A 144,179-nucleotide genomic window follows, 5' to 3' on the forward strand; every position below is an offset into this window, starting at 1 on the left:
TATTGAAGGTAACAGGTGAAGGATAATTTTGTCTATGCTTAAGGCTGGTCAGTCTGCAGGTCAATATGTGATTTTTACTTATTTTTTAGCCATGTTTTAATTGTTTGAATAAAATGGAGTTTTATTGTGCTCTCCCAGAGTTTATGTTTACTAAGGTGTCATGATACAATCATGTGGAGTAGTTGATGCCTGGATTGGCTGCTCAGCAGAGGTGGTATTGTCTAAGCCTGGAAGTCAACTGTTTGTTCTGTGTGTGTGGAAGGGCATAGCAAGAGTGCGCAGGAAGGGCAGATCTGGTCTTATGAATGAGGAAAGACTAGTATTTAGGTTGACATAGGGGATCAGCGTGGGCTGACCCCCTATTTCCACCATTTTAAAAGGGGAGGTGTCATGATACAATCATGTGGAGTAGTTGATGCCTGAATTGGCTGCTCAGCAGAGGTGGTATTGTCTCAGCCTGGAAGTGAACTGTTTGTTCTGTGTGTGTGGAATCTGTATTCAGAGAAGCTGTGGGCTGAGCCCCTTCCCCCTCCTTAGCCTAGTGATGTGTGTAAAGGAATGCAGAACGCTCCTCCCCTTGGAGACTGATAGTGGTAGCTAAGACTTGGTTTTATTGGCCAGACTCGTTGTAAATTATAACCCGGGCATTGTCTTTGACAAGACAAAGAGAATCAGATTCAAGTATGCAAGAGACAGACTTTTTAGGCAGAACTGCCTTGGGACCAAGAGACTAACATCAGATGGCAGCTCTCCACATACCTAAAGGAATTTGATAATAAGTAAGGTATTGTGTAATTCTTTTCAGGTCCAATTTTGTTTTCAAAGAACTGTAGCTTTGTAATTGTATGTTGTTTTTGAATGTCTTTATAATTTTGCACTGTGTAACCTGTGTTGATGTTTTTGTTATTAAATACATAGAAAATCTAATTCTGTCTTTGGGCTCTAATATCTGAATTCACACTCCTGTTGAGACAAGGTTAAAGGCACGTTACCTAAGTATTAAATAGTGTGAGTTTTTAGGGTTTCCCCAGAACTCCCCTTTAATTTAAAAGTTTTGGTGGTGGCAGCAGGGAAATTGTTAGAGCAGTGTGGACTGGATTTGGTTAATGTGGTGTCTCTATTAAAGGTCCTTTTGCAGAGTTGCAAGGATAAGGGAACCAGAGCTGTGTGCCATTATCTGCCCACACGCCTCTATTGTGACGCTGAGAAGGCGTGATTCGTCACATAAGGTATATTAACGGTTGAGATAGTTGTCTCTGGTTTGAGGCACTTATTCCAGAAGTATTTGGTGTAGTTACAGTGAAGAAGCCTGCAGAGGCTGAAGATTGCTTATTAGCAGGGGAGATGTATTGTAGTGCACATAATCGAGCAGCTAGTTTCTCTAAATCATTTACAATTTTGAAAAAAATAATAGACTATAGGAAGAAGAAATTTACTTTTAATATAGATTAAATATGTTTTCTGCTTACTTGTCTATACTTTCACTCAAAATAATTTATCTTCCTAGGACCCTATCAAAAGTAAAGATCTTCCTATGAGAAGACTAAAGTGGAGGTTTATTTGCAGCTTTTCTGAAGTTGCATATAGAAACTTTAGAAAGCAGATCCTAGGTTTAAATTACAAGTGTTTCATATAACATACACACACGCACATATATATATATATATATGTATATATAGTGGTGTAAATCTGCAGTAAAAGCATATAGGTATATAGTTAAAATAAAATACCTTGTTTATAATAACTTTATTGGCATAAGATAATTAGTAAATTAGTAAGCCGACTAATAACTCAATAGTAGTGAGGGTCTTTCTTTGAGCATTAATATAAAGCAGAGGTATCAAACTCATTGTATATGGGGCCACTGGCCATATGTTCTTCCCCATGGGGGCCACTTGAACAGAGTGAGTGCTCTGGAACTGGATATACTAGAAACTGGAAGTGACATTTACCCAAGTAGTAGTGCATGGTAGCAGCTGTAGTCCACGGCCGGTACTTTGAGACCACTGATATAAAGGTATTCTGGCCAGAGTCACATAATTCACATTTGTAGTTAAAAAGGATTTAGGAACTCTAGCACAAAAAAATAAATAAAATAATAATAATAACGTCACTATATTTGAGCCACAACACTAATTGAGTGTACTTTTGTTTGTTTTTTATGGATAAAAATTATTACACAAGCAAAAAAGAAATCTCTAGCAACGTCTTCACAAAGTAAAGAAAAGAAAGCAAAAAGTAGTAATCAGACCCTTACAGAAATAAATAATGAAGCTAGCAATATCCTGGCAAAGCAAGGTGATATGTAATTATTGGTTAAAAGTATTTCTGATATTTTCTTACCACAATTTGAGCAAATGAAAGCTAAATTATCAGCATTTAACAGTAGAAATCAGACAGTCTTCACAGAGATTATCAGATGCAGAACAATGCATCTCTGACTTATCTTACCCTGACAGATAATAAGGATAATTATAAAACCAAAATAGAAAATAATAATAAAATATTACATTTATTAAAGCAAAAGGTTGAAGACCTAGAAAATCGCTCTCAAAGGAATAATATTAGGATTATAGGAGTCCCTGAAAATGAACAACAGTCTCACCAAGAGTATCTGCTGGGTATCCTGTGCCTGCTGAGAATCCTGTGCCTTCTATACCAGCATTCTTCAAATCAGCTCTATCTACTTACCTACTTGGTACCCATGACAGTCTCACCAACAGTACCTGCTGGGAATCCTTTGCTTGCTGAGAATCTTGTGTCTGCTAAACCAGTGACAGCTTTCCTCAAACCACCTGAGCCTGCTGTACCTACCTGGTATGCTGTGATGTGACAGCCTCACCCTCTACTGCACAATTCTAGCACCAATGTCCACTGGACTTTGTATTAGATTTTAGTATTCTGCATTGGGCCTTTGTTCAAACTTGCTGTTTCTGTGATCTTCTATTTGAATTACAAACTGGTCTTTTACTTACCATTCAGTAAAGCTTTAAAAAGACTTTCATTGTTCTGTGTTTCTATGTGTTTCTATGGATTCATACTAACCATATATAACAATGTGGCACTTTACTATATTAATAATGTGATATTGTGCATGGTTCCTTTAAATATTGAGCAAACAACACAATAAGACTGCCTCCACAGACTGGGGTCCTATGAACTTGCAGGGTTAACTTTTATTTTGTACACTTTAAATAAGACAGCACTGAATTGTTGCACTCCGTTAACACTGTCCCTTTAATTTCAAAACATAACAATAGCAATGAACAAAAAACAAACAAACAAAAAAAGACTATCTCCTTATTGGAGAACTAACTAAACATGGCCAGGTACACAACAAGCCTGCCTAGTTCCCTCACTAATGCCAGGTGATAAATTAGCTCTCAAAACACTTTATCAAAAGATATTTTCACAGTTCAGTAGTACCTGCACATTTTCCACACTTGTAAGGAGAGAGAATATTTCAGCCAGTCTGCAGCTCAGAGTTTCTCTCCCTTTTCTCCCTACACTATATTGTGATCTGCCTTTTAAGAAGGCTGACAACGCCCTTCCCTACGTAGCCTAATTAACCACAAGTATACCTTACTGCCTGCCTTACCTGAGAATAACATAGTATCCAGCTATAACTTCCCCTCTTGGACAGTTCAATCTGTCACACATCCCATCCCCCAGCTCAATACGATAGGATGAACTGACAAACGCCGTAAGGCAGCGTGTTCTAGACAGCCCATCTGCATTATCATGGTCTCCTCCAGACACAATGCTTAATTTTAAAATGAAAAGGCTGTAGGGAAAAGAATCATCTGGTAATTCTGGGATTCTTTTCTTTATTCAGGCTCATCCACTTTAGGGGCTTGTGGTCTGTAATCAACACAAACTCCCTCTCCAGTAAATAATACCTCAAGCTTTCCATTGCCCACTTTACTACTAAACATTCATTTTTAATTACTGCATACTTTCTTTCTCTGGGGCTTAGCTTTCTACTCAAGTAAAGGATTGGATGTTCCTCACTTTCTACTATGTGAGACAATACAGCCCCTAAACCTACATCTGAGGCATCAGTTTGAAGCAAGAAAGTTTTTCCAAAATTTGGAGCAATTAAAATCAGAATAGTACATAGAGCAGTTTTTAATTCCTAAAATGATGCTTTAACTTCCTGTGTCCATTTAATTATATTGGGGCAAGTCCCTTTGTGAGCTCAGTTAGAGGACTTACAATCATTGCAAAGTTGGGGATAAAGTGCCTGTAGTACTCCACTAACCTCAAAAATGCCCTTATCTGATTTTTTTCTCTTTGGAGTAGGATAGTTTTGAATAGCCCCTATTTTATTCAACTGGGGTTTTACTAGACCTCCTCCCACCATATATCCAAGATACTTAGCTTCTGCCAACCCAATAGCACACTTCCTAGGGTTAGCTGTTAACCCAGCCATTCTCAAAGTCTTTAGTATAGCTTCTACCTTTCCAAGATGAGTTTCCCAATCTTGAGAAAATATTACTACATCATCTAGATAGGCTGCTCGGTATTGGTAGTGAGGCCTTAACAGCTTATCCATTAGATGTTGAAAGGTGGCAGGGGCACCATGCAAACCAAATGGGAGTACTGTATATTGAAACAGCCCCTCAGGAGTAGAAAAAGCTATATTTCCTTTTGCAGATTCTGATAACAGTATTTGCCAATACCCTTTCGTTAAATCTAAAGTCAATATAAAACAGGCCTTGCCTAGTCTATCATTGAGTTCATCCACTCGGGTTATTGGACAAGCATCAAAACATGAAACTTCAAGGGAAGTCAGGGATAATAAGGTGAGGGTCATACACCTAATAGAACAAGCCAACCAATCAAAGATATCCTCTATTTTAATAAAAAAAGCCTTCGATTGGTTGGATTGGAATTTCTTGAAACTCTGCCTGTCTGCCTTTGGTATAGGAAACACAATGATACAAAGGATATTCAGTTTATATTCTCAACCCTCTGCAAGGGTTAAAGCTAATGGTATGTTGTCAGACAGTTTTGACATTAAAAATGGTAAAAGGCAGGTTTGTCCACTATCACCACTCCTTTTTGCAATGTCTATGGAAGTGTTAGCGTTCCACATTAGAAACAACTCAGAAATCTCGGGAATTCAATTAGGCCCCAGTAACTATAAAATCACCCTTTATGCTGACAATATACTAATTCTACTCACCTCTCCCACTAGGTCCCTGCCATACCTCTTAAAGGAATTTGAAAGATTCAGTAATTATTCCAATTACCTAATTAATGCACAAAAATCAGAGATCCTTAATATCACTATGCAGCGGCAGGGCTTTGAGGCTTTGCGGGAGCTCTGTCCTTACAAATTGAACTATGATAGTATTAAATATTTAGGGATTCATCTTACACCCTCCAGCAATAGTCTATTTAAACATAACTATTTACCTTTCCTACACAAGCTGAAGAAAGACTTAAACACTTGGCAGAACAGACTTTTGTCTTGGTGGGGCAGAATACAGGCTATTAAAATGACCACCCTCCCTCAAATGCTTTATGTCCTTCAGGCAGTACTAATACATTTACCAACTACCTTCTTGGGTCAATTACAATAACTAACACATTTCCTCATTTGGGGCAGTATTAAACCCAGTATAAACAAAAAGGTTCTCATGAAACCACTCGGTACAGGGGGAATGGGTTTACCAAACATTAATCAATATTACAAAGCGATAACGCTATAGAGGGTGATAGAATGGCATGCTCACACATATTCTAAAACTTGGGCATTCATAGACTCATTCCTTTTAGATTCAACCACAGTAGGCCCACTATGTTGGATTAAACATGCAGACAGACCCATCCTGGCGAGAACATCTCCATTGTATACCCATATTTTTAAAACTTGGGATAGCACATGTACCAAGACTAAGGGAATCTCATCACCAATCTCCCCAATAACACCAATCTCTGCAAATGCCGAGTTTGTTGGTGGATTTATCCCGGGCTTAGCACAAAATAAGAGTTTAGAAAATATAAATGTGACATACTTACAGCTAGATTTAGAGTTCTGCGGCCAAAGGGGTGCGTTAGCTACGCGTGCTTTTTTCCCCCCGCACCTTTTAAATACCGCTGGTATTTAGAGTTCACAGAAGGGCTGCGTTAGGCTCCAAAAAGGGAGCGTAGCGCATAATTTACCGCCACTGCAACTCTAAATACCAGCGTTGCTTACGGACGCCAGCTTCAAAAACGTGCTCGTGCACGATTCCCCCATAGAAAACAATGGGGCAGTTTGAGCTGAAAAAAAAACTAACACCTGCAAAAAAGCAGCGTTCAGCTCCTAACGCAGCCCCATTGTTTACTATGGGGAAACACTTCCTATGTCTGCACCTAACACCCTAACATGTACCCTGAGTCTAAACAACCCTAACCTTACACTTATTAACCCCTAATCTGCCGCCCCCGCTATCGCTGACCCCTGCATATTATTATTAACCCCTAATCTGCCGCTCCGTACACCACCGCAACCTACATTATCCCTATGTACCCCTAATCTGCTGCCCCTAACACCGCCGACCCCTATATTATATTTATTAACCCCCTAATCTGCCGCCCACAACGTCGCCTCCACCTACCTACAATAATTAACCCCTAATCTGCCGACCGGATCTTACCGCTACTATAATAAATGTATTAACCCCTAAAGCTAAGTCTAACCCTAACCCTAACACCCCCCTAAGTTAAATATAATTTAAATCTAACAAAATAAATTAACTCTTATTAAATAAATTAATCCTATTTAAAGCTAAACACTTACCTGTAAAATAAACCCTAATATAGCTACAATATAAATTATAATTATATTGTAGCTATTTTAGGATTAATATTTATTTTACAGGTAACTTTGTAATTATTTTAACCAGGTACAATAGCTATTAAATAGTTAATAACTATTTAATAGCTACCTAGTTAAAATAATTACAAAATTACCTGTAAAATAAATCCTAACCTAAGTTACAATTAAACCTAACACTACACTATCAATAAATTAATTAAATAAAATACCTACAATTAAACCTAACACTACACTATCAATAAATTAATTAAATAAAATACCTACAATTAAATACAATTAAATAAACTAACTAAAGTACAAAAAATAAAAAAGAACTAAGTAACAAAAAATAAAAAAATATTTACAAACAGAAAAATATTACAACAATTTTAAACTAATTACACCTACTCTAAGCCCCCTAATGAAATAACAAAGACCCCCAAAATAAAAAAAATGCCCTACCCTATTCTAAAATTAAAATAGAAAAGCTCTTTTACCTTACCAGCCCTGAAAAGGGCCCTTTGCGGGGCATGCCCCAAAGAATTCAGCCCTTTTGCCTGTAAAAAAAAACATACAATACCCCCCCAACATTACAACCCACCACCCACATACCCCTAATCTAACCCAAACCCCCCTTAAATAAACCTAACACTAAGCCCCTGAAGATCTCCCTACCTTGTCTTCACCTCGCCGGGTTCACCGATCCGTCCACCGAAGTCTTGATCCAAGCCTCCGAAGTCTTGATCCAAGCCCAAGTGGGGGCTGAAGAGTGACATCCATCCTCCGGCTGAAGTCTTGATCCAAGCGGGCAGAAGAGGACATCCGGACCGGCAAACATCTTCTTCCAAGCCGCATCTTCTATGTTCTTCAATCCGATGACGACCGGCTGATCTTCAAGACCTCCAGCGCGGATCCATCCATCTTCACCGACGACTTCCCGACGAATGACAGTTCCTTTAAGGGACATCATCCAAGATGGCGTCCCTCGAATTCCGATTGGCTGATAGGATTCTATCAGCCAATCTGAATTAAGGTAGGAAAATTCTGATTGGCTGATGGAATCAGCCAATCAGAATCAAGTTCAATCCGATTGGCTGATCCGATCAGCCAATCAGATTGAGCTCGCATTCTATTGGCTGTTCTATTTTCCTACCTTAATTCCGATTGGCTGATAGAATCCTATCAGCCAATCGGAATTCGAGGGACGCCATCTTGGATGATGTCCCTTAAAGGAACCGTCATTCGTCGGGAAGTCGTCGGTGAAGATGGATGGATCCGCGCTGGAGGTCTTGAAGATCAGCCGGTCGTCATCGGATTGAAGAACATAGAAGATGCGGCTTGGAAGAAGATGTTTGCCGGTCCGGATGTCCTCTTCTGCCCGCTTGGATCAAGACTTCAGCCGGAGGATGGACGTCACTCTTCAGCCCCTGCTTGGGCTTGGATCAAGACTTCGGAGGCTTGGATCAAGACTTCGGTGGACGGATCGGTGAACCCGGCGAGGTGAAGACAAGGTAGGGAGATCTTCAGGGGCTTAGTGTTAGGTTTATTTAAGGGGGGTTGGGTTAGATTAGGGGTATGTGGGTGGTGGGTTGTAATGTTGGGGGGGGGTATTGTATGTTTTTTTTACAGGCAAAAGAGCTGAATTCTTTGGGGCATGCCCCTCCAAGTTAATTTTAGAATAGGGTAGGGCATTTTTTTATTTTGGGGGTCTTTGTTATTTTATTAGGGGGCTTAGAGTAGGTGTAATTAGTTTAAAATGGTTGTAATATTTTTTTAATGTTTGTAAATATTTTTTATTTTTTGTAACTTAGTTCTTTTTTATTTTTTGTACTTTAGTTAGTTTATTTAATTGTATTTAATTGTAGGTATTTTATTTAATTCATTTATTGATAGTGTAGTGTTAGGTTTAATTGTAGATAATTGTAGGTATTTTATTTAATTCATTTATTGATAGTGTAGTGTTAGGTTTAATTGTAACTTAGGTTAGGATTTATTTTACATGTAATTTTGTAATTATTTTAACTATTTAATAGCTATTGTACCTGGTTAAAATAATTACAAAGTTACCTGTAAAATAAATATTAATCCTAAAATAGCTACAATATAATTATAATTTATATTGTAGCTATATTAGGGTTTATTTTACAGGTAAGTATTTAGCTTTAAATAGGATTAATTTATTTAATAAGAGTTAATTTATTTTGTTAGATTTAAATTATATTTAACTTAGGGGGGTGTTAGTGTTAGGGTTAGACTTAGCTTTAGGGGTTAATACATTTATTATAGTAGCGGTGAGATCCGGTCGGCAGATTAGGGGTTAATTATTGTAGGTAGGTGGAGGCGATGTTGGGGGCGGCAGATTAGGGGTTAATAAATATAATATAGGGGTCGGCGGTGTTAGGGGCAGCAGATTAGGGGTACATAGGGATAACGTAGGTTGCGGTGGTGTACGGAGCGGCAGATTAGGGGTTAATAATAATATGCAGGTGTCGGCGATAGCGGGGGCGGCAGATTAGGGGTTAATAAATATAATATAGGGGTCGGTGGTGTTAGGGGCAGCAGATTAGGGGTACATAGGTATAATGTAGGTTGCGGCGGTGTACGGAGTGGCAGATTAGGGGTTAAAAAATTTTAATAGAGTGGCGGCGATGTGGGGGGGCCTCAGTTTAGGGGTATATAGGTAGTTTATGGGTGTTAGTGTACTTTAGAGCACAGTAGTTAAGAGCTTTATAAACCGGCTTTAGCCCAGAAAGCTCTTAACTACTGACTTTTTTCTGCGGCTGGAGTTTTGTCGCTCACTTCAGCCACGACTCTAAATACCGGCGTTAGAAAGATCCCATTGAAAAGATAGGATACGCAAATGGCGTAGGGGGATCTGCGGTATGGAAAAGTCGCGGCTCCAAAGTGAGCGTTAGACTCTTTCCTGACTGACTCCAAATACCAGCGGGCGGTAAAAAACAGCGTTAGGAGCCTCTAACGCTGGTTTTGACGGCTACCGCCAAACTCTAAATCTAGGCCTTAGAGACTTAACTAACTTTGGACGCTTATGTCTAAATAGGGATATCCCACGGAGGTCCTTATCAATAGCAAAAAAAAATCTACATGAGTCCCTTACATTAACCGCTTCTTCCTACCCCTCTTAATGGCAGGCTGAACTAGGAGCCCCTATCACCAAGGAGCAATGGCAAAATATATTCTATAACACATACAAATCTTCCTCCTCCCCCAAAATTCTCTAAATGAACCATAAAATTCTATTTAGATGGTATCTCACCCCTGAAAGAATTAAAAGTATCTACCCCAATGCCAATGATTCTTTCTGGAGGGTATGTGGGTAAAAAAGGGAATATGTTGCACATCTGGTTGCAATGCCGAAAACTATCCCCATTTTGGGAAGCCATTGAGTCTTATCTTCAAAAGCTGATGGGTAGATCTTTTAACCTATCTCCAGCCACTGCTATCCTTAATTATAACCTGGGAAAATGTGTAAAATTAGGTGGAAATTATTACAAATCTGTCTCAATAGTGCAAAGCACAAAAGTGGAAATCAACACAAATCCCCTCCCTGCTAGATTGGAAGCTTAACACTTCGGAGCTCCTCTCCTTAGAGGAATACTCATACTACAAAAATGGTAACATAACCTTCTTTCAGGAGGTCCAGTTTACTGTGTTGAGGCGTGTTGCCTACATGAGGCAACACGCCTCAACAACCCCCTAACCCTTCCCCTCATCTCCTAACTGGATCAACAAATCAAAAGGAGAGAACCCAGTTTAAGAACTAGGCACTTCCCTAATTGAGAACATTAAATATGGCAAAAATGAATCCCAGTCTTTTCCATCCTGTCATACCACCCTTTTTAACGTTTTTTTCAGTGTCTTGTTAAACCTTTGCACCAACCCATCTGTTTGTGGGTGATAGACAGAAGTACAAATAGCCTTGATTTATAGGAGATGATAAACTTCCCTCTTAAACTTTGAGACAAAAGGCATTCCCTGATCAGTTACAATCTCTTCTCCGGGAAAACACCTGTACCAATTCCCTTACTATAGTTTTTGTGGTATACTCCTTAAAGGTATTGCCTCCAGATACCTAGTTGCATAGTCAACAATCACTAAGATATACTGATTGCCCCTAGTTGACTGCTCTACAAGTCCTACTATGTCCCTACCCATTCTCCTGAATGATTTATCTATGATAGGAAGGGAAACCAATGGAGCTTTTGCAATCTGCCGTGGAGTTGTAAGCTGAAACTCTGGGCAGGATGAGCAATATCGCTTTACTTCTTCATAGATTCCAGAAAAAATCATTCTAAAATTCTGTCTCTAGTTTTCTCTGCACCAAGGTGTCCCCCAATGAGGTGTGAGTGAGCATATTCCAGTAAAACATTTCTATGGATTTTTGGAACATGAAGCTGTTCTACCAGCCTCCTGGCATGCTGGGCAACTCTGCATAAGAGATCATCTTTAATTATAAAACCTGTTGGTACTTTTGCTCCATGTATTAATGTGACCTCTGTTCATGCATGTAAGTATCTCACAAAAGTGAGTACAGCCCTCACAGTTTTGTAAATATTTTATTATATCTTTTTATGTGACAACACTGAAGAAATTACACTTTTGCTACAATGTAAAGTAGTGAGTGTACAGCCTGTATAACAGTGTAAATTTGCTGTCCCCTCAAAATAACTCAACACACAGCCATTAATGTCTAAACCGTTGGCAACAAAAGTGAGTACACCCCTAAGTGGAAATGTCCAAATTATGCCCAAAGTGTCAATATTTTGTGTGGCCACCATTATTTTCCACCACTGCCTTAACCCTCTTGGGCATGGAGTTCACCAGAGCTTCACAGGTTGCCACTAGAGTCCTCTTCCACTCTTCCATGACAACATCACGGAACTGGTGGATGTTGACCTTGGGCTCCCCCACCTTTCATTTGAGGATGCCCCACAGATGCTCAACAGGGTTTAGGTCTGGAGACATGCTTGGTCAGTCCATCACCTTTACCCTCAGCTTCTTTAGCAAGGCAGTGGTCATCTTGGAGGTGTGTTTGGGGTCTTTATCGTGCTGGAATACTGCCCTGCGGCACAATTTCCGAAGGGAGGGGATCATGCTCTGCTTCAGTATTTTACAGTACATGTTGGCATTCATGGTTCCCTCAATGAACTGTAGGTCCCCCAGTGCCGGCAGCACTCATGCAGGTCCAGACCATGACACTCCCACAGAAAGCTATGAGTACGGCGGTCCAGCCAAAACGCGTAAGCTTTGTACACTAAGGGCATGTTTTTGTGTCTGTGCATGTAACCGCTTTTAAGAAATTAATAAAGAAAATTAAGTTTTAACTCCAGCTCCATACTCTGTTATCTTCATGACACTCCCACTACCATGCTTGACTGCAGGCAAGACACACTTGTCTTTGTACTCCTCACCTGGTTGCCGCCCCACACGCTTGACACCATATGAACCAAATAAGTTTATCTTGGTCTCATCAGACCACAGGACATGGTTCCAGTAATCCATGTCCTTTGTCTGCTTGTTTTCAGCAAACTGTTTGCAGGCTTTCTTGTGTATCATCTTTAGAAGAGGCTTCCTTCTGGGACAACAGCCATGCAGAACAATTTGATGCAGTGTGCGGCATATGGTCTGGGCACTGACAGGCTGACCCCTACCCGTTCAACCTCTGCAGCAATGCTGGCAGTACTCATACGTCTATTTCCCAAAGACAACCTCTGTATATGACGCTGAGCACGTGCACTCAACTTCTTTGGTCGACCATGGCGAGGCCTGTTCTGAATGGAACCTGTCCTGTGAAACCGCTGTATGGTCTTGCCCACCATGCTGCAGCTCAGTTTCAGGGTCTTGGCAATCTTCTTATAGCCTAGGCCATCTTTATGTAGAGCAACAATTCTTTTTTTCAGATCCTTAAAGAGTTCTTTGCCATGAGGTGGCATGTTGAACTTCACGTGACCAGTATGAGAGAGTGTGACAGCGATAACACCACATTTAACACACCTGCTCCCCATTCACACCTGAGACCTTGTAACACTAACGAGTCACATGACACCGGGGACGGAAAATGGCTAATTGGGCCCAATTTGGACATTTCCACTTAGGGGTGTACTCACTTTTGTTGCCAACGGTTTAGACATTAATGGCTGTGTGTTGAGTTATTTTGAAGGGACAGCAAATTTACACTGTTATACAGGCTGTACACTTACTACTTTACATTGCAGCAAAGTATAATTTCTTCAGTGTTGTCACATGAAAAGATATAATAAAATATTTACAAAAATGTGAGGTGTGTACTCAGTTTTGTGAGATATTATACAAGAGTAGGGTCATTGGCCCTAACATTAACAAGTCATCTATTTTTACTTGTAACTCCAGGATCTTCCTGCTGTATAGGTTGGGACGTAAAGCTCTGCAAATTTTAATTTCCCCCACCATTACTGCAGGAAGTTCTTTAGACTGTTCCCTTACGTTTGTCTAACCTCCTTTCCTACTTTGTTTTCTGAGTCTTCCCAGTCATATAGGCCAAAGGAGAAGTGAAAGACATCCCCCACACAGCCTTGGGAAGTCTGCCCCCTTGGGTTCACCTCTCTGGACCAAGCCCTTTAGTAGGCCTGAGAACACCAGGAAAATTTCTCCCCAGTAAGACAGGGTATGGCAGTCGGGGTATAACAGTGGCCAGAACAGTTACATTTTCCCTGATTAGTGCTACAGGCAACAAAATATTAGGATGATAGAGCACAGTTGCATGTACACAATAAATACCTGTCTTTCCTACTGGTTGTTTAGGGTTAGTCTTTGCTAGCTGACCTGATAATCGTGTGACTGCGCTTCCTGAGTCTACTAGCGCATCAGTTTCCCTAACATTTATGCTAACCTTCAAAACATATTGATTGGGACTTTTAACACATCCTACTACAGTAGTCAGGTAATAGTTAAAACTATCACAGTAGTCTGACCAGTTCACTTGCATAGGTTCTTGTGAACCTGGAAATTGTGCTGATGTGTCCCAACTCTCCACATAAGTAGCAGCGAATAAATTTTTGTTTATTTAGTCGCACTCTTGTTCCTTCTGTCGCCTCTGTGCCAAGAGTGCTCGAGTTTGCTTTCTTGTTTAGATGTTCCTCTAGGTTGTGCAAATGATCACCAGGTTTATGACATGACAAGCTTGAGGTCTCAGGTGGTTTCTAAGGCGAGAATTCTTTAGGTGTGCTATATCTTTCAACTAGACTGATCATGCCCTCAGATTCCCGTAAAGAAGGTGGTAGCCCATGGAGATAACAATCCAATACAATTATATCCACTGTATGTGCAGAGCAATTGTTCTCCGGCTTTAAACATTTTTTTGTCAGGTGGATCAAATCAAACATTTTCGACCTTTGTGGTTTATTTTCATGAACCTTCCATCCATGAAATCTCTGCGCTCTAGCTATTGGTGCCATTCCAGTGCGAGCAAGAATTTCTTTCTTCAGGCGAGCATAGTTAACAGCATCCTCTGGTGATAGGTCAAAGTAGTCTTTATGTGAATCTCCAACGAAAAATGGAGCCAGAAGACCCGCTAATTGGCTTTGTGGCCACACTTCTCTTTCTGCGACACGCTCAAATGTGAGTAAATAGGCCTCCACATCATTGTCAAGAGTCATTTTGTGCAAATACTGGTTAGCCCTAATATTCAGGGCTTTAGTTACTGGTGTAGATACAGGACTGGCAGTGTTTGGGGTCTGAGCCATTTGATTAATAAATAACTGGTCTGTTTCTCTTTGCACATGCATAGCTTCCTGCTGAGCTGTCCTGTCCTCTGTGATCTGCTCCAGCAGCTTCCTATTTGTTTCCTGCTGCGCTGCAGTCGATTGTACTAGGGTTCCTATTAACTCTTCTATAATCCCATAAAACCAAACATAACTAAAAATAAAAAAAACCTAAATTACAAATGAAAAAAAACCTAACACTATGATCGTTGCCGCACACTGAAGATTGAATGCACGGTACCCCTTTTATATTGGGGTACCTTTAATTTCCTATTGGTTGAAAAATTCAAATCAGCTTATAGGATCAGAGCTGCTTAAATCCTATTGGCTGTTCAAATCAGGTTTATTTATAGTTTAATCTTAGTTTTTTTTTATTTCACAGGTAAGTTTTTATTTTATTTATTTTTTTATGAAAAAAAGTTTTTTTAGTGATTTTTAACATTTTACAAAATACAAATAAGTCAATCCATGTTACAGCCTCAGTCATTTTACCCAATCTTTTAATTTAAATGCTAGTAATTTATCAGGTTTGTTAGCTTGTATGAAGTATTGGGTATCCACAAGTTTTAGGGACCTGGTAGCCTCTTTTGTCAATAGTTGATCTAAAGAATGTGTTTTATCCTTTAATAGCTTAAATGTTCTCTCATCTTGTGTTGTCTGATGTTTAGATTGCAAGTGCTTGATTTCTGGTTTAAGTTGCTCAAGTTGTATTAAATAAGCCCTATTCTGCTTGTTAAATTCTTTTATCAGAATGCCTCTAGCGAAAGCTTCCAATGCCCCCCATATATGCATAGGGTTAGACAGAGAGTTATGATTGGTTGCTAGGAAGTGAGTTATTTCTGTCTGAAAGTTCTGTGTGAATAACTTATCCCTAAACAATGTTGGGTTTATGGTCCAACTTCTGCCCCTTAAAGGGTCAATCAAGCCAGACAGTTTTGTCATCACTATATTATGATCTGATCAAGTTGCAGGTACGATGTCAGAAGCCATTATCAGTGTGGACATGATCTGGCTAACCAGGATATAATTTATTCTCGAATATACATTGTGTGATGTGTAGTAGAATGAGTAGTCTCTTATTTTTGGGTTAATATATCTCCAACTATCTACCAAGTTATGATCAAGAAAAAAATCATACATGAGCTTTTTAGAGCCTTGAGAGGAGGTTGTAGATGGGATTGACTATTTATCTATTTCTGCATTAGCTACCAAATTAAAATCCCCCCCTATGATTAAACGGGATTTTCTCCAGTTAGTTAGTAGTTTTCCTAACTTTGACAAAAATGGGGCCTGAGAGTCATTGGGTGCATATATATTTCCCAGTATAACATGGGTATCATGTATTCTACCCTTAACAATAATATATCTTCCTGCCTTATCTATAATCACTTCATCTTCTTTAAAATTTAGGTCTGCGTGGATCAGAATGGATACCCCGCATCTCTTAGATTTGCATGTGGCATGAAATTGTGTGGGGTAACTTCTATCCCAGTATTTTGGGTTTTTGCTTTTGTGAAATGGGTTTCTTGTAATAGGATAATATGGGCCTTCATGGATTTATATGTGTCTAAAGCCTTACGTCTCTTGACATTGTGGGAGACTATATTGATAGACATTACTTAACTATAAATGGAAAACTCTCATTACACAACTTTGGAAACTCACCAATTGTTGGCTGGCTAGGTCCCCCTCCCTGCATGGGTGTAGAGCTGTCGATCAAGCCGCTTAAGGCACATGAATTTTGATACATACCTCTATGAAATGTACAAATTGCTGAGATGGAAAAACATTTAACAGTTAGTCTGAGTAATAAAAAATCAAATAACAACTGACCGTGTCCGGTCTGAACTAGGATCCATGATCCAAACAAGTAATGCACCATATGAACAACAAATAAAATAACAAACAAACAGAACATCAATAAACCAAAAAAAAAACTTCGGGCATACAATATTAGAGTATTAAATACATATCTGCTAAGTATCTCTCCTAGAATTGAGGGTGGACCTTTGTTCCCTGGACCTTAGCTAGAAAACTATACAATCAAAAACATATTAAAGATGAATCCAGTCCTGTTAGTAACAACATTTTTCTCGAGCTCGCTCTAGGGAGCTAAGCCCATTATGGTGCACATATCCCCTATTGGGGGCTTAACAAAGAAGAACTAAAACATAAATTTTGCTTCCATAGTTCAGGTTGGGCTCTCTGATTCTTGAAGTCGCCTCTGTGTCTTCCCATTTTTATGCACTGGTGTCCATGTGCGCGTTAGAGCTTTTCGCTGGGGCTTAGGGGACTGCGCTGGTGTAGATGACGACTTGTCAATGAGAAGTCTGTTTAAGATCGACTGCCCCTCTTCTACTGTAACACATGAATATGATGTTTTGTCCACTGTGAAAGACAATCTAAAGGGGAAATCCCACCTGTATTTGATTTGGGCGTTAGCTAGGGCCGCTACTATTGGCTTAAATTCTCTTCTTCAGAGTGATAGGGGATAAGTCCGCAAATATTTGGATTTTGTGGCCCTCAAAAGTGATTTCAGGAACTCATCTCACCACTTGCATGATTCTGTCCTTAATATGGTAGTAGTGAAGTTTTATTATCAGATCCCTGTGAGCTCCCGGTGCTGGAGGTTTGACTAAGGCTCGGTGTACTCTATCCATAAGAAGGAAAGACTCCTCTTCCTTTGGCAATAATTGTTGGAAGATTTGTGTGATGATGTCTGGAAGATTATTGTACTTCTCTGGTAGATTGCGTATGCGAATGTTAGATCTACGAGATCTATTTTCCAGATCTTCTAAGTGATCCTCCAATTTCTGTATTTGTGCTTGTTGTGAACTCACTGTTGCTTGTAATTCTGGGATCTCTTCCACTATCTCATCAACTTTGTCTTCAATCGCTGAAGTTCTCTCACCTATATCAGCAATATCTTGTTTTAACTCTGAAAGAGCCGCTCTAATTTATTCTTGAAACATTTGTTTTATCTGCTTTAAGAGAGCCTCATTTGAGGAAGTTGATTTAGGAGAGGAAGTGGATTTGTCCCCGATATCATCTTCTTGTTCCATACATGGAGGTGAATCCAACAAAGCTTGCTTCTTTTTCTGCTGCGATTTAGATAGACACTCCTTAACTGATTGTGTACGGCTCTTCATCTTAGGAGTGCGGTTAGAGAAGATATATAGAATAGAGTCTTGAATGCTGCACCGTGTTGAAACTGATGGTTAGGTATTTAGCTTATTTTCTTTTGAAACACTATCACTTTGATGCCAGCGTAGCAGCCAGATCTCTTAAAGAGCCACCCTCCTCTTCTAGGCTATTCAGACATGCCCAAATTACTCCTTGGTTAGGTCATTTAAACCCTTGTTGCATCCATTTATGCTGGAAAAAGGGAGGTTATTTGAAGTGTATGAAACAAACTTGATAAGGTGGAGTGGATTAGGGCCTGCAAAGTTCACCTCTCCTGTTTTCCCTGTCACCTAAATTTCTCCAGGCTAGGGGATGAGAGGGCAACGGATGGAAATAGCCCTTATAGGAACTGTGTCACCTTATCAATATACCATCTATTAGTTAAAAGTCATATATGATAATGAATGGAGGCCACCGTATTCTGGCTTTTGTTAAACTTCCTCTCAGCACTCAGCTCCTCAGGGAAGGTTGTCCTCACAGGACCATCACGGGAAGGGAACCTTGGATATGACCCACCAGCAGGTTAGCTGGCAGGAAAAGGATGAGGAGAGAGTGCTATTCTTCACAACAAGTGGTTCACAAAGACTGGCAGTTCCCAGATGCTTAAATAAACTGTTTCTGGCTCCTGCAATGCTTTTGGGCTAGCTTCTCAAATAGCTTCCTTAATAATCCCCAAAAGAGATTGCGAGTTAGGGCTAGGAGTCCAGATTATAGAACCATCACTGTGTCTGGGCCAATAGGGGAGTAAACAATTGTGATGCTAGAATTTTGCAGTGCTGTAAAATGCTTCAAAGCTGTCTTTTGGGGTTATGTGTTGACTGTTATACCCCTATTGGCTTTCCCAGTCCAAATAATGTCTCTCAAGCCCACTGATTCTATTGTCTATTAGCCCCTCCGTCCTCACAACATTAAAATTGCCAAAGAAGAAAGAAGTACCTTTAAAATGGCGATTTGAGCCAAATCTCGTTTGTTGCTCTGTCTCTGTTAGAATTGTTGCAGGTCTTGTTGCTCAGTTGAAGTATCTCGATGTTTGACCGCTCAATTACTTAGTCGTGGCATTTGGAATGGCCTCAGGGGTGTTAGATTGCCTTCGGAATGGCCTTTCGGCCCGGAGTAGGCCGCTGCCGCAGACTTTCCCAGCTTTGTTCCGGTTCTCAAGTCCGGATCGGATTGCGGTTATCCAAAATTTTCCAAAAATGTAAATAATGCCTTTTGCTCTGGCTGAGGGTACTACCCGATGTTGATTGCTGGCCTTACTGGTCTGATCAAGTGCCTTTTTACCAGATTATTCGATCGTTTATACAGGAGCTCTTAACAAACACTGCTGCCTTGGTTGCTGGCTAACTCCGCCTCCTTCGTTTTTATTTATTTTAAGAAAGTTATATTGTAAATTTAATTTAAAGTATATGGGATAGTTAGGTTTAGGGGTTAATAGTTTAATTTAGTGATTTGTGATGTGGGGGTGCGGCGGTTTAGGGGTTAATATGTTTATTATAGTCTTTGCAATGCGGGGGGCGGCGGTTTATGGGTTAATACTTTATTTTAGTGTTGGTGATGTGGGGGGCAGTGGTTTAGGGGTCAATAGGTTTATTTAGGTTTTATTTAGTGTCGGTGATGTTGGGGGCAGTGGTTTAGGGGTCAATAGGTTTATTTAGGTGTTAGCAATGCGGGGGCGGCGGTTTAGGGGTTAATTACTTTATTTAGTGTCGGCGATGTCAGGGACGGTGGATTAGGGGTATTTAGACTAGGGGTTTATGTTCAGGTATTAGGTTTTAACTTAACTTACTTTTCCCCATAGACATCAATGGTAGTTGCGTTACGGCGATCTCCATTCTGCGATCGCAGGTGTTAGTTTTTTCTAACACTTTTTCTCCATTGATGTCTACGGGGGATAACGTGCACGAGCACGTCAACTCAGGCCTTAGGTTTTGTGCGGTATGGAGCTTATCGCACCATACCGCACAACAAAAAAAGGTTTTTCAGTAACTTGTAATAGCAGCGCTATGGAGAGTGCGCAAGTGCAAATTTTTTGCATTATTTACGAACCCGGTTTAGCGCACAACTTGTAATCTTGACGATTATTTTTTCCAGTTATAACAGAAAATACTGATTTAGTTATAGAAATACATAGATAGATCATTGAAATTATTGGGAGGTGAACTATCTCCAGTTTAATAGGTTAATATTTGATCAACTTTTTAGCTGTATTTTATTGGAGGGAGAAAAATAATGATTACCTTAATAATAAATATTCAAATAGCATTATCTAACTAAAACAATAAGATTAGATTTCATTTGTAATGCTTGCCCCTCCCTCCTCACACGTTGGTCCTTGGGCAGATCTATTTTTACTCTATTCATTGAGATTCTTGAAACTTAAGAATTGATTTTCTGTACATAGATTTGCAAGGGAGCAATGGCAGAAAAGTCAAAATTAAACTTAAATGATTTAGATAGAACATGCAATGTTAAACAACTTTGAAATGTACTCCTTTTATCTATTTTGCTTTGTTCTCTTTGTATCCATCATTGCAAAGCATACATAGGTAGGCTCAGGAGCAATGTACTACTGTGAGATAGCTACTTGTCATTGGCTCACCCAATATGTTCACCTAGCTGCCAGTAGAGCATTGCACTCCTTCAATAAACGATACCAAGAGAATGAAGCACATTTGATAAAAGGAGTAAATCTGGAATATGAAAATTGTAAAAACATTAGGGTCTATGGGGTCTATTTATGAAGCAGCGGATGCTGCTTCCGACCCACTCTGCTTCAGTTCTGAGTGAAGCGGAAGTTAAGAAGCTGCGGTCCTAAGGCTGCTGCTCCTCAACTCGTCCGCCACCTCTGAGGTGGTGGACAGCAATCAGCCCAATCAAATACAATAGGGTTGTTTGACACCCCTGCTAGCGGATGAAATACCTTTGGATTAAAATGCACCTTAAATAGAAACTATATTTAGATTAGTTTGAGGCTGATACACAGAAGACAGAGATCTTGAAATATGCAAACTGAAACAGAAAAGTTTCCAAAACCTGTAGATAAACTTGGAGTAATTGTCAGACAAAACATTCTGTAGTAGATCATGCAGTCTGAAAACTTACTTTTACAAATAGAGTAGCCATCATATTGGCAGAAGGCAGACCCACAGCAGGAATAAAATGAGCCATATTTTTAAAACAGTCTACTACCCAAGATAGTATTAAATTAATTACACAAAGGAAGATCGACAATCAAGACACAGGCCCTAGGACTATACTCCATTCTAGCACAAGTGTCACAAGACAAAACAAACATACATATATCCTTCACTTTTTGGCGGTCCAGGCCACCAAAAAGTTCTTGATATCTTCATGATCAGAAGCAGGTAAATCATGATAGTTCTAAAGAATCTCCAAACAGACTTGAGTAGGAACAAAAATCTTTCATTACCATACAACAAACCCTCTGCAAAGGACAAAATAACAGTTGTAACAGGAGGAGCAAAACTGAAACATTGATCTTATCTACCAAAGAACGATGTAACAGAAGAAAATTACCCTTTTGAAGAATAGTATTAACCTGAAAGATGGGATCTGAAGAGACATCAGGGAATCTGGAAAATGCATCTCCCTTTTTACTCTTAGAACTTGTCAGTATATTTATGAAAATCTTAGTAGTTGCTCTCCAAATAATATATCAGCTTATGGCAGGGTTATAACACAATACAAATAACAATTATCCTTAAAAATAGAAACCCTTAATCAACATGCATCTACTAGAAATCATACAATTAATATAAATATCTGAATTCTTTTATTTAGTTAATATCCATGAACATTTTTGAAATATATTTGCAATATTAGAATATGACACAATATTATATACGTTAAAACCAACTATTAAGATATGCTATCCTTCTTATAAAACCCAGAAAAAATTATCCTTAAAACCAACCTTTCATTCAGAGCTGCATTTAAAATATTACAATGAGACTAAAACCTTTAACATCCAAGCAATACAATTCTAAACAGTGCTTATAAACAATAGGATAATATATATATTCTGCTATTTAACTGCAATTTATCCTAATACAATATTAATTTACAATATTAGAACTTGCACAGATGAGTTACAGATACAAATTTAAACAACAATACAATATACACTTCTGAATTATTATTATATATTTGCATAGATAATCAATTTAAGATTGGGATTAGTTTAACAATATATAGGCTATGAAATGCTAACTTGAAATATGCACTATTTCCTTAACTCTGCTACATACAGCAATAGTAAATGTTTACTTTAAATGCTTGCATACAAATAGGCAGGCTAAGAGCTATTCAAGGTTATGCAATGCAATTTAAAAACCCAATTTGTTCTTTCCAATCTTCAAATTGTAATTTTACTGTAGTGACTATGCATATAACTTATCTTACCAAAAACCTTGTATACATTACCAAATAAACCAGTCGATATCCAGTTTCCAATGTTTCTCAACAGATCCAATTTCACCTCAGAAATTCAAAATTGGGCATAATGCATATGGAGTCCAATAGTAGGTGTGTGCTTTAATAATAACCACAGTAGTTATTAGTTCAGGATTAGCCACCAACAACCTCCTTCTCAGTCTCTATACTTGGGGTTAAATCATCTGATCTCACCCCTCCCCTTTTTTGATTATTATCAGTCATTGGTGAGTATTGGGAACGCTCAATGGAAACCTTGTCTCGGATTGGCCCTCGTGCTTGTCCCGGCCGATTGGTTTATCTGGGAATGTGTTGCCAAGGAGATGCATCCCTGCAACAACCAATCATCTCATGGCTGCAATTCTCGCATCATAACACTGGGTGGCAGCATTACAAACAGACAGCACAAAACAATGCAGCATGACAATACATACAAATTCATTTAACCAACATTTTTAGACAGTGAAATATTTCTTTAAACTATGTAATAACTGCCATAATTTCTTGTATTAATCTCTCCCAATATTAATTATAGATGAAGCAGCATCAGATCAATTTCCTGATCGTTTTGATATGAAACATCATGTTTTATATTATTAACATTTTATTATATTAAGGCAATTTAATACTGCTAATTATTATCTTAAAATGCATTATAATTTTATCAGTATCCTGGCATTTTTATAGAAATAACAGCCTATTTTTATATTTCCAATAGTTCTGCCTGCATTGTGTTCTAATATGAATATACCATATTTTATGTTTCTAATAAGCCCAGGATGTATGAACTTCTTCATGCAGATCTGAAATTATATGTCTGAAAAATACAAACAATACAGAGGTTATTAAACATTTTTGACTGACTAAAACAGTTACCTATTACGCTTAGCAAATACCCATGTAATAGAGAATTAGACAATTTCCCAAATTTCTATATTTAATACATTCTGGGTCATGCATTCAGGGATGATTATTTGCTGTATGTTCAGTAAGTTTCAGAGTCACACCATAGCATTTGTTTGTTGGCTAAGGCCTTCACTGCCCCACACACATAGCATGGGGTTAATCCATGAGTAGTTGTAAAAGTCACAATACAACATATTTTCTGTTTAGCTAGCAATGCAGACGTGTATTCTACTTGCCTATCACATAGTTGTTTTAAAATTTCATTTTGGGCCATTTGCTTTCTCTGTGTCATCCTCCCAGGCTCTTCGTCTCTTACTCACCACATGGGGTACAGAGTGCTATGAAATTTGCACTTCCTAATTAAGAAGCAAATGTTTCCCTTTTGTCTCTTGGGACCGGTTGTCTGTAGTTCAGCCTGGAGATGTATATTCAATTTGTGAGGGTTTCTGAGTCAAATCCTGACATCAGAATTTAAACCTTATTCCAGTAATATCTGATACAAATATGGTTTCATACATAAACATATTTCCCTGTCCTATTGACATACATATATATATATATATATATGTATTTACCTGTGCCCTGACAAACTGGGTCGAATAGTGATTACAAAATTAAACCTGGAGAAGAACAACACGCATTGGGCTGTCTAGGACGAAGTTGTATGGTCGCTCTAAGATATTCAAGATTACTGTGGTCAGTAAAGATGCTAATTGGTTGGGCAGCTTGCTCCAAATCACATTTAATCACCAACAGTTCTCTGTCCCCAACGTCATACCTAGCGCAGCTAAAGTTAAATGTCAGGAAAAGAAAGCTACTAGATGCAGCTGACCTTTAACCACTTCCTGCTGGGACAGGACAGAACTAATAGCCAAACTAGAGGCATCCACTTCCCAAAAGAAAGGCTTCTGTACATCTGACTGAATAAGTATAGGTGCAGGAGTAAACAGAGTATTTGGTTTGTCAAAGGCCACCGCGCTGGTGTCTAGAACAAAAATATATTTATTCCAAGTTGGACAAGTAATAGGAAACCAAACCTAAAAAAAAAATCTAATTAAGTGTTTATAGAAATGTATGAAGCCAATAAATCTCTGTACAACCTTCTTATTGGTGTAAACTGGCCATTCCAGAATTGCAGTACATTTCTTGGGATCAATGTGATCAGAGAAACAATTGGCTAGATTTAGAGTTTGGCGTTAGCCGTCAAAAGCAGCGTTAAGGGGTCCTAACGCTGCCTTTTACCGCCCGCTGGTATTTAGAGTCAGCCAGGAAAGGGTCTACCGCTGTGATAATTTTATCTCACTAAACTTCAGAGATTATAATAAAAAATAAAATAAATGGAATGTAGCTCTATTCTTGTAAACAGCAAGTAAATATAACTTAATCTACTAGCATGCACAAGGTGAGCATTTACTTTTAGTAATTGAAATGAAAAGTATGGATTATACCTCTATGAATGATAATAGTAAAACTTATGTGAGAAACTTATTTAAGCTTCTTATATATAAGCAATGATTCCTTAATATTATGACCAAAGAAAAAATGAGAAAAAAATCCTTTATATTCAGGATAAGTAATGAGTTGATAAAGTTCAAATCTTGATAAAGTAATGTTCAAGTAACTTTCCTTAAGTTTCACGCACTCACACAAACACTCTAAAATATATATACAATGTTCCAACACACACGCAATATTGACCAGCAAGGAGGAGGTTAATTCATTGTAATACAGCTCAGGTAAGTAATGACACTTAGCGTTATATTAGGAAACCTTAAACTTTGTATACAATACGATACCAATACCAGCGTGGTGATAAGATCAGATTTTGCCAGAAGCGATGATGAAGCGTGGAGAGCGGAATTAACAGCAGAGTAAGTACTAAACCGGAGAATATTAGAGAGCAGCGTTCCGGTAGCAGCTTGTGTGAGTGCGGCTTCAGCTGCGTGTGATTGAGTTCCGGTAGCGTAGGAATATGATTAGAAGTCTCAGTCCAAAAGGAATCAGGAAAAAAGTGCAGCAAACTTTGAGATACAAACAGCCTTCAAAAGTAAGAATACTTAAGACCTGAAAGGGAAAAGTAAACTGCTTGGAATGAGCAGTAGCACAGGATGAGAGAATCCACTTTAATTTTCAGGCACTGAGTAATGGAAAAGCACTTCCTTAAATAGGAGGAAGTGCTGATAGTCAGAAAGTCTTAAAGGGATATCACATCTCCCCCTTCTCAGGGAATCACCCCCGGGGATTCCAGACCAGGTTTAAGGGGGTAACGATGATGGAATGCCTTCACCAGACGAGGGGCATGAACTTCTGAATGAAGATGCCAGGAATCATCCTCTGGACCATAACCCTTCCATCTGATGAGATATTCTAATCTTTGTCGTCGAATCCTAGAATCCAGTATTGATTCAACTTCAAATTCCTCTGGAAGATCCACTGAGATAGGAGGCGGAAGATCAACTGTCGTGCGTGTCATTGAATCAAAAGGTTTCAATAATGAAATATGGAAGGTGGGATGAAACTTGTAGTCCTTGGGTAACGTGAGCTTGACCACATTGGGATTTATTATCTGCTCCACAGGGTAAGGTCCCAGAAATTGGTTAGCCAGTTTCTTGCTAGGGACCTGAAGTTTGAGGTTTTTAGTAGAGAGTAATACTAGGTCACCTATTTTATATTCAGGTCCAATCGAATGTTTCCGATCATAGTATTTCTTTTGGTATTCCTTAGCTTCGGCTAGATGTTTTTTCAATACTCTCAATCGATCTTGAAGCTTGGAAGAAAAATCTAAAGCTGAAGGGGAATTCACTGTTTTGTGGGACAAGGTTATAGTATTAGGATGGTACCCATAAGTTGCGAAGAAGGGGGATGTTTTGGTTGAGGAACAGAATGAATTATTATGAGTAAATTCAGCCATAGGAAGGTAAATTAGCCAGTCATCTTGTAAATGTGAAATATAACAACGTAAAAAGTGTTCAATGGTCTGGTTGAGTCTTTCTGTCAACCCATTTGTCTGAGGATGAAAAGCAGTTGTATAGCGATGATCAATTTTCAGTAACTTACACAAAGATCTCCAGAAGGAAGAGGTGAATTGGGTACCCCTATCGGTAATAATATTAGAGGGTAAACCGTGTAGTCTTACAACCTGGTCAAGAAATACTTTGGCTGTAGTCATGGCAGTTGGTAATCCCTTAAGTGGAATAAAATGAGCCAGTCTTGTTAAATGGTCAACTACTACCATGATAGTGTTATATTGTTGTGATGCAGGTAACTCCACTATAAAATCCATGGCAATAGTACTCCATGGTTTATCTGGAATGGGCAGAGGTCTAAGTAACCCTATGGGTTTTTTATGTTCAATTTTATTTCTAGCACAATTCTCACACCTAGAGACGTAATCATAAATGTATTTATTCATCCCTGGCCACCAAAACTTACGCCGGGTAAGTTCAATGGTTTTCTGTATCCCTGGGTGACCAGATATGGTGTCATCATGGGTATGTGTGAGAATGGAAGACCTTAATTTCTCAGGTATGTATAACTTTTCTTCATGATAGAAAAGACCTGTAGTAGGATCTTTGGAACAATTTTGTAATGGTATTGAGTCATGTTTTAGAGCAGTGTAAATCTCTTCTTCTAAGGGTGTTAAAGTACCTATTATCTTTTCTGGAGGGATAGTGAAGTTAGGTTGTTCATGAGGAAGTAACTCATAAATACGAGAAAGTGCATCTGCCTTTGTGTTTTGACTCCCAGGTTTATAAGTTATTAGAAAGTTAAAGCGATCTAAAAAGAGTGACCACCTTGCTTGTCTAGCTGTTAAAGTCTTATTCTTTTTTAAGAATTCTAAATTTTTATGATCAGTATAAATAAGGAATGGAATTACTGATCCTTCTAGTAGGTGTCTCCATTGTTCTAGAGAACACTTAATAGCAAGGAGTTCTTTGTCTCCAACACTATAGTTAGCTTCAGCACAAGTCAACGTTCTTGAATAGAACGCAATGGGATGAACTTCACCTGTCTCCTTATTTTGTTGGGAAAGAACAGCCCCTATGCCTGTATTGGATGCATCAACTTCCAAAAGGAACTGTTGATCAAATTTAGGCAGTGTTAGTATTGGAGCTGTTGTGAACATTTCCTTAAGACTATCAAAAGTCTTCTGGGCTTGTTCAGACCACTTAAAGCGCTGTTTTATACTAGTTAATTGTGTTAATGGTTTTATCACTGAGGAGAAGTTTTTTATAAATTTACGGTAATAATTTGCGAAACCAATAAATCGCTGTAACGCTTTTACTGTAGTGGGTTTAGGCCAGTCTTTAATTGCGGCTACTTTTTCAGGATCCATTTCTATTTTGTTTGGGGTAATTATATAACCCAAAAATTTTATTTTAGAGACATGAAAAACACATTTTTCTAGTTTTGCATATAACTTATGCTCCTTGAGACGAGTAAGAACCCACCTAACATGTTTTTCATGTTCTATGGGAGATTTTGAATAAATCAGAATATCATCTAGATATATGATGACACAGATATCCATTAGATCATGAAAAATCTCGTTGATAAAATGTTGGAAGGTTGCGGGAGCATTGCTTAAACCAAAGGGCATTACGTTATACTGGAAAAGACCATAGCGGGTTCTGAACGCGGTTTTCCATTCGTGCCCTTCCTTTATGCGAATAAGATTATAAGCGCCCTTTAGATCTAATTTCGAGTAGATTGTGGCCTCATTTAATCTTTCGAGTAACTCTGGTATGAGAGGTAAAGGATACCTATTTTTAATTGTTATTTCATTCAATGCCCTGTAGTCAATAATAGGTCTTATTGTCCCATCTTTGTTGCGTACTAAAAACAATCCTGCAGCAGCAGGGGATGTTGAGTGTGAGATGAACCCTTTTCGCAAGTTTTCATCTAAATATGATCTTAGATATACCAATTCTTCTTGCGAAAGAGGGTAAATCTTACCATGTGGTATTTGAGATCCCGGTATTAAATCAATGGGACAGTCAAATTCCCTATGTGGTGGGAGGTTTTCTGCCTCCTTGAGGTCAAATACCTCTGCCAGGTCCTGATAAATTTGAGGTAGCTCATGTTCTATAGTAGAGATTACCTGATAGGGAAAACAAGTCTTTATACAATAATCAGAGTCAAATTTTACTTGTGGTGATGACCAGTCAATATGAGGATTATGTATTTGTAACCAGTTAAAACCTAAAATAATAATATGCATGTAGATAGGTATGAGGTCAAAAGTAATATATTCGGAATGTCCATGGTCAGTTGTTACGAGTAAAGGGATTGTCTGATGAGTAATGGGGCCCTGTTGTATAATAGAACCATCAATAAGTTTAACTGAAACAGGATGTGTCTTGACAACAGTTGGAATTTTATTGAGCTTAACATATGCTATATCTATATAGTTTCCTGACGCCCCAGAATCAATCAAAGCGTTAGAGCGCACGTTTTTCTGATCCCACTGTAAAGAAAAGGTGAGAGTGAGATGGGGGTTTTGAGAAATGTGAAAAATATTTTGATTGAAACTACCCTTACCCTTTTTCTGTCTCAATAGAGATGGACAATTTGTGACGGAGTGGTCTTTTTGTCCACAATAAAGACAGAGATTTTCTAATCTACGTCTAATTTTTTCCTCTGGGGTTAGAGGACCCCTTATAGTTCCAATTTCCATAGGAACCTGGTTTGAAACAGCTTTTTCCATGGTTGTAAAACAGGGATATGAACGTCTGGGCACAACTTCATAGGAAGCTTTTTCAGCCTTTCTTTCACGTAACCTTCGGTCCAAAGTGGTGCTTAATTTCATCAACCCATTCAGTGTGTCAGGCATCTCTAATCGTGACAATTCATCTTTAAGGGATTCAGAGAGACCCAATCTGAATTGATTCTTTAAACTGATCTCGTTCCATTGAGAGTCATCTATCCACATTTGAAATTCAGTAATATATTCTTCAATGTTTCTTTTCCCCTGTTTCATAGCTCTTAATTTATTTTCAGCTGTTATTTGAGTGTGGGAATCCTCATACAAGGCAGTCATAGCTAGAAAAAATTCTTCAAGTGAATCCAATATTGAATGTTCACTTTCAAAGAATCTATTGGCCCAGGAGCGTGGCTCCCCCTGTAGGAAGGAAATAGTGGTACAGACCTTTATCCTTTCACTATGGTATGTTTTAGGTCTAAGTGAGAAAAGAAGTTTACATGCACTTTTAAAATCCCTGAATTCGCTGCGTTTGCCAGAAAATGGTTGTGGGTATTGTATGTGAGGTTCAGCAATTCCTGCTTCTTTCCCTGACATACAATCTTTTATTAAGATTTTGAGAGCTTTATTTTCAGTTTGTACCTCTGTTAAGGCTCTAGCAAGATATTCTAATTTCTGATGAATATTAGAAAATTCATTTTTAATTTCATTAGGATCCATCTTCCAAATAAAAAAAAAAAAAACTTTATTTTTGGCCTGAAAATTCTGTGATAATTTTATCTCACTAAACTTCAGAGATTATAATAAAAAATAAAATAAATGGAATGTAGCTCTATTCTTGTAAACAGCAAGTAAATATAACTTAATCTACTAGCATGCACAAGGTGAGCATTTACTTTTAGTAATTGAAATGAAAAGTATGGATTATACCTCTATGAATGATAATAGTAAAACTTATGTGAGAAACTTATTTAAGCTTCTTATATATAAGCAATGATTCCTTAATATTATGACCAAAGAAAAAATGAGAAAAAAATCCTTTATATTCAGGATAAGTAATGAGTTGATAAAGTTCAAATCTTGATAAAGTAATGTTCAAGTAACTTTCCTTAAGTTTCACGCACTCACACAAACACTCTAAAATATATATACAATGTTCCAACACACACGCAATATTGACCAGCAAGGAGGAGGTTAATTCATTGTAATACAGCTCAGGTAAGTAATGACACTTAGCGTTATATTAGGAAACCTTAAACTTTGTATACAATACGATACCAATACCAGCGTGGTGATAAGATCAGATTTTGCCAGAAGCGATGATGAAGCGTGGAGAGCGGAATTAACAGCAGAGTAAGTACTAAACCGGAGAATATTAGAGAGCGGCGTTCCGGTAGCAGCTTGTGTGAGTGCGGCTTCAGCTGCGTGTGATTGAGTTCCGGTAGCGTAGGAATATGATTAGAAGTCTCAGTCCAAAAGGAATCAGGAAAAAAGTGCAGCAAACTTTGAGATACAAACAGCCTTCAAAAGTAAGAATACTTAAGACCTGAAAGGGAAAAGTAAACTGCTTGGAATGAGCAGTAGCACAGGATGAGAGAATCCACTTTAATTTTCAGGCACTGAGTAATGGAAAAGCACTTCCTTAAATAGGAGGAAGTGCTGATAGTCAGAAAGTCTTAAAGGGATATCACAACCGCTCACTTTCTTTCCGCGACTCCAGGCTACCGCAGATCCCCTTACGTCAATCAGGCTACCGCAGATCCCCTTACGTCAATTGCGTATCCTATCTTTTCAATGGGATTTGCATAACGCTGGCATTTGGAGTCTTGGAAGAAGTGAGCGGTAGAGCCTCTACCGACAAGACTCCTATCGCCAAAAAAAGTCAGTAGTTAAGAGCTTTATGGGCTAACGCCGGAACATAAAGCTCTTAACTACAGTGCTACAAAGTACACTAACACCCATAAACTACCTATTAACCCCTAAACCGAGGCTCCCCCACATCACAAACCCTCTAATAAAAAAATTTAACCCCTAATCTGCTGACCGAACACCGCCGCCACCTACATTATAGCTATGAACCCCTAATCTGCTGCCCCTAACATCGCCGACACCTATATTATATTTATTAACCCCTAATCTGCCCCCCCAACGTCGCCGCTACCTAACTACAATTATTAACCCCTAATCTGCCGACCGGACCTCGCCTCCACTATAATAAATGTATTAACCCCTAATCCGCCGTACTCCCGCCTCGCAAACACTATAATAAATTGTATTAACCCCTAATCTGCCCTCCCTAACATCGCTGCCACCTACCTACAATTATTAACCCCTAATCTCCCGCCTGCAACATCGCCGCTACTATAATAAATGTATTAACCCCTAAACCTAAGTCTAACCCTAACCCTAACATAAATAGTTATTAACTATTTAATAGCTACCTAGTTAAAATAATTACAAAATTACCTGTAAAATAAATCCTAACCTAAGTTACAATTAAACCTAACACTACACTATCATTAAATTAATTAAATAAATTAACTACAATTACCTACAATTACATTTAATTAAATAAACTAATCTATAATACAAAAAAAGAACAAACACTAAATTACAGAAAATAAAAAAATATTACAAGAAGTTTAAACTAATTACACCTAATCTAAGCCCCCTAATAAAATAATAAAGCCCCCCAAAATAAAAAAATGCCCTACCCTATTCTAAATTACAAAGTAATCAGCTCTTTTACCAGCCCTTAAAAGGGCTTTTTGCAGGGCATTGCCCCAAAGTAATCAGCTCTTTTACCTGTAAATAAAAATACAACCCCCCCAACATTAAAACCCACCACCCACATACCCCTACTCTAACCCACCCAATCCCCCCTTAAAAAAAACCAACACTAACCCCCTGAAGATCTCCCTACCTTGAGCTGTCTTCACCCAGCCGAGCCGAATTCTTCATCCAATCCGGGTAATGTGGTCCTCCATCCGGGCGAAGTCTTGATCCAAGCGGCAAAGAAGAGGTCCTCCATCCGGGCGATGTCTTCCTCCAAGCGGCATCTTCTAGCTTCTTTCTTCCGGCTCCATCTTCAGACCGCTGACGCGAAACATCCACCTCTCATGCAACTCTCCTTCTTTTACGCGTTTCACCCGAAAAAGCCCTAAGTCGGGTGAAACGCGTAGAAGAAGGAGAGTTGCTTGTCCTGCTTAGAGCAACATATTACTAGGTACCTAGTTTTCAAACCTGCGTGTGAAATACGCTAAGTGCGGGATCTATCTACATCTTTATTCCTGCTGCTGCAGAAGACTTCGGTCTGGTCTGCTGAGACGCTGATACCGGCAGTTTCGAGGTGAGGTGCCATTTTCGGCAACCATTGACCCAGTCAGTGATATAGCCTATCAAGCCCTGAACCGCACATATTCACTGGGAGGAACCGCTATTGTTGTAAACTGAACGGCTTGACACCAGCTGAGGAAATCGTAAGGTAATACACCTTAGAGCTCTGATCTCTGCATATCCCACTGTGTGGCAACTGCCATCAACACATCCTGAGCGGCTTGTTTCTGGCTGAACAGAAGGTTACGGTAGGACGCCCTGGAGCGTCTTCTTTCTCACAAACACACTGACTATTTATAAAGACTTACTCTTCCTACGAGTATCAAAATCTACTCCATAGATAAGGTGGATTATTGTTCTTTTACAAAAGTGGCAATTTTACTTCTCAATTGCAACAAGGTTGCCAAATCAGCACTGTCTTTGGATCACAGCCACTGTCGGCTAATGAACATTAACGGATTTATATACAGTCACAGTGTGATATAAACTGCTTTTATATTTATCCATTTGATCGTTAACCCTTTAGATCTTGGATTAGCATTGTCATTATTAATGGTCGATTTTTGGCAATTTTAGATAATGTATTTTAGACATGGTGGTATATCAGTAATGTATTTAGTAAACTTATTTTTATAATTACACATTTATTTCTTCTATCACAGGGAGACGTCCCTAATTTTATTGCTGGCGAAAGTATATCCTGTCCCATATTTGTTTATATTTTAAGTTTTATTAAAATTAATTTTTTCAGAGATTAAGTGTGGTACTTTTCCTTGCTTTAGCGCCCTCCCATTTTAGCTCCTTTTATCCTGTATTATTGTAGCCACTTTGGAGAGGTGGTTAGGGAGTGGCATTGGATCTGTTTTAGACAATGGCGCTGTATAACATTGTTTTTTTCTCTACCTTAATTCTGATTGGCTGATAGAATCCTATCAGCCAATCGGAATTCAAGGGACGCCATCTTGGATGACGTCCCTTAAAGGAACCGTCATTCATCGTTAGTCCGTCAGGGAAGGTGGATGTTCCGCGTCGGCGGTCTGAAGATGGAGCCGGAAGAAAGAAGATGCCGCTTGGAGGAAGACATCGCCGGATGGAGGACCTCTTCTTTGCTGCTTGGATCAAGACTTCGCCCGGATGGAGGACCACATCGCCCGGATTGGGTGAAGAATTTGGCTCGGCTGGGTGAAGACGGCTCAAGGTAGGGAGATCTTCAGGGGGTTAGTGTTAGGTTTTTTTAAGGGGGGATTGGGTGGGTTAGAGTAGGGGTATGCGGGTGGTGGGTTTTAATGTTGGGGGGGGTTGTATTTTTTTTTACAGGTAAAAGAGCTGATTGCGTTGGGGCAATGCCCTGCAAAAAGCCCTTTTAAGGGCTGGTAAAAGAGCTGATTACTTTGTAATTTAGAATAGGGTAGGACATTTTTTTATTTTGGGGGGCTTTATTATTTTATTAGGGGGCTTAGATTAGGTGTAATTAGTTTAAACTTCTTGTAATATTTTTTTATTTTCTGTAATTTAGTGTTTGTTTTTTTTGTATTATAGATTAGTTTAATTAAATGTAATTGTAGGTAATTGTAGTTTATTTATTTAATGATAGTGTAGTGTTAGGTTTAATTGTAACTTAGGTTAGGAGTTATTTTACAGGTAATTTTGTAATTATTTTAACTAGGTAGCTATTAAATAGTTAATAACTATTTAATAGCTATTGTACCTAGTTAAAATAAATACAAAGTTGCCTGTAAAATAAATATAAATCCTAAAATAGCTACAATGTAATTATTATTTATATTGTAGCTATATTAGGGTTTATTTTATAGGTAAGTATTTAGTTTTAAATAGGATTAATTTATTTAATTATAGGAATATTATTTAGTTTTATTTAAATTATATTTATGTTAGGGGGTGTTAGGGTTAGACTTAGGTTTAGGGGTTAATACATTTATTATAGTAGTGGCAACGTTGCGGGCGGGAGATTAGGGGTTAATAATTGTAGGTAGGTGGCGGCGATGTTAGGGAGGGCAGATTAGGGGTTAATACAATTTATTATAGTGTTTGCGAGGCGGGAGTGCGGCGGTTTAGGGGTTAATACATTTATTATAGTGTCGGCGAGGTCCGGTCGGCAGATTAGGGGTTAATAATTGTAGTTAGGTAGCGGCGACGTTGGGGGGGGGAGCAGATTAGGGGTTAATAAATATAATATAGGTGTCGGCGATGTTAGGGGCAGCAGATTAGGGGTTCATAGCTATAATGTAGGTTGCGGCGGTGTCCGGAGCGGCAGATTAGGGGTTAATAGTATAATGCAGGTGTCAGCGATAGCGGGGGCGGCAGATTAGGGGTTAATAAATGTAAGGTTAGGGGTGTTTAGACTCGGGGTTCATGTTAGGGTGTTAGGTGTAGACTTATAGAGTGTTTCCCCATAGGAAACAATGGGGCTGCGTTAGGAGCTGAACACTGCTTTTTTGCAGGTGTTAGGTTTTTTTTGCAGCCAGCTCAGCCCCATTGTTTCCTATGGGGATATTGTGCACGAGCACGTTTTTCCAGCTTACCGCTACCGTAGGCAACGCTGGTATTGAGGGTTGAAGTGGATCTAAATTATGCTCAACGCTCCCTTTTCTGAGCCTAACGCAGCCATTCAGACAACTCTAAATACCAGCGTTGTCTTAAGGGTGCGCTGAAAAAAAAAGCAGCATTAGCTACGCGGGTCTTTACAGACAAAACTCTAAATCTAGGCGAATATATCCCAAGAATTCAACTGTAGAAACAGATAATTGACATTCCTCCAACTTAACAAATAGACCCTTCTTCTTTAATCTTAATAGCTCTGACTGGATATGAGCAATATGAACATCTTGAGAGGGGGGAAATTAGAACATTGTCTAGATATGTAACACTGAATGTATCCGGCAAATCTCTAAAGATGTCTTTCAAAAAGTGTTGAAAGGTAGCAGAAACATTACACAAACTGAATAGAATAACAAAATATTTAAAGTGTCCATAACAAGTCTTCCATTCATCGCCCTCGCTGACGCGTTCCAAGTTATAAGCACCTCTCGTGAACACTTGAGTACCCTTAACCCTATCCAACATCTTGGGAATACGTGGGAGAGGATAATGTTTACAAATAATGTTATTGAGAACTCTATAATCAACACAAGGCCACAACCCTCCATTCTTCTTTTCTACAAATTATATACTAGCATAAGCTGGTGAGGTAGATGGCCTACTAAAACATTTAGCCAAGTTCTCATCAATATATTCTTTGAGATGAAGTAAATCAGATCCAGTTAAACATATACATAGACACTGACAGCAGATAAGAGCCATAGGCCCAGCAAGTCTGCCCGATATTACCGAAAAGTATAAACTTATCTAGCTCGTAGGATAGCCTTATGCTTGTCCCAGGCATTTTTAAAGTCCCCCACAGTGTTTGTCATTATTACCTCTTGAGGAAGTTTATTCCATAATTCAATCATTCTTTTTGTAAAGATGTACTTGCTCAAATTACTCCTGAATCTACTACCCTTTAGCTTGAGATCATGACCCTTTGTTCTTGAATTTTCCATTTTATGTAAAATACCGGCAGCCTCAGTTTTACTAAGCCCTTTAACGTACTTGAAAGTTGCTATCATATCACCTCTTTCCCTTCTCTCCTCTAAGCTATACATATTTAGGTCATTAAGCCTATCCTGGTAAGTTTTATTTTTTAGACCATGTACAATTTTAGTAGCCCTCAATTGCACAGATTCAAGTTTGTTAATATCCTTCTGAAGAATAGGCCTCCAGAACTGCACACAATACTCAAGATGAGGCCTGACTAATGATCTATAAAGTGGCATAAGAACCTTACTATTTCTGCGGCAAATACCTCTACCAATACCGCCAAGCATTCTGCTGGCCTTACTCGCTGCAGTAGTACATTGTTTACTAATTTTTAAATAATCTGAAATAATAATTCCCAAGTCATGTTCCTCATTTGTAACAGTCAGTAAAGTGTCATTGAGTCTGTAATTAACATTTGGATTTTTCTTCCCTAAATTCATAATTTTACACTTTGCTGTGTTAAACTTTAGATCCCAGTTATTTGTCCAATCCTCCAATTGTTGTATATCACTTCTAATTTTGTCAGTTAAAGGAAAGACTCTTCAAAAAGGGATAGGGTAACCTGGAACCAAGTCAATTGGACAGCCATACAGACGTCTAGGAGGAAGTTGATCTGTCCCCTTCTTTTAAAGAATTATAAAACTGTCCTCTAAGTCAACTAAAATAATGATGTACATTAGTCAGTATTAATATATTAAGCAAATCATACTTACAGTTTTGACAAAACAAAGTATCTAAGTAGTAAAAATTCAAGTTTTTAATTTTTGAAATAACGTCACATATGACAGCCCACAAAATAGGGCTGTCCAAGACGCATTCTAACTGACCAATCACAATAATTGAATTTACATATATAATTTTGAGAGATCGCTTTTCAGCACATGCACACTTTATTCGTTGTTGTCATGCATGCGCACTTTAATCCCTTAAGACTTGCCAAGTCTTGGAATTTAAATAGAGTGTGCGCATATCGTCTATGATCAGACAAGCTTTTAAGGCTTTTGGTGTGCGATATGTGCATAGAACTGCACCGTGTTGGAAGTGTTTCAATAACATTGTGACTTTATATGTAAGGACACATAAAAATATATTTATATCAAATATACAGCAATATTAATTAATATATATCCCTTATGTTTTTTAACTAATTTGATAAAAAAAAAATATATAAGCGTTACTTGCGTTTGTTGCTTAGATTATTATATACATTACACTGATTGCTCGTTAGTCTATGGAGCATACTCAATTTGCGCCACTTTAGATACGATAAAAGTCACAAATCCTTGACTGCTCTGAGTGCAGATTTGGCAGAGGAGACACCGTGAAAATCATCATGCAGGATACTCACATCATTAACAAAAGAGCCCCAAGAATTATGAATCGCACTATTTTTCTGAACAAGGTTACGGGCTAAACTCTGAGGTTCACCTGACCTCCTCAGCCACAGCAGGAGACACACTAGGAGCAATGCCAGCAATCTGTGATCTGTGACTGAGTCTGTAAAGTCTCCACTTATTGAAGCAGGTTCAGTTGTGAGGCCTGTAAAACTTGCATAGTATGAGCCAAGATAGAGTTTTTATGGTACAAGGTTGTTATAATATTTGCCATCTCCGCTGGATCCATCAGGGCTTGGTTATTACATAAGGTACTTAGTTTATTACCTGGTTTAATGACTGTAACCAGTGAAGCACGAGATGGTTTGTAGGCACACACAAGTGAGTCAGAAGAGTAGTTGTTAGGGAAATCAGGAGTGAGAACCTGATAATCCATCAGAAGCTGTGAAACAATATTAAAAAAAAACTCATTAACTGTGGTACAGTTCCAAAAGTCGTAACGCCAATATGTCTGTCCACAAGTAGCAATACAAGTATCGGTCAGATAGGTAACGTAAGCCAAAAAACTTGCCAGGGTCAAAACCAGGAGGGCAGAAAGCAGGATTGCTAGAATCTTCATGCAAAAGAAGTAAGCATCGAATGAGAATTGGAGACAGAGATGACGTTTTAACTCCTCCCATTCAGACTTGCTGCCAAGGCATTGTCAGGGTCACTTCAAATGAGAATCATACAGCTGCAGGCTGCACTAAGCTGAAGCTCCCTTAGCATGACCCCAGACTCTTGCAGAAGCATCCCCCCTAAGCTTAGCACTTCTACCAGCCGTGCCAGTCACAACAGTGCAGCTTTTATTGCACTCCAGGACCTGAAACTGGGTAAGTATAGCGTGGTGATTACCATGCCTTGGGGCCTAACAATCAGCAGCCGTCCTTAGCAAGCCTGTCTCCTGGCCTTTTTTCTTGAGAATTCAAAAAGATACAAATTAGGTTCAACTAGTCTGCTTGTTCCCCTATGTAAAATAAGCTGATTGAGACATTAACCCCTTCAGTGTGCACAATGACCCGTTGTCACTGAGCCCTAAGGATGACAATGGGTTGTCACAGTGGTTCCCTTCCAATCCAGATCCTAGGGAGAGGACTGCTGTCCTCGCCCCCGAGTGTAGAAATCCATTTGAAGTGACCACATGTGTACAGGATCAGATCACATGAAACAGAGGCGCCCTTTAGTGGCTTAGAAACAGGCAGATATTTAGTGGTTTAGAGGTTAGAAAGTATATTAATATAGCAATGTTGGTTGTGCAAAGCTGGGAAATGGGTATAAAAGGCATTATCTATCTTTTTAAACAATAAAAAAACAAGTAGACAGTCCCTTAAAAACATAAAACAGGGCACAACTCACTAGGCTGGCACATCTATTGATAAAAATGATGTGGCATTATGTATTGTGATTATAAAACTGTAGGAACCACCTCTCATAGTTTAAAACATATTACCCCCAGCAGATAATCACAGCAAGATTTACATGATACAATATATATATACAGTCATGGCCAAAAATATTGTCACCCCTGCATTTTTGTCAGATAATGCACCACTTCGCCCAGAAAATTGTTCCAATTACAAATGTTTGAGCATTTTCATGTTTATTTATTTTGTTTGTATGAGTATGACACAAAAAAGTATCGAAAAAAAGCCAAATCTGACACATTCCATGCAAAACTCCAAAAAAGGACTGGACAAAATTATTGGCACCCTCAATTTTATATTTGGTAGCACACCCCTTGAAAAAATAACTGAAATCGCTTCCTTTAACCATCAATAAGTTTCTTACACCTCTCTACTGGAATTTTGGACCACTCTTCTTTCGTCAACTGTTCCAGGTCTCTCAGATTGGAAGGGTTCCTTTTCCCAACTGCTGTTTTGAGATCTCTCCACAGGTGCTCTATGGAATTGAGATCTAGAATCATTGCTGGCCAGTTCAGTACCAGTTCAGTACTCTCCAGCACTTTTCTTAAATCATTTCTGGGTGCTTTTTGACGTGTGCTTTGGGTCATTGTCCTGCTGTAAGACCCATGACCTCTGCCTGTAACCCAACTTTCTGACACTAGGCCATTCATTGCACCACAGAATTCTTTGGTGGTCTTCAGATTTCATAATGCCATAAAGCCTCATTTATTTTTCTGAAAACAGTAGAATGATGGGCTTTACCAAAAAGCTGTAATTTTGTTTCGTCTGTCCACAACACATTCTACCAAAAGGATTTTGACTTCCTCAGGTAAGTTTTGGCAAACTCCAATCTGGCTTTTTTATGTTTCTGTGTCCTCCTGCAGTGGGGTCCTCCTGGGTCTCCTAGCATAGCGTCCCTTTACATTCAGATGGCGACATATAGTGCGGGCTGACACACTTGTACCCTGTGCCTGAAGGTCAACTTGAATTTTTCTGGAAGTTGATTGAGGTTCTTTATTCACCATTTGAACAATCCTTCATTGCAATCTTTGATTAATTTTTCTCTTCAGTGAGATTAGCTACAGTGCCATAGGCTGTAAACATCTTGACAATGTTGGGCACAGTAAACACAGGAACATTAAGATATCTGGAGATCGACTTGTAACCTTGAGATTGTCCATGTTTTTCCACAATGTTTGTTCTCAAATCCCCAGACACTTCTTTGCTGCTCTTTCTTTTCTCCATGCTCAGTGTGGCACACAGAGACACACAACAGAAAGGTTGAGTCAATTTGTCAACATTTTAACTGGTTGCCGGTGTGATTTCTATATTGTGAGCACCTGTTAATTGATACAGGTGAGTTTAATTACAAATTACAGGAGCATCACAAACTTGGAATGCAATTATTTCTTACAATTTTGAGAAGGTGCCAATAATTATGTTCAGTCCATTTTTGGAGTTTTGCTTGGAATGTGTCAGATTTGGCTTTCTTTCTCCACTTTTTTTGTGTCATACCAATACAAACAAAATAAACATGAGAATGCCTAAACATTTGTAATTACAGCAATTTTCTGGGTGAAGTAGTGCATTATCTGACAGAAATGCAGGGGTGCCAATATTTTTGGCTATGACTGTATATAGGCAAATGCAACCTGGAAGGGAATAGAGAGGAGACAGATATTAAGAATGGTTAAGTAGTTATATTTTGTCAAAGACAAAAAACACTTTAAGATTACAGGAACAGAAAATAGGGAGACACTTGTTACTAAGACACACTAACAAATTATTTAAGAAAGGCTTCATAGTGAAACATTAAGATGTGTATAGAATACATCATACAGTCATGTGAAAAAAAAGTACATCCTCTTTGAATTCTATGGTTTTATGTATCAGGACATAATAACAATCATTAGGTAAACACAACCTCAGATGAACAACAACATATGACATATTAATCTGTGTCATGATCTCGTTAACAAAAATAAAGCCAAAATGGAGAAGCCATGTGTGAAAAACTAAGTACACTGTTACTGCTTCCATAGGAATTAAGAGGCTAAGTAGCAGTCAGGTGATGCTAATCAGATGCTCTTGATTAATTGATCATCAGCAAATGGGACCACTTCTATAAAAGCCAAAGTTTTAGCAGTTTGCTGGTCTGGAGCATTCAGTTTTGTGCCAATGCCTAGGAGGAAAGACATCAGCAATGATCTTAGAGAAGCAAATGTTGCTGCCCATTAATCTTGGAAGGGTTATAAAGCCATTTCCAAAAATCCATCATTCTACAGTGAGAAAGATTATTCACAAGGGGAAAACATTCAAGACAGTTGGCAATCTTCCCAGGAGTGGTCACCCCAGCACACCCCAAGGTCAGTCCGTGCAATGCTCACAGAAATTGAAAAAAAAAAAAGTAAAGTTACATCTCAGACTCAGACTCTACAGGCATCAGTTAGCATGTTAAATGTTAAAGTTCATGACAGTAAAATTAGAAAAAAAGACTAAAGTATGGTTTGTATGGAAGGGTTGCCAAGAGAAAGCCTCTTCTCTTTAAAAAGAACATGGCAGGACGACTTAGGTTTGCAAAGTTGCATCTGAACAAACCACAAGACCAGATGAGACCAAAGTGGAGATGTTTGGCCATAATGCACAGCGTCACGTTTGGCGAAACCAAACACAGCATATCAGCACAAACACCTCATACCAACTGTCAAGCACAGTGGTGGAGGGGTGATGATTTGGGCTTGTTTTGCAGCCACAGGACCTGGGCACCTTGCAGTCATTGAGTCAACCATGAACTCTTCTGTATACCAAAGTATTCTAGAGTCAAATGTGAGGCCATCTGTCCGACAGCTAAAGCTTGGCCGAAATTGGCAATGATCCCAAGCACAGCAGAAAATCTACAACAGAATGGCTGAAAAAGAAAAAAAGAAAAGTGCTGTAATGGCCTAGTCAAAGTCCAGACCTTAACCCGATTGAAATGCTGTGGCGGGATCTTAAGAGAGCTGTGCATAAACGAATGCCCGCAAACCTCAATTAACTGAAACAACGTTGTGAAGAACAGTGGGCCAAAATTCCTCTGTAACAATGTAAGAGACTCATACAGAAAACGATTACTTCAAGTTATTGAATTTTCCTTGGATTACCTTGGCTGAGTGTACTAGCGCAGGGTACTGTCTATCATAGTTTCTATATTTCTGTTTCCTCTTATTGTACCAATGCAAGAGCACAATATGGATAGTAATATTTTTTTTATTTTAGGTCTAATCTGTATAAAAACATATATGGTTAAAGAGAAAGATATATCTCTTACACCAAATGAAAATATAGATCAATTAAATAAATTGATGGGAGTATTAAAAGATAAAATGATTCTGGAAGTTAAACACATGACAGAATCTATATTTCCTGAAAAATATCTAGAAAATAAGAGTGCCTAAAAATGGAATAACATTCTAGAAGAAGAATCATTTAATTTGATGATTCTAATAAAGACTATAGAAAATATTTTTTAGACGGTTTAGAAACAGATATTAAGCTTTTTAGACGAAAATAAGAAACAAGAAGTAGAAATTAACGCCTAGGGGCGCGATCTGATAAAGATCGTAGTTTGCGGCGCAAGCGAGGGAACCCCCGCTGCCCGTAGTTTCAGCTCGCAACTCGAGCTATCCTATATACGGCGCCGTCAGATGCTAAAGTGCCGTAAGTCTGACAAACCAGCGATGTCCAGAAATCTGCGTAAGCACAAATTTCTGGAGTCGCCAGTGATTTACGGCACTTTAGAAACTGCCGGCGCCTACAAAACCTGACTAAGTTATAAAATAACCCGTACTGTCTAACACGCCTCCTAAACATAGCCCGACAAGTCTAACCCTCTATCCGCTATCCCCCCTCACTATCCTAACAATAAAAAATTTATTAACCCCTAAACCACCGCTCCTGGATCCCGCCGCCACCTAATAAAGTTATTAACCCCTAAACCGCCGCTTCCGGACCCCGCCGCTAGCTATATTAAATCTATAACCCCCTAATGTGAGCCCCTACCCCGCCACCATCTACCTTACCTACCCCCTAAAGTGAGCCCCTTACACGCCGCCATCTATTTTATAAATATTAACCCCTAATTTAATCCCCCTACACTGCCGCCAGCTATATTAACTATATTAACCCTAATTATATTAGGGTTAATATAGTTAATATAGTTATTATATTATATATATTAACTATATTAACCCTAATTATATTAGGGTTAATATAGTTAATATCGTTATTATATTATATATATATTAAGTATAATAACCCTATCTAACTCTAACATCCCTAACTAAATTCTTATTAAAATAGATCTAATTAATATTAATATTATTAATTAAAATATTCCTATTTAAATCTAAATATTTACCTATAAAATAAACCCTAAGATTAATAATTACATTGTAGCTATTTTAGGGTTTATATTTATTTTACAGGTAACTTGGTATTTATTTTAACTAGGTACAATAGCTTTTAAAGAGTTAATAACTATTTAATAGCTACCTAGTTAAAATAATTACCAATTTACCTGTAAAATAAATCCTAACCTAAGTTACAAATACACCTACATTATCAATAAATTAAATAAACTACAAATATCTAAACTAAAATACAATAAAATAAACTAAACTAAATTACAAAAAAACAAACACTAAATTACAAAAAATAAAAAAAATATTACAAGATTTTTAAGCTAATTACACCTATTCTAAGCCCCCTAATAAAATAATAAAGCCCCCCAAAATAAAAAATTTTCCCTACCCTATTCTAAATTAAAAAAGTTCACAGCTCTTTTACCTTACCAGCCCTTCAAAGGGCCTTTTGCGGGGCATGCCCCAAAGAAAACAGCTCTTTTGCTTGTAAAAAAAACACAATACCACCCCCCAACATTACAACCCACCACCCACATACCCCTATTCTAAACCCACCCAAACCCCCTTAAAAAAAACTAACACTACCCCCCTGAAGATCTCCCTACCTTGTCTTCACCCAGCCGGGCAGAACTCTTCATCTGATCCGGGCGATGTCCAATCAAACGGCAGAGAAGTCTTCTTCCATCCGGCGATGTCTTCAATCAAGCGGCAGTGAAGTCTTCTTCCATCCGGGCGATGTCTGCAACCAAGCGGCAGTGAAGTCTTCTTCCATCCGGGCGATGTCTTCAATCAAGCGGCAGTTAAGTCTTCTTCCATCCGGCGATGTCTTCAAGCAAAGCGGCATCTTCAATCTTCTTTCTTCGCTCCTCCGCCGCAAAGCATCCATCCGGCACGAAGACTGAACGAGGAATGAGGTACCTTTAAATGACGTCATCCAAGATGGCGTCCGTCGAATTCCGATTGGCTGATAGGATTCTATCAGCCAATCAGAATTAAGGTAGAAAAATCTGATTGGCTAATTGAATCAGCCAATCAGATTGTCAAGGTATATGTAAGGTTAATAAATATATATTTTAATCATATATTTCAAGATTAATAAATATATATCTTTAATCAGATATTTTGCTGGTCAGTAGAAAATGACTCATTTCATTCAAAAGAGCTGACCTCAACCATGTTTAATTCTCCCCCACTTTTTCAATTACACAGGAAACTCATAAAGATTACTTTAAAAGAGACATTCCTAGCTAAAGTGAGAACAATAGAGCATTTGGTTTAATTAAAATGTAACAACTATTTCAGAAACCATATGTGTGATTGCTTGGGAATGGGAGATAAAATCTCCTACCCTTTTACAACGCTGCCTGTTAATCTAGTCCAAAGTGACATGTTTTGTGAGAATTTCAACATTACTCTCAGGTACAAAAAGACCCCATGTGGTGAGTAAAAGACGGTGTGTCTGGAATCTCCCTTTTTGAAGCTTGATGAGATGGAAATTAGACTGCTGGAATCTCAAAGACACATGTTAAGATGTGACTTTGAAACTTACTGAACATACAGCAAATAATCATCCCTGAATGCATGCACCAGAATGTATTAAATATAGAAATTTGGGAAATTGTCTAATTCTCTATTATTACATGGGTATTTGCTAAGCTTGGGAGGTAACTATTTAGTCAGTCTAAAATGTTTAATAACCTCTATATTGTTTGTATTTTTCAGGCATATAATTTCAGATCTGCATGGGATATTTATAAAGGAAATAAATTCAAAATTAGTATAGATTAAATAACCATTTTAATAATACCATATTTGAATTACATGTATATATAACATGCTTTCCTGTTTTTCCAGACGGAGTCAAAAAGGTGACACACACAGGACGATACATGGGATGAAATAAGTCATATCATATGAATGTGCAATAAATGTTTATAAAGTTTTAAATACATCTCTTAAAATATAGTGAGATGAATATATGGAAGTTACTTTGATGTGATATGACTATGAAATATTGACATCTGATATTGAAATATAAACTTTCTGTTAGGCTAAATGAAATATAAATTATTTTAATATAATGTTAGATATATTTGATGTTTCATATCAAAATAATCAGAAAATTCATAAGATATTACTTATCCAAAACAAATATTGTGAATAGTTGTTGCAGCAAATTATGATAAAATGAATAACCAGTTCATAGAAATACTGAATTAAGTTGTTAAAATGTTTAGAAATGGTATTGCTGTATTTGTTTGTGTTGCAACGCTGCCACCGAAGGGGCAAAACCAGTATAGCAGTTAAGAGATTTAACTGTTTAAAGGATGCGTTTCCATAACAACAATGTAATCTAAACCAATTATCCAATGACAAGGGACAAGCAAAAAGGGCGTGAACGAAACAGGTCATCAATGATTACATATAATGGGAGTAGTGAAAGCACAAGGGACAGTTGTCTGTAACTTGCTGAAACTGGTGATCTGATTTTGGCTGCTGGCTAATCCTGAAGGGATAGAAAAAGTGGTGTGTAAAAGATGCTGACACTCTCTGGCTCTATTATGCTAACCCAAAAGGCATTGGCAAATCTCCAAATTGCCAATGAGTAGTTACAACAAAAACGGGGGGTACGGGTAGCGCTACTTAAAGCTTAGAGCGGATTATGTGTGAAACTAATATAGACAATGCTAGTGATCTAAAGGTTAATTTCATAATTGATTAAGTGGAATTATACTAGTGAAACCACTCTTAATGAGACCAGAATTAGTAGTATATATATGTAAGATAATAAAAAAAATATGTAGAGATATAGAGTTCAACCATAAAATCAATTTAATTACAATAAAAAATAGACAGTTTAGTGCCGGCACTATCTATAGCTATGTTTGTTAAAAATTAAAACAAAAATCTATTTGCAGATAATAAGTTTAAATAACAGCTTGCAGTCCGTTGTAATAAGCACATACAAGTTATTAACTTGCTTGCTAGTTGTTGCTTGTTATACTTAATTGCAAAGTATGGCAGATAATATTTGCTGTTTTCAAAACGAAACAGAGCTCTTAACTAATGGTTACAGAGTTACCATCTTTGAAATGGTAGGTGTATCCGTTGTTAGAAAGTCCTGTGTCTTTATGCTGGAATGGATTGACGCTCCGGTTTGAAAGAGCGTATAGTGATCCAGGTGAAACAATGCTTGTTAGGAGATTTTTTCAACTTGTTGGAAAATGTTGCCTGTGAAGTGCCTTGCGGCGTCCTGGAATGCCGATGATGGCAACGGGGAAGTAGGTAGGTCCTGGGACCGAGGTGTTAGCTGGCAGTAATTGTCTCCTTCGCAGCTGTACCTACAAGTCCTGCTACCAGTTCCGGTGTGAGAGGTGAGGAGCTAGAACACCTTGTAACTTCGGTGAAACCCCAGATAGTTAAGCAGCTGGACAGACCAGATGCCTTTTGAATACAAACGGTATGCAGATCATGGGTGGGATTTTTAAGCATATATCTTCCACTCAAAGTTTTGCGAGAGGGATCATGCACCACACCTACTGTAACCGATTGTATATAGTGTGCAGGAGTCGGATAGACGAGCAAATCTACGCATTTCAGCCCTGTAGGCCTTTATCAAGATGCTTGTTTTATTGTAGTTTGGATTTAAATACCTTAAAGTTCCTCCTTATTGGTTGATTCGTTGCTTCTTGGTGGGTGTGTTCCAAATCAAGCAGTCAGCTGTTTCTCATAGCATTTTGGTTACAAGCATTTTTGCGTGATTGATACATTTTGTGATTCATTTTACGAATGCACATATATAAATTACATACAAAAAGAACATATACTCTGTGATCAATCTGAGTAACTAAATTTAAATAGATAGATTGGATACAAAAAAGAGAGAATGTGCAAAAAACGGTTATTATGAAAAACCTTTACAAAATTTAAAACCAAAAGGACAATGGGGGTATACTAAGAAATTGTCACATAATTTTATCTGAAAAGTTCCTTATACTAAACCTAAAGATATTGACAATATTTTCATAGTATGGAAGGGTGACATCGAATTACTTGACACTTTCATGACTGATATGAATGATAACAACATGGGTATCTCTTTCACCCACGAATACAGTAGTAGTAAAATTTACTTTTTAGATATTGAGATCGAAGTAATCAATAATCAAATACAGACTAAGACGTACTTCAAAGATATAGATGCTAATAACTATATACACTTTGAAAGCTGCCATTTAACACAATGGAAATCAAACATCCCTAAAAGCCAGTTTATGAGGATCAAGAAAAACTGTTCCTCACCTGATAACTATAGACTTCAATCGGAAACCCTAACTACCAGATTTATAGAGAAAGGCTATGACCCACTCACCATTAACAAAACAATGAATGAGGTAGCCACGATAGATAGGGAAGTCCTATTAACAAACAAAAATAAAAATTTAAAAAACAAACAAAAATATGAGTGAAAATCCGCATGATCTTTTTATACCTTTTATAACAGACTTCAACTCACAACATCTAGAGATTAAGAAAATTCTAAAAAAAACACTGGCACTTTAAGGTATTTAAATCCGAACTACAATAAAACAAGCATCTTGATAAAGGCCTACAGGGCTGAAACGCGTAGATTTGCTCGTCTATCCGACTCCTGCACACTATATACAATCGGTTACAGTAGGTGTGGTGCATGATCCCTCTCGCAAAACTTTGAGTGGAAGATATATGCTTAAAAATCCCACCCATGATCTGCATACCGTTTGTATTCAAAAGGCATCTGGTCTGTCCAGCTGCTTAACTATCTGGGGTTTCACCGAAGTTACAAGGTGTTCCAGCTCCTCACCTCTCACACTGGAACTGGTAGCAGGACTCGTAGGTACAGCTGCGAAGGAGACAATTACTGCCAGCTAACACCTCGGTCCCAGGACCTACCTACTTCCCCGTTGCCATCATCGGCATTCCAGGACGCCGCAAGGCACTTCACAGGCAACATTTTCCAACAAGTTGAAAAAATCTCCTAACAAGCATTGTTTCACCTGGATCACTATACGCTCTTTCAAACCGGAGCGTCAATCCATTCCAGCATAAAGACACAGGACTTTCTAACAACGGATACACCTACCATTTCAAAGATGGTAACTCTGTAACCATTAGTTAAGAACTCTGTTTCGTTTTCAAAACAGCAAATATTATCTGCCATACTTTGCAATTAAGTATAACAAGCAACAACTAGCAAGCAAGTTAATAACTTGTCTGTGCTTATTACAACGGACTGCAAGCTGTTATTTAAACTTATTATCTGCAAATAGATTTTTGTTTTTATGTTTTAATTTTTAACAAACATAGCTATAGATAGTGCCGGCACTAAACTGTCTATTTTTTATTGTAATTAAATTGATTTTATGGTTGAACTCTATATCTCTACATATTTTTTTTATTATCTTACATATATATACTACTAATTCTGGTCTCATTAAGAGTGGTTTCACTAGTATAATTCCACTTAATCAATTACGAAATTAACCTTTAGATCACTAGCATTGTCTATATTAGTTTCACACATAATCCGCTCTAAGATTTAAGTAGCGCTACCCATACCCCCCGTTTTTGTTGTAATCCTGAAGGGATAACTACTGTGGTTATTATTAAAGCACACAGCTACTGTTGGACTCCATATGCAATATCCCCAATTTTGAATTTCTGAGGTGAAATTGGATCTGTTGAGAAACATTGGAAACTGGTTTATTTGGTAAAGTATATAAGGTTATTGGTAAGATAAGTTATATGCATAGTCACTACAGTTCAATTATAATAAGCAGATTTAAGGAAATAGTTTATATTTCAAGTTAGCATTTCATAGCCTATGTATTGTTAAACTAATCCCAATCTTAAATTGTTTATCTATGTAAATATATAATAATAATTCAGAAGTGTATATTGTATTATTGTTTAAATTTGTATCTGGTAGACTAAGTAACCTATCTGTGAAAGTTCTGATGTTTTAAATCAATATTGTATTAGGATTGTATTGCTTGGATGTTAAAAGCGAAAGATTTTAGTCTCATTGTAATATTTTAAATGCAGCTCTGAATGAAAGGTTGGTTTTAAAGATAAATTTTTCTGGGTTTTATAAGAAGGGTAGCATATCTTAATAATTGGTTTTAACGTATATAATATTGTGTCATATTCTGGTATTGCAAATATATTTCAAAATGTTCATGGATATTAACTAAATAAAATAATTCAGGTATTAATATTAATTGTATGGTTTCTAGTAGATGCATGTTGGTTAAGGGTTTCTATTTTTAAGGATAATTATTATTTGTATTGTGTTATAACCCTGCCATAAGCTGATGTATTATTTGGAGAGCACTACTTAGATTTTCATAAATATACTGACAAGATTCAGGTTCAATCTGATTGGCTGATTTGTTCAGCCAATCGGATTGAACTTGAATCTGATTGGCTGATTCAATCAGCCAATCAGATTTTTCTACCTTAATTCCGATTGGCTGATAGAATCCTATCAGCCAATCGGAATTCGACGGACGTCATCTTGGATGACATCATTTAAATGTACCTCATTCCTCGTTCAGTCTTCGTGCCGGATGGATGCTCCGCGGCGGAGGAGCGAAGAAAGAAGATTGAAGATGCCGCTTTGCTTGAAGACATCGCCGGATGGAAGAAGACTTCACTGCCGCTTGATTGAAGACATCGCCCGGATGGAAGAAGACTTCACTGCCGCTTGCTTGAAGATATCGCCCGGATGGAAGAAGACTTCTCTGCCGCTTGATTGGACATCGCCCGGATCGGATGAAGAGTTCTGCCCAGCTGGGTGAAGACAAGGTAGGGAGATCTTCAGGGGGGTAGTGTTAGGTTTTTTTAAGGGGGGTTTGGGTGGGTTTAGAATAGGGGTATGTGGGTGGTGGGTTGTAATGTTGGGGGGTGGTATTGTGTGTTTTTTTACAGGCAAAAGAGCTGTTTTCTTTGGAGCATGCCCCGCAAAAGGCCCTTATAAGGGTTGGTAAGGTAAAAGAGCTGTGAACTTTTTTAATTTAGAATAGGGTAGGGAATTTTTTTTTATTTTGGGGGGCTTTATTATTTTATTAGGGGGCTTAGAATAGGTGTAATTAGCTTAAAAATCTTGTAATTTTTTTTATTTTTTGTAATTTAGTGTTTCTTTTTTTTTTGTAATTTAGTTTAGTTTATTTTATTGTATTTTAGTTTAGATATTTGTAGTTTATTTAATTTATTGATAGTGTAGGTGTATTTGTAACTTAGGTTAGGATTTATTTTACAGGTAAATTGGTAATTATTTTAACTAGGTAGCTATTAAATAGTTATTAACTATTTAATAGCTATTGTACCTAGTTAAAATAAATACCAAGTTACCTGTAAAATAAATATAAACCCTAAAATAGCTACAATGTAATTATTAATTACATTGTAGCTATCTTAGGGTTTATTTTATAGGTAAGTATTTAGATTTAAATAGGAATAGCCAATAGAATGATTGGAACAGCCAATAGAATGATTGGAACAGCCAATAGAATGCGAGCTCAATCAGCCAATCGGATTGAACTTGTATCTGATTGGCTGATTCAATCAGCCAATCAGATTTTTCCTACCTTAATTCCGATTGGCTGATAGAATCCTATCAGACAATCGGAATTCGAGGGACGCCATCTTGGATGACGTCATTTAAAGGAACCTTCATTCGTCGTTAGTCCGTCGGTGAGGAAGGATGGCTCCGCGTCGGCTGCTTCAAGATGGACCCGCTCCACTCCAGATGGAAGAAGATAGAAGATGCCGCCTGGATGAAGACTTTGGACCCTCTGGAGGACCTCTTCTTGCCGGATAGGATGAAGACTTCGGACCCTCTGTAGGACCTCTTCTTGGACGGATCGGTGATACCCGGCTGGGTGAATACAAGGTAGGGAGATCTTGAGGGGCTTAGTGTTAGGTTTTTTAAGGGGGGTTTGGGTGGGTTAGATTAGGGGTATGTGGGTGGTAGATTGTAATGTTGGGGGGGTATTGTATGTTTTTTTTTACAGGCAAAAGAGCTGATTTCTTTGGGGCATGCCCCGCAAAAAGGACTTTTAAGGGCTGGTAAGGTAATAGAGCTGTTAACTTTTTATTTTAGAATAGGGTAGGGCATTTTTTTATTTTGGGGGGCTTTGTTATTTTTTTAGGGGGCTTAGAGTAGGTGTAATTAGTTTAAAATTCTTGTAATCTTTTTTTATTTTTTGTAATTTAGTGTTTGTTGGTTTTTGTAATTTAGTGGGGGTTTTTTTTGCAATTTAGTTTAGTTGATTTAATTGTAGGTAATTGTAGGTAGTTTATTTAATTAATTTATTGATAGTGTAGTGTTAGGTTTAATTGTAACTTAGGTTAGGATTTATTTTACAGGTAATTTTGTAATTATTTTAACTAGGTAGCTATTAAATAGTTAATAACTAATAGCTATTGTACCTAGTTAAAATAAATACAAAGTTGCCTGTAAAATAAATATAAACCCTAAAATAGCTACAATATAATTATTCGTTATATTGTAGCTATATTAGGGTTTATTTTACAGGTAAGTATTTAGCTTTAAATATGATTAATTTATTTAATAAGAAATAATTTATGTAGTTAGATTTAAATTATATTTAATTTAGGGGGGTGTTAGGGTTAGGGTTAGACTTAGCTTTAGGGGTTAATACATTTATTAGAGTAGAGGTGAGGTCCGGTCGGCAGATTAGGGGTTAATACTTGAAGTTAGGTGTCGCCAATGTTAGGGAGGGCAGATAAGGGGTTAATAACATTTATTATAGGGTTTGCGAGGCGGGAGTGAGGCAGTTTAGGGGTTAATAAATTTATTATAGTAGCGGCGAGGTCCGTTTGGAAGATTAGGGGTTAATAAGTGTAGGTAAGGTAGCAGCGACGTTGGGGGGGGGCAGATTAGGGGTTAATAAATATAATGTAGGTGTCGGCGACATTGGGGGCAGCAGATTAGGGGTTCATAGGGATAACGTAGGTTGCGGCGGTGTCTGGAGCGGCAGAATAGGGGTTAATAATATAATCCAGGTGTCAGCGATAGTGGGGGCAGCAGATTAGGGGTTAATAAGTGTAAGGTTAGGGGTGTTTAGACTCGGGGTTCATGTTAGGGTGTTAGGTGCAGATTTAGAAAGTGTTTCCCCATAGGAAACAATGGGGCTGCGTTAGGAGCTGAACGCTGCTTTTTTGCAGGTTTTTTTTTCAGCTCAAACTGCCCCATTGTTTCCTATGGGGGAATCGTGCATGAGCACGTTTTTCAAGCTGGCCGCTACCGTAAACAACGCTGGTATTGAGAGTTGAAGTGGTGGTAAATTATGCTCTACGCTCCCTTTTTGGAGCCTAACACAGCCCTTCAGAGAACTCTAAATACCAGCGTTGTTTAAAAGGTGCGGGGGGGGGGGGGGGGAAACACGCGTAGCTAACGCACCCCTTTGGCCACAAAAGTCTAAATCTAGCTGTATGAAATTAATGGAATCTACCAATAGAGAACCATTAAAAGTTAAATTGAAAACATTTGAAAGGGATAGGGAGGATTATTTGTTGCACGAGAAAAATCCTGATATTCATAAGTATATTTCCCATAAATGGAGAAGTGAAACAACAAGAGATGACACAAATACGCCAAGGGGGAATACTGAGCAGAGATCTCATGTGACAAACAATGCAAAAAGGTGGAATAATCAAAACAGATGGAATAAGAAACCAAGGGAGTACAATCCCACTAGAACTATGGATTTTAACCATCACAGAGAACAGAATGAATGGGAATATGTAAAGAGAGAGGGACAAGCACAATATAGACCATCTTACAATAATTATAACATGAATGTAACAACGAGAAATAGTTTTGCCCTTTTAAGAAATATGGAAAATGATGCCGGAAAAAGGGTTCCAACTTAAATTAAAAAGCCTTTTTTAGAATTTTCCCAAGTACAGAAGTAAAACTAAAAACCACAAAAATTTACAAGAAAAAGAAGAGGGGCAGACAGAGAGGCTGAGAGGAAGTGGCATACAGAAAACCCAAAAACAAGAAACTATGGTAGAATCTGAAATACCCAAAGGGATATTTAATATAAGCAGTATTTCACTTACACGTAAAGAATTGTATATATTAGGGAAAGGGCTATCTCATGCACCAACCAGGAAACAAAATACATTCCAAACTTTTATAGATGCCCAAAAAATTCATAAAATCGCTGACAATGAAAAGATGGTTTTTAAGGACGAGTGAAGAGAGAAACTATAAGAACAAAACTGTAGAAAATAGAAGTGATTCTTATGTGCATACTAATTTTAAAAAGAAATCAAACATCTATCCAAATCATGAGAAGGGAGCAGCAATAGAAACCTTTGAGAAAATGATTATGAAGGTTATATATAATATAACAGATACAAATATGAATAAATGTTCAATTCAATTTTTCTAAGAAACAAAAAGACTTAATAAAAGAGATAGAAAATATGAAGAATTTGCTGCTGAAGCCAGCTGATAAGGGGGAGGTCTGGTTATTCTAGATAGAGACCAATATTTAAAGATGTGTTATAAGATCCTGAATGATAAATATGTATACAAGAGAGTATTACGTAATCCCACAATGAAATTTAGTGATGAGCTAAATAAATTACTAGGGAAAGCAAAATAATTAGATATATTAAATATAAAAGAGTGGAAATATTTAACCCCTGATTGTCCCAGAAAATCATTGTTTTACAGTTTGCCCAAGATTCATAAATCTCTTACAGACCCACCAGGGAGGCCTATCATCTCAGGGATAGGCTTCTTGACTACTAATCTCTCACAATATATAGATTTGTTTTTGCAGAAATATGTCCTCAAATTACCATCATATTTAAAGGACTTTACAGATGTACTTAACTTATTAGCATCTATAGATTGGGAAGAAAATTTTCTACTAGCCACTTTTGATGTAACATCATTATATACTTGTATAAAACATGAGGATGGTTTAAGTGCAGTGGAATATTTTCTCAACAGTGATGATAACCTGAAAGATGAACAGATCAGATTCATAAATGTTATACTTTCTCATAAATACTTTTGGTTTGATGAGAATTTTTATGTGCAGCTATGTGTTACGGCAATGAGGACCAGATTTGCTCCCAGTTATGCAAATCTATTTATGGGATTATAGGAGAAAGACTTCTTCCAGGTGCATAATTGTGGGGCGAACTTGGTCACATACCGTAGGGACATTCTAATTATATGGTGAGGGAGTAAAGAGAGTCTAGTGGAATGTTTCCAAAGTATGAATCAAAACAAAAAGAATTTGAAATTTACATTCGAAATAAGCTCAGCTAATATAAACTTTTTAGATTTAGAGCTCTACATAGAAGAGGGGAAAATATCCACACGTACCAACTTCAAGAAGGTGGATGCTATCAATTACATCCACAGCACCATCCCAGATGGAAAGAAAATATTCCAAAAGTACAAATGATGAGGGTCAGAAAGAACTGTAATAAGAATGAGGATTATGAAATACAATTAAAGGTATTTGAAGGCAAATTTAGAGATAGGGGTTATGATCACGAAAAAAAATGAAAAGAATTAGAGAAGTAGGAGATATTAATAGAGAGTACCTATTAATGAAGAATGAGAATAAAAAATAAAAAAGTACAAAATAAAGATGAACAAAAACTATTCATTCAGTTCATTACTCAATATAGCCAGAATTAGGATTATCCGAAAACACTAGCATATTCTAAAAAGCGATGAGAAATTAAATGGGGTACTGCCAGAAAAAAACACAAATAGTATACAAGAAGGCTACAAACGTAAAATCAATATTAGCACCAACAGATCTAAAAAGATCTAGGGGCCCATTTATCAAGCTCTAAAGACCGTTGCTCCATAACCTGTCCGCCTGCTCTGAGGAGGCGGACAGAGATCGCTGCAATTCAACCTGATCGAATACGATCGGGTTGATTGACACCCCCCTGCTAGCGGCGTTGCACCAGCAGTTGACAAGAGCTGCTGGTGCAATGCGGAATGCAGAGAGCGTATTGCCTTCCGCATTCAGCGAGGTCTGTCGGACATGATCCGCAATGTTGGATCATGTCCGACAGGCCTTTCATAAATAGGTCCCCTAGACAGAAAGCTAAAGATCTAAGAGGGAATGATATTAAAGGCTTTTTTCCATGTTACCCGTGTAAGGCCTGTAAGCACTCTAAAAAAGTAAAACATTTTGAGTCCAAGGTAACAGGAAAAACCTATCCAATCAGAGATGTGATCAGATGTTCTAATAAAAATATAATTTATCTAATTGAGGGCAGATGCGGGAAGCAGTACATAGGGTAGTCAGAGAGTCCCCCCCCTCCAGGGACTGTATTAGAAAGCACTTACTACCTATTGAGAATGCAGACACAGATAGAAATAAAGAACTCGCAATCCCACGTCATTTTCATGCAATCGAGCAAATACTAAACATTTCCATTACAGAGGGATAGCAAAATTAAGATTGGAGAGGTGGGAACAAACATAACAAATTATTAAAACTAGAGTTCGAATAAATATATGAATTGAGCACTCTAAAACCTTGAGGTCTAAAACAAGAGTTAGAAATTAACTGCTTCTTATAGTCTCTCTTTATAGTCTATATATTCCTCAGTATAGCCTTGTATAAGCCTCCTATAATAAATGGGGTATAGATAATGATAGTTATTGTCCGTTTAATGTCTAATGTTGTTAGTTAATGTTTTTAATATCCATAGATTTATACTCTCATTTTTATACACATATGAATTGGGGATAGAGTATTAGATATTATATCAGAAACTGTAACTGTAGTTCTGATCATCCATATACTTATAGTGTACATTTTTTAGCATTTTCAACATTTATTTATTTTTCTATTCTTATTAATTTGTATTAAATTTATAAAACATAAAATGTAATTTATTCTCAGTTGAATTAAGTATTTGGCTTATAAATTTGATTAAAAATGAAATTCCAACTATGTGGGTATAAGATTATACATCTATTTATTTATAATTGTGAATCTGTATTAAATTTTGATTAATGCACCATTTGGAGGAATACCATTTTAAGAGCCCAATATAAGCATGAGAATGATTCTCAAACATCAGATCTTGACAAAGACTTGGCATAAGTTGAAACGCGTTGCTCTATTATTGACTATGAAGGGCTTCTGCAGCCGCTAAGCATTGGATGTCTCACGTGGGCTGTCGATATCTCTGAACGGAGGATCCGTAAAAGACCGGTAAAAGCCGTTACAGTGAGATTGATGTTAGGACCACAAAGATATCCTAATCCTGCTGATTCAAGGGATTAGCCATTGATATTTGATTTGCACTCTTTCATCTATACGGAGCCGAGAAAGATCACCTATGGTGTAACTAATTAATACACCTTATTCCAGCACGTACTGTATATATTGTGTTCAAAGAACGCTTTCTCTGTTTATTTACAGCAAACTTCGGATTTACAGAGACTTTACATTACCAAAGACTTTTTATTGGATCTGGTTATGTACTGTATCTTGAATGTTTTATACTGTGATACTATGCTCTGAATAATGCATCATGTTTTGATATGTTTTTATGAGTAAAACTGATATTTTAACTTGATTATTGTTACATTGTATATGTACCAATTTTGATATGTTGCTTTATTGGCCATTTAGCTAAGCATTAGCGCAATCCAAGTAGTCCGTTTTTTTTTAATGATCGCAAGCGCACCAGCAAATCTACAACAGAATGGCTAAAAAAGAAAAGAATCAAGGTGTTGTAATGGACCAGTCAAAATCCAGACCTTGTGGCGGAACCTTAAGAGAGCTGCAAACCTTAATGAACTGAAACAACTTTGTAAAGAAGAGTGGGCCAAAATTCCTCCACAAGAATGTGAGAGACTCATACAGAAAATGATAACTTCACGTTATTGCTGCTAAACGTGGTTCTACAAGCTATTTAATCATAAAGATGTACTTAGTTTGTCACACATGGTTTCTCCATTTTGGCTTTATTTTTGTTAACGAAATCATGACACAGTGTAATATGTCATGTGTTGTTGTTCACCTGAGATTGTATTTACCTAATTTTAATACCTGCTAAGGGCCAGATGATTGTTATTATGTCCTGATAAGGTTGTACTTTCTTTTTCACACGACTGTATAACCATTTTATATCACTGGGAATTTTTGTTCAAAGTATGATATTGCCATACAATATATATTGACTGATTTATTTGTTACCTTTGAAGTTAATAAAAATGTTTAAAAAATGTAAAGAATATTTGCAATGTTTTCTTTAAAAAGAGCCATTATAGTGATAAAAATACATGCTCTCATTTGTTAGAGAATGTAATTTCATCACTAGCGAGACTGCAACACTATTTTATTTTAATTCCTGCAAAGGGGTTAAACATATTAAGTATCGCTTGGGAGCCAATAAATTAAGTAGATGCCAATCTGCAGTAAATCAGCATTCTAGCGTTAGACATAATGTGAGGAATACAGCTAAAAAAAAAAGACATGGAAAATCCTTAAAAGGAAATGAACCCCATATTTTTTCCTCTTATGGCTCAGAGCATACGATTTAAAAGATGTTTCTAATTCTAGTTTCAAATTGGTTCCACTCGTGATATTCATTATTGAAGAACATACCTAGGTAGGTACTAGGCATGTGCATAACTTCTGCATTTAGCATTCATTTCAGAAACAAATGCCACATTTGGCACAGGCAGCATCCTTCTGTGCAAATCCAGATATTTGTGTATTATTGCACTTTAACACTAATATATAGTGGGCACCTAAGAAAGCCAAATGCTGCTGCTCACTGCCATATTCAGCCTTCATTTGTGAAATTAATGCCAAATTTATGCGCATGCCTAGTAGGTAGCATGGACATATCTGCTGCCATATAGTACAGCAAACATGTACACTCTCCTGAGCCTACATACCAGCTATTCAACAAAGAATACCAAAGGAACAAAGTCAATTTGATAATAGGATTAAAGGGACATGAAACCCAACACTTTTCTTGATACAGATAAAGCATGCAATTTTAAACAACATTCTAATTTATTTCTATTATCAAGTTCTTCATTTTCTTTGTGTCCTTTGTTGAAAAGCAGGGACATCAGCTCAGGAGCATGCATGTTTCTGGATCACTACATAGCAGCAGTTTTGCAAGAATGTTATCCATTTCCAAGAGAACTAGATGGTGGCACTGTTTCCTGCTATGTAGTGCAGAAAATTGGATAATTTTTAAAGGTATATTAAAGTAAAAGTAAAGTTTGTTGGTCAGCTATGCACATTTACATAGTCAATATCAAAATAATAGGAGTTTCATTCATCGTTTTGCTCACAGTAATATATAAATACCTTTTTCGCAGCATATAAACTAATAATTTTGTATATTTTCAATTCAACCCGTTTTTGACAACATAACGGACTTCCTGGTCACATTTTTCTTATCCTCCAATTGACTTTCTGGCCGATCGTCTGCCGTGAAGCTACGTCATACTAGGCTATAATCCAGTGCGCATGCGCCAAATCTATTCAAAACAAGATTCTATCCATCGCTCGTGCACAATTCGCGCATGCGCACAGCGACTTGTCTTTTTCAGCCGAGAAAGTTATCAGTTGCCACGGCTGCTCCGACACAATCGGCGATTCACGCATGCGCAATCAATGCATGTATCGTGAACTCGCATTTATACTACGTATAGAGCGGGTGTGACCTCTCTATACGTAATGGCTAGAAAATACCGGAAGAGGAGGGTGGGAGGAGTGACAACGATAACGGTAGGGAAATAAAGTATTAAAATATAAACTCTGATTTGAAAAAAAAAAAAAAAAAAAAACCTAGCGAAACATTAATATTACTTATAAATATTACATAGATGTGTTGCACAGGTTAAAAATTTACTTTCACTTTAAACACCTTTATATGATAATATAAAATTATAAATTGCATATATAAAAAAACTCTGCAATATACTTTCATTAATTATTTTGTCCCCTTTTCCTGTAATTCTATTCTGAAATTGTAAACTTTTCAGTTCCTTTTAGAAATGGAAGTGCAGAACACTGTTCTATTCCACACAGCCATTGGCTGCACACTCTAGTGACCTATTTACAGGGAGTGCAGAATTATTAGGCAAATGAGTATTTTGACCACATCATCCTCTTTATGCATGTTGTCTTACTCCAAGCTGTATAGGCTCGAAAGCCTACTACCAATTAAGCATATTAGGTGATGTGCATCTCTGTAATGAGAAGGGGTGTGGTCTAATGACATCAACACCCTATATCAGGTGTGCATAATTATTAGGCAACTTCCTTTCCTTTGGCAAAATGGGTCAAAAGAAGGACTTGACAGGCTCAGAGAAGTCAAAAAGAGTGAGATATCTTGCAGAGGGATGCAGCACTCTTAAAATTGAAAAAAGTCAACAGGGTCGCAAGAAGCGTGTGGAAAAACCAAGGCGCAAAATAACTGCCCATGAACTGAGAAAAGTCAAGGGTGCAGCTGCCAAGATGCCACTTGCCACCAGTTTGGCCATATTTCAGAGCTGCAACATCACAGGAGTGCCCAAAAGCACAAGGTGTGCAATACTCAGAGACATGGCCAAGGTAAGAAAGGCTGAAAGACGACCACCACTGAACAAGACACACAAGCTGAAACGTCAAGACTGGGCCAAGAAATATCTCAAGACTGATTTTTCTAAGGTTTTATGGACTGATGAAATGAGAGTGAGTCTTGATGGGCCAGATGGATGGGCCCGTGGCTGGATTTGTAAAGGGCAGAGAGCTCCAGTCCGACTCAGACGCCAGCAAGGTGGAGGTGGAGTACTGGTTTGGGCTGGTATCATCAAAGATGAGCTTGTGGGGCCTTTTCGGGTTGAGGATGGAGTCAAGCTCAACTCCCAGTCCTACTGCCAGTTTCTGGAAGACACCTTCTTCAAGCAGTGGTACAGGAAAAAGTCTGCATCCTTCAAGAAAAACATGATTTTCATGCAGGACAATGCTCCATCACACGCGTCCAAGTACTCCACAGTGTGGCTGGCAAGAAAGGGTATAAAAGAAGAAAATCTAATGACATGGCCTCATTGTTCACCTGATCTGAACCCCATTGAGAACCTGTGGTCCATCATCAAATGTGAGATTTACAAGGAGGGAAAACAGTACACCTCTCTGAACAGTGTCTGGGAGGCTGTGGTTGCTGCTGCACGCAATGTTGATGGTGAACAGATCAAAACACTGACAGAATCCATGGATGGCAGGCTTTTGAGTGTCCTTGCAAAGAAAGGTGGCTATATTGGTCACTGGGTATATATTTGTTTTTTGTTAAGTTGCCTAATAATTATGCACAGTAATAGTCACCTGCACACACAGATATCCCCCTAAAATAGCTATAACTAAAAACAAACTAAAAACTACTTCCAAAACTATTCAGCTTTGATATTAATGAGTTTTTTGGGTTCATTGAGAACATGGTTGTTGTTCAATAATAAAATTAATCCTCAAAAATACAACTTGCCTAATAATTCTGCACTCCCTGTATAACTGTCCCTCATTGGCCACAGCAGAGAAGCCTATAGTTGCCAACATTTGAAAAAAATTTCCAGGGACACTTTCTAGCTATCAATTACCTGTATGAAATGTATTACCACACCCCCTGCCCTAAAGTTCCGCCCACTTTGTTAAACCCACATAATTAGCATAGTTTAGCCCCGCCTATTTATTATAGTGCAGATTATATATAAATAAAAATATGAAACTAAAAGGTATAGAACAAATGAGGGAATATGCACTATAGCCACATTTTTAGTGCTACTTAGTAGATCACTATTATAGCTGTTGCTGATCAAAAGATTAATTTCTCTATTAACAGAAAGTAGTTTAGATTTTGACCATTATCTTTACACCTGATTTATTCTTTTGCAAAAGATCATTATCACCCAAATCTGTACAGTGTGTATTAACTCTTCACTAGCAGCAGCTCATTGTCACCCAGATCTGTACAGTGTGTATTAACTCTTCAGTAGCAGCAGCTCATTGTCACCCAAATCTGTACAGTTTGTATTAACCCTTCACTAGCAGCAGCTCATTATGATCCAGATCTGTACAGTGTATTAACCCTTCACTAGCAGCAACTCATTATCACCCAGATATGTACAGTGTGTAGTAACCCTTCACTAGCAGCAGCTCATTGCCACCCAGATATGTAGTTTGTATTAACCCTTCACTAGCAGCAGATCATTGTCACCCAGATCTGTACAGTGTGTATTAACCCTTCACTAGCAGCAGCTCATTGTCACCCAGTTCTGTAAAATGTGTATTATTAACCATTCACTAGCAGCAGTAGCTCAATGTCACACAGATCTGTACAGTGTATTAACCCTTCACTAGCAGCAGCTCATTGTCACCCAGATCTGTACAATGTGTATTATTAACCCTTCACTAGCAGCAGCTCACTGTCACCAGATCACACAGCTAACTACTAAAATGTCCCACAGTTTGCAGCACTCAGCTGTGATGAAAGAACAGTAACAGGAGTGCAGTTCACACAAATCAGCAGCTATTTTCTGCCACGGCCCCGCAGGCAGCGAAGTAGAAATCAAGGGCTCCCTTCTCTGAGTAGGCCGGCATTCCCGGCAAAAGGCACATTTAGACACGTGATTTGCAATGTCGGAGCTGATCCCAGGCCACCACACAGCTGTAGCTGCCCTTTCTCTGCACTTTGTAATGCCTAAGTGGCCATCGTGAATCCTGTTTAACACCTCCTTCCTCATGCTGGCAGGAATAACGATGCGGTCTTGGAACCGTGAGCTGCGACCTCTCTGACTGGTAAGAACTTAAAGACATCCAGGCTGCCCGGCTCTCGGGCCAGCCTTCTTTTATGAACTTTATAACCTCTTGCAGATCTGTGTCCAAATATGTCTCTTTCTTTATTTCTTCCAGTTTCCTTGAAGAAATGGACTTTGAGGCCAGAACCAAATCAACATACACTTTCACATCAGATTCGGTTGAGGATTCTTCAGCAGCAGCCAGCGGGAGCCTGGATAGTGTATCTGCCACAACCAGTTGTTTCCTCGGCACATGCACTGCCTGAACATTGAACCTGAGTAGTCTCATTAAAAGTCTCTGGCATCTTAATGGTGTTTTGTCAATGTCATAAGAGATGATTAGAGGGATTAGTGGTTTATGGTCAATCTCCAGACTAAATTTCTCTAAACCCACTAGATAACACTGAAAGCACTCACAGGCCCAAACTGCAGCCAGGCACTCTCTCAATTTGAGCGTATTTTGACTCAGCAGCCGTCAGTGTGCGGGAACAGTAGGCGATGGGCTGTAGTTTATTTTCATTTAACCGCAGGAGAGCAGCCCCCAACCCATAACTGCTTGCATCAGCACTAACCACAGTCTTTTTGGAAGGGTCGTAGAACCCCAGCACTGGGGCAGACCCCAGCAGGGACTTGGCCTGCACAAAAGATTTTTCTTGTGAAGGTCCCCAGACCCAGGCAACGTCTTTCTTTAGCAACTCTGTGATAGGGTGTAGAACTGTTGATAAATCTGGAAGAAACTTGCCCACATAATTTCCAAGGCATCTGTCTCAGCTCATGTACATCAGAAGGACTTTTCATCTGTTCAATAGCACAAATTTTCTCGGGTTCTGATTTGATGCCATCCCCATTGATAATATGCCCAAAGTAACATAATTCAGTTTTCCTAAAATGACATTTTTCTTTATTTAACTTCAGCCCAGACTCTTCGATAGCCTGCAGCACACAACTTAAACGCTGATCATGCTACTCCACTGTAGACCCATACACTAGAATGTCGTCCATGACGACTGCCGTGCCCACGTGGTCACTCAGGAGAGAACTCATTTCCTTTTGAAAGATTTCAGGAGCAGAGGATATCCCAAAGGGGAGTCTGCAGAAGCAAAAACGACCTACCGGTGTGATAAAGGTAGTCAGTTTGCGGCACTTTGGATTTAGGAGGATCTGCCAAAAGCTGCTAGAAGCGCCCAATGTAGAAAAGAACTTCGCCCCAGCCAACTTTGGAGCTATATCTTCTAATATCGGCAGCACAAATCTCTCTCTCTTCACTGCCTCATTCAACCTTTTCAGGTCCACACAGATGCGCACCTTTTCGTTTTTCTTTGCAACAGGAACAATGGGGGCACACCAATCAGTTGCTTCAACAACCTCTTCAATAACTCCCATAGACTTCATGCGCATAAGCTCCTTCTCCACTTGAGGCATGAGCGGGAACAGAATTCTACGGGGAGTAGAAATACTGTATGGGACTGCGTCACTTTTAAGTGCTATACGGACTGGCTTGCAATTCAGTAGGCCCAATTCGCCAAACATATCTTCGGAGATCTCATTCACTCTGGCCACGAGGCCCAAGTCACAGGCTGCTTTTCTGCTCAATAAATTGCTAACACACTGACCTCGAATCACATGCACCCACATACTGAATTTCCTTTGCTTGTACTCACAGCTGGCAAGAAATTTCCCCGCACAATCAATGCGGCCACCGGGACTATGGACATTTGTAGTAACCTTCGCCAGCTGGGGCTGTCGAGGCAGTTTCATAAATGCAGCAAAAGACATTACAGTGATATCTGCTCCTGTGTCAATCTTAAAATCAACTTTGGCTCCCATTACAGTAAAAGTAACCTTCCAATCTCCCTCTGAGCTTGGCCGTTCCACAACAGACCCCACAAAAGACACTTCCTGACCCTCTTGGTCACTATCCACCTGCATCTCCTTAATGTATTCAGTTTTACATACCACTTCAAAATGGCACATTCTGTTAAATTTTCTGGCCGGGCATATAGCACTCTGATCATGGGCACGGTTGCACCGTGTGCATCGGGCATGCTGCGCCCATCCACTTCTAGGTCTATCCGTTATTTTAGATCTACCGCTCACACTGTGCCTTTCACTAGCAGTTTTCCTGAACTGTTGCACTTTATCCACAATACTCTCAGACCTCAGATCAGCACTTTGCTTTTTCGCCAGTTCACTCTGGCGGGCCATCCTAATAGCCCCATCTAATGTTAAATCAGGCTTCAGTGAGACTTCAGCATCTGCAATTCCAATAACTATTCTGTCTCTGATTTGCTCTTTAGCAACACCAAACTCACAGAATTCAGCTAGTTCATACAGGCTGCGCACAAATGACTCCACAGATTCTCCCACACGCTGATTACGTTTGGGCACAAAGTGGGCACTGAGTTTATCCATAACTATATCAAAGTTAAATTCTTCCCCTTCTTGTAAAATAAAAGCATTGAACACTGGCTCCACATCCTTCCCCATAGAGTATAAAAGAGAATTAACTTGTACTTCACCACTCTCCTTGTTCAGTTTAGAAGCGATCCTGAAGCGCTGAAACCGCTGACGCCATGTGGCCCAAGCTGCAGGCTGAGAGAAGTCAAAAGGCTCAGGTGGGGTAAACTTTGACATTGTCATCGATCAGGAACAGAAGCGCAGGCCAGAACTTCTGACACCATGTCATGAGATGCAGGACATGTGCAGGACACAGCAATGATGGTACAACTCTATTTTATTACAGAGCACAGAAACATACATCTAGTCAGGTTGATTTCACTAGCTAACTGCGACACAGACTACCGGACCTAAGCCCCGCCCCCAAACTAGTGACATCACTTCCTGCTCTCATCACAGGGACAATTAAATGGCAGGGACAGGGTTCCAAATTCCGGGACTGTCCCGGGAAAAACGAGACTGTTGGCAACTATGCGCTAAGTTACAACATGGAAGCTCCCATTGTTTTATAGACACTAAAACTTTACACTTATTTTCAGGGACGGACTGAGACCAACCAGGGCCCCCGGGCGAAAGTGTGGTAGGACCCCACCTCCCCTTTGCTCCACCTACCTCCTTATCTCCTCCTCCTACCCTATTGCCCCTTCTATTTCCTGTGCCCCTCCCACCTCATATGCCCGTCCCCCACTATGTTTTTAATTGCCATATAAAAAAAAACAATCTTTTCCTTAAAGTCATTATACACACACCTGACTCACACAAGTACGGCACACACACACCTGACTCACACAAACACTGCACACACAAATATGACTCACACAAACACTGTGCACACACATCTGACTCACACAAACACTGCAAACACACATATCTGACTCACACAAGCACTGCACACACATATCTGACTCACACAAACAAAGCATGCACACACACACATATCTGACTCACACAAACACTGCACACACACTAACACATATCTGACTCACACCAGCACTGCACCCACACACACACACACACACCTGACACACAAACACTACACACACACACATATCTGACTCACACAAACACTTCACTTACACAGACACACACACACCTGACTCACACAAACACTGCACACACACATCTGACTCACACAAACACTGCACACACACACCTGACTCACACAAACACTGCACACACACACGTAACTCACACAAACACTGCACACACACACACACATCTGACTCACACAAACACTGCACACACATATACATACACACATCTGACTCACACAAACACTGCACACACATCTGACTCACACAAACACTGCACACACACACACACACCTGACTCACACAAACACTGCACACACACACACACATCTGACTCACACAAACACTACACACACACACACACACACACCTGACTCACACAAACACTGCACACACACACACATCTGACTCACACAAACACTGCACACACATATACATACACACATCTGACTCACACAAACACTGCACACACACACACACACCTGACTCACACAAACACTGCACACACATCTGACTCACACAAACACTGCACACACACACACACACCTGACTCACACAAACACTGCACACACATCTGACTCACACAAACACTGCACACACACACACACACCTGACTCACACAAACACTGCACACACACACACACATCTGACTCACACAAACACTACACACACACACACACACACACCTGACTCACACAAACACTGCACACACACACACATCTGACTCACACAAACACATCTGACTCACACAAACACTGCACACACACACATCTGACTCACACAAACACTGCACACACACACATCTGACTCACACAAACACTGCACACACACACATCTGCGTTTATATATATATATATATATATATATATATTTTATTTATTTTTTTCTTATCTTGCCTAAATTTAATTAACATGAAAAAGGTAGAAAACCTGAAAAAAGTTAAAATGTTGTATACATTTACTTCAAAATGCTGTTAAAATAAATAAAAAATAAGAATATATATGAATTAATTCATATCTGCAATATATTTGTTGATTGTACACTATAGATGCTGTACTGGTATGTTCTTAAATCAGTAACAAATATATACTAGGGAAATTATATAATACAATTAATCAGTCCTATAAGGAAAACCAGTAATTTGGCAGAGTGGCTGGTACTTTCTTAATTCACTGAATAATTACAACATCCACAATCATGTGGTCCTACATCATACACAATATGGAGTTTCATGCTTCTGGAACATAAACATAATATTCATACACAAATGTTATAAGCTTTTCCTCATGATATTTGTGCAACAGAGAATTTGAGAATAACACCTTAATTTTTTAGTCACATTAATCCGCTTTTATTATTTTGTTTACATTGTTTAATGTTAAAGTTTAAGTTCTAACCCAAATTCTGAAGTCTAATATTTTAGTTTTTTATGATGTGTTGCTAAATAATTATATGTATCTTGAATAAGAAAGAGGTAATCATGTCTGGTATATAGAGTTTTTCATTTGAGTATTGCCATTTAAGGACTATTGTAGGGGGAAAAGGCTGGTTTATTAAATGGACACTTTTCAGGTGTGTGCTGGGCTCTACAATTTAAGCTATGAATCTACCTCCATACTACTGATCTCTCCGGGGTAACCCTAACTGGTAAATATGCTCCCTAAGTTGTGCATGGAGCATACCTACTGTCATGAGATGCAGGACATATGCAGGACACAGCAATGATGGTACAACTCTATTTTATTACAGAGCATAGCAATACACATCCAGACAGGTTGATTGTACTAAACTAACTGCGACACAGACACCGGACCTAAGCCCCGCCCACCAGCTAGTGACATCACATCCTGCTATCATCACATCTTCCCCTTTTTCAAAGGCAAAGCATACATTCACATATATTAAACAACAAGGTACACCAACAGGGTATACACAACATTTTGTTTTAGAACATTATAAAAACAGATAGATTAGAAAACATGAACAAACAAATTACATCCTGACTTGGACATCGGGGTAGACTACCCTAGTCCACAGTGACCATGGGATTATTCTGCCCATACTTCCGGTCACTGTTCTAGCTAAAGTCAGTCCCTGTATCGGGCCGGAAGCCTCACCACTCTTCCGCTTGATGTAACTTTGCATGAATTGTCCTCTGATACAGAAGATGGTGAACAAGAGTCTGCTGGAGGCAAAGATATATCCCCGCTATGATCTTGCTGAGGGGAAGGCACCTCTCTTAGAACAGGAGATCCCACCGGCGGTGGTACTGAGGTATCCGGTTCCAGACTCTCAGGTACAGGCTGAAGATGTCTTCGGTTACGGCGTGTAACCGTCCCTCCCTCTGTAAGGACTGTGTAAGACCTTGGTTCTGGAGAGCGGCCCACTACCGTAGCAGGCGTCTTCCATTTCTTCTCATCATCCAGTTTAATTCTGACACTTTGGCCCGCTTTCAGTTCCTGTAAAGGCCTGACAGAATGTCTCCTGTCGTAGAAGAAACGATAACCCTTTTTGGCCTCTTCATCCCTCCTAAGGACTTCGTCCCGAGGAACAGGGCCAGGCGGCTTGAAGACACCCACTGAGGGTAAAGTGGTGCGAATCTGGCGTCCTAGCATCAGCTGTGCCGGGCTAAACCCGGTGGCTTGAATGGGCGTCGCCCTGTATGACAAGAGGGCTAGGTACGGTTCAGATTGCTTTAGGATGAATTTTGTTGTTTGAACTGCCCTTTCAGCCATTCCGTTGGCCTGCGGATAATGTGGACTTGACGTGGAATGTACAAAATCATATTCCCTGCTGAAAGCACTGAACTCTGTAGAAGCGAACTGCATGCCATTATCACTCACCAGCTCCATTGGAATGCCCCAGCGGGCGAACAAGCTCTTCAGGCGAATGATAACGGCCTGACTTGTGATATCATTCAGGGGTGCTATTTCCAAATACCTGGAATAGTAGTCGATAACAACAAGAAACTTTTTCCCGTGCAGTTCGCACAAATCAGCAGCTATTTTCTGCCACGGCCCCGCAGGCAGCGGAGTAGACATTAAGGGCTCCCTTCTCTGAGTAGGCCGGCGTTCCCGGCAAAAGGCACATTTAGACACGTGATTTGCAATGTCGGAGCTGATCCCAGGCCACCACACAGCTGTAGCCGCTCTTTCTCTGCACTTTGTAATGCCTAAGTGGCCATCATGAATCCTGTTTAACATCTCCTTCCTCATGCTGACAGGAATTACAATACGGTCTTGGAACAGCACCAACCCCTCCAGCTCCGTGAGCTGCGACCTCTCTGGCTGGTAAGCATTTAAAGACATCCAGGCTGCCCGGCTCTCGGGCCAGCCATCTCTTATGTACCTTATAACTTCTTGCAGATCTGTGTCCAAATATGTCTCTTTCTTTATCTCTTCCAGTTTCCTTGAAGAAATGGACTTAGAGGCCAGAACTGAATCAACATACACTTTTACATCCGATTCTGTAGAGGATTCTTCAACAGCAGCCAGCGGGAGCCTGGACAGTGTATCTGCCACAACCAGCTGCTTCCCCGGCACATGCACTGCCTGAACATTGAACCTGAGCAGTCTCATTAAAAGTCTCTGGCATCTCAAGGGTGTTTTGTCGATATCGTAAGAATTGATAAGAGGGACTAGCGGTTTGTGGTCAGTTTCCAGACTAAATTTCTCCAAACCCACTAGATAACGCTGAAAGCGCTCACAGGCCCAAACTGCAGCCATGCACTCTTTCTCAATTTGAGCGTATTTTGACTCCGCAGCCGTCAGTGTGCGGGAACAGTAGGCGATGGGCTGTAGTTTGTTGTCATTCAGCTGCAGGAGTGCAGCCCCCAACCCATAACTGCTTGCATCAGCACTAACCACAGTCTTTTTTGAAGGGTCGTAGAACCCCAGCACTGGGGCAGACCCCAGCAGGGACTTAGCATGCAGGAACGCTTTTTCTTGTGAGGGTCCCCAGACCCAGGCAACATCTTTCTTAAGCAACTCTGTGATAGGGTGCAAAACTGTAGATAAATCTGGAAGAAACTTGCCCACGTAATTTACTAGGCCCAATATCTGTCTCAGCTCATGTACATCAGAAGGGCTTTTCATCTGTTCGATAGCCCGAATTTTCTCGGGGTCCGGCTTGATGCCATCCCCGTTGATGATATGCCCAAAGTAGCATAATTCAGTTTTCCTAAAATGACATTTTTCTTTATTCAGCTTCAGCCCAGACTCTTTGATAGCCTGCAGCACACAACTCAAACGCTGATCATGCTCCTCCACTGTAGACCCATACACTAGAATGTCGTCCATGACGACTGCTGTGCCCACGTGGCCACTCAGGAGAGAACTCATTTCCCTCTGAAAGATCTCAGGAGCGGAGGATATCCCAAAGGGAAGTCTGCAGAAACAGAACCGACCTACCGGAGTGATAAAGGTAGTCAGTTTGCGGCACTTTGGATCCAGGGGGATCTGCCAAAAGCCGCTAGAAGCGTCTAATGTGGAAAAGAACTTCGCCCCAGCCAACTTCGGGGCTATATCTTCCAGTGTCGGCAGCACAAATCTCTCCCTCTTCACTGCCTCATTCAACCTTTTCAGGTCCACACAGATGCGCACCTTTCCGTTTTTCTTTGCAACTGGAACAATGGGGGCACACCAATCAGTTGCTTCAACAACCTCTTCAATAACCCCCATAGACTTCATGCGCATGAGCTCTTTCTCCACTTGAGGCATAAGCGGGAACGGAATTCTACGAGGAGTAGAAATACTGTACGGGACTGCGTCACTTTTAAGTGCTATACGGACAGGTTTGCAGCTCAGTAGGCCCAACTCGCCAAACATATCTTCAGAGATCTCATTCACTCTGGCCACGAGGCCCAAGTCACAGGCTGCTTTTCTGCTCAATAAACTGTTAACACACTGACCTCGGATCACATGCACCCACATGGTGAACTTCCTTTGTTTGTACTCACAGCTGGCAAGAAATTTCCCCACACAATCAATGCGGCCACCGGGACTATGAACATTTGTAGTAACCTTCGCCAGCTGGGGCTGTCGAGGCAGTCTCATAAATTCAGCAAAAGACATTACAGTGATATCTGCTCCTGTGTCAATCTTAAAATCAACATTGGCTCCCATTACAGTAAAGGTAACTTTCCAATCTTCCTCTGAGCTTGTCCGTTCCACAACAGACCCCACAAAAGACACTTCCTGACCCTCCTGGTCACTGTCCACCTGCATCTCCTTAATGTATTCAGTTTTACACACCACTTCAAAATGGCCTATTCTGTTACATTTTCTGCATCTTTTATCTCTGGCCGGGCATATAGCACTCTGATCATGAGCCCGGTAGCACCGTGTGCATCGGCCATGTTGCGCCCATCCACTTCTAGGCCTTTCCAGTACTTTAGATCTACCGCTCACACTGTGCCTTTCACTAGTAATTTTCCTAGACTGTTGCACTTCATCCACAATACTCTCAGACCTCAGATCAGCACTTTGCTTTTTCACCAGTTCACTCTGGCGGGCCATCCTAATAGCCCCGTCTAATGTTAAATCAGGCTCTAACTGCAGCTTCAGGGAGACTTCAGCATCTGCAATTCCAATAACTATTCTGTCTCTGATTTGCTCTTCTTTAGCAACACCAAACTCACAGAATTCAGCTAATTCATACAGGCTGCGCACAAATGACTCCACAGATTCTCCCACACGCTGATTACGTTTGTGAAAACAAGCTCTCTCATGAATCACATTTCTTTTGGGCACAAAGTGGGCACTGAGTTTATCCATAACTATATCAAAGTTAACTTCTTCCCCTTCTTGGAAAGTAAAAGCATTGAACACTGGCTCTACATCTTTCCCCATAGAGTATAAAAGAGAATTAACTTGTACTTCACCACTCTCCTTGTTCAGTTTGGATGCAATCCTGAAGCGCTGAAACCGCTGACGCCATGTGGGCCAAGCTGCAGGCTGAGAAAAGTCAAAAGGCTCAGGTGGGGTAAACTTTGACATCGTCATCATCAGAAACAGAAGCGTAGTCCAGAACTTCTGACACCATGTCATGAGATGCAGGACATATGCAGGACACAGCAATGATGGTACAACTCTATTTTATTACAGAGCATAGCAATACACATCCAGACAGGTTGATTGTACTAAACTAACTGCGACACAGACACCGGACCTAAGCCCCGCCCACCAGCTAGTGACATCACATCCTGCTATCATCACACCTACTATAGTAACTGGTGCCTGGTTGTACTCCTGCGCTGGCTGAGGGCAACTAACTGGGACTGTTGGGATATAGCATGCAGCTTTTTTAATACCCTGTCCCTTTGCATTGCAATGTGCTTTGCAATATATTACTAGGGTCTAGAGCTGTACTGCCAGTCTGCCACTTACTTACCTTATCGTCAACGTCGTTGTCGCCTACTCAGTCCTCCGCTCCTCAGCAGATTGGCGATGGCTCTTAATCACATGTGGCCACAGTCTGTCTGCTGCAGCTGCCGCCTAAGCCTCTAATGCGCTGTCACTGTGCGCAGTTAAAATTTTGTGTGGAGGCGGAGCTGAGCAGCCAGACAGAGCCAGGGGCCGGGCAGGTGATGTACAGTGACCATTAATATGTGGAGGACCGGATTCCGAATCCGGATTGTTTGTTACACCACCACATATTGCAGTAGGCTGCCTCCCGGTTCCACGCTGCAGTCCAGGCAGTGTCTTTTATTCTCTTCACATGTTACCCTAGGCTAACCGGCTCTGAGTCCTAGTTCCTGACTGTTCCTGGCTTCATTGACTCTCACAGTCAGTCACGCTCACGAGTGATGATGAGTCACGTCTCCTGGCTTCACCACTGCACCGGGGACCCCCCCACTCCCCTCCGCAAAAAATAATAATATATATATCCAAGGAAAAATAAATAAATATATATTTAATAAAAAAAATTATAGGAAAAAAAATGCAGCATCAGTATGATGCATGGGGCCCCTTTAAGAAGCAGGGCCCTCGGGCCAGGGCCGATTTGTCCGACTTGTCAGTCCGCCCCTGCTTATTTTATTTAAGTTTAAACAGCTTATGAATCTTTAAAAAAATACATCTACTTGTTAGTCTCAGACTTATCTTTTCTTTGAATGCTTCATTCTATCTAGCATTTGTTTAGTGTTTAATGTCCCTTTAAATATTGTTTGCTCTGTCTAAATCACAAAAGAAAATCTTTGGGTTTGATATTCCTTTAAAACGCGTTTATAATGCGTTGAGTATTTTATTCACACCCAAGAAATGTTGAATATATTGTTTACAGATAATTCTTTATTAATAATCTAATAAATTCTCAAAAACATCAAGAGCATGTGCAAAAACTTTATTCATGCAACAATCTGACTTCATAGAGGCAAAAATCTATTTCAGCTGGTCCAGCTTTATGAATGTGAAAAGTCCAAAAATGCTGCATTCGTTTTGAAAACGATTTCTGAATGACTGGAATACTGGCATTAAATGTCTGTGTGGAAAATAAAGGTGGTAATGCATACAAAATGAAAACCTTGTGATGAGGGATCATTACGGGCTTTTTGAACTAATTCATGAGTTCAAATTTAATACAAAACAACAAAAACATGAAAAAGCATGGACTGCAATACTGTATATGTATTGTGATTAGAAATTACTTCTTAATGATGTGTATTTTTGCACAACATAACATTTGCAAAAATACTTCTAATTAAAGTTCTTATTTAAGTGCCAACTTTCATTGTGCTTACAATCTGTGGCACGTACGTAGGTCACAAGCTGGCTCGTTCTCTTTTACTTAAAGGGACATTAAACCCACATTTTTTTCTTTCATGATTTAGAAAGAGAATGCAATTTTAAACATCTTTCTAATTTACTTCTATTATCTAATTTGTTTTATTCTCTTGATATTCTTTGCTGAAAAGCATATCTAGATATGCTCAGTAGCTGCTGATTGGTTGCTGCACATAGAAGCCTCGTGTGATTGGCTCACCCATGTGCATTGCTTTTTCTTCAACTAAGGATGTTTAAAAAATGAAGCAAAATAAATAATAGAAGTAAATTGTAATGTTGTTTAAATTTGTATTCTCTATCTGAATCATGAAAAAAAGATTTTGGGTTTAGTGGCCCTTTAAGAATTAGTGACACTGCACATTTCAGTATGTCCCTTTAATTCTTAGCTCCTTATGTTTTAAAGACTATAAAATGGATAAACCATGTTTATATAGATTGCCAATAATAATGAACTGTCACCTTTTTACAAAGTTCTCTTAACGAACAAATATACAGGTGAAGGATATCAAACAAGTTTGGCTACCCTGCATGGCTAGTTGAGGCATATTGCCATACAACCCAGGAGGCAAATTAATAATGTAACATAAAGGAGCATTGTTGCGTTTTCCTACACTATAGTTATTACAAATGAAGGCATTGAGCATGTCTAACTTCCCACAAGATTTTCAACTAATGTATATATATAAAAAAAAAAAAGAAACGTAATGTAAAATAACAGTTCTAGAAAGAGGGGTGGTCTAGAACACGCCTGGTTCAGTGCTCTAATCTCTTCTCGCGGTGTTTCATCTTTAGACTTTATTAGGTTTTTGCGCGAGGTAAGCGCTATGTGGGCAGGGCTAGGTGAGTGAGAACGGGACGTTACTTGAATGGTAAAATGTTTACGGCTCTGTGCATACACACATACTTTAGTGCCTAATATCTGCGACAGTATATTACATATGCGATTGCGTTTGTGTTCAGCCAAACTATTTTTTCTCTCATTAATGTCTAGAAAAATTATACTTATGAAAAGACAAGTTTATACCATTTTATTTATTGCATATTTTTAAATGCATTTTGTTTTATTATTGCAAATGTGTGTAATAATTGAACTCAAAATAGTGCATTTAAAATTCGACGTATTTACCTGCACACGTTTGGTAAAAATCTGCTTTTCAGATTTGACTCGTATGTCACTTTTAAAGGGCGTTAGACAGACAAGCCAAGGAATAAATAGTATTATTTGGTAAAAGTTCACCCCCTTCCCTAAAGAAAAACCTTGGCCTGTAGTCAAATTTTAAAATCGATGCGTGCATTCCTCTTTTAATCAATAATAGAAGGTAAGTAACAGTGTTATTGTTACTTTAGTCCTATTTTCATTGATTTCTTGTGATTTACTCCCCCCCTTTATGCTAAGCAATATACACACCTATAAAATAAGTGTGTGTGGGGTGCTGACCTGCAATATGTTTGAATGCATTTGCTTGTGCAGTTACTCATGCTTATTAACCCCTTAATGACCACAGCACTTTTCCATTTTCTGTCCGTTTGGGACCAAGGCTATTTTTACATTTCTGCAGTGTTTGTGTTTAGCTGTAATTTTCCTCTTACTCATTTACTGTACCCACACATATTATATACCGTTTTTCTCGCCATTAAATGGACTTTCCAAAGATACCATTATTTTCATCATATCTTATAATTTATTGTAAAAAAAATTATAAAATATGAGAAAAAAATGGAAAAAACACACTTTTTCTAACTTTGACCCCCAAAATCTGTTACACATCTACAACCACCAAAAAACAACCATGCTAAATATTTTCTAAATTTTGTCCTGAGTTTAGAAATACACAATGTTTACATCTTCTTTGCTTTTTTTGCAAGTTATAGGGCAATAAATACAAGTAGCACTTTGCTATTTCCAAACCATTTTATTCAAGATTAGCGCTAGTTACATTAGAACACTGATATCTTTCAGGAATACCTGAATATCCATTGACATGTATATATTTTTTTTTTAGAAGACATCCCAAAGTATTGATCTAGGCCAATTTTGGTATATTTCATGCCACCATTTCACCGCCAAATGCGATCAAATACAAAAAATCGTTCACTTTTTCACAAACTTTCGGTTTCTCACTGAAATTATTTACAAACAGCTTGTGCAATTATGGCATAAATGGTTGTAAATTTTTCTCTGGGATCCCCTTTGTTCAGAAATAGCAGACATATATGGCTTTGGCATTGCTTTTTGGTAATTAGAAGGCCGCTAAATGCCGCTGCGCACCACACGTGTATTATGCCCAGCAGTGCAGGGGTTAATTAGGGAGCTTGTAGGGTTAATTTTAGCTTTATTCTAGTGTAGCAGACAACCCAAAGTATTGATCTAGGCCCATTTTGGTATATTTCATGCCACCATTTCACCGCCAAATGCGATCAAATAAAAAAAAAAGTTCCCTTTTTCACAAACTTTTTGTTTCTCACTGAAATTATTTACAAACAGCTTGTGCAATTATGACATAAATGGTTGTAAATTTTTCTCTGTGATCCCCTTTGTTCAGAAATAGCAGACACATATGGCTTTGGCGTTGCTTTTTGGTACTTAGGCCGCTAAATGCGCATCACACGTATTATGGCTAGCAGTGAAGGGGTTAATTAGGTAGCTTGTAGGGAGCTTGCAGGGTTAATTTTAGCTTTAGTGTAGAGCTTAGCCTCCCACCTGAAACATCAGACCCCCTGATCCCTCCCAAACAGCTCTCTTCCCTCCCCCACCCCACAATTGTCCCCGCCATCTTAAGTACTGGCAGAAACTGCCAGTACTAAAATAAAAGCTATATTTGGGCTTTTTTTTAAAAAAAGAAAAGGCATATTTACATATGCTGCTCTGTAGGACCCCCCTTTAGCCCCCAAACTGACTGATCCCCCACCAAACAGCTCTCTAACTCTCCCCCTGTCTTAATGGCCGCCATCTTGGGTACTGGCAGCTGTCTGCCAGTACCCAGTTTAGAATAAAATTGGTGATTTTTAAATTTTTCCCCTTTTCTGTAGTGTAGCACCCTGCCCCACCAAAAACCAACCCCCCACCCCCTCCTAGATACCATCGATTTATATTTTTTTTTGCCATAAATATACCCCTTTCTCAAACTTTTAAACAGTTATATTTTCTGTAGTGTAGCGTTCCCACCCGCTCCCGCCCCGTGCACGCGCCCGCCCGCCGCCCCCGTGCACGCGCGCGCGCCCGTGCGCGCCCCCATCGGCTCTGCCCCCGATCCCGGCCCATCGATGGCCGCCCACCCGCCTCCCAAGTCGGCTCCCACCCACCAACGATACCGGCCATCGATGTCCGGTGCAGAGAGGGCCACAGAGTGGCTCTCTCTGCATCGGATGGCCATCTAGCGTTATTGCAGGATGCCTCCATATCGAGGCATCACTGCAATAACCGGAAAGTAGCTGGAAGCGAGCAGGATCGCTTCCAGCTGCTTTCCACACCGAGGACGTGCAGGGTACGTCCTCAGGCGTTAACTGCCTTTTTTTTGAGGACGTGCCCTGCACATCCTCGGTCATTAAGGGGTTAAAGGGACATTCAAATGCTGGAAACAACTACAGTAGCATGGTTGCTACTTCATGTTAATGCTCTTCTACCAGTTCTAACCTTTCAAAAGTTCTGGTTAGTAAAGGGCTGCATCTTTACACTGGGCTCATCCATCTTAGGTCATAATTATAATGCAGGGTCGGCTCCAGAACAAATGAAATGGGGGGGGCATTTTTTTTCACGAGGGGGCACGCATGTATGAGAGTCAAAATAAGAGCAGACCTACATATAGTGTGTAGAGTTAAAAGGAGGATATTATCAGGAGCTAGGGGGTTAATCTGCTCTCCAGATATCTGTGATCCATAACTGACTGATGTGTAGTTGCAGTGTCAAAAGTATAGATACATTTCATAACGTCATGAGTGTCGTCAGGACTGGCTCAAGACATTGTGCTGCCTGGGTCCGAGATCAAAATGATGCCCCAACCCCCTAACGTCGCCCCCCCCCCCACACACGCACACTTCTACCTATCTAACTCCATCCATAGCAATGCATTAAATTCTTCATATTATTACTTATTAATATTACAGTGCCACATATATATATATATATATATATATATATATATATACACAAACACATATACTGTATATACATCTATAATATGTAATAATGTGCTGTATACCATATCATAGCAATATAGTATGGCAATATTTCTTCATTTGGACTACTTTCCAAACTGATTACATCAGACTGATTTTTCCTTTAGAAAAGGTTGACATATCTGATACTTGATCCTACATATCTTTCAAGAATTCAATGTACCCAAGAGAATCTGCTCCTGGTTTACACTCTTGCTGAAGCAAACAGAATTTGTGTATATGTGTGTATGTGTGTATATATATATATATATATATATATACGTGTCTGTCTGCATACAGACACCCAACTGCAGTTGTATATTAGATAAATGTAACTTGAGATACATAGAAAATAAAGTTCTTTAGCAAAATTAGACTTTTAACACTTATGGTTACAACTATAAACTTTGCAAGGGAATTCAGATTTATTGGATTTGGAGTAGATTCTTTTCTTCACACCGAAGTTCAATTTTTCCATTTTATATAATATAACAAAAATGTGTTGTAACGTACAACACATTTTTGTTATATTATATAAAATGGAAAAATTGAACTTCGGTGTGAACAAAAGAATCTACTCCAAATCCAATAAATTTGAATTCCCTTGCAAATTTTATAGTAATGGGTTTTCAAATTCAAACCTATTCCAAATCTCACAACTATCCAGTTACCTTAACTTATTTCCAAGCCGGCCCTGCCTCCTCCTCACCTTGGTGTTCCACTTACAGTGATAGTTCCAAGTTTACAGTAATGTGAATGTATGAGGCGAGCGCCAAAAGGCTAAGGTAGGTAGGTAAAAGGATGTCCTAAATTTCTGAATAGCGGTAGAATATACAATTTTAATATAATTTATACAATATATATAATACAATCTAATACATTAAAATTCATGGATCCCTGTTTCACAGAAAAAAAGCTTTAGATAAAAATCACAAAAATAAAATCACAATAGTAAAATCACAATAGTAAAATGTCACAGTAATAATAGTAAACGTAGCATACAATAGTCCATTAATACAAACAGTATCTGAATGAAGAGCAGCTGTGTGTAAATAGGGGTGAATCCCCCCAAAAGAAGTTGAATATAAAGTTGATTTGTGTGTAATCCAAAAAGAAGTTCTTATTTTGAAAGCAGTCTCAGTTCTACTGTATATAATAAATATGCTGTCCTTTGTGTTCAAATAATAAAAAGAAAATTGTCCAAGAAAAAAATCCAAATAGTCATCAGTGATGCAAAAATCAAAACAGAAATGAAAAATGCTGATACGTGGTGAAAAAATTATATATGGTGAAAAAATAGTAATATCAAGATGCAAAATGGTGAAAAAAAAGGGCATCACCAAAAATGTGAAAAGTGTGATGACATAAAAAGCATAAAAAAAATTAGTCAATAATGAAAGATGTGTTAGGATGGTGTAGTGGATTCCTTGTGTCTTCAAAAATCCATAGATATCTCCAATGGATGTACAAATATTCCTAAAGTGACCCGTTTTGGAAGAGGTGTCTGTAAAAAGAATGACAGCTGCTTGGTTTTTTTTTTTTTTTTTTTTTTTTACAGTTTATTGATTATTTCAATTCAGAACCGAAGCAGCTCCATGAGGGAGGACAAGATAACTCAGACATGGCAGTTATTACAATAGACCCTGAAAAAGCGTTTGACTCAGTCCACTATGATCATCTCTTTCGTACTTTATCACAATTTGGGTTTAAAGGACAATTTCCTAAATTTTTTGAAAACCTATATAATAAAGCTTATACAAGGTTGATAGTTAATGGTAGACTATCGGCAGACATAATCCTAGCTAGAGGCACAAGACAGGGATGCCCTCTTTCCCCTCTACTCTATGATATTGCAATCGAAACCCTAGCGATCTTAATTAGACAAAATATGGAAGGTATTAAAATAGGGGGAAAAAAGTCAAGATAGCCCTATATGCTGATGATATTTTAATCTATATGAGAAATACTCTGTTAAATATACCAAAGTTGTTGCTAAATATTAATATAGTGCATTCTCATGGGACAAGATAAACACTACTACATCTGAATTACTATGGATAAAATGGACTAGTCAATCTGGGGTAAATATACCTTTTAAAATTGTTAAAGATTCGTTTAAATATTTGGGTATCACAATATCTCTGAATCCAGAACAATGGTATAGTCTTAATATACCTCCGATAATGAAAACTATAATGGGCGCAATGAAAAATTGGCAGAATCTCCCCCTATCATTGTCAGGCCGTATTGCTCTGTATAAAATGGTGGTAGTCCTGAAAATTCTTTACATTTGTCAAAATATCCCAGTAATTCTGAAGGGGAAAGATATTAAGATTTTATATAAACGCTCTAAGAAAGTTTATATGGCAAGGTAAAAAAACCTAGAATCTCAGTGGCAAAACTTTGCTTATCTAAAAAATTTGGGGGTTGTGCCTTATCGGATCTTCGGTTATATAATTTACTATTCTTAGCCCGCATAGTAACAGACTGGATATGTCTTAAAGATTATGTAACGGACAACAAATTAGAAAACAATATAACTTTTCCTTATCTACCCATAGCACTAATACACTTAAAACCTGGAGAAATTCCAACAAAAATAAAAAAAAATCCGATCTATATATATTCCAATTAAGGCATGGTGGAAGATTTGTAATATACTAGAAATAAATGGGAAAGTCTCTAAATAGCTACCATTAAAAGGTAATCCTCAATTTCAAGTAGGTTTACAATCATCACTTTTTCAAAGATGGCAAGGTGTTGATCTAGAAAAGGTTGTTCAATTAATCGACATAACCGGGAAATGCATTAAAACATTCACGGATCTTAGAAAGGACTTTTATCTCCCCCAGAAGGACTTTTATGCCTATTTACAGGCAAGACATTATACCCGGAAGCTAATAAATGACTCTGGTTGGAACTGGTCATTGGGTGTCTTGGATAATTGGCTGACATTAGTGAAAAATGGGCAGATGTCAATTTCTCCTTGTTATCAATTATTGAATTCATATAAAGGTCCAAATAATATAATAAAAATTAAATCTAGCTGGGCCCCCGCCTTAGTATTGGTCCCAATAGGAGATTGTAATATACAAACATCTATCACGGAAGTTAGTCGAACCACTCTCTCTGCTACATGGAGAGAATCCCATATTAAACTCCTTCATATGACATATTTCACACCCGATAAGGAGCACAGATGGGGGAATCCTCAATTTAATAAATGTCCGAAATGTTCATTATTAGCGGCCAACCTTAAAGGGACACTGAACCCAAATATCTTTTGTGATTCAGATAGAGCATGACATTTTACGCAACTCTCTAATTTACTCCTATTAGCAAATGTTCTTTATTCTCTTTGTATCTTTATTTGAAATGCAAGAATGTAAGTTTAGATGCCGGCCCATTTTTGGTGAACAACCTAGGTTGTCCTTGCTGATTGGTGGATAAATCCATTCACCAATCAAAAAGTGCTGTCCAGAGTTCTGAACCAAGAAAAAAGCTTAGATGCCTTCTTTTTCATCTAAAGATAGCATGTGAATAAAGAAAAAATGATAATAGGAGTAAATTAGAAAGTTGCTTAAAATTGCACAATCTATCTGAATCACGAAAGAAAAATTTTGGGTTCAGTGTCCCCTTAAGCATATGTTATAGAACTGCCCAAAGATTAGAGTGGTGTGGATGAAATTAGAATATTGGTGGTTACCCATCAACCAAGATGGTCGCATAATCTGGGAGCTCTGGGTATGCAATTTACAAAATAGCTCTATTGACAATAAGAACCCTGTACCCAAACATCATACCTAACGGATATTAACATAGGAGGTCGCCTGAGTCATGCTGATTACAATTTGGTGGCTATGTCTACAATGTTAAACTGACACACTGAAGCGGAGCTACCCGCCATATACTGAGGCGCCATCTTGGGGGACTGTTTACTGATATGGAGACCCAAGTGTTGTACAAGGGTGTAAGAGATTTGCTGGAAGAGCACGGGAAGAAGCTCTGTGAGAGACTCGATGCTTTTATTGCCACAATTCAAGCGGCGCGAACGCACCACGATGATGCTGCAGAGGAGTACAGGAGCCACAGTGTGCCGCAGTGTCTCCAGTTTTCCAGACGCAATCTTCATTGCTGGCATCAGTGGGACCGACTCTCCGGATGGACCTTCACCCTGCCTCTGTCGCTGCAAACGGCTTGCACGTGCGGGAAGAAATAAAATATGGCCACTCGCACATGGAGGCAGGTACTGTGGAACACTACAGCGCTCACGCGCTATCAAGCATGCTTCTCTCTATCTTTAGCCCTGCAGGTCCCTCACGGCAATTCTGCTGGGTACGCTGCCAGAACCCTCGGTTGCACCGGTCTTTGTGCCTGCGCTCCCCTGGGAATCCCTGGGCTGTTTGGCCCCGCTTGGAGGCTGATGGCTTTGCCCGGATGCAAACAGGTTAATCAGACGCTACAGGCAGGAGTCAAGGGCATCTGAGCTGTTTATGGAGTTTGTGAGAGACTTTAAAGTTACGCTTCTCCTGATCGGAGGTGCCCTACTTACTATGGACTGATAACCCACTGTATTCATGAAGACATACCGTCGGATTCCCAGTGGAGGGCTGCCCCATGCTCCCATATATCAATTACTGCATTCCACTGTTATTTGTGTAGCCCATACTCCTGTTCATTACATATTTATATGCTCCTGACTATTATCCTTTTTACTGGTCCCTAAGTGCACAGATATAAACTTTCTTAGTTGGATGGGCTCATAATATGGCTGCTTAGTTAGCTTGTGTATTTGATTTATTTTTTGGCACAGTGCATGGTGTATTTCTTCTGTTTTTACTATGTTTACTGTGTGACTGCTCTGAGATGTGCATTGTAAGAGGTTTATGACTGATTAAGACTTCAGTTTCTAGTTGTGCTGTAGCCCTGCTGCTGGGTGCGTCATTCAAGTGTACATACTGCCCTCCTGATGTATATCCCTGGCGGAGTAGATTCCCAAGGGTTAAACGAGACTTACAAATTGGGTATTATTAAGTGCTCCTCATTTCATATGATTGCTCAGTGAGCTCCTTCACACTTGGTTTACCCGCCACATAGCTCATAAAGTGAAAGGTCAGCTCTCCCTAAGATTAGTTGTTAATCTGCGCCATCCCTTCTCAACACTATAAATATAAATGTCTAAACTTAAAAAGTTGTTGTACAAGAAATTAGCTATGGGAACTATTAGGATTCACCTGGACTCATATAGTATGCTATTTCTTCTGATTGCCAAAATACACCTGACACGCATTGCTATTGCTTTAGCCTTATGTCCCTGGTGGTGAACTCAGTGGACGTTGCCCTCACTACCGTGCCCTATACTAGATGATAAGTTAACATTGTCACTCTCTTTGAAATTAAGGTAGTTCCCTTCTGATAATATATGTAGGGTTGAGGAGTGCTTGTATACCAAGTATACCTTTAGGTTGTATAGTTTATCTGAGGAAGGGTACTTCATCACCAGCTTTGAATCCGACCCCCCCCCCCCTCACTGGGTGGTAAGGGATAAACAGCTTATCCCCCACACCTCTTATTTGACAGAGTTTTATATTCTCTGTCCTATCCGTAGGGCCTTGGCTCTGAAATGTACCTGCATGTCTGTAAGAACGGCTCTCCGGATCTCATTATTGAAAGTTCTATTTTGATTATTACTGTGTGTTCTAATGTCTGCAATCTGTTCATCTTGGTAATTTCTGTACTCACACCAGCCCATGTTTATATTTAATGCAGGCGTTAGATTCCTTGTTATGATACGTAGAAGTTAGAGAATCTATGGTAACCAACACAAATGTTTCCTGAGTTCTTCGTCGAATAAGATCCTGTTGGGGCGATTGATAATCAACAAAGGAAGAACAATATTGTTGTATTTGCATATATACCTTTTGCTACATATAGTTTGTTGGTTGCCGTAACCTTATTTAGTTAAGATGAGTATAGTTGACACAGTGGTGATCAATATTATACCGCATGTTGTTACGCTAATTGCTATGACATTTTTCAGTATATGCTATGCTCACCTAAAATATATAATATTTATGCAATGTTCAATTGAGATTAGATTAAGCTTGTAATCCATATAATTTCTATTTAACGACGAGGACTCTTTAGAGTCTCGTGACATGTCTTCAGATAAACCCTAACTATCAGATCCCATGAGTGGGTCTCTATGCTATAGAAGACGCTAGAGTCTTCTTGCCTCAATAAAAATAAAAATATTAAAAAAAAAAAAAATTAGAATATTGGTTGTATAAAAAGGTGGGAATCTCACACCCGGCTCTTTCGTATGCAAATATAGTATTCCTTAAAATAGAAGAGAGAATTCCTTCCAGCGAGAAAAAAATTGCTAATGTTGCTATTCTAGCAACCAGATATTTAATATTTAAAAAATGGAAAGAACCTTCAACACCTAGTATTCCAAAGATTAGGAATTGCATGAAAAAACAATGTATACTAGAACAATTTAATACAAAACTATGATACCCGAGATGTCTGCAATTTTTTCCAGTAATGGTCACCATTTATAAAAACCTTCCCAAAAAAAGAAATAGATTATTTAATATACCCTTCTAGACATTCAGATCTTGTTTTACTAGATATATGGTAAAATTAATGTATTCATTAGATTCCCCCCCAACAATTCCTTGGGGTGGTTCAAAGCTATTTATTATGATTAATACTAACTCACCCCAATCGCTCAATAAAATTAGGAAAAAATCCAATTAAGTATCAAGGGAAAATTGGAACTTTGTTTTTTTTCTTTTCTTCCCTGTGAACTGTTGAAATATTATGTTCCTTTTTTTTTTTTTATTTTGTTTTAATGATCAGCAAAACGCCCTGCGAGGCGTAATGCAATTTATCTGATATTATTTACTATGTTACAATATTGGATATTGAATAAAGATAAATTTAAAAAAAAAAAAAGCTTTACCATTTACGCCTTTTATCCAATTTACTTTGTTCTCTTGGTATCCTTTTCAACTTTCCATGGAGCTCTTTTACTTGAGTGTATACCTAGGTATGCCCAGGACACTACATGTATAACATTGGTACAAATAATGCTGCCATATAATTCTCAAGACATGCATACTCTTGAGCTTGCCTCCAGTTTAGTTTTGACCTTTTGTCTAAGAGGAATTTAATGTATCTTGTTTTGGCAACAACCAATCCTGTATTACCCTGACTTTTTATATATATATATATATATATATATATATATATATATATATATATATATATATATATATATATATATATATATATATATATATATATATATATATATATATATATATTAAACACCTTTTGTGTGTATACAATTTTTACTTTATCCAATGCTCTCTAGAGATGCCAAAAAGCTTCTGCAAATTGCCTAAACCAGCTATTTATTTGTAGCATTTTCAATTAAAGGGACATAATACTCATATGCTAAGACTGATGCAGTATAACTAAAAAGATGACAGGAAAATACCACCTGAGCATTTCTATGTAAAAAAGGAAGATATTTTACCTCACAATTTCCTCAGCTCAGCAGAGTAAGTTCTGTGTAAAAAGTGATACTCAGCTGCAGGTAAAAAAATAAATAAATGAAGAAATGAACAGCAGCCAATCGGCATCAGCAGTGCTGAGGTCATGAACTCTTTTACTGTGATCTCATGAGATTTCACTTAACTCTCATGAGATTTCATTGTAAACTTCCTTACACTGAATAGGGAAATAAGATGAGTGTGCACGAAAGCTCGCTCCTTCCGCTGTCCTGGGACAGACATACTGATTTGCTGCTTAGAAGTCCTTTACAATGGGATGTGGCTACTGAGAAACTTTTGAGGTAAAATATCTTTCTTTTTTACATAGAGATGTTCAGGCGATATTTTCTAGTCAGCTTTTTACAGCTATGCTGCATCACTTGTTTCAACATTTGGGTATTATGGCCCTTTAAGGATTTGCTTTTTTGTCTCTCTCTTAGTGTGTGGGACAAGCACAGTTTGGTACACAAAAGTAAGAGGCGTTTGATATCCTTTTATAGTATTACTATTGTGCAGTAAACGTGAATAACTTGGTGCAAGTGTATTGTGTGGTAAAATATCATCTGCTGCCACCCAGTATTCATGTGTGTAATATAAATATATTTATACTGTACAAATGCACACATTAGAAATAGGGATGCACCAACATTTTGGCCGAAAATTGCTTATTCGGTTATTTTGTTTCTCTTGGGTTTTTTTGCCTGTTATTTTCGGTAAAATTATTGTGTAGCATATTTTAAATTTGATGCTAGCCTACAGCTGCTATTTAATAATTACTTGACCTACAGTTTTGCATATAATAGTTTTCTAGGAATATACTTTATTTGGATAATTGGTAGAAAATAACCCTATTAAAGAGACACTGATCCCAAATTTTTTCTTTCGTGTTTCAGATAGCGCACACAATTTTAAGCAACTTTCTAATTTACTCCTATTATCAAATTTTCTTCATTCTCTTGGTATCTTTATTTGAAATGCGAGAATGTAAGTTTAGATGCCGGCCCATTTTTGGTGAACAACCTGGGTTGTTCTTGCTGATTGGTGGATAAATTGATCCACCAATAAAAAAGTGCTGTCCAGAGGTCTGAACCAAAAAGAAGCTCAGATGCCTTCTTTTTCAAATAAAGATAGCAAGATAACGAAGACAAATTGATAATAGGGAGTAAATTAGAAAGTTGCTTAAAATTGCATGCTCTATCTGAATCGCGAAAGAAAAAAATTGGGTTCAGTGTCCCTTTAAATCTGATTCTGTTACACAGAACTAAATAAAGAATAATACATTATATCGCTATTTTAATATTGTTTTAAGTAGGGATGCACCGAAACTTTGGTTGCAGAAATATTTTGGCCGAAAATTGGCGTTGACGTTTTTTTTGGTTTTGGGTTTGCCTGTTTTTTTTTCTTGGTAAAATTATTGTGTAGCATATTATTATTTTAATAGCTACTATTTTAAAACTTATTGTATTAGTCAAAGTTGCATTGTTTTGCAGTCCAGTGACACCTCTCTTATAAAGCTTGTGCTGTTTTTCTTATTTTTATTTCTGTGGATAACTTTGACAGTGCTAATCGTGCAGTAGATATGCGTCTGAGTTAAAAATGATATGAAATGCATGGTAAAGCAACTTTTACTTTATTTTGCATCCTTTTACTGTAATCTAGCTCTGAAAATTGTGGCTTTTCTAATTCTCAGGACTAAAGATGCACCCTGCTGACTTCAGCAGCTGCTCCTGAACATACCTAGGAATGCTTATCAATAAAGGATAGCAAGGGAACAAACAAAGTTTAATTTTGTCTTTACTGTCCATTGAACAGATCAGAACTGCAAAACAATGCAATTTATGGGAACCTAACTATGGTTTGCCTTGTCAGCTGCACACTGCTCAGATTGGCTTCTTTAAGGTAAATTGTGAGTGGAGTTTGCTTATTGCAAAAATTAATAATGAGAACGCTGAGCAATTTTCCCCCACTATGCATACAATTTACATTTTAAAGCAATTTCATTCTGAGCAATTATCCTTTCAAAATTAGTTTAGTTTTCTGTCACATAATTTTTGTGTTGGGGTATGTTAAAGGGTCATTACACATATAAAATGACATGTTCTAATTCTCTTTGTTTTAATATCTTTACATATTATAAGAAGTCTTTCTGTATGTTAAATCTCCAGTAGTGTGTGAGATTGTCAGACCTGACTTATCTTTATTATACAAGACTTGAAACGGCACTACCCTAATTTTTATGTAGGTTATTAGTATTCACCTCCGTTTTACTATAGGTTCTGTATAAAATTATATTATTTTTTTTATGTGGCAGGTAGTGGTGGATGTGCCATAATGGAAGAGATACTAATCCGTTGTCTGTCATTACCTCAAAATTATATTTGTTTTTTATATTTAGCAGGACCTTCGTTGTAAGCGGCCTGTCAGCAGCCGAGGCAGTGGAGTTTATTCTTTTAAAGGGACATTCTAGTCCAAAAAAAACTTTCATGATTCAGATAGGGCATGTAATTTTAAACTGTTTTCCAGTTTACTTTTATCACCAATTTTTCTTTGTTCTCTTGGTATTATTAATTGAAAGCTTAACCTAGGAGGTTCATATGCTAATTTCTTAGACCTTGAAGGCCGCCTCTTAAGAATGCATTTTAACAGGTTTTTCACCACTAGAGGGTGTTAGTTCATGTTTTTCATATAGATAACACTGTGCTCATGCACGTGAAGTTACCTGGGAGCCATTACTGATTGGCTAAACTGCAAGTCTGTCAAAACAACTGAAATAAAGGGGCAGTTTGCAGAGGCTTAGATACAAGATAATCACAGAGGTTAAAAGTATATTAATATAACTGTGTTGGTTATGCAAAACTGGGTAATGGGTAATAAAGGGATTATCTTTCTTTTTAAACAATAACAATTCTGGTGTAGACTGTCCCTTTAACTATTAGATGAAATTATCAGTCTAAGGACAACAGTTAAGGAATTTAGTTGTTTATTAGTATGTCTCCGCATTGAGGGGATTATTTCCCCTCAGTTCAGCCATCATTCTACCACAGGTGTCATGTATATAGCTCCATGTAGTCTATATAGGGATAATAATAGTTGCTCTGATTCTAAATTTTGAATCTAAAAAAAAATAATAATAATAAAAAAAAAAAAAAGAAAGTGCCATGAATTGCCTTCTTAGATATATTCTCTCACAATATATCAGTAATAATAATTGCTATTAGTCTTAAAGGGACAGTCTAGTTAAAAATAAACTTTCATGATTCAGATAGGGTATGTCATTTTTCTTTGTTCTCTTGGTATTCTTTGTTGAAAGCTAAACCTAGTTAGGCTCCTATGCTAATTTCTAAGATCTTGAAGTCCGCTTCTTGTTTGAATGCATTTTGACAGTTTTTTCACCACTAGAGGGCGTTAGTTTGTGTCATATAGATAACATGGTGCTCACACCTAGAAGTCAGCACTGATTGGCTAAAGTGCAAGTCTGTCAAAAGAACTGAAATAAGGGGGCAAGCTACAGAGGCTTAGGTAATCACAGAGGTAAAAAGTGTATTTAATATAACTGTTGGTTATGAAAAACTAGGGAATTGGTAATAAAGGGATTATCTATGTTTTTAAACAATAAAAATTCTGCTGTAAGTTGAAGCTAGCATTGAATATATTCCCACATAAACAGGTTGCCTTTTGTGCATATAATGGGGTTGTCAAGCTAGTATAATTTGTTGTGTAGGCTTCTTATCATTCTATATGATTTGATATACACCGGGTGGTTACTTAATTAATTCAATATAATAATTGTTCCACTTATGTTTTGAGATATGTTTTTCTAAATTGGTCTCTGAGTGGTACCATATTGCTTATTCTTTATGGTTTTATCTCCAAGCCTAGTTTAGTTCCTTATTGATGTAATTTTAGTTTATTGGTTTAAAAGTTGCCCCTTTTTTCTTTTCTATATTTTCCCTCTAGTATTTTCCTCTATATAGTTTGTGATATTGGTCCAAGAGTGGCAAATCTATACTATAATTGTGTTTGTAATGTCCGTCGGCAGTTGCGCACGCATCCTCAATGTTGGCATCGCGAGGACAAAAGAATTCACCTGGATGCAGCAAAGCCAAAAGGATGAGAGCAAGTGAAATTCTATTGGCTGTTCACCAACCAATAAGATTTCACTTGCTCTCATCCTATTGGCTGATTTGAAAATGTCAGCCAATAGGAATGCAAGGTACCCTAATAAATATGGGGTACTTTGCATTTAATTTTCAGTGTGCGGCGGACGATCGTATGAAGAGGAACCTCCACGCTGCCAAGGACCATCGCCGCCTCCGAGGATCGCCACATCTGTAAACACTGCTCTGCATTTATTTTATTTTTTTAAGGTTTTTTTGGGGGGGGTTTGTTTTATTTAGATTAGGGATGGCAGTAAAAGCTAAATGCCTTTTTAAGGGCAATGCCCAAACAAATGCCCTTTTCAGGGCAATGGGTAGTTCGGTTTTTTTTTAGTGTTAGGTTTTTTATTTTGTAAAAGAGCTGATTATCTTGGGGAAATGCCCTGCAAAAAGCCCTTTTAAGGGCTACTGGTAGTTTATTCTTAGATTAGGGGGTGTTTTTATTTTGGGGGGCTTTTTTATTTTCATAGGGATTAGGTTTAATTTTGTAAAATTTGGTTGATTTTTTATTTTATGTAATGTTAGCTTTTTTTTTTTTTAATTTAAACTTATTTTATTTTTTGTAACTTTAGAATGTATTAGTTTTGGGAATTTGGGTTAATGTTAGGGGTGTTAGGTTAGGGGGCTTAGTTATTTAAATAGTTATTTGCGTTGTGGGTTTTGGCGGTTTAAGGGATTAATTTGTTAATTAGGTTTATGGCAATGTGGGAGTTTTGCAATTTAGGGGTTAATAGGGTAAATAGGTTTATTGCCATGTAGGGGTTTTGCGATTTAGGGGTTAATAGGGTAATTATGTTTATTGCGATGTGGGGGTTTAGGGGTTAATAAGGTTATTGGGTTTATTGCGATGTGGGTGGTTGATGGTTAAGGGGTTATAAATTTTAGTTTTACTTGCGATTTTTATTTTTGGGGATGGCCGAAATATAGGTAAAGAAGTGTTAGGTTTATTATTGTGAGGCGGGTCAGTGTACACATTATTTATACAGTCACAATGCATAGTGACTGTATAAATAATGTAGACACTGACACTACTATAATTAATAAATAAAAATATATATATGTATATGTGTGTGTGTGTGTATGGACCTATTGACACTTGAAAGGAAGTGTATGTATAAGTGTCAGTACATGATCTTTATTAATGCTTATTTTTTTCAGTGTCTTCATTATTGATACAGTAACTATGCATTGTTACAGTATAAATTACGTGTGGACAGAGTTATGGAAATTGCCGATCGCAACTTCCGAAAATATTTTACGGGGATAGGAATTAAGATACACGTCAGTGTCAAACACTGCACGTTTGTGGGAAGCCACGCCTCTTGTTGTAGAGAGAGATCAGTCGTATTTAGTTTAATTTTTTTGCTTTATTAGTTACAACTAATTATACAACTTTATTAGTTACAACCAAAAAGCTTTTATAAAAGCTAAAGATAAGAGCCTGTTGTTTGTTTGTTTTTTTTGAAAAAAAAAACCCAGCTTTATTGTCGTATGTTTCGTACAATACAATAAAATGGAAAAATATGCAAATATCCTTCTGTAAGTACAAATTTCTGTGACCATCGTCCACAAAATACAATAAGCAGTCTTCTCTTCTCTAACAGTTTTTCAGTTGTACAGTGTAATGCGTTTAACAATGATCAAACAAAACATTTTTATTTATTATTATTATTATTATTATTATTATTATTATTATTATTATTATTTTTAGCTACATTTGACAGGTAACTAGAACCAAAAGTCAGGCACAAGAATAAACATCGTTAGGCGACCCATTGTGGCCTCTACATGGGAAATTTTGTTCGCTACATATTTATCCCAAATGATTTTCATTAGGTTATAAGATTCCTCAGTCCTAAATTTAATATATGCGTATTCCTCCATCTGTAAGATGTGTTGGAACGTGTGGAGCCATTTGGCTATGTTGGGTATATCTTTTTGTTTCCAGTTCCTAGCTATAAGTGACTTCATGCTATTACTTGCAATAAATATTAATTTTTTCACATGTGTTTGTAATTTTTTGAGGGTGATATTAAATAACCATATGCGAGGATCTGGAGGAATCGTAAACTCCACCATCTCTGAGGTCTCCCTAGCCACATTTTCCCACATCTCGACAATCGAGGGACATTGCCACCAAATGTGAGCCATGTTCCCCCTAGAAGCGTCACATCTCCAAGAGTATCACTTGCGGATTTGTAGAGCTTATGTATCCTGGAAGGTGTATAGTACCATCTTCAAATTATTTTTAAGTTTAGTTCTATTAGGCGGCTAGAGGAAGAGACCTTAGTAACATTCGAGAAGATCGCAGAGACCTCCCTCGGTGTCAGGTCTAATTCTTCATTCCACCTATTTATGTAATATGGGGTGTAACCATGTGGTGGAATTTGTAATAAAGCATGGTAGATAGCTAAAGTCTTTTTGTGTGGAGTATCTGATTTACAAAGTGATTCGAATGTAGTCATATACCTCACTAGGTTTCTTCTATCTGGGTGTTTAGTAATAAAAGATTGGCATTGGCGCAGAAAGAGACAATTTTTATAAAATTCCAGTCGGTCATTCGCTAGCTCCTCTGAGCTATAAAATCTATGCTCATTTCCCACCTTATATACCGCTATCGCTCTATGTTTTGTGGTTAGAGTTTTGATAGGTATGTTCAATCCTGGAAGGAAATCCAGGTTATCAGTAAGGGGTGTTAAGGTAGAGTTCCTTGAGGATATGTTCGGGTGTGTTATTAGTATTTTGTTCCAGACGTGGAATGTCTCTGAGATTAAAGAGTTAGGGCTAGATTCTTGGGAAGTCTGCTTGTTAGCCAACATTGAGCCCCCAGATGAGTTTTGTTCATAATGTTGTGTTCGAGTTCCACCCATGCTTTTGTTGAGAAATTTGTGTACCAGTCAATAATCCGTTGTAGGAATATTGCTAGTCTATATTTTTCTATGTAAGGGACACCCAATCCTCCCCTCTTTGTAGACATGCTCATTAATTGTCTATTAATCCTAGCTGGTCTATTTTCCCATTCATATACAAATAACTTAGATTGCAGTGAATTAATAAAATTCCTGGCCAACTGAATAGGGAGAGTTTGGAGGATATATAATATCCGCGGTAGAACATTCATCTTTAGGACTGTAATTCTTCCTAGCCAGGAAATATTCTTTGATCTCCAGGCTGAGAGATCTGCTGTAATCTGCTATGGAATAGGGATGTATATGCCTAAATATTTCAGGGTCTTTTCCTTTCTTTTAAATGGGCACTTCTGGCAAATAATTTGGGCACTTGTGACTTCTTGATTTAAAAGGAGCATTTCAGACTTGGATTTATTTCCTGAAATGTATCTAATTCTTCGCAGAGGTTGGGTATGGAGGTTATGGGGTTTGTAAGGAAAAATAGAATGTCATCTGCGTATAATAGAATCTTGTGGGTGTTACCTGAGATGTCTATACCTTGGATCGAGTGTTTTTCTCTAACTGCGGAGGCTAGTGCTTCTACTACACACGCGAACAGTAATGGGGATAGTGGACAGCCCTGTTGGGTGCCATTTGATATGCTAAATGACTGTGATAAATGGCCATTAACTCTGACTTTGGCTGAGGGGAACCGATAAAGGGCTAGAATCTTTGATATGATGGCATTGAGAAAGGTCCAACAGACGCGGTCGAAAGCCTTCTCCGCGTCTGTTGAAACCACGGCCAAGGGTATTTTCCGATGTTGGGTATATTCAAGGAGATGTAATGCCCTTACCGTGTTATCTTTGGCCTCTCTGTTTTGAATAAAGCCCACCTGATCATTCTTGATAAGATGAGGCATCACCTGGTTCAGTCGATTGGCCAAAATATTTGTGTATATTTTGAGATCTGAATTCAGTAGAGATATGGGCCTGAAATTCTCCACCTTGTTTGGGTAATACCACTATATGTGCTTCTAAGTTTGTGTCTAGAAAAGTGTTCTCTTCATTTATACTATTAAACAACTTTAGTAGGTGGGGTATCAGGATGTCTTTATATTGTTTGTAATAGCTATTTGAGTAGCCATCTGGACCTGGGGCCTTTCCCAAGGGAAGGTCCTTTATTCCTTTTTTAATTTCCTCATGAGAGAAAGGGCTGTTCAATTGTTCTATCTGCTCTTGTTTCAGTGTGGGAAGTGTTAGTTTCTCTAAGTATTCTTGAATGAGTAAACTTCTTTTTTATTTAAGTTGTATAATCGTTCGTAGTATGATCTGAATGCCTCTGCAATTTGGTCAGTTGAGTAAAGTTCCTTCCCCTTTGTGTCTGTAATCTGCATTACATACGTTTAATTAATTCTTCTCTTTAGTTTTCTAGCAAATAGGGAGCTACTCTTGTTATTACCCTCATAATAAATTTGTCCCAACCTTACTGCATGCTGCTTGCATTCCTTATCAATAATATTTTGTATTATGGTTCTACATTCTTATATTGCTTTCAGTAGAGCGCTATCACTCGTGTTAAATTTATGTTGTCTTTCAAGCTCAGAGGGTCTTGGAAAAGGGTATTATGTAAATAGATTCTTTCTTCTTTCACTTTGTGTGCTTTCAAGCTTATTAATTCACCTCGGACCACTGACTTATGCGCTTCCCATATTAACCTATTATCTACGACTGAGTTTTGGTTTAGTGTGAAATATTCTGATATAGTTTTTTCTATTTAAAAAGCATTTATTGGGTCTCTTAATAAATTTGTCATCAATTCTCCATGTGTGCGTGGCAGTATTCATTAGGGGCCAATATATAGTGCATCACAGACCAAGTTCTAGAGAAAATGGTGAGATCTTTCACTTTTGATAAGCTGGCTACATCAAGCATAAAATAGTCTATACGAGAATAGCGGGCGTGTGGATAAGAATAAAAGGTATAGTTTCTCACGCCTGGGAATTTCACTCTCCAGGCATCGTGAACCGTGAGGTCTTTTAGGCACTGTATTATTATGTTAATTGTTTTATTAGGGACGGATGATGTGTGGTTGGAGTTGTCTATGTGGGGGTCAAGGGTGAGATTGAAATCCCCTCCTATTATTAAGGTACCCTTGGACACTTCCAGTATTAAATTGGTTAACTGTTTAAAGTATATATCCTGTCTAAGGTTGGGGGCGTAGACAAAGACCATGGGCACCAATATATTATATAGCTTTCTTATTGCGACCAAATATCTCCCCTCCCTATCTCTGTGTGTCGAAATCTGTTGGAAGGGTATATTTCTTTTTATTAAAATTCCCACCCCATTTGTCTTGGCTATATTGGATGCATCGAAAGATTCTCCGTACTTGTACTTAAATGTCTTAGGTTCTCGACCCTTTACAAAGTGTGTTTCTTGGAGAAACACAATATCCCCCTTTTTATCCTTTATGTCTTTTAACACTACACTTCTCTTGTGTGGGCTGTTAAGACCTTTTGCATTTGCCGTTATGTTGATACTATTCTGTTGCTTTTCAGACATCTATCCTAGAAAGAGGACCTGAATTACCCTTTGTTATACCCCGCATCCTAGATTGTGCTATATTTGTATGGCATCTCCCCTCATGGCATCCGCTTTCTGACTCCTGACCTGTAGCATCACTCAAGAAATAACCTGTAACCTTAGAAACATTGCATCGCAAAACCGCATATACTTTGAACTTAATAAACATTTCAAACATTACAATATTGGCACAATCCATCGTGTGCCGTAAATCAATGGCAGGGGGAATTGCTGGTGGACTCCTCTCGCCAATATTAACTTATCTTTGCTGGGAAGGGGGGGAAACACTTCCCGTTAAGGAAGGATCTGGGAACATCCATTATATGTGAACAACACAAAATGAACCATAACCTAGCTGATTTTATTTTTTTCCTATGAACATACTAACATTATAAGTGACCTGGGAAACTTAAAAAAAAAAAAACACATCCCAGGTATTAACTGTCTTAACATTTGCTAAAGTCAATGCAACATATATTGTTTATGTGTCCTAGGGAGTCATCACCCTTATTGGGCCCATTGCCATACTTGTGGCAGAGTCTCATATAATGAAAAATATAACCATCTCACCCACTGTTGCTCTGTCCTGGAAATCAGCCTGGGTCACTGCTAGTTGTTGGTGCCGGCTTTGGTCTTTTATCTTTCTTTTTTTTTTTTCGCGATGACTGTCTGCTGGCTTGAAGGAGGATGTTGTAGATGTCGGGGGGGCTTGAACTATCCCCGTTTGCAGATGGTATACTAAGAGATGTTCAATAGTTGAGATAAGGCTTCCAGATCTTTAGGAGATCTATATGTCACCGACCTCCCTTCGTGTTGGACGTGTAGGCAGAAAGGAAAGCCCCATTTATATATCACATTATTTTCCTGTAGAACTTTGGTTATGAAGCGGACCTCCTTTCTTTTCTGCACCGTTATTGGGCTGAGGTCTAAGAATATTTGGAGATGGTGGTCTTGATATATCTGTCTAAGCTGTCTTCTCCTTGTCTGACAACCTTAAGAAACGTAAAATGATATCTCTTGGAGGAGCATTTGGTGGTGGAGGGGGCCGCAGGGCTCTGTGCGCTCTGTCCAGTTCCATGTCTGGCGCTTGCTGATTGTTCTGCAGATGCTTCAACAACCCTTGTAAATATTCAGGAATTTCTGCTGGAGAAATGGTTTCTGGCACTCCTCTTACCCTCAGATTATTTCTGCGGCCCCTGTTATCTAGGTCTTCTAGCTTATCATCCATAGCTTCCATGTAAGCTTCTTGCTCCATGGCATGCGTTGATAATGAGTCCACTATTTTTTCTGTGGTATCTTGAGCATCTTCTATAGACTCTATCCTATTCCCTATCTCCTTTATATCTTGTTTCATGGTAGATAATTCACTCTGTATTATTGATTTCAAACAGTCAAAGTCTGCCTTGGTAGGCAAGTTGGAGATATCCATCTTTAATTGGTCTGCATATTTCTTAGAGATTGACACCGCTGAAGGGTTGGTCTGCGACTCTGTTGCATTCGTGTCCATCTCCCTTTGTGTATTCTCTTGAGGTTGAAAATAGTTACTTACGAATACTGGAGACTGCGTTTGGCTTTTCAGTAATTTATTCTGTTTGTTAAGTCTCTTTGAGGCCATCCCTAGGAGTAAGGTTTTGAGTGATGGCAATTTTTTATTAGCTTATATGATCTTCCAGTCGTTTGTGTTTTGTTCCACCACTAGTTAGCAGAGAGCAGCTCTGGGAGAGTTATGTATATTGGGACCGGTGAGAGCCACGTGGGCTGTCTTATAAACTGCAGCACTGCATGTCTAGCAAAGATTTTCTGTGTAAGTTATTTAGCTATAGTTCATGGTTCATGCCTATTACCTGTGGATGATCCCCCTGGTCTCCTTTATATGCAATCCGGTCAGCATACCTGACCTCCGTGATAGTTGCTGTCCTGCTCCCCTCCGTTTTACAGGCTGTCAGGGCTTGGGCATGCACAGCAGTGCCGTTCCAGCCACTGTTTAACTTTGCATTCCGCTCCCTTTCGGTATTTTATGTAGTTTTTTTCGTGCCCCTGCTGGTCTTGCAGGTAAGTGTGAGTGTTAGGGCAATAAATGACCCCTTAATTCAGTATCCGACTTCAAGTTTTTGACTGATAATCGTCGGACCTGCTCAGGGCATCAGACTTTTGCGGCCATTTCCAGCTTGGCCTTGCTCCACCCCCCCGCCTGTTTTTTTATTTTATACAGCTTTTTTCAAAGCTCAAGTTGTTTTAAAAAAAAAAAGATTGGACATATTTTACCTCATAAGCTTTATAGAAAGCTAAATAACAGAACATAAATATATTTATAAAGCTTTTTTGAAAGCTAAAGAATTATAAAAAAAAAAAATCTGTTGCTACATAAGTAGCTAAGTAGGGTATAACATTGAATATTAATTTATATAAATATATTATTATAAAGTGTACTCCTTATTTAAAAGGTATGCAATTTTTTTAATTTAAAAAATAAATAAAAAATTGGGTTAAAAAAAAAAGTTGTACATTTAATTCTAGATAAGAATAATATAAGAAAAATATTGCAAATAGAGGTTTGCAACATCTGTAGATTATTTAGGAAATCGGTGTCTCAAAAAAAAAGTGTTACACCAGTAGATTTAAAAAAAAAAAATAATAAAAAAAAAAAATATATATATATATATATATATATATATATATATATATATATATATATATATATATATATATATATATATATATATATATATATATATATATATATATACAGGGCCTATGAATACCCACAAACTGCCCTCGCCCACCGGGCAAGTAAATCACAAAACTTACCAGCCCGCAAGAAACTTTAGTCGCCCGTGTATATATCTTATTTAAACAGGCAATATAAATAGTGTTATTGTAATCTCACAAAGCATTGCAGACAGAGGTCCCAATTTGAATGCTTTGCAAGCTGCTTACTACTTGGGACTAGAGTATTAATAAAAAGGATTTAACATTAGAAAATATTTTTCTATCACCAACTACAAAAAAACAGGGATACTATCTTTGTAATACTGTATGTACTATCTTGACTTATTTTCCACTAAGGGTAAAAAAAAAAAAAGAGATATAATTGAGCTGGTTTTTTTTTTACTTCAGTATATGTGGGGTCACGATTGACTAAGTATATTTAATGCTGCCACCCTTCAACCTATAGAGCTTTGGCATAACGAGCATGTTAAAAACACTTTTTTTCCCCCCTTTCTGCCCGGCTGCCTTTCAACTACTAGCGCAACTGTCAGTGCCGCACTAGGAGATTTGAATGGGTGCATGGAGATGGTATGTTCTCTACAAATTGGTAAAATCAGTTTTTGAAGCAAAAGTAGCGTCCAGAAAAATTGTGCAGTGCTCTATATTGTTATAGTAGGCAGTTTGCTCATGTACATTGTGCTGCAGTTCTGCAGAGGACCCTGGAGTACGTCGGCATAATGTACATGAGCAAGCTGCCTACCATAACTATATAGTCACTTTAACCCATACTTCATTAATACACACACAGAGAAGAAACACTCACCGCTCTAGCAGGATGTCTTCCCGCGCAGACAACCTTAGGGGTGGGAAGTAGCAACTGACAAGGAAGAGACCAAGAGCCATGAAGATAAGGGGAGGTCTTTGAATGCATTTAACAGAAAGAACCTCCCCTTTCTACCCTCCTTTCCCTTGTGTGCGCATATTTGAAAGGCAAATTTACATTTTTTATTATTGCTTCTTATATCCCCCTTAAAATGTCAGGTTGCCGCTCGGGCTGGTAACTTAAAAATTTTACTTGCCCGCAAGAAATTTAGGTCGCCATTGGCGACCGGACCGGTCTATTCATATGCCCTGTATATATATGTGTATATATAGATAGATATATACACATATACACACACACACAATACATTTTTGCTACTTTGGTAGTTTCATTAAATATTTTGTTGTTTTTTTTATTAGAAATTTCATATTTTTAGTATTTTTAAGACAGCAGTCAAATAAGGGTGTCGTTACACCTGCAGGGGGCATGCTGCTTAGAAGCCTGTATCTCAGGCTTCTAAGCAGCTACAGACCCCCAAGACCCATCATTGGACCATTGGAAAGGTAATCGGCTAACCATTCCAACAGTGTAAGTCTTGGGGTTCTGAAAAAAAAAATAAAGTTAAACAAAATTTCTTCAAAAAAATAAAAAAACCTTTTAAAAGAATCTTAGCACTCAAAGGGTTAATATAAATAATAAAAAAATAAATATCTATATCTATCTATATCTATCTATATCTATCTATATCTATCTATCTGTCTATCTATATCTATCTATATCTATCTATCTATCTATATCTATCTATATCTATATCTATCTATATCTATATCTATCTATCTATCTATCTATCTATCTATATCTATCTATTTATATATATCTATCTATCTATCTATATCTATCTATATTTATTTATATTTATTAGGGGTGTGCATCTTCACTGGTCTCACGATTCGATTAGATTACGATTATCCTCTCAACGATTCGATTCCGCGATGCATCACGATTACTGCCCATGATTTTTATATATTTATATAAAATTGACCTACAATAATCCCTACATACTTCAAACGAAAATTGTATTATAAATGTTTATAAAGACTCATATAATTATTGATTATCACTTATTGAACTTATGTCATAATTTAGATTAGCCATAGCCACCAACACATTGCAGATTTTGTTTTCATGTCTGAACAGTTGATTGAACACTGAGTCATATCCACTTGTGCTGTATTTCTCTTCCCAACATAAAGTGCTTCTGGGATAATTTATAATTGCTCCCTAAATTTGACAATAGTGATTCTCACTGTAGGACAGTTCTTGCTTTCTGCTACCAAAATAAAAATTAGACACTGTGGTCCCCTACGTATCACACACACTATCAGATTCAGCACCAGTCCCTACACCGGAAATAGCATAATGCTATTGGTAGCACTAGATTGCTTATGAGGAAATAATTGATGTGTCCCAAGGGCAGAGTGCATAGGTGAGAACACTGGTGGTGGTAATGCATTAAGCAAGGATTGAAAACATATTTATTAATGGCGAATGGCGCCAATTGTAATGCAGTTCTAGAATCTGTGGAGCAGGGTTAGACTTGGTATGGTATGTCCCTTTAATTGCTTGTTTGTTCCAAAAGAGTTTAAATTGTTTACAGTACAACTGCTTTTGATACTTATATACCTCTTTTATGCGTGGAGTACACCAGGAATGAATCCACTGAAAATATGAGGCAAACGAGTATAGGATTCAGGTATTAGGAGATTTGTAGGTATAAACCCCAAAGTGTAGATATAAAGTGTAACAAAGTGCAATGCTATGGCAGGTTTGACAACTTGGATACAAATCCCAGTAAAGCGTGTCTCCCCATGATACAAAGTAGGTAACGTTTAGTACCTGTTACAGCATGTGTAGTTATCACTGTACTTGTACTCACAGTGTCCGGAGCTGAGTAGGTAAGGCTGCAGAGTAGTGAGGCCAAAGATGGAGCCATTCCGGTTGACTGCTGCAGAGATCTTCAGTAAGCTGCCCTGTAGTGACAGGGTTGGCGGGATGCGCTGAGAGAAGGGAGACGCCGAGCAGGTAGTGACGTCAGCTGATCTCCGTCCTGCAGCTATGAACGGCTGCTATTACCTGCTGTAAAGGAGTAAGAGGAAGACACAAAGTAAGCAATCTGTTAGGGCTGATGGCTGAGGTATCTCTGGGTAATACTTGCACTGGAATAAGGAAGGTGGAGCTCTTTTAAGAGCGTGAGACGTTGGTTCCCAATTGTTAAAGTGGAACATGACACCAATCCAGCGCTCTGTATTTTTTCTTGCCTATGTTGTCAGTCCTGGAGGCGAGGTCACATGACGTCATCGCGTGAATTGATTAGGGCTCTTGACTGCATCGATGCAGAATCGTGGAAGGCTGCATCGCGATGCATCGTACAAACGATTATATTCAACACCCCTAATATATATATGTATGTGTGTATGTATATGTATGTATGTATGAAGAGTTTTTATTTTTACAAAACAAACTAAAACAATAAAACAGTAGGTATTCTGCGTACCAGATATGCAGAGTACATGGGCATGTAAGACACAGTTGTCTGGAAAATACTGGTTAATTACCGCTCTCCAGGACGCCTTTCAATACAGCAGGGTAGTGTACTCAGTCCTCAGCTGATTCCCCTGTGAAGCGTGTGTGCGGCTCGTCAGCTGTTAGTCTCTGTGATAAGCCGGTTCCGGTTTATGCCGGAAGTCTGTGTCTTTCACTACCGATGCAGTGTATCATCTGTTAGAAAGTCCTCGATGGCCGTTTCGTTCCCTAACGTGGGAACTTTCTCAAGAGGTTGCAACCTCTTGAGAAAGTTCCCACGTTAGGGAATGAAACGGCCATCGAGGACTTTCTAGCTCTTCTCTCCTTGTTTTTCAGCTTTTGCCTTTTTCTAAGGGATATTGAATGATACACCTTCAGAAGAGCAGCATACACCAGTTTGTTTGGTGAGGACCAATAACTTTATACACCTACGTTTTTGTAAGATAAACTTTACCTGTGGGACTTATCTTTTTGGAATCATATTCTGAAGATTTTATTTGATTCAGAGTGTTATATTTTATGCATTATACTATATTTTATTTAATTGTTCATTGTAAATTTAATTGCTTTACTGTGTATTTCACAGACGCAGTTTGCTGAACTTTTCTATTATAGCCACATTTTAGGATTTTTAAAGACATATCACAGATTTATACTGTGATACATTGGGTCATAAGTTTTTGTGTATATTTATATTTTTTACATCTCTAATATCGTTTTTTCATCTATATTACACACTACACTATAAATCTCTCCTTACCAGTAGCGCTGATACTTTGTTCTTTTATTTTATATACATACATACATACACAGCATAGCTAATAAAAGTGTTGCTATAACAATATCATTATAAAAAAAATATATATATATATATATATATATATATATATATATATATATATATATATATATATATATATTATTGCTACATCAATAGCCTTATTATCTAAACTATATTTGGAATATATTTAGGACAACAGTCTATCCAGATAAGGTTGTCACTATATCTGTTGGTTATAAATATACATTTTCAATAAGTTTGGCAAATAGGGTTTGGCTAAACTGGTGTGTGTATTTATATAAAAAATGCTGTTACTACATCTGTAGAAATATTTATAAATAGATTAAAGCAGTTTGCACTATAAAATGTTTGCTACTTTGTTAGCATAATTATATATCCTGTAGCTTTATTAGAAGTTACATATTTTCAATAGATTTAGGACAGCAGTCCATTCAGAAAAGTGTCGTTATCTATATGTATATACATATACATTTATGTATAATATACCTGTGTATTTATATATATATATATATATATATATATATATATATATATATATATATATATATATATATATATACACATACATACAGCGTTGCTAAATAAAGTGTTGGTTTATCTGTAACATTATAACAATATACAGAGAGAGATCTCTCTCTATATCCTCCAACTGACAACCTTATCTGGATGGACTGTTGTCCTAAATATATGCCAAATATATATTATAGATAATAACTCAACAATGAGTTATTTTAAACTCACATTTTACCTCCCCCTAATTTTAAATGTTGTATTTTGCCCGGAATCAACTTCACCCAGCAGTGATTCAAACCTTCTCCCAGCTGATGAGTAGCAATAACTATGAAACAGTCTTTCCTGGGATGGTTATGAATCACTGCACTAACCCTAGCTAAGCTTCTAAGCTGTGTGAACGGTGATGCTTTGGCATTAAAGGACCAGTCAACACAGTAGATTAGCATAATCAACAAATGCATGATAAGAAGACAATGCAATAGCACTTAGTCTGAACTTCAAATGAGTAGGAGATTTTTTTTAAATAAATTGCAAAGTTATGCCTTTTTCCACTCCCACTGTATCATGTGACAGCCATCAGCCAATCACAAATGCATATACGTATATGCTGTGACTTCTTGCACATGCTCAGTAGGAGCTGGTGACTCAAAAAGTGTAAATATTAAAATACTGTGCACATTTTGTTAATGGAAGTAAATTGCAAAGTTGTTTAAAATTGCATGCTCTATCTGAATCATAAAGTTTAATTTTGACTTGAGTGTCCCTTTAAGGGAATCTGCTGAAAAGCAGACTTGAAGTAAAAAGGTGTGTCATTGTGAACTTAATTTGCATATCTTATCCTTTGCTGCATTGGAAACAATGTATTCCAGAGGTTTTCTGTGGGAAAACAAGATTTCTGGCTTGTCTAGATTTCTTAATGAACTACACAATGAGTTATTTTCTCTCTATTTTGTGCGTAGTGGAGCATTTTAAATTCACATTTTACCTCCCCCTAATTTTAAACGTTATTTTATATATCTATTGGTATTTTCTAACACTTTCTTTTTCTTAATTATAAATTTATTACCCCCGTGCACCGGAGCTGCAACCAACATTTTTTGCATCTCTGCTACTCAACCATATTACGATTAGACTGAGGTACACTACTACCAAAATACCTAAAAAATATATTATAAATACAGATAAGTGTCTCTGCTCTAATAATCTAAGTAATATATAGAGGCAAACTAATGACACAAAAGTGTGGCATCAAAATATATGAATTATTTAATGAAAAAATAGCATAAAGAAAATCTAAATCTGATACATAATCGGACATAGATGCATACAAAACAAACATGAAACACAAGATATACTGGGCGTCCCCAGTTTAGCAAAAAAAATTCAGAGACAGTCCCGACTGTATTGAAATATATAAGCTTATGAGCAAAGGCTGTAGCAAAGTTAGATGCAAGCTGTACCATGAAGCAGTTCATGCATATATATCAACATGCTATGTCTCAATTTGTACCAACTTGGAAGTGATGAAGCAATTCATGCAGTGTAATTCTTGCCCTTAGCAGCGTGATCAGCAGAAGGAATGTAAGCTTGTAAATTAACAGTTCCTGTCATGCATTAGCTTTAAACCAAAGTATACTGGTGGTGTAGAAGTTAAACTATCCTGTGTGTGTGTATAGAAATGATTTGACAGCACCGGCACTCCAGGACCGAAGTCCGCCAGTAGAACACAGGGAATGCACTTCAATTGCACTCAGTGAGCGATCTTACCCAATCCGTCCGGAATAGAGGGTTACTTGGCAGCAGTCCCGCTGATGTAGTACATCGTTGTCTGGAAGTCCAACACCACAGTAAGAGAATAAAGCACTTGGAACAAAGTACTTCCGCAGGTAATTTCAAACAAGCCCGCTTGCATCGGCTTCAGTCTGGCATCTGACGTCACAACAGGCTCCGCCCTTCAACTTGGCCTTTCACTCCAAGAGAGCCGTCTCCTTTTAAGGCTAGTAGAATAATGCCTACTCAACGTCACAGCCTCAGAATAGCCCTTGATGAATGTAACATTCAAAAACGGATACTTACACTTTTTATATTAACGCATAAATAGTCGCTGGCATTGGTATAACTTGGGCAAATGGATTCTCAAATAGATCTGTAGGTTTCAACATTGGACCAAGATCCAGTCAAGTTGCAGAACTGAACTGCTGTTCTAAAAACCATTGAAATGGCTATTGAACATGGTATTCAGGAATTTGTGATCATAACTGACTCAAATTATGTGCGTGACAGTTTTGTTGAATACCTGCCAACTTGGAAAAGAAATGGCATGCAGAAAAGCAACAACAAACCAGTCAAGCATGGCAAGTTGTTCTGCGAGATTGATAATCTGGTAGTATCCAATGATTTAACCATATACTGGAAAAAGACCAAGGGTCATTCCAGGGTTCTAGACCCAGATAAGGAAGGCAATGATCTTGCGGATTCATTAGCCAAACAAGGAGCCATAACTGGAGAACTCCTTAATATTGACTCTTAATGGGTGCAATCCAGGTAGAAGCCATTACCAGAAACCAGGCTAAACAACAGAGTGAGCCTAACCTGGTACAATGGAGTCAGGATGCTAATAGCCAAGTGAGGACCTGATCACTAGTCAAAAAGAAGACCCCATTGTAGGCATCTTCTATAAACACATAGAAGATCCTGAAAGCAACCCCATCTTGAAAGATGATTGTATTGGCAAAGAAGATCTAAGAATCTTAATGAAATCCAGAACACAATTCAAGTTACAGGATGGTTTGTTAATTATACCCTCCAAAACTGGCATCCAGCAATGGGTAGTACCCACCCAGTTCAGAGGTCTAATGCTTCAACATGCCCATGATGCTCCCACATCTGGTCATCGTGGTACCAAACTCACGTATGAAATATTGCGTGACTATGCTTTTTGGCCACACATGTTGAAAAATGTTCAAACCTACTGTCAAGGGTGTTTAATCTGTCCACAGTTCCAACCCACTGCACCAACGCATAGAGCCCCATTGCAGAAAAGGGGGATGGTAATGCCATGGTCAGATATACAAATTGATTTTATTGGTCCAGTAACAAGGTCATCAAGAGGTAACAAATACATGTTGACAGTGACATGCCTGTTCACTAAATGGGTAGAGTGCATCAGTGCACCTAACAATAGTGCTGAAACATGCGCAGCATTGCTCATCAACCATGTGTTTTCCAGATTTGGTCTACCCCAAAGAATCGAATCAGATCGGGGAACCCACTTCACTAGCGAAGTGATGACCAAAATGTGGAAAATACTAGGAGTAAAAAGAAAGCTCCATATTGTATATAGAGCTGCCTCAAGTGGTGGTGTAGAGCGTTACAACCAGTCCATTGTTAAAATCCACAAAAAGTTTGTGAGTGAAATGGGTAAAGACTGGGATGTAAAACTACCTCTTGTCTTAATGGCATTAAGAGCAACTCCAAGTAGTGCTACCAAGATGTCACCTTTTGAACTGATGACTGGTAGGAGAATGGTTCTACCTCAGCATCTGCTGTACCGTACATCAGACCGAAACTTGATAAACGCTGCCAATACACATCAATATGTGGAGAACCTAAGAAAGCACCTGCAATATGCATTTGCATTTGCTCAAAGGAATTTAGAGAAAGCTGCAACTGCCACTAAAACCTATTATGATCTCAAAACGTCCAAAAAGGAATATGAAATAAATGCTAAAGTTTTATCTTTATAACTTTGGAAGAGTTAGGGAGAAGAAATTTCTTCCATCAAGGAAAGGTCCTTTTGTCATTACTGACAAAATATCTCCAGTGGCCTATAAAATACGGATCCCCAAAAATTAAAGTTTCATAGATAAATGGGTCCATATCAATCAATTGCGAGCGTGTCATCCTAGGTCCCAACTACAAGTCATAGAGGGAGAATGAAGTGTCATATCCCCAAGTGCACTAAAGACATACTGTAGCTTAAAGATGCCTAACTGATGAGGACAAGGGCTCAAAAATGACGGACTTTCTACATAGAAGACTGTCTATGATGCGTATGGTCAACACCCTTTACAAATACCATTGACTTTAAGCCAATTTAAATACATGTGTCCTACATCTATTTAAAATTGGAAGGGGGATTTATGTCAAGGTATAAGTAAAGGTGTGTGTGTGTATGTGTGTGTGTGTGTGTGTGTGTATATGAATGATTCATTCATTCAGAAAAATTGACTTCACTCATGTTCAGTTCTCCCACCCATTTAGTATGCAAAGTTATTCTAAACACCCAAGTGAGGACAATAAAACATTTGGTTCAAGCGACCATATGGTTTACTACCTGGAAATGTGTGATAGACTTCCTACTCCTTACAACGTTGCCTAGAAGTCTGGTCTAAGTGATATGTTTTGTGAAAAAGTAACCATTTGCATTTCACATGCAAATTGACCCCATGCTATGTAAGTGGGGCAATGAAAACTTGGCCAGCAAAGACATATGTTATGATATACTACTTAAAAAAAAAAAAATATATATATATTTTTTTTCCTTTATACAGCCTGAAAGTTTAAATGACTATCTAACAGTCTATGATCTGCTGGCTTTTATATAATTTTGAACACTACATATAAATGAATATATATATATAGGGAGATGGATTAAAATTTTGTAATAGATTAAATGGCAATTACAATAAACCCATTGTTAAAAGACAGCATACAAATTAATACGTGTGTGTATGTGTATGTGTATATATATATATATATATATATATATATATATATATATATATATATATATATAAATATATATACACACATACATTTACATATATTCAGACAACATATTATATTAAATAATTGCTGTATTGAATAATTGACAATATTGCAAATAGACACATGAATGCTTAAATCATTTCTACCAATTATTTTTATTGCAGACAACCATTGGTCATAGGCATTTGTTAGAAATGTGAAACATGCTGTATTTGCATAAATACAATATCAGGATTTTAAATGCTATCAATCTGGAATAATTAGCAGTATAATTACTTTAATAGAATATAATGTTAGACACATGATGTTTCATATTAAAATCAGAACATTCACATGGTGCTATCCTGCCTGGAATTCGTATTGTAAGTAATTAATGCAATGTTATAGTATTGTTTAATATAATCATTATATGAAAAATATTGTAAAATGTTTAGAAATGGTTAAATGAATCTGTTTGTTTGTCATGTGGCCCCCCGATGGACAGAATCCGGTATTGTGATGCAGGTATTACAGCCAAGAGATGATTGGTTGTTGCAAGGATGCATCTCCTTGACAACATACATTCACAAGGTGAACCAATAGAAGGGACACGCATGAAGGGCCACCCATATTCCTCACCAATGATTAAACAATATAAGTGAAGGCAGGATGAGTAAAGAAGGTGGACTGCTAATTTTGTAAACTGACTGACAACTGTTGCGTGGGAGACAGTCTAACTATAAGAAAAGTGGGCCATACTTTTTCTTATCAATTGCAATTACACTTATTTTTATATGAGGTGGGACAAATCTTGAAGCTGAATATCATCTGGTAAAGTGTGTGTATGTATGTATATTTCTCTTGCAAGGTGTATCCAGTCCACGGATTCATCCTTTACTTGTGGGATATTCTCATTCCCTACAGGAAGTAGCAAAGAGAGCACACAGCAACGCTGTCCATATAGCTCCCCCTCTAGCTCCACCCCCAGTCATTCTCTTTGCTGGCTCTAAGCACTAGGGTCTCTCTCGGGATTGTAAAGTGAATGTGGTGTTAGAATTGGCAGAAAAGAATAATCCGTTTGGCCTATGAGACTGCTGGCCAGCAGCCTCCTGAAAGAATTACTGCTCATTCTACCAGAGCAGTGGCTTCCACATGGGATTTAAAAAATGAGGCTTCTGTTGAACAGATTTGTAAGGCAGCGACTTGGTCTTCGCTGCATACCTTTGCCAAATTTTACAAATTCGATAATTTTGTTTCTTCGGAGGCTATTTTTGGGAGACAGGTTTTGCAAGCAGTGGTGCCTTCCGTTTAAGGTACCTGTCTTGTTCCCTCCCTTCATCCGTGTCCTAAAGCTTTGGTATTGGTATCCCACAAGTAAAGGATGAATCCGTGGACTGGATACACCTTGCAAGAGAAAACAGAATTTATGCTTACCTGATAAATTACTTTCTCTTGCGGTGTATCCAGTCCACGGCCCGCCCTGGCATTTAAGTCAGGTAAAAATTTTTTTGTTTAAACTACAGTCACCACTGCACCCTATGGTTTCTCCTTTTTCTTCCTAACCTTTGGTCGAATGACTGGGGGGGGAGCTAGAGGGGGAGCTATATGGACAGCTCTGCTGTGTGCTCTCTTTGCCACTTCCTGTAGGGAATGAGCATATCCCACAAGTAAAGGATGAATCCGTGGACTGGATACACCGCAAGAGAAAGTAATTTATCAGGTAAGCATAAATTCTGTTATATATATGGATATATATATATATATATCCATCCATATATATCAACAGCCTCTACACCATCATCCCTCATCGGGCGGTCCTAGCTGCAGTTAAGGAATGTGTCACTAATAGCACGAACTATGAGGGCCCCCCGGTTGAGTACTTACTGACTCTGTTGGAATATTGTCTTAATCGAAATTACTTTAGATTTGAGAATGATTTTTACCTACAGGTAGCTGGGACGGCGATGGGGTCTAATATGGCCCCATCATACGCCAATATCTACATGTCCCAATTTGAAGATGAGTTTTTGTGGCATACGGGTACATCCTCTATCACGTTTTACGTCCGGTACATTGACGACGTCTTTCTGGTCTGGCGTGGGGGACAACAGACACTCATGGAGTGGTTTGACAAATTCAACAACACAGATACACCGGTAAGGTTTAAAATGACACATAGTGACACCCAGATACATTTCCTAGATTTGAATATATTCATACCGGAACACACATTGGGTAGTACACTATATAGTAAGCCTACTGATCGTAATTCACTACTGAATGCTGCTAGTTGCCACCCCCCTGCACTTCTTAAGGGTATTATCAAATCCCAATTTATCAGAGTGATTCGGAACAATTCCAATAGAGCCACGGGGGTCTCCCAGTTACAGCTGATGAGGGACAAATTCCTCCAGAGAGGCTACAAAGCACGAATGGTGAACAATGTACTACAGGAGGTGATGGAGCTTACACAGGATAGCCTTATCAACAAGGGTGCTACGGCCCGTGAAGCAAAAAGGTTAATCATGGCTACTACATTTGCTCCTAACACTACAGAAGCAGGGAAGGCCCTGAGACAACACTGGCCTTTAATGCAATCAGACACAAGATTGGTCTTGACCAAGGACCTCACACCAATGGTAGCATATAAGCGGGGTACCAACTTGCGGGACATCCTGGTCAAGACTGACCCAAAGAAGTGTTACCAAGAGAGGACGTACAAGAATATCAAAGGCTCATATAAGTGTCTTGGGTGCACTACATGCAATGGTCTTATCTCCACAAAAACATTCCAACACCCACATACCAACCAAGTTTTCTCCATAAAGCATTCCATCACATGCACCACCACTCACGTGGTTTACTTGCTGTTTTGCCCATGTGCCTGGTTTTATGTGGGCAAAACCATTGGCACACTACGAGAGAGAATGGCCAATCACAGACGAGCAATACGCGTGGCTCTGACATCAGGCGAATCCGAACAACCGGTGGCAAGGCATTGTGCCCAAATGGGCCATCAAGTATCTTCAATCAGATATATCTTGATTGACCATATCCCCTGCCTGGATAGGGGTGGTGATCGGGATAGGACTCTGCTCCGACGAGAAGCTGAGTGGATGTACCGCCTGGGCACAATAATCCCAGGGGGCCTTAACTCATCGCCGGATTTCAAAATGCTAATTTAGGGTTGAGATACATACTTTGGGTACGCAAGAATTAGATGTTGGTGTGGACTGGTGAAGCTTGGGGTCAGACCCTAGGGAGGGTAGACCCACTGTTTCTAAACCAAGTCCCAAGATGCAATTGGGTCATTCTGTGATCCTGTGGCACCATGTAATCAACAGGTCTTTATTCTAAAATTTACCCACTTAGAATTCTCATAAACCCAATGAACCGGGCATATTTGGTTTGATTTGACTCTATCTCTCTAGCGAAAACCCTATGATACCCTCTGGGTATATATTGAGGACTCATGAAGAATGGATGCAGCATGATAATTTTGTATATGGTGCCATTTATGTGATACTAATGGAGCTCTGTAATTATGCATATGGGTTATGATATAGTAGGGGTACAATACACCTGGTCTCAGTACTATATGATATAATCCCAATAGAATGGAAGTTATGATACAAAGTATATAATTCTTTACTCATGGGCTAAATAGCCTGTTCCGTATTCATTTTTTATTTGTACTAAAGTGTTGCAACTTGTGTGCTGGGGAACGGCAACAATATTTCGATAAGTTGATGAATGTCAATTGAGGGCTTTGCTCTCACATCGATAGTATTATAAGTAATGAAAGGGCATTACTTCTAACATATCTAGAGTCTATCAAAGTATGTTCTCTATGTATATAACTTTTTATGTATATATTGTTTTAGTATTCTGTGACACTCCAAATGGGGCTGCCCTCTGGAATATGGAGCATGCATTTCTCCCGGTTGGTATTCGCAACCATTTGACCGAAGTTTTTAGTGCTATCTCAGACACCGTAGAGAAAGTGTGCATGTGTTTGTTTACCCGGGTTCCCATGGCGACCAGCGGTAGTTCCGTGCACACGAGTCTTCTGAAGTGGACGAGACAGACCTGAGAGAATATGCCCCAAACAAACATTGGTCACACATTTGGGTAAGACACAGGCAGGAACTACTGATGTGCACTTAATACGTTAAGTAGATCCTATTTTTTGTATTTCTTTACATATATGATGTAACAGGTTAGTATTGCAAAAGCACGGGTTGATTCACCTTTGGAAACGGCACAACAGTATTAAAGGGAACCACAACACCTGCTTGACATGTTTTAAACTAACTTTTTTTAATTGTGCAAAATAAACTAACAAACTATTCTGTATGCAGTATTTTCATCTTACTGCATTCTGTTGTAGATAAAAGCTTTATCATTTAAACATTGCTCTTCAGCCTTGTACCTGCAAAGTAAGCTGCCATATTGCAAAGTTAATTCCACAACAGTGGGTCACGTGATGCACACGGCACCTTCTATTGCTAAAGTTGAGGAAGCAGATTAAGATCTGCAGTGTCTAAGAAGAACGGCTTCAGGCAGACAGGCACTGTTATGTTTAAAAATAGCACGAGCAGGGAAGTAATTGTGAGGGGGAGGAGAGGGAGGAAAGAAAGCAAACACTCTGCATATAAAATTGTAAGGAGACATTTGCATTCATCTATATACTTACTCCGGAGACTTTCTTCCCTCTGTGCATTCCTCTCCTCCCCCTGTGCATTCCTCTCCTCCCCCTGTGCATTCTTCTCCTCCCCCTTCCTTCCCTGCGTGTGCTATTTATAAACATAACAGTGCCTGTCTGCCTGAAGCGTTCTTCTAAGACACTGCAGGGCTCAATCTGCTTCCTTCAGAAATAGAAGGTGCCGTGTGCATCACCTGACCCACTGTTGTGGAAGAACGTGCGTTCTAATATGGCAGCTTACTTTGCAAGTACAAGGCTGCAGAGCAATGTTTAAATGATAAAGCTTTTACCTACAAAATAATGCAGTAAGATTAAAACTGCATACAGAATTAAAGTCAGTATATTTTGCATAATTAGAAAAAGTTGGTTTAAAATATTTCAAGCAGGTGTTGTGGTTCCCTTTAAGATAAGATCGATGCTACAAACTAGATCACATTTGAATATTTGCAAATGTTATATGTTGAAAATTTGATAATATATTATTTTGACATTCGCACACCGGTAGTGCTTAGATACATAGCACTTCCGTTTTTTTCACTCTGAATGGAACGCAAGGCTTGCGTTCCATTTCAATGCCTATATGGTTTTGAATTCACTGATTACACACAGGTATTGTTTGTTTAACTAATTTGTTTCTGACTATGTTTGCATGTATAAATTGAACACATTCTCGCTTCTATGTTATGCTGATGAAGGGGAAGATATCCCTGAAAACGTTACATCAATAAAACAAACCTTTGGTTTCACTTGGATTGAGAAAGACCCGTGAGTGCATTTATTCTTCAAGGATTATACAGTTCATTCTTGCACCCAGGCGGATGTCCCTAGGAGGGTAACACAGCTAGATGGATGATATATATATATATATATATATATATATATATATATATATATATATTTTTACAACGGTTCAATTTACACCGTTTCAGAATAACAACCTTTTATTTCAGTCATGTGACTGCTATTGAAAAGCATTGAGAATTAGTGCATTTATTAAAATATCCAGTAGGTGAGCTGTCCGCTTGTGTTGCAGCAAAGCCAAGCAAGCTAAAATTAATCAGTTTAACCAGACCTGAGCTATCGAGCAGATTTCAAAGGAACAAGATCTTCCTGTCTATAAATCAGTCCAGATTGGAATGCATAGAAAGAACTGTTTGCAGAAAAATGCAAGTGAAGTCTGTTATGTGATTATTTTATTAGGTTTATAATGCTGTTTAGCAAATGTTTTTGTTCATTTAACTTAGTTTAATTATATATTCTGTGTTGTGTGATTATTTTATTAGGTTTATAATGCTGTTTAGCATTTAAAGTCTTCATTTCAAAGCTATATAATAATGTATTAGGTGTTAGTTATGACAATTTTGAGAGGGGCTTGGAACCTAACTCCCTCAGTTCCCATTGACTTACATTATAAACTGGGTTTCGATTTACAACCATTCCTTCTGGAACCTAACCCCGGCGTAAACTGAGGGCTACCTGTGTATGTGTGTGTGTGTATATGTGTATATATATATATATATATATATTACAGGTAATATTTTAAAACAAAAATATTTGCATAGTTACTACAGTTTAAAGTATAGTTGAGAGATTTAAAAGAGCAGTTTATAATTTAGTTTATATTCATAGCCTATGTATTGTTAAACATATATCCTTAATGCTAAATTGTTTAATCTGTGCAAATATACGGTTAGATTTAGAGTTTTGTCGGTAACGACCCGCGTAGCTAACGCTGGCTTTTTTTTGGCCGCTGGTATTTAGAGTTCACAGAAAGGCTGGGTTTTCAGTGCGTTAGGCTCCAAAAAGGGAGCGTAGAGCATAATTTACCGCCACTGCAACTCTCGATACCAGCGGTTCTTACGGACGCGGCCAGCTTCAAAAACGTGCTCGTGCACGATATCCCCATAGGAAACAATGGGGCAGTTTGAGCTGAAAAAAAACCTAACACCTGCAAAAAAGCAGCTTTGAGCTCCTAACGCAGCCCCATTGTTTCCTATGGGGAAACACTTCCTAAGTCTGCACCTAACACTCTAACATGTACCCCGCTGACACCTGCATATTTTTTTTAACCCCTAATCTGCCGCTCCGTACACTGCCGCAACCTACATTATACCTATGTACCCCTAATCTGCTGCCCCTAACACCGCCGACCCCTATATTATATTTATTAACCCCTAATATGCCACCCCCAACGTCGCCTCCACCTACCTACAATAATTAACCCCTAATCTGCCGACCGGACCTCACTGCTTCTATAATAAATGTATTAACCTCTAAAGCTAACTCTAACCCGAACCCCAACACCCCCCTAAGTTAAATATAATTTAAATCTAACTAAATAAATTAACTCTTATTAAATAAATTATTCCTATTTAAAGCTAAATACTTACCTGTAAAATAAATCCTAATATAGCTACAATATAAATTATAATTATATTGTAGCTATTTTAGCATTTATATTTATTTTACAGGTAACTTTGTATTTATTTTAACTAGGTACAATAGCTATTAAATAGTAACTATTTAATAGTTACCTAGTTAAAATAATTACAAAATTACCTGTAAAATAAATCCTAACCTAAGTTACAATTAAACCTAACACTACACTATCAATAAATTAATTAAATAAAATACCTACAATTCTCTACAATTAAACCTAACACTACACTATCAATAAATTAATTAAATACAATACCTACAAATAAATACAATGAAATAAAACTAAAGTACAAAAAATAAAAAAGAACTAAGTTACAAAAATAAAAAAATATTTACAAACATTAGAAAAATATTACAACAATTTTAAACTAATTACACCTACTCTAAGCCCCCTAATAAAATAACAAAGACCCCCAAAATAAAAAAATGCCCTACCCTATTCTAAAATTAAAATAGAAAAGCTCTTTTACCTTACCAGCCCTGAAAAGGGCCCTTTTGCGGGGCATGCCCCAAAGAATTCAGCTCTTTTGCCTGGAAAAAAAACCCATACAATACCCACCCCCCAACATTACAACCCACCACCCACATACCCCTAATCTAACCCAAACCCCCCTTAAATAAACCTAACACTAAGCCCCTGAAGATCTCCCTACCTTGTCTTCACCACGCCGGGTTCACCGATCGATCCAGAAGAGCCTCCGATGTCTTGATCCAAGCCCAAGCGGGGGGCTGAAGATGTCCATGATCCGACTGAAGTCTTCATCCAAGCGGGAGCTGAAGAGGTCCATGATTGGGCTGAAGTCTTCTATCAAGCGGCATCTTCAATCTTCCTTCTTCCGGATCCATTGTCATCCCGCCGACGCGGAACATCTATCTTCACCGACGACTTCCCGACGAATGACGGTTCCTTTAAGGGACGTCATCCAAGATGGCGTCCCTCGAATTCCGATTGGCTGATAGGATTCTATCAGCCAATCGGAATTAAGGTAGGAAAATTCTGATTGGCTGATGGAATCAGCCAATCAGATTCAAGTTCAATCCGATTGGCTGTTCCGATCAGCCAATAGAATGCGAGCTCAATCTGATTGGCTGATCGGATCAGCCAATCGGATTGAACTTGAATCTGATTGGCTGATTCCATCAGCCAATCAGAATTTTCCTACCTTAATTCCGATTGGCTGATAGAATCCTATCAGCCAATCGGAATTTGAGGGACGCCATCTTGGATGACGTCCCTTAAAGGAACCGTCATTCGTCGGGAAGTCGTCGGTGAAGATGGATGTTCCGCGTCGGCGGGATGACCATGGATCCGGAAGAAAGAAGATTGAAGATGCCGCTTGATAGAAGACTTCAGCCCGATCATGGACCTCTTCAGCTCCCGTTTGGATGAAGACTTCAGTCGGATCATGGACATCTTCAGCCCCCCGCTTGGGCTTGGATTAAGACATCGGAGGCTCTTCTGGATCGATCTGTGAACCCGGCGTGGTGAAGACAAGGTAGGGAGATCTTCAGGGGCTTAGTGTTAGGTTTATTTAAGGGGGGTTTGGGTTAGATTAGGGGTATGTGTGGGTGGTGGGTTGTAATGTTGGGGGGGGGGGTAGTGTATGTTTTTTTTTTTCCAGGCAAAAGAGCTGAATTCTTTGGGGCATGTCCCGCAATGGGCCCTTTTCAGGACTGGTAAGGTAAAAGACCTTTTCTATTTGAATTTTAGAATAGGGTAGGGCATTTTTTTATTTTGGGGGTCTTTGTTATTTTATTAGGGGGCTTAGAGTAGGTGTAATTAGTTTAAAATTGTTGTAATATTTTTCTAATGTTTGTAAATATTTTTTTATTTTTTGTAACTTAGTTCTTTTTTATTTTTGTACTTTAGTTAGTTTATTTAATTGTATTTATTTGTAGGTATTGTATTTAATTAATTTATTGATAGTGTAGTGTTAGGTTTAATTGTAGATAATTGTAGGTATTTTATTTAATTAATTTATTGATAGTGTAGTGTTAGGTTTAATTGTAACTTAGGTTAGGATTTATTTTACAGGTAATTTTGTAATTATTTTAACTAGGTAGCTATTAAATAGTTATTAACTATTTAATAGCTATTGTACCTGGTTAAAATAAATACAAAGTTGCCTGTAAAATAAATATTAATCCTAAAATAGCTACAATATAATTATAATTTATATTGTAGATATATTAGGGTTTATTTTACAGGTAAGTATTTAGCTTTAAATAGGAATAATTTATTTAATAAGAGTTTATTTCGTTAGATAAAAATTATATTTAATTTAGGGGGGGTGTTAGGGTTAGGGTTAGAAATAGCTTTAGGGGTTAAAAAATTTATTAGAGTAGCGGTGAGGTCCGTTCGGCAGATTAGGGGTTAATGCTTGAAGTTAGGTGGCGGCGATGTTAGGGAGGGAAGGTTATGGGTTAATACTATTTATTATAGGGTTATTGAGGCGGAAGTGAGGCGGATTAGGGGTTAATACATTTATTATAGTAGCGGTGAGGTCCGGTCGGCAGATTAGGGGTTAATAAGTGTAGGTAGGTGGAGGCGACGTTGGGGGCGGCAGATTAGGGGTTAATAAATATTATGTAGGTGTCGGCGGTATTAGGGGCAGCAGATTAGGGGTACATAGGGATAACGTAGGTGGCGGCGGTGTGCGGTTGGCAGATTAGGGGTTAAATTTTTTTAATAGTGGCCGCGATGTGGGGGGCCTCGGTTTAGGGGTACATAGGTAGTTTATGGGTGTTAGTGTACTTTAGAGCACAGTAGTTAAGAGCTTTATGAACCGGCGTTAGCCCAGACAGCTCTTAACTCCTGACTTTTTTCTGCGGCTGGAGTTTTGTCGTTAGAATTCTAACGCTCACTTCAGCCACGACTCTAAATACCGGCGTTAGAAAGATCCCATTGAAAAGATAGGATACGCAAATGACGTAAGGGGATCTGTGGTATGGAAAAGTCGCGGCTGCAAAGTGAGCGTTAGACCCTTTCCTGACTGACTCTAAATACCAGTGGGCGGTAAAAACCAGCGTTAGGAGCCTCTAACGCTGGTTTTGACGGCTAACGCCAAACTCTAAATCTAGGCCATAGAGAGTTATAATTCAGAGTTTGGCTATTGGCACAAATAATATACACAATTTCTGATGTTTTAATAGAAGTGTATATTGTACTATTGTTTAAATTAGCACTGTAAATTGTATTGCTGAATGTTTGTAGTGGCTATCTTAAGTCTCATTGTGATATTTTAAATGCAACTCTGAATGAAAGGCTATTGTGAATAAGGTAAACGTGTATGAACTCTACATAGCATATTTTAATAGTTTTTTTTAAACGCGTATAATATTGACTCATATTCTGGTTCTCATAAATATATTTCAATATGTTAATAGAGATTAACTAATAATAAAGAATTCAGGAATTTATATTAATTTTATTGTCTTAGTATATGCATAGTTGATTGTGGGTTTTGTTTAAAGAAAGATTGTTAAATATATTAAGTTGTAACCCTGCCATATACTCACATATTATTTGGAGAGTACTGCTAAGATTCTTATAAATATACTGACAATGCTTAAGAGCTTTTTTGAAAAGTACAAAGTCATTTTTTTAAGACTTTTCAAGACATTCAGGTCACACACCAGAGTGTCAAATTTGTTTAAATTATGCTCTAAGAGATATTCAGGATATATTAATTGTTCATGGAAAAAAATGGTCAAGATTTTGGTTTACCAAATCCTCTAAAACATTTACCTGAAAATCCCAGAGATCTCTATGATGCTGCTTTTGAAAGTTATACTGGAGTTCAAATGAAGGCATCTTTTAATGACCTTCAAAGAGAAAGTTTTGGAGAAATAATTGCATCAGAAAATGACAGTTTACCACAAAGGTGTTTATTTCCTTGATGGTCCAGGTGGTAGTGGAAAAACTTACCTGTACAAGACTCTGTTGAGGACAATTAGAGGGAATAGTGAGGTATCATTACCAGTTGCTTCAACGGGTATTGCGGCAAATTTGCTGGAAGGTGGACAAACTTACCATTCACAGTTTAAGTTGCCAGTTCCTCTGGTGGATACTTCAACCTCTTCCATGAGGCAAACATCTAATGATGCGCAATTGATCCGTAGTGCAAAGATAATTATTTGGGATGAATCAACCATGTCTTCCAGTGATGCACTTAGATGTGTAGACAAAATCCTTCAAGAGTTGAAGAACAACAACAAACCTTTTGGAGGCAAAACTATTCTGCTCGGAGGTGATTTTAGACAAACTCTTCCTGTTGTTGCACACGGAAGTAGAGCAGCTATAGTTGAAGCCAGTATAAAATTGAATCCATTCTGGCATAAGTTCAAACTTTACTGACTAATAATGTCAGATATGTTGATCCAGAGTTTAGCTCTTGGCTTTTAAAGCATGGAGATGGACTACTAACAAATGAGCATGGTTTTTGCATGAAGACATCTTTCAAATTCCATTCCAAATGATATGCAAAGACTCCATTGTAAAGGAGATTTTTGGTGAAGAGTTAAGATTGCCATTTTATGTCCAAAAAATAGTGATGTTGATAAAATCAATGAGGAAGTACTGAGTTTGTTAGAAGGTGAAACCTCTACTTAAAGGGACACTGAACCCAATTTTTTCTTTTGTGATTCAGAGCATGAAATTGTAAGTAACTTAATAATTTACTCCTATTATCAAATTTCTCCGGTTAAGTGTAGTCAGTCCACGGGTCATCCATTACTTATGGGATTATATCTCCTCCCTAACAGGAAGTGCAAGAGGATCACCCAAGCAGAGCTGCTATATAGCTCCTCCCCTCTACGTCATACCCAGTCATTCTCTTGCACCTAACTAATAGGACGTGTGAGAGGACTGTGGTTATTAAAATTAGTTTTTTATATCTTCAATCAAAAGTTTGTTATTTTAAACAGCACCGGAGTGTGTTGTTTTTTCTCAGGCAGCATTAGAAGAAGAATCTACCTGAGTTTGTGTATGATCTTAGCGGTCGTAACTAAGATCCATTTGCTGTTCTCGGCCATTCTGAGGAGTGAGGTAACTTCAGAACAGGGGACAGCGGGCAGGGTTCACCTGCAAGGAGGTATGTTGTAGTATATTATTTTCTAAGGAATGGAATTGACTGAGAAAATACTGCTAATACCCATATAATGTAAGTGCAGCCTTAAATGCAGTAGTAGCGACTGGTATCAGGCTGATATGTATGTATGTTTACACTGAGGTATTTCTGGGGAATGGAACTTCACTAAGAAAATACTGTATACATTTAACTTATATTTGAGCCCCCACTGCAGTGAAAGCGACTAGCAGCAGGCTTATTAGTATCATTTCATAATTTTATTTTTAAAACGTTTACTGGCATATTAATCGTTTTTCTCTGAGGTACTTGGTGATAACATTTTTTGGGCATTATTTTTCCACATGGCTGTCGTTTATTTATGAATAAATTCAGTTTACTGAGCTTCCCCACTGTTATAATATGAGTGGGAGGGGCCTATTTTGGCGCTTTATTACGCAGTAAGAATTCAGTCACAGTCTTCCTATTCCTTCCTCCATGATCCAGGACGTCTCTACAGAGCCCAGGGGTCTCCAAAACTAGTTTTGAGGGAGGTAATCACTCACAGCAGACCTGTGAGACTGTGCTTTTGACTGTGATAAAACGTTTATATTCTGTTATCCATTTTTTGGGTATTGAGGGGTTAATCATCCATTTGCTGGTGGGTGCAATCCTTTGCTAACTTAATGCATTTACTGTGAAAATTTGGTTGCTATAACAAATTTGGTTCATTGTGATTTCAACTGTGACAGTTTATTTGTGCTTCTTAAGGCACAGTAACGTTTTTTATATTGCTTGTAAATTTATTTCAAAAGTATTTTCCAAGCTTGCTAGTTTCATTGCTAGTTTGTTAAAACATGTCTGACACAGAGGAAACTCTTTGTGCAATATGTTTAAAGGCCAATGTGGAGCCCAATAGAAATTTGTGTACTAATTGCATTGATGCTACTTTAAATAAAAGTGTAACATGTAAAGAAAATTTCACCAGACAACGAGGGGGAAGTTATGCCCGACTAACTCTCCTCACGTGTCAGTACCTTCGTCTCCCGCTCAGGAGGTGCGTGATATTGTGGCGCCAAGTAACATCAGGGCGACCCATACAAATCACTTTGCAAGACATGGCTAATGTTATGACTGAAGTATTATCTAAATTGCCAGAATTTTGGGGTAAACGCGACCCACTCTGGGGTGAGAACAGAGTGCGCTGATAATATTAGAGCTATGTCTGATACTGCGTCACAATTTGCAGAACATTGAGGACGGAGAGCTTCATTCTGTGGGTGACGGATCTGATCCAAGTAAACTGGACTCAGACATTTCAAATTTTAAATTTAAGCTTGAGAACCTCCGTGTATTAACTAGGGGAGGTATTAGCGGCTCTGAATGATTGTAACACGGTTGCAATTCCAGAGAAATTATGTAGGCTGGATAGATACTATGCGGGTACCGGTGTGTACTGATGTTTTTCCTATACCTAAGAGGCTTACAGAGATTATTAACAAGGAGTGGGATAGACCCCGGTGTGCCTTTTTCACCCCCCTCCTATATTTAGAAAAATGTTTCCAATAGACGCCACCACCACGGGACTTATGGCAGACGGTCCCTAAGGTGGAGGGAGCAGTTTCTACTCTGGCTAAGCGCACCACTATCCCGGTGGAGGATAGCTGTGCTTTTTCAGATCCAATGGATAAAAAGTTAGAGGGTTACCTTAAGAAAATGTTTGTTCAACAAGGTTTTATATTTACAACCCCCTTGCATGCATTGCGCCTGTCACGGCTGCGGCGGCATTCTGGTTTGAGGTCTCTGGAAGAGACCATTAACTCAATTACATTGGATGAGATTACAGACAAGCTTAGAGTCCTTAAGCTAGCTAATTCATTTATTTCCGATGCCGTAGTACACTTAACTAAACTTACGGCTAAGAATTCCGGATTCGCCATTCAAGCGCGCAGAGCGCTGTGGCTTAAATCCTGGTCAGCCGATGTGACTTCTAAATCTAAATTGCTAACATACCTTTCAAAGGGCAGACATTATTCGGGCCCGGTTTGAAAGAAATTATCGCTGACATTACTGGAGGTAAGGGCCATGCCCTGCCTCAAGACAGAGCCAAACCAAGGCTAGACAGTCTAATTTTCGTGCCTTTCGTAACTTCAAGGCAGGAGCAGCATCAACTTCCTCAGCTCAAAACAGGAAGGAACTGTTGCTCGCTACAGACAGGGCTGGAAACCTAACCAGTCCTGGAACAAGGGCAAGCAGGCCAGAAGAAACCTGCTGCTGCCCCTAAGACAGCATGAAGTGAGGGCCCCCCGATCCGGAAACGGATCTAGTGGGGGGGCAGGACTTTCTTCGCCCAGGCTTGGGGCAAGAGATGTCCAGGATCCCTGGGCGTTAGAGATCATATCTCAGGGATATCTTCTGGACTTCAAAGCTTCTCCTCCAAAAGGGAGATTTCATCTTTCAAGGTTGTCAGCAAACCGGATAAAAAGAGAAGCGTTTCTACGCTGTGTACAAGACCTTTTACTAATGGGAGTGATCCATCCAGTTCCGCGGTTGGAACACGGACAAGGGTTTTACTCAAATCTGTTTGTGGTTCCCAAAAAAGAGGGAACCTTCAGACCAATTTTGGACTTAAAGATCCTAAACAAATTCCTAAGAGTTCCATCGTTCAAAATGGAAACTATTCGTACAATCTTACCTATGATCCAAAGGGGTCAATACCTGACCACAGTGGATTTAAAGGATGCCTACCTTCACATACCGATTCACAAGGATCATTATCGGTACCTAAGGTTTGCCTTCCTAAACAGGCATTACTAGTTTGTAGCTCTTCCCTTCGGGTTAGCCACGGCTCCAAGAATCTTTACAAAGGTTCTGGGCTCTCTTCTGGCGGTACTAAGACCGCGAGGAATTTCGGTAGCTCCGTACCTAGACGACATTCTGATACAAGCGTCAAGTTTCCAGACTGCCAAGTCTCATACAGAGTTGGTTCTGGCATTTCTAAGGTCGCATGGGTGGAAGGTGAACGTAGAAAAGAGTTCTCTATTGCCACTCACAAGAGTTCCCTTCTTGGGGACTCTTATAGATTCTGTAGAAATGAAAATTTACCTGACAGAAGACAGGTTAACAAAACTTCTAAATGCTTGCCGTGTCCTTCATTCCATTCAACACCCGTCAGTGGCTCAATGCATGGAGGTAATCGGCTTAATGGTAGCGGCAATGGACATAGTACCCTTTGCACGCCTGCATCTCAGACCACTACAATTGTGCATGCTAAGTCAGTGGAATGGGGATTACTCAGATTTGTCCCTTATGCTGAATCTGGATCAAGAGACCAGAGATTCTCTTCTATGGTGGCTTTCTCGGCCACATCTGTCCAGGGGGATGCCCTTCAGCAGGCCAGATTGGACAATTGTAACAACAGACGCCAGCCTCCTAGGTTGGGGCGCTGTCTGGAATTCCCTGAAGGCTCAGGGATCATGGTCTCAGGAGGAGAGTCTCCTTCCAATAAACATTCTGGAATTAAGAGCAGTTCTCAATGCTCTTCTGGCTTGGCCTCAGCTAGCAACTCTGAGGTTCATCAGGTTCCAGTCGGACAACATCACGACTGTGGCTTACATCAACCATCAGGGAGGGACAAGGAGTTCCCTAGCGATGATGGAAGTCTCAAAGATAATTCGCTGGGCAGAGTCTCACTCTTGCCACCTGTCAGCGATCCACATCCCAGGCGTGGAGAACTGGGAGGCGGATTTCCTAAGTCGCCAGACTTTTCATCCGGGGGAGTGGGAACTTCACCCGGAGGTATTTGCACAACTGCTTCGGCGTTGGGGCAAACCAGATCTGGATCTCATGGCGTCTCGCCAGAACGCCAAGCTTCCTTGTTACGGATCAAGGTCCAGGGACCCGGGAGCGTTTCTGATAGATGCTCTGACAGCACCTTGGGTCTTCAACATGGCTTATGTGTTTCCACCCTTCCCGATACTTCCTCGTCTGATTGCCAGGATCAAACAGGAGAGAGCATCAGTGATTCTAATAGCGCCTGCGTGGCCACGCAGGACCTGGTATGCAGATCTGGTGGACATGTCGTCCTGTCCACCATGGTCTCTGCCTCTGAGACAGGACCTTCTGGTTCAGGGTCCTTTCAAACATCCAAATCTAATTTCTCTGAGGCTGACTGCATGGAGATTGAACGCTTGATTCTATCAAAGCGTGGATTCTCGGAGTCAGTGATTGATACCTTAATACAGGCTAGGAAACCTGTTACCAGGAAAATTTACCATAAAATATGGCGTAAATACTTACATTGGTGCGAATCCAAGAGTTACTCATGGAGTAAGGTTAGGATTCCTAGGATATTGCCTTTTCTACAAGAAGGCTTAGAAAAGGGTTTATCTGCTAGTTCGTTAAAAGGACAGATCTCAGCTCTGTACATTCTTCTACACAAGCGTCTGTCAGAAGTTCCAGACGTTCAGGCTTTTTGTCAGGCTTTGGCCAGGATTAAGCCTGTGTTTAAAACTGTTGCTCCGCCATGGAGCTTAAACTTAGTTCTTAACGTTTTACAGGGTGTTCCGTTTGAACCCTTCATTCCATTGATATCAAGCTGTTATCTTGGAAAGTTCTGTTTTTAATGGCTATTTCCTCGGCTCGAAGAGTCTCTGAGTTATCTGCCTTACATTGTGATTCTCCTTATCTGATTTTTCATTCAGACAAGGTAGTTCTGCGTACTAAACCTGGGTTCTTACCTAAGGTAGTCACTAACAGGAATATCAATCAAGAGATTGTTGTTCCATCATTGTGCCCTAACCCTTCTTCAAAGAAGGAACGACTTCTGCACAATCTGGACGTTGTCCGTGCCCTGAAATTCTATTTACAGGCAACTAAAGATTTTCGACAAACTTCTTCCCTGTTTGTCGTTTATTCTGGACAGAGGAGAGGTCAAAAGGCTTCGGCTACCTCTCTCTCCTTCTGGCTTCGTAGCATAATACGTTTAGCCTATGAGACTGCTGGACAGCAGCCTCCTGAAAGAATTACAGCTCATTCTACCAGAGCTGTGGCTTCCACTTGCTTCTTCGGAGGCTGTTTTTGGGAGAAAGGTTCTTCAGGCAGTGGTTCCTTCCATGTAAAGGTCCTGCCTGTCCCTCCCGTCATCCGTGTACTTTTAGCTTTGGTATTGGTATCCCATAAGTAATGGATAACCCGTGGACTGACTACACTTAACAGGAGAAAACATAATTTATGCTTACCTGATAAATTCCTTTCTCCTGTAGTGTAGTCAGTCCACGGCCCGCCCTGTTTTTACGGCAGGTCTAAATTTTAAATTAAACTCCAGTCACCACTGCACCCTATAGTTTCTCCTTTCTCGTTTGGTTTCGGTCGAATGACTGGGTATGACGTAGAGGGGAGGAGCTATATAGCAGCTCTGCTTGGGTGATCCTCTTGCACTTCCTGTTAGGGAGGAGATATAATCCCATAAGTAATGGATGACCCGTGGACTGACTACACTACAGGAGAAAGGAATTTATCAGGTAAGCATAAATTATGTTTTTCTTCATTCTCTTGCCGGCCCATTTTTGGTGAACAACCTGGGTTGTCCTTGCTGATTGGTGGATAAATTCATCCACCAATAAAAAAGTGCTGTCCAGAGTTCTGAACCTAAAAAAAAGCTTAGATGCCTTCTTTTTCAAATAACGATAGCAAGAGGATGAAGAAAAATTGTTAATAGGAGTAAATTAGAAAGTTGCTTAAAATTGCATGCTCTCTATGAATCATGAAAGAGAAAATTTGGGTTCAGTGTCCCTTTTAAGTACAGATTCCATTGATGATGAATCACAGGAAGATAGGGATAACTACCCAGTTGAGTGTTTAAATGCATTGGCACCTTCTGGAATGCCAATTCATAAACTCAATCTAAAAAGGTAGTATTACTATGCTTTTGAGTAATCTTAACACCATAAGAGGTAATGGCACCAGATTAGTTGTAGATAAAGTGATGTTAGGATCAGCACTCCTGGGTCATCCCCTCCATATGTAACACTGCAGGATTTGCAGGAGATAGGTGCTCAAACCTTCACAGACCCCCAACCAAGATCTGAAGGAATCAAGTAGGAAAAAAGGATGAAGGTAGCACTCTCAGCAACTGGAAAACACCTTTAATAGGAGCAACGTTTCGAGGCTACTTGCCTCTTTCTCAAGCTTACACAAACTGAAAAGTGAACAAGACTTTATTCACATGGCAATTAGTGGAGGGCCAATCCCCAAGCTCACAAGGGGCGTGTACACTATGACATCACACTCACATTGAAAAATTAAATTGTTAACCCATTAGAGACTAACTGGAGGATTGGTCCAACAACTAAATACAATAATAAAACAAAAGCAATTACACAGAGACTAGAGATAGCATAATAGGATCAAAAATAAAAATGTTAAACAAAAATAAAAAGCAAAATACTTAAACAACAACAGTATTTTAAATTAGTGGCAAGAGATCAAACTCTCTATTGAGTCCTTTAGGTGACATAGTGTCTAATTGCCAAATCCATTTGGCCTCTCTATACAATAAGTCTCTCAACCTGTCTCCTCCTCTTTTTTTTTTTTTATTGGCATGGTCAATCACCATGAATCTTAATTGATTGGCTTGATGGCCTTTTTCCAGAAAATGTGAGGGGACAGGAAGATGAGACAATTTCTCATTGCCAATACTGCACTTGTGCTGACAGAAGCGGTCCTTGACCTTCTGGGTGGTCTCGCCTATATATAGTAAACCACATAGGCACTTAAGGGCATAGACTACGTATGTAGAGTTACATGTAAAATACCCTGGGATCTTAAATTTCTTGCCTGTGTATGGGTGAGATATTTCTCCACCTTTAATTACGCTGTTACATTGTGCACACCCCAGGCATGGAAAAGTTCCATTCCTAGGGGTACCCAAAAACGTTTGACCCTTAGTAGAGGTATTAACATACGCACCACTTTTTTGCCCATAGTATTGCCTCTACGATAAGCTGCTCGTGGGACTTCTTTAAATTCTGAAATCTCTGGACAAGCCTCCTTCAGCACAAACCAATATTTTTTGATTATATGAAAAATGCTCTTACTCATGGCACTAAAAGTACTCACAAAAGAGATCCTATTTGAATACCCTGTGTTTTTAGCTACAGGATCAACAGTAGGATCTACCTGGATCTGATTACGTTCAAGTGGGCTATACCCACTTGACAATTCTATTAACTCTGGGTCACTGACAATTCTATTAACTCGTATGAGTTGGGACTTTGGTACGCTTTTGAATGTTCTAGGGGGATGAAAGCTAGATCTATGCAACAAAGTGTTGCGATCAATAGGCTTTGTGTATAAATCTGTCTCCAATTTACCTCCTGAGACATATACCATGGTGTCAAGGAACTCAATATTAGTGGTACTTGTTTTTGCACTAAATCTTAAAAATGGGACTTCCATTTCTATATCACCTTTCAATATATTGAGTTCCTCTTGGGTGCCCCGCCACAAGATGAAGAGGTCATCTATATAGCGAATCCACCCTAAACACCTTTTCTGAAACAACGGATGAGTGTAAACATACTTTTCTTCCACCCAATTCATTGTTAAACAGGCGTAAGATGGGGCCACATTTGACCCCATCGCCGTCCCTTTCTTTTGTAGATAGAAATAATTGTCATACATAAAGTAATTGTTAGTTAATACCAGCTCAAGTAGCCTGGTCAGAAAATCACATTGTACATCACTGTAAAGACCACATTTGGATAGTGCATCATGTACACTCTCAACCCCCACACCATGGGGGATGACAGTGTACAATGATGCCACATCCCAAGTTGATAACAAAACATCTTGTAAATCATCAAATTGTTGAATTTTAGATATAAAACCAAAGTATCTTTAATATAGGATTTGCCAGAACTAACTAGAGGTGACAGAATCTTGTCTAGAAACTGGGCTGTGGGGCTTAATACTGAGCCTATGCCTGCCACAATAGGGCGGCCAGGAGGGTCAATTAAGCTCTTGTGAATTTTGGGCATAACATAAAAAACTGGAGTGACAGGATTCTTAATAAGTAAAAACTGGGCCAGTTTTTGACTAATAATATCATAACGAACACCCCTTTCAATCTCTTTCTTAAGTATTCTAACAATATCTCTAAGGGGGTCACTATCCAGTCTTTTGTAAACATCAGAGTCACCCAACTGTCTCAGTATCTCAGTATTATATTTTGTAGTGTCCAGAATAACCAAGGCTCCGCCTTTGTCGGCCGGCTTGATGGTAATGTCTCTGTCGTTCTGTAAAGATCTAAGGGCCTGATATTCTTTTCTGGTCACATTATAATTCCTTTGTTTCTGTTTGTGTTTGTCAACCGCTGCTTTAAATTCAGTTTCCACAGTCTTAATGTAGGTCTCCACAGCTGGATTATCCCCTGAGGGGTTAAATGTACTTTTACTATGCAGTCCCAGGTTACTGATAACAAACATCTCTGGGTTGGAATCCAATGGGGGACTCATAATTGGCCTAGTGGGATTATTAAAGAAGGCCTTCAATCTAAGTAACCTAAAGAATCGTGTGAGGTCAATCATCAGGGCAAACGGGTCAGGTTCCTCAGTGGGGCAAAACGATAACCCCTTATTGAGCACAGTCAATATCCTAGAAGACAGATTAACTACATTTACCTCTTCCTGCATTGTTGGTAAGATCTCGCTCGGTGTCCTCTCCTCGGCCCACCGCCGCCTCTCCTGGTCCTCCGCCGCTTGCAGTACTTGTCCCTGCCCCTAAAAAAGGAGCGGACTGGGGGGAAGTGATAACCGCATTACTTGGCTCTGTGATCGATCCTTCAGACCCCGATGATGATCCAGTATTGGATCCGGCATTCCGCCGTGTGTAATAGTTGGGTCTCCTGGCAAAGGTATTGCCTGATCTCCTCCTGCCGCGGTTCCACCTGTAAACTCTTCCGGTAGCATAATCTTGTTCGTCGCGCCTGAACTTCCGGCGCTTCCTCTCCTCCACTTCCTGTTTGAAGGCATCGGTCGCATCTTTGATGTCGGTAAGGACACTCCGCTTCACCGGTTGTTTCCCGGAGCTTATTCTGCTGTGTAACAATAGCGGGTCCTAACGTATTCAGTTCCATATTGGAAAATTCGATATTTAAGGTCATAATGTCCATGGAGGATTTATTGAGAATCTGCTGATATTTAATGCAGAACTCAGGGTTGTCAGCAAAGAAGGTGGGCTGGAGTGGTGAGCGCATACCTCTAGGTATCCGGCGGACTCTGTAGTATTCCGCTAATGTTGTCGAATGGAGTTGTAAGTTAATCTGTCTTTTAACCAATTTTTCAAGTTCCCGTTTTTGTATGTCTTTGTCAGGAGCCGCGAGAAACTCCCTGGGTCCCACTGTGAGCGTAGCAATACGTGCTGCCTCTTCCTCTGTGTAAGCAAACACACCAGTTTCACTTGCCATATTGATGGAATAAGGTGAGTATCCTTGAAGAAAATGTTTATTTATTGTGGGTGCTGTAATCCCAAGGTGGGTAAACACATAGATAAAGTGATGTTAGGATCAGCACTCCTGGGTCATCCCCTCCATATGTAACACTGCAGGATTTGCAGGAGATATGTGCTCAAACCTTCACAGACCCCCAACCAAGATCTGAAGGAATCAAGTAGGAAAAAAGGATGAAGGTAGCACTCTCAGCAACTGGAAAACACCTTTAATAGGAGCAACGTTTCGAGGCTACTTGCCTCTTTCTCAAGCTTACACAAACTGAAAAGTGAACAAGACTTTATTCACATTTCATCTCTTGATCTCTTGCCACTAATTTAAAATACTGTTGTTGTTTAAGTATTTTGCTTTTTATTTTTGATCCTATTATGCTATCTCTAGTCTCTGTGTAATTGCTTTTGTTTTATTATTGTATTTAGTTGTTGGACCAATCCTCCAGTTAGTCTCTAATGGGTTAACAATTTAATTTTTCAATGTGAGTGTGATGTCATAGTGCACACGCCCCTTGTGAGCTTGGGGATTGGCCCTCCACTAATTGCCATGTGAATAAAGTCTTGTTCACTTTTCAGTTTGTGTAAGCTTGAGAAAGAGGCAAGTAGCCTCGAAACGTTGCTCCTATTAAAGGTGTTTTCCAGTTGCTGAGAGTGCTACCTTCATCCTTTTTTCCTACCAGATTAGTTGTAAAAATATAAAAAGAGACAGAGATGCACTCAGCTAAGACAGAACAAAAGCTAGAAAAACTTCCGTGCCTGTTCATTTTCAGTGCCACTCAGGGTGCATACTCTTTTAGCACACTATGCCCCTTCACAGAGTAAAAATATCCTGTAGCATATCAGTCTGACCCTTCCCAATGACAGTCCAGCACTGAAATACCAGGCAATTCCTCTCTGAACAAGAGAAACAACAACCCCAGACGATCGTTTCGGCCTTTTGTGGGCCTCGTCAGTGAGGTGCAGTCGCATCTCTCTAAGGGCATGTGTGCAAGGAGTCCATGTCTGGTTTCCCCTTTTACTCTTAGGGAGATCCAAGAGCAATTTGCATAAATTTACATGATTTTATGTAAATTGCTCTTAGGTCTCCCTAAGAGTAAAAGGGGGAAACCAGACGTGGACTCCTTGCACACATGCCCTAGAGATATGCAACTGCACCTCACTGACGAGGCCCAAGAGAGGCCGAAACGTACTTCTGGGGTTTGTTTTTTGTCTTGTTCAGAGAAGAATTGCCTGGTATTTCGATGCTGGACTGTCATTGGGCAGGATCAGATTGATATGCTACAGGATATTTTTTCTCTGAGAAAAGGCATAGTGTGCAAAAATAGACTGCACCCTGAGTGGCACTGGCCTTGTGGACAAGCACGGAAGTTTTTCTAGCTATTGTTCTGTCTCAGTGAGTGTGTGTCTCTATTTTCTTGACCAGATTAGTTGTGCAAGCATTGCAAGAAAATGTAATTATTGCACAAGTATTAACAGGTACAGCTGAATGGCAAAATGTTTTCATTCCCCGAATAGATTTAGCCCCAAGCAATACTGAACTTCCTTTTGTATTAAGAAGAATACAATTCGGTGGGTGTGGTTCCGTGCGCTGATGTGCACGCTTGAGGTTTGCGTTGAGATACGCGCAAAGAGTAGGGCTCGGGGGGACGATGGCGGTGGCGGCGACGACGACCGCAAAGCTGGGTAACCAGGTGGTGGGATACCAAAGCATCAGTCGGGATCCTTGACTGCCTGTTACTCCCAAGCGGGTCAGCTTCTCCCTAGGCAAGCGGAAACAGGAGGGGAAAGCAATCAATGAGGTTCCTGCTCCTTCGTGTCCCTAGGGCATTGCCGGGAGTTACATACACCTTTAGGGTGGTAGCACAGGAACCAATAAGTTGCGCTTTTACCATCTAGCGCTATCTGGAAGCCCCCTAGTATATAAGGGCTGTGGAACTCAAGGGGTATATCTGCCCTCCCTGTGGACACCCCTCCCCTAAGTGGTTAATATAATTGACTCTGCTAAATAAGGGTTAGCAAGGGTTAAAGAACATCACCTAAGCATGTGAACAATGTAGCACAAGCTACAATCTCATTTGGTTGGAGGGGTTCCTTTATGGATTAAAGAGGGAAGGGAGAAGTGAAAGGGCAATACTGCCTTTTTTCTCTACTTATCCTTACATGGGACAGCATGCTAACTTGGATCACAGCGAGCTGTTGTGAGTATACTGTAATCTGCTTTTCCTTTCTTTAAAGTATCCCTGGTCCGACAGATTCACACATGTCCTGCATGTATTTGTGTTTTATCCCCCCCCCCCCTCTGCATATATATGAGGTTCAATATTGCTTTTCCTATGGAACCAGCAAGCTGGGCTGCTGTTGAAGGCCCAGCCTGTAACTATAGGCACAACTGAGTGCCGCTGGAATATGTACCCTGTGTTGCACCTGCTTCATCTTGTTTGTTTATCTGTTTTCCGATACACATATGTGGCTGTGTCCTTTCTCTTTCTCCCTTCCTCAGAGTGTTGGGCCAAGCTGGCAGCAAAGTAATGGGACCTAGGAGAAGAACACAAGACCTACATAGACAGAGGAAATATTATTTTGATTGCTGGGACCTCGGAAAGGACTGGGACTTTACCAATTAGGACTTGCTTAAAGGGACAGTCAAGTCCAAAAAAAACGTTCATTTTTCAAATAGGGCATACAATTTTACTTTTATCAACAATTTTGCTTTGTTCTCTTGGTATTCTAGTTGAAAGCAAACCTAGGAAGGCACATATGATAATTTCTAAGCCCTTGAAGGCCGCCTCTATTTTATTAACTTTTCACTCCAATATCCCAATATTGATGGGAAATATGGATTTTCCTGCAGGTAACGAAACAGCCCCCTTCAGAGTATGGAAGTCTCAAGGGATCAGATCGGTGGGCGATCTTTTGGACCCCGTGTTACACACTGTCAAAACTTATCAAGACCTTAAAAATCAATATTGCCTACCAAATTCACACTTCTATGCATACCTTCAGGTCCGACATTATACCAACACATTGATATCGCGATACACCGATTTCTGTCAACCCTCTCCGTGGGCTCATATACACGTTGCATATAAACTGGGCATTTTCTCTATGTCGCCTATCTCCCGTCTTTTAGTTACACACACTTCCAAAAATGTCATGGGAAATATACTAACCAAACTACAGAGGGAATACTTGGGGGACATATCTTTTAGAGATATACTTACCATCTTAGAAAGAACAAGGTCAGCTAGTTTGGTGGTACAAATTAGGGAAATGCAGATCAGGATGCTAAGTAAAGACTACATTACCCCAGCACACAGATTTCATTGGAATCAGGACCTTCCGAATCAGTGTATTAAATGTTCATTATTAGAACCCTCACTCAATCACTATTTTTTTGCGTGTCCGTATGTTAATCAATTTTGGAGACGATTACAACACTGGATCAAGTTAACCTTCAAGACTGACCTCCTTTTTGACTCTAAATCAATTTTCCTTCTATCTTGGCAACCACAACATAAGTCACTATACCCCATGCTTACTCTAAGTACCTTATTGGTCCGACAATGTATTTTGTCACAGTGGACTTCCAAAGTCCCTCCCACACTGACTCACTTTAAACATAGGATGCTTCGGCAACTGTACATAGAACAAATTGATACCACCCTAGATACCAAACGTAGGCTGAGACCTTTTCTATGTAAATGGCAGAATTATATACAGAGCCTTCCTATTAACCAACAAAAACAGATACTGAGACCTTTCTTGCACCATGAGGTGTTCATTGAAGCTACGCTTAGAGGCGAATGGAGTAATATACTTTAACATGCCCCATATACCCCCTGAGTGGAGATACAGACCTAGAACGTGGTATGGACATAGCTGGAAATATATTAAGTTGTTCATATTGTGTTACTGTTAATATAAAGGTTTTGTTAGTTGTAAATAGTAGGATAAAAATGGAAAATGATAGAGGGAAACGCATGATCTAAGGAATAATCTTGCATTTACTACTCTTACTGATTGTGATTATGTATATTTCATGTTGGAAAAAAAAAAGTATGATAGACTGTAATACTGACTTATGTACTAGAACTTGTCTGACATGTATTTACGCCTTATCTCCTTTTGTTGTTCGGGAGAACAAATGTCTCTGTTTCTACGTGTATTCACATGTGTTCCTTCTATTTAATAAAGAGAATTAAAAAAAAAACCAAAAAAATAACCAGGGGCACTTTAATTCCTCAAAATTTACATTTCACTCCTGTTGAGGAAAAAAAACTTACCTTTTTAATCTTCACAGCAGTGCCAGCGGCTTCCTCCAATCACGGCATTGAATCAAACACTGATTCCCCCGGGGAAGGGGGGAAGCCGTAATTGGAGGATGACCTATCCATAATTTCTGACGTCCAAAATGACTTGCAACGACCGGAGGAAGCTGGAGCTGCTGTCAAGATTAAAAGGTAATTTTCTTTTTCTCAACAGGAGTGAAATGTAAATTTTGATGAATTAAAGTGCTGCTGTTTTTAATCAAATTTTTAAAAACCGGGCACTTGAGCATCAAGATTGACTTTCACTTTAACAACGTTATAAGTCTAAGAAGGGAGACAAGCCTGCTAAGGCTCCTAGTCCCTCTGAGCCGTCTACCTCTCAGGATTCGGCATCCTGTGAGATTCCTACCCTTGCAACATTATCCACTCCACATGCAGTTCCCCGTAGCACATCTAATCCTCCATCTGGAAGGGGCCCTTCTTTTTCCTGCGGCATTTGCCGCGCAGTTACAAACTGCAGTGTCTGTGGCCCTCAGTGCATTACCTCGCTCTAACAAATGCAAGAGAGGTTAAACAGCTCCCCTGACCTGGAGTCATCTAAATATCGGATTTAGCTATTATGTCCCAGTTATCCGATGATGAGTTAACCTCTGTAGCTTGAGAGGGTGATCTTTCTGGGTCAAAGTCCTTAGTGTCTAATCCTCCTGCTGCGGAGGAATCGTCCTTAAGATTTAAAATTGAGCACTTGCGGTTTTTATAAACCCTTTGAGTGCTAAGCACTTTTCCCAACTGGGTGCTAAGCTGTATATGAGTTTTTTTTTTTTTCTTCATATACCCAAGACGTATACCGTTGGAAAGGAGGTTAGGCTATTACCTCTCCAACGGTGGGTCTTGAGGGTCTGTAGCTGCTTAGATGCCTGAGATACAGCCTTCTAAGCAGCATGCCCCATTTCCCTATACTGTCTATTGTATATTTTTTTTTTTTATAAAGTTGCACAGTGACGTCACTGCGCCGAATGTGAAGCCCCGGTGATGCTTGACACTATGCAGGCCAGATCGCCGGGGTTGGAGCGGGTGCGATCCCCCAGATCTTCCTCAAGGTGGGAGAGTCTTAACACCTGAGACAATTTGCGATGGCTCAGAGCTGTTAGCACTCAAGGGGTTAAAGGAGGTTCTGTCTATGTTAGAGGTTCTAGAGGCCGCGCTACCTACAGGTGCGACTTTGTCGGTACTCGTTGAGGTGGAGTCTCCCCTCGAGGATATTCAAGATAGAATTAAAGCTCTGAGAATTGCTAATTTCTCTTGTTAAGTGTATCCAGTCCACGGATCATCAATTACTTATGGGATATTCTCCTTCCCAACAGGAAGTTGCAAGAGGATCACCACAGCAGAGCTGCTATATAGCTCCTCCCCTAACTGTCATATCCAGTCATTCTCTTGCAAGCCTCAACCAAGATGGAGGTCGTAAGAGGAGTGTGGTGTTTTATACTTAGTTTATTCTTCAATCAAAAGTTTGTTATTTTTAAATGGTACCGGAGTGTACTGTTTATCTCAGGCAGTATTTAGAAGAAGAATCTGCCTGCGTTTTCTATGATCTTAGCAGAAGTAACTAAGATCCATGGCTGTTCTCACATATTCTGAGGAGTGAGGTAACTTCAGAGAGGGAATGGCGTGCAGGTCTTCCTGCAATAAGGTATGTGCAGTTAATATTTTTCTAGGGATGGAATTTGCTAGAAAATGCTGCTGATACCGAACTAATGTAAGTAAAGCCTTAAATGCAGTGATAGCTACTGGTATCAGGCTTATTAATAGAGATGCATACTCTTATAAAAATGTAATATAAAACGTTTGCTGGCATGTTTAATCGTTTTTATATGTATTTAGTGATAAAACTTATTGGGGCCTAGTTTTTTCCACATGGCTGGCTTGAATTTTGCCTAGTAACAGTTTCCTTAGGCTTTCCACTGTTGTAATATGAGTGGGAGGGGCCTTTTTTAGTGCTTTTCTGTGCAGCTAAAAATACTGACAGAGACATTCAGTTTCCCTCTGCATGATCCAGGACATCTCTGGAGGTCTCAAAAGGCTTCAGTCGTTTTTGAGGGAGGTAAAAAGCCACAGTAAAGCTGTGGCAGTTGTTGTGACTGTTTGGAAAAAAAACAAAAAACAAAAAAAAACGTTTTTGTCTTTTATTATTCCATTTTGGGTATTAAGGGGTTATTCATCCATTTGCAAGTGGGTGCAATGCTCTGCTAACTTGTTACATACAATGTAAAAATTTCGTTAGTGTAACTGCCTTTTTTCACTGTTATTTAAAATTTTGACAATTTGTGTTTCTTAAAGGTGCAGTAACGTTTTTTATATTGCTTGTAAACTTGTTTAAAGTGTTTTCCAAGCTTGCTAGTCTCATTGCTTGTCTGTTTAAACATGTCTGACACAGAGGAAACTACTTGTTCATTATGTTTGAAAGCCATGGTGGAGCCCCATAGGAGAATGTGTACTAAATGTATTGATTTCACCTTAAACAGTAAAGATCAGTCTTTAACTATAAAAGAAATATCACCAGAAGATTCTGACGAGGGGGAAGTTATGCCGACTAACTCTCCCCACGTGTTAGACCCTTCGCCTCCCGCTCAGGGGATGCACGCTAATATGGCGCCAATTACATCAGGGACGCCCATAGCGATTACCTTGCAGGACATGGCTGCAATCATGAATAATACCCTGTCAGAGGTATTATCCAGGTTGCCTGAATTAAGAGGCAAGCGCAATTGCTCTGGGGTTAGGAGAAATACAGAGCGCGCAGATGCTGTAAGGGCCATGTCTGATACTGCGTCACAATATGCAGATCATGAGGACGGAGAGCTTCAGTCTGTGGGTGACATCTCTTATTCGGGGAAACCTGATTCAGAGATTTCTAATTTTAAATTTAAGCTTGAGAACCTCCGTGTGTTGCTTGGGGAGGTATTAGCTGCTCTGAATGACTAACACAGTTGCAGTACCAGAGAAATTGTGTAGGCTGGATAAATACTATGCGGTACCAGTGTGTACTGATGTTTTTCCTAAAAGGCTTACAGAAATTATTAGCAAGGAGTGGGATAGACCGGGTGTGCCTTTTTCCCCACCTCCTATATTTAGAAAAATGTTTCCAATAGACGCCACTACACAGGACTTATGGCAGACGGTCCCTAAGGTGGAGGGAGCAGTTTCTACTTTAGCAAAGCGAACTACTATCCCGGTTGAGGACAGTTGTGCTTTTTCAGATCCAATGGATAAAAAATTGGAGGGTTACCTTAAGAAAATGTTTATTCAACAAGGTTTTATTTTACAGCCCCTTGCATGCATTGCGCCTGTCACGGCCGCAGCGGCATTCTGGTTTGAGGCCCTGGAAGAGGCCATCCATACAGCTCCATTGACTGAAATTATTGACAAGCTTAGAACACTTAAGCTAGCTAACTCATTTGTTTCTGATGCCAATGTTCATTTGACTAAACTAACGGCTAAGAATTCCGGATTCGCCATCCAAGCGCGTAGGGCGCTATGGCTTAAATCCTGGTCAGCTAAATTACTCAACATTCCTTTCAAGGGGCAGACCTTATTCGGGCCTGGTTTGAAGGAAATTATTGCTGACATTACTGGAGGTAAGGGTCACACTCTTCCTCAGGACAGGGCCAAAGCAAAGGCCAAACAGTCTAATTTTCGTGCCTTTCGAATTTTCAAGGCAGGTGCAGCATCAACTTCCTCCGCTTCAAAACAAGAGGGAACTTTTGCTCAATCTAAGCAGGCCTGGAAACCTAACCAGTCCTGGAACAAAGGCAAGCAGGCCAGAAAGCCTGCTGCTGCCTCTGAGACAGCATGAAGGAACGGCCCCCTATACGGCGACGGATCTAGTAGGGGGCAGACTTTCTCTCTTTGCCCAGGCGTGGGCAAGAGATGTTCGGGATCCCAGGGCGTTGGAGATCATATCTCAGGGATATCTTCTGGACTTCAAAGCTTCCCCTCCACAAGGGAGATTTCATCTTTCAAGGCTATCTGCAAATCAGATAAAGAAAGAGGCATTCCTACGCTGTGTGCAAGACCACCTAGTTATGGGAGTGATCCATCCAGTTCCGCGGACGGAACAAGGACAGGGTTTTTATTCGAATCTGTTTGTGGTTCCCAAAAAAGAGGGAACCTTCAGACCAATTTTGGATCTAAAGATCTTAAACAAATTCCTCAGAGTTCCATCTTTCAAAATGGAAACTATTCGGACCATCCTACCCATGATCCAAGAAGGTCAGTACATGACCACAGTGGACTTAAAGGATGCCTACCTTCACATACCGATTCACAAAGATCATCATCGGTTTCTAAGGTTTGCCTTTCTAGACAGGCATTGCCAATTTGTAGCTCTTCCCTTCGGGTTGGCTACAGCCCCGAGAATCTTTACATAGGTTCTGGGCTCACTTCTGGCGGTTCTAAGACCGCGAGGCATAGCGGTGGCTCCGTATCTAGACGAGAAAATTTACCTGACTGAGTCCAGGTTATCAAAACTTCTAAATGCTTGCCGTGTTCTTCACTCCATTCTGCGCCCTTCGGTAGCTCAGTGTATGGAGGTAATCGGCTTAATGGTAGCGGCAATAGACATAGTGCCATTTGCGCGCCTTCATCTCAGACCGCTGCAATTATGCATGTTGAGTCAGTGGAATGGGGATTACACAGATTTGTCCCCTCTGCTAAATCTGGATCAAGAGACCGGAGATTCTCTTCTCTGGTGGTTGTCTCGGGTACACCTGTCCAAGGGTATGACCTTTCGCAGGCCAGATTGGACAATTGTAACAACAGATGCCAGCCTTCTAGGTTGGGGTGCAGTCTGGAATTCCCTGAAGGCACAGGGATCGTGGACTCAGGAGGAGAAACTCCTTCCAATAAATATTCTGGAGTTAAGAGCGATATTCAATGCTCTTCTGGCTTGGCCTCAGCAACACTGAGGTTCATCAGATTTCAGTCGGACAACATCACGACTGTGGCTTACATCAACCATCAAGGGGGAACCAGGAGTTCCCTAGCGATGTTAGCAGGACTTGGTATGCAGACCTAGTGGACATGTCATCCTTTCCACCATGGACTCTGCCTCTAAGACAGGACCTTCTGATACAAGGTCCTTTCAATCATCCAAATCTAATTTCTCTGAGACTGACTGCATGGAGATTGAACGATTGATTCTATCAAAGCGTGGCTTCTCCGAGTCAGTCATTGATACTTTAATACAGGCACGAAAGCCTGTTACCAGGAAAATCTACCACAAGATATGGAGTAAATATCTTTATTGGTGTGAATCCAAGAATTACTCATGGAGTAAGGTTAGGATTCCTAGAATATTGTCTTTTCTCCAAGAGGGCCTGGACAAAGGATTATCAGCTAGTTCCTTAAAGGGACAGATTTCTGCTCTGTCCTTTTGCACAAGCGTCTGGCAGAGGTTCCAGACGTCCAGGCATTTTGCCAGGCTTTGGTTAGAATTAAGCCTGTGTTTAAACCTGTTGCTCCCCCGTGGAGCTTAAACTTGGTTCTTAAAGTTCTTCAAGGAGTTCAGTTTGAACCCCTTCATTCCATTGATATTAAACTTTTATCTTGGAAAGTTCTGTTTTTGATGGCTATTTCCTTGGCTCGGAGAGTCTCTGAGCTTATCTGCCTTACAATGTGATTCTCCTTATCTGATTTTTCATGCAGATAAGGTAGTCCTGCGTACCAAACCTGGGTTTTTACCTAAGGTGGTTTCTAACAAGAATATCAATCAAGAGATTGTTGTTCCATCATTGTGTCCTAATCCTTCTTCAAAGATGGAACGTCTTTTACATAATCTGGACGTAGTCCGTGCCTTGAAGTTTTACTTACAAGCTACTAAAGATTTTCGTCAAACATCTACCCTGTTTGTCGTTTACTCTGGACAGAGGAGAGGTCAAAAAGCTTCGGCAACCTCTCTTTCCTTTTGGCTTCGGAGCATAATACGCCTAGCCTATGAGAATGCTGGACAGCAGCCCCCTGAAAGGATTACAGCTCATTCCACTAGAGCTGTGTCTTCCACCTGGGCCTTTAAAAATGAGGCCTCTGTTGAACAGATTTGCAAGGCCGCGACTTGGTCTTCGCTTCACACTTTTTCCAAATTTTACAAATTTGATACTTTTGCTTCTTCGGAGGCTGTTTTTGGGAGAAAGGTTCTTCAGGCAGTGGTTCCTTCCGCTTAATCCTGCCTTGTCCCTCCCATCATCCGTGTACTTTAGCTTTGGTATTGGTATCCCATAAGTAATGGATGATCCGTGGACTGGATACACTACAAGAGAAATAAATTTATCAGGTAAGCATAAATTATGTTTTTATCTGTGATGCGAACATGCAAATTATTCGCCTAAATTCAAAGGCCTCTGGCTTTGTGGTCCTAGCCTGCCGGGCGCTCTGGTTGAAATCTTGGTCTGCGGATATGACTTCTAAGTCCCTACTCCTTTTCTCTTCCATTTATGGGAAAGATTTTATTTGGTCCAGGCCTGGACTCCATTATTTCTACGGTTACTGGAGGCAAGGGGCTCTTCCTACCGCAAGATAAGAACAAGTCTAAGGAATGACAATCTTCTAATTTTCGTTCTGACAAAGCCCAACAACAACAATCCTTCTCCAATCCCGAGCAATCAAATCAAATCGGCATGAAGGGGCGGCCCGCAATTCAGGATCAGATGTGTAGGGGGCAGACTTTTTTTTTTTTTTTTTTTTTTCCAGAAGCCTGGTTCAAGGACGTACAGGATCCGTGGGTTCTAGAGGTTGTATCGCAGGGATACAAGATAGGCTTCAAATCTTATCCGCCAAGGGGCAGATTCCTTCTCTCTAATCTACCAGACCTGAAAAGAGGGATGCCTTTCTAGGGGGCGTTCGGGATTGATCCTCCTTAGGAGGAGGTGTCCTGATGCATACCGAAGAAAGAGGTTTGGGGTTTTATTCAAACCTTTTCGTGGTCCCAAAGAAGGAGGGAACTTTCTGAACAATTCTGGACCTAAAGTGCTTAAACAAATTTCTCAGTGTCCCTTCCTTCAAGATGGAGACGATAAGGTCCATCCTTCCTTTAATTCAGGAAGGCCAGTTAATGACAACTATAGATCTGAAGGACGCTTACTTTCAGTTCCTGGGGTTTGCATTCCTGGACCAGCACTTCCAGGTCATTGCCCTTCCGTTTGGCCTAGCTACTGCTCCAAGAATTTTTATGAAGGTTCTGGGTGCTCTTCTAGAAGTTGCAAGAACACAAGGTATTGTAGTAGCCCCATACTTCGATGATATTCTGGTGCATGCACCATCCTTTTGTCTTGCGGAAGAATTTTCGGAGTCCCTTCTCAGTCTTCTTAGATCACATGGATAGAAGATAAACTTGGAAAAGAGTTCTCTTATCCAAAGTACCAGGGTGGAATTCCTGAGTACTATAATAGACTCCATATCCATGAGGATATTTCTAACAGACCAGAGACGTTGCAAGCTAACTACAGCATGTCTTGCCCTCCGGACCTTCTTGAGTCCCTCTGTGGCTCAGTGTATGGAGGTGATTGGTCTCATGGTGTCCTGCATGGACATCATCATTCCTTTTGCCAGGTTCCGTCTCTAACTCATATCTTTTTTGCCATTACCACTTCTTCCTCGAGTGGTGGCCTGCATCAAGCAGGAGCGGATATCAGTAATCCTGGGGGATGTCCTTATCTCCTCCGTGGAAGTTACCTTGTCACAGAGACCTGCTGATACAAGGTCCATTTGTTCATCAAAATCTATATTCTCTGAGGCTGACTGCGTGGAGATTGAACGCTTAGTCTTAGCCAAGAGAGGTTTTTCTGAATGTGTCATTGATACTTTTATTCAAGCTCAAAAACCAGTTACTCAGCATATCTACCACAAGGTGTGGAGGACCTACTTATTCTGGTGTGAAGAGCGTGTTTTTTTCCTGGCACAGTTAAGGTTGCCAGGATCTTATCTTTTCTCCAGGATGGACAGGAGAAAGGTCTTTCTGCTAGTTCCCTGAGGGGACAGATTCAGCCCTGTCTGTTTTATTGCACAAGAGACTGGCTGAGCTTCCAGACGTGACGTAAATTCACTTCCTTAACTTCGCATAGTCTGAAAACTCCTCTCCTAACTAGCATATTGATATGCTTATTTCTCCTACATTGGTGTGTCCGGTCCACGGCTTCATCCTTACTTGTGGGATATTCTCTTCCCCTACAGGAAATGGCAAAGAGAGCACACAGCAAGAGCTGTCCATATAGCCCCCCTCTGGCTCCGCCCCCCAGTCATTCTCTTTGCCGCTCTGAACAAGTAGCATCTCCACGGGGATGGTAAAGAGTATGTGGTGTTAGTTGTAGTTTTATTTCTTCTATCAAGAGTTTGTTATTTTAAAATAGTGCCGGTTTGTACTATTTACTCTACAACAGAAACTGATGAAGAGTTCTGTTAAAAGAGGAGTATGATTTTAGCACCAGTAACTAAAATCCATTGCTGTTCCCACGCAGGACTGTTGAAACCAGAGAACTTCAGTTGGGGGGAACAGTTTGTAGACTTTTCTGCTCCAGGTATGACTAGTCTCTTTTCTAACAAGACATAGTAATGCTAGAAGACTGTCAGTTTTCCCTTATGGGATCGGTAAGCCATTTTCTTAGACTCATAACAGAATGAAGGCTTATAAATGGGCTCTATGCTGGTTGACACTATTGTGGGCTAAATCGATTGATTTATATCATATTTATGACTTTTGAGTGTTTTGTGACTTGATAACACTTTTGGGAACGTTTTTATTACGCCTGGCAGTTGTTTAGACGCCTAATCTAGTCAGGAAGGCCCCTTCACTCTGGTATGCAGAGGGAGGAGGCCTCATTTTCGCGCCTTAGTTGCGCAGTTACTTCTAGAGGCAGTGCATGCAGCTTCATGTGAGAGGGTCCTGTGGCTATAAAAACAAGCTCAAGAAGGCTTATTTCTGTGGTGAATAACCCCCAAGGAAGGTAAAAGCCGCAGCAAAGTCTGTGGCAGGGACTGTGGTGTGTCTAAACCGGTAAATTGAACAATTAGCTCCGGTTTGCTCATTTAAGGGGTTAGAGACTTGAAATTTGGGTTGCAATACTTTCAAAGCATTAAGACACTGGGGTGCAAATTTTGTAAAGATCGGATATTTCCTTCATAGTTTTTCAAACATTCAGAAATAAAGTGTGCTCTTTTTATTATTTAAAGAGACAGTAACGGTTTTGTTTAAAAACGTTTTTATTGCATTAATAGCCTGCCACAATCTGTCTAACATGTCTATACCTTCAAATAGCATATGTTCTGTGTGTATGGAGGCCAAGGTGGTTCCCTCTTTAAATATATGTTCAAATTGTGCCATGGCGTCCAAACAAAGTAAGGACAGTACTGTCACATTTAATAAGGTTGCCCAAGATGATTCTTCAAATGAAGGTAGTGGGGATAGCTCATCATCCTCTCCTTCTGTGTCAACACCAGTTTTGCCCGCGCAGGCGATATCTAGTACATCTAGCGCGCCAATGCTTGTTACTATGCAGCAATTAACTGCAGTAATGGATAACTGTATAGCAAATCTTTTATCCAAACTGCCAGCATTTCCCAGAAAGCGTGATTGCTCAGTTTTAAATACAGAGGATGAGCAAGTGGGCGCTGACGATAATTTATCTGTTTTACCCTCACACCAGTCTGAATTGGCAGTGAGGGAGGGTCTGTCTGAGGGAGAAATTTCTGATTCAGGAAAAGTTTCTCAGCAGGCAGAACCTGATATCGTGGCATTTAAATTTAAGTTAGAACATCTCCGCGCCCTGCTTAAGGAGGTGCAAACTACTCTTGACGATTGTGACTCTTTGGTGATTCCAGAGAAATTGTGCAAAATGGACAAATTCTTAGAGGTCCCTGTGCACGCTGATGCCTTTCCGATACCCAAGAGGGTGGCGGACATAGTGACTAAGGAGTGGGAGAAGCCAGGTATACCTTTTTGTTCCACCTCCTATATTTAAGAAAATGTTCCCCATTGTCGACCCCAGAAGGGACGCATGGCAAACGGTCCCTAAGGTTGAGGGGGCAGTTTCAACGTTGGCCAAGCGCACAACTATTCCTATTGAGGACAGTTGCGCTTTCAAAGATCCTATGGATAAAAAATTGGAAGGATTGCTTAAAAAGATATTTGTTCAGCAAGGTTTCCTTCTCCAACCAATTTCGTGCATTATTCCTGTCACCACGGCGGCGTCTTTTTGGTTCCAGGAACTAGAAAATTCGCTCCATAAGGAGACTCCATATGATGAAATCATGGACAGAATTCACGCACTAAAGTTGGCTAATTCCTTTATTTTGGAATTTTCAATTGGCTAAATTAGCGGCGAAAAATTCAGGTTTTGCAATAGTGGCGCGCAGAGCGCTTTGGCTAAAATCTTGGTCGGCGGATGTGTCGTCCAAGACAAAATTGCTTAATATTCCTTTCAAAGGTAAGACCCTTTTCGGGCCAGAATTGAAGGAGATTATTTCAGACATCACTGGGGGAAAGGGCCATGCCCTCCCACAGGATAGGCCTTTCAAGGCTAAGAACAAATCTAATTTTCGTTCCTTTCGCAATTTCAGGAACGGACCGTCTCCTATCTCTGCAGCCTCTAGACAAGAGGGTAACACTTCCCAGCCTAAACCAGCATGGAAACCAATGCAAGGCTGGAACAAGGGTAAACAGGCCAAGAAGCCTGTGGCTGCTACCAAGATAGCATGAAGGGGTAGCCCCCGATCCGGGACCGGATCTAGTAGGGGGCAGACTTTCTCTCTTTGCTCAGGCTTGGGCAAGAGATGTTCCGGATCCCTGGGCACTAGAAATAGTCTCTCAGGGGTATCTTCTAGAATTCAAAGAACTTCCTCCAAGGGGAAGGTTCCACATGTCTCGCTTATCTTCAGACCAGATAAAGAAACAGGCATTCTTACATTGCGTAGAAGACCTATTAAAGATGGGAGTGATACACCCAGTTCCAACAGCGGAACAAGGACTGGGTTTTTACTCAAACCTGTTTGTAGTTCCCAAAAAAGAAGAAACTTTCAGGCCAATTCTGGATTTAAAAATTCTAAACAAATTCCTCAGAGTTCCATCATTCAAAATGGAAACCATTCGGACGATTTTACCAACAATCCAGGAGGGTCAATACATGACTACCGTGGACTTAAAGGATGCGTACCTGCATATTCCTATCCACAAAGATCATCATCAGTTCCTAAGGTTCGCCTTTCTGGACAAACATTACCAGTTTGTGGCTCTTCCATTCGGTTTAGCCACTGCTCCCAGAATTTTCACAAAGGTGCTAGGGTCCCTTCTAGCGGTTCTAAGACCGAGGGGCATTGCTGTAGCACCTTACTTAGACGACATTCTAATCCAAGCGTCGTCTCTTTCCAAAACAAGGGCTCATACAGACATTGTATTAGCTTTTCTCAGGTCTCACGGGTGGAAGGTGAACTTAGAAAAGAGTTCCCTGTCCCCGTCCACAAGGGTTCCTTTTCTGGGAACAATAATAGATTCTGTAGAAATGAAGATTTTTCTGACAGAGGTCAGAAAATTAAAACTTCTAAACGCTTGTCAAGTTCTTCAATCTATTCCTCAG

This window comes from Bombina bombina, chromosome 3 (genome assembly GCF_027579735.1).
Source record: "Bombina bombina isolate aBomBom1 chromosome 3, aBomBom1.pri, whole genome shotgun sequence".
Lineage (NCBI taxonomy): Eukaryota > Metazoa > Chordata > Amphibia > Anura > Bombinatoridae > Bombina > Bombina bombina.